Here is a 115337-nt window from a genome sequence, read left to right as displayed (position 1 = left end):
TGCTATTACCACCATAGGTTTCTACAGCAAAGGACAACACTTGGACAGTGTAAATATATAAGGTCTCTGTGAGTCTCCCATTCAAATGAGCACAAGAACAGAAGATTTGGAACAACCAAAACTGGATTGGAGAGTCAGAGCCACCTTTTCAGATAAAGGCTGGCAAAGCACTTTCCCAGGGGGTCTTTCTTTTTAGAGGACACCTCAGTGAGGCTTCCAAATGCTCAGCAGAGCAAGAATCATCTGGAAGATGGCTGTTTCTCCAAAGAGAGAAGAAAACATCCTTTCTGGCAGTACCCCAGCAAATTCAGATGCTGTAACAGCACAGCAGATGGAGTCTCTGCCAGAGAAGGAATATTGTTGCTGAGTTGCATGAGCATGGCAGTGTGGGCAAAGCCTTGGCCGCTGGGACACTGATGTTCCACAGCCTTTGGAGATATATAGCAAATTATAACTGTTGGGAACCTGGCTTTGCTGTGGGTATTTCAGTTTTCAAATGTATTTGTTCTCCTTCCCTTTTTCCTCTCCTCTGGTGTCTCTGCTGACAGCAACAGGTTTCTCTCAGAATTTATTTTTCCCACTGCATTAATAAGTGGGCCTGAGCTTTAATGTGCAGAGCTGTCTGCTTGAGTTTCTTAATAAGTGGCAAAGGACTTAAAAGCTGAGAGTCTAATATTTATTAATAATGAGAAACCTTCAGAACCACTTCGAATATTTGTTTGATAGTAAATGTTCTGCCAAAAATAGCCAATTCTTAACTATATGAAAAAATAATATTGCCAAAGCATTGCTTCTCATTGTCAAAAATGCTCCAATCCTTCAAACAGCATTAGAGATATAATTCATTGACTTATGCAAATGAAAAATGTTCATAATCATTTTGGTAAATATTTCATCTAGTGTAAATACAGATCCATTTTAAACTGCAAATATATGCAAAGGCAGGTAAGGTTTATTCCAATCAGCTCACCACATAAAGAGCTGCAGCCTTTTTCAAGTGAATTTTCCTTCTATCCACATCTGGAGGCTAAAAGAGAGGAAAGAGAAGAGAGCAAACTTTTTTCTTCCTTGGTTGTGACTAAATCACTGAATAACTACTTTTTTTGCTCTTTACAGCAGCTTTTTTTTTATTCAGAGTGATTCATGTGCTGCATTATGAGGGGGAAAGCACCCCAGTCCAAAGAGCTAGAAAATAGAAGTGCTGATCTTCACTACTCCTGTGTTTAAATAAGAGGATTTATGGAGCACAGTAGGAAAAAATGAGGCATTGGTTCTCTTTAAAGTAAACCCCCAGTTTTTGCTCTCCAGCCATACATACAATTCATTCACCTGACACATTCTGATGCATTAGTTTGGCCATGTTAATTCCTTTGAAATATGTTCTATCCCACTGTACCTTCAACATCATAAACCAGTTGATTTAGCTTTGCATGCTCACATGTTCTTGGGAAGAGAGGACATTTCCCATTTGGCTTTGTAGCATTCACTAACCATGTCGTTCAGATTTCTTGTCTGAGCCTTGAATAAAAGCTTATGAACCTCTGACTCGTGTGATTACAGACGGGAAATGTCTTTTTAAAACACTGACATAGTTTGCTTTTATCAAGCCAGAAAACAGAGAAGCTCCTTCTAATTCCTTCCACTGATAATTTTTCTTTCTGTCATCCCTGAATGCTGCTGAGTGCTCAGTGCTGTCAGTGGCTGCTGGAAACCTCTCTGTACAGCTCCATCCCAGCTCTTCTTAGAGGCATCTCATTACCTGAAGTCCTGCACAAATCCAGGAAGAAGCCAGCTTCCCCTCTGGTTCCCCCTTGCAGAGCAATGTGGCAAAGAAGCTGACACAGGGAATGGATTTTCCCTCAGCCAGAAGTTGCTGTGCAGCAGAGCAGCAGGACCAACAGCCTGCCTTGTTAGCATGAAACTCCCAGGAAAGCTTGGGAAGTGAAATCCTGGTCACCAAGGACGTTTTACCAATAACTTCAGCAGACTCAGGCTCAAGCCCCCCACCCTCTCCAGCAGTGAGAGGTGGGGTCCTGCTGGCCTGGTGCTTTCCTCAGCACCTTCAGCCTTGTAATCAATCATGAGTCTTTAGATGCAGCTTTAGTCTGTCCTTAAGATTTCCTGGAAACCCTTAGGCAAGCAGATAGTGTCTAGGTGATTTGTAACACAGAAGAGGAACAGGCACATCTCTCCCATGGCAGAGGGAAACCATCACTGCTGCAGAGTTCCTCCTTCCATCTCCCTGTGGCTGTGGGAATCTGGGGAGCAGGGGCAAACCCTCAGTTCGCAAAATAAGAACAATATCCAGAGTGCAGGCTCTCGTTTGGATCTGCTGCCTGTCCCTAGTGAGGCACTGCAGGCTCTGCAGAGCTCCCAGCTCCAACCTGACGCTTTTTCCTTTGGCATCTTACACCATTCTATATGCTTTACAGCTGCACTCCAGATGTGCCATACTCCAAGATCTTGCTCCAAGTATTCCCCAAAGATGTACACAGCTTTTCCAATTTTTAAATATTAATGGAAGGATTAGCATCATTATTTGTTGGTTGATATTCTCTCCCCTGTGCACACATGTCTGAGCAGACACACGTAAATGGGCCGGGATTTTTTTCTCTTCTATGTGGGGCAGCCCCTAATGTTCTCACCCCCTGCTCCCATGAGGGATTTAAGCAAGAAACCACTCATTTAATTGCAGTTTTGTTTAAGATATCAACTTCAAAGTGCTTTCTACTATCTTAATGTGGTCAGCTGAGTTTTTCTGGTGATTAGACCAGAATGAAGGAGACCAAGTGCTGGGTAAGTCCCTGCTCTGGCCAGGCTTTAAGTGGTTTTTTTTCTTGTACAGAAGGATAAAGATATGAGCAGATCCCTCATTCCTGTTTATGTAGACCCATCCAGGAGTGCAGTAATCTTGCTGACCCTCCAGGTATTTTCTCATCAGGGAACTGAGTTTGGCTGATGATAAAACCAGAGCCTCAGTGATGCTGCAGTCCTTACCATAAGGAAAATAATTTCTGCCTTTTCCACCTTGTTGAATGCTGAGGAATTTCTCTGCAGATCAGAAAAAAACTGACAAGAGCATGAATCTCTCTGTTGTTCTGCCTTGTTAAAAGGAGAGGTAGCTTGTACCTCACTTGTTCCTCTGATAGTACCAAATCAGCCAACTACTGCAATAACATGAAAATGTCATTTCTTGCATGATAAATAGAGATGCTTCATCCTAGAAAGGATACCCAAGTGAAAACTTGCCAGTGAGATGACCCAGGCTCGCTACCTATCAAAGTCAAGCTCGCCGCCAGGCTGCTCATGGATTTCAGAAACAATCTAAAAGCAGAGCAAAAGCTCAGCCTGTACCTGAGATTGTCAAACCTGATGTGAACAGCAATGCTGACAACTCTCTTATCTTAGAAAATCACTTGTGAGGGTTTTGCATTTTGTTGGAGTATCCTCAGTGGTTTAGAAAAATAAATATAGATGTACTGAAGAGAAGAGGTTTGCTTAGGCAGCATCTTATGGTGCTTGGAGCCTCTGCACAAGATGATTCTTTTAGAGGTTTATGGACTTCTCCTGTGCACATAATGATGGTGCAGGGAAAGGAGAGGACTGGGAAGAGACCAGTAATAACCCAGTGCCTGGCAAAGGTGCTCCAATAAATGAGGTTCATCTCACAAAGTGAGTCTTGGCAAAACCACAGAGTTATATTTCAGATGAGGAGGGGTGTGAGGAGGAATAAATTAAAAGGGAAAATAATAAGCACATGCAGAAGAAGGAAAATGTTTCACTCTGTAAAGGCTTGCTCGCCTGTAAATAGATAACTCTCCTTTCTCTGATCAGTCTCTGTAAATGTCATGGTCCATGGTTCATTCTCAATCACCACACACAGGGAATTCTAACTGGGGCAGAAGCAGCCAAGAATGACAAGGCAGCAGCGCTGGTGATAACCACAGAGCTGGCAGATGTCTCCAGGTGTGAGGCTGGATTTGCACAAACCCAACTGGACCCAGACTCCAGAGAAACCCACAAGTATCTCCTGCAAAATTAGATGGGTAATGGCAGGGGCCAAAAAGATGCTAAAGTATTCAGGGATGTCAAGACATTTGAAATAATATTAAAATATTTCTTTTTAAGGTTGTCAATCTATACAAATGGCTCAAAACTTATCTCTGCAGTGTCAGAAACCTGAAAATGCAGGAAACTACCTCTGAGGTTTGCTCTCATAAATTTTGACCTTTGACTCAGCTGCCCAGACACTGCTTGGATTTTACATTGGTTTACTCCATAATTGGAGGAAGCTCAGCAGTTTCAGCTGAGTTTATGGGTTCCATCAAATCATCATATATATGAACTCAGAAACTTACCATGAAAAACCTACTGGGAATTCACATGGCAGCCCCAAACCCAACAAAATAATTCTCAGAAGTGTTGAAGCTGCCCAGAGGAAAGTGTTAAATGTCTGTGGTGCTTTTGACATGACCCAGCTCTTGCATCCCCTGTCCCTGTCCCTGCCTCTGGCTTCCAGCAGCAGTAATTGCTTCCTGCTCCAAACTTCTCTGTGGAGTTCCTTAGCTTGCACTAAGCTTGATCTATTTTTTTGCCAAGCAGTGCAATGATTTAGTCTCCTGGGGAAAGGCTGCATGAGTAGCCTTGTGTTCAGGTAAAAACTCAACTTTCCCTTGAAAACTTGTTTCTCTGCTCTGATGTGTGCAAGTAACACAGCAGGATGTTTATTCCCCAAGAGCCTCCTGCCTGCAGTTTTCCATAGCAAACATTCCTTAGCTCTCCCCTGTCCTTGATTTCTGCCTGGCTTACTTATGGGTGCAGTTCATCTGAAGAATCACAGTAAAGGGAATTAAGTTTTTGAATACGGTGTCTTACTGGAAGTAGTAAGCAGTTTGATTTTTAGATTGCAAATTTACTGTTTGCTATTTGGTTGTACTTACAGAAGACTTTGGTCCCCTGGGTTTTTTGTGTGTTTTTTTCTCTTTGTTTTTATTTTTTTTCTTTTTATTTTTTTTAATAAATAATTTGAAAATAGCTCTGTGTCAAATATTATTTTGCATTTCTATTCTGTATGGTGATAAAGCATTTCAGTATTTGCATTGCTTGCTTGCAGCTAATGTTATGCCCCCAGAGGTTCTCTTAGCAGAAAAAACATTTTCTGTTGAGGAGCCATATGTGTAGAAGAGATAAGATTTACAATTGCATATTTAAAAAAAATACATAGGTCAAAAATGAGCAGCTGGTCTAAATCCTGTTCTCAGTGAGCTTCTCTGTGGCCAGGCTCAGCTCAGAGCATTTCTGGAAACATGGCACCCATTACAGCCCAGGTGGCTGAACTGTTACGAAGCAATTAGTAGGAAATAGCCCAGGTGAGAAACAAGGATCACAAAAAAAGCCTTGCAAGGTTATTTACTACAGTGAGTTTTTCTGAGTTAACCTTTTCAGTGGGTTACTGGGCCTGAAGGAACAGACTGCAGCTGGTGCAAGTTTCTCATCCTTATTTGTCATGCTTGGGGCCAGGCAGTTTAGGAGGTGAGTGATGGCTCCTATCCATGCTGGCACCTCACAGGAGGAGGTGGAAGTGCTTTGTGCCACCTTGGGATTGGGATGTGGGGCTGGGAGCCCTCAGACATCAGCTCAGAGCAGTGCCCGGGGTCTGCAGCACCTCCCACCCGAGCACAGGAGATGTCACAGGGCTGTGACCTTGGAAGGTTGAGGAGAGATCTGCTGGTGACTCAGACCTGCTCTAACTGTGTCTGCCATTTGGATTGCTCAGTCCTAAAATTACTGCTCCAGATGTCACTGGTCAGAGGGGTTAATAGACAGAGAGATTTTGTGTGTGGCAATTTACTGATTTTTGAATCCCCTAAGCATCTCTGAGCTAAGCTCCAGGGCCAGAGATCACCCAGCTGCCCATGGACACACCAGTTTGCACAGGGATTCACAGTGCAGAATTCCCACAAGTATTTGAGACTGTATGTGGTGATACGAGTTTGGCTGGAGCTTTCAGTCCACTTCAGGAATTTGAATTACTCATGAAAAAGAATTGGAAGCAAGAGGTCCAGCCCTCTGAGAAGGTGTCTGGAAATTGTGGCATCAAGGTTGCTGCAGGACAGATTTATGTGCTTTCATCATATGCCCATTCCTCTTGTGCTGTTCCTTGACCAGCTCATTTGCTGAGATTCTTCTGATTTAGGATATAGATTGTGCATTCTCCTCCCAGTCACTCCCCTGCTGACAGTGACAGGCTTTTTTGAGAGAATACCTGGGAACACAAATCCATCAGGAATTTCAATGAGAGTGGCTTGTTTGGAAAGCAGGAGCTCTAAGTTTCATACATCTGTCTCCTTACAAGTGCACGTTCTTATGTGTGTGAAAAAGCAATGCTTCTCTGGAGAGGTGTTTGTGTACCCTCAGTCTGAGCTCCGTGCTCTGAAAGGGACAGGATGGAATCCAGGTCCCTTTCAAGTGATGAGAATCCTGCTGTTAAGTATTTCTACCTTGCTTCCACTGGCTTTTCTCTGTTTTGATGGCAACATGTTTATGGCACCTTTTCTGTGATCTGTTTCTCTGCTCTTTTCCATTTCAGGACACTGAATGCAGAGATGATACCACTCATTTTCTCAGATGAGAAGTGATAGCTGTATATTGATTTATTTATTGTTTTTTATAAACTCAAGAAATGAATAGTACAAGTTAATTGAGCTATACAGTGACCAGGGAATGTTAAATACCCCAAGCATTGTGTGCAAGTGGTTTCTTGTTAAAGGGCTGGTCAAATTTAGCCTTAATTGCTGGGTTAATAAGGCTGTTGTCGACAAGCTGGATCCTTGGTGCTCTGTGAAGCTCCTGTTATCCCTGAATGAGGATGGATGAGGTGGGATTCCCTTGAGGGTTGTCTTTAGCCTGCCAGAAACTTGCCTGGGTGATCCAATAGGAAATGCAGGAGAGAGATGTTTCTGCACCCTCTTTGCTTGCTAGTGCCTTAAGATCCTAATCCAGGGTGCTTGCCTTGCTCTGTTTGGGTTCTCCTTCCAGCCCCAGATCCTGGAGGATGGACTGGCTGGTGCTGAGGGAGGAGGCAGAGATTCTCCTCTTGGTTTTTCTCACTGCTGTGATCTGAACCTCAGCTGGGGATGGCAAAGACCAGGGGAGAAGTCCCTGTGTGCCTGAGGGGATCAAACCCCTCTCTCCCAGCACCCTTTTTGGGTGGCACAGAGATCCCCGGTGCGAATTTTTAGTGACTGTGGTGCACTCAGCTGAAGGTGTGTTGGCATTTCTGGAGTTCACCTCCGTGGCACAGGGCTGGGGGACACAGGGACACTGCCCAGGAGGAGCCTCCCAGATGGGAGGAAGGCTCTGAGCCTCCTGCCAGGATTCCAGCAGCCTGCAACTAAAGCAGGGGCAAAACAGAGGGCACAAAGGAGCTTGGTGTGCTTATTGAGGGCAACTTCGAGAGCAGCACTTCGAATTCAAGCACCCAAACTGTCCTCACTCACTGCTTTGGGCTGTCCATCCTTTTTGTTGGTCTAACAAAGGAAGAGACATGTGCTGAGACAACTGCCAGGCACCCTGCTCATCCCTCATGCTGATTTGAGGGGAAAAAAATGTATATTATGGAGTGCTTCTTCTCTATTTAATTTTCAGTTAATGGGTAAAAATAGCTGGCACAGCTTGAAAAGTGCAGCACGTGTAGTTCGGGCAAGTCTCAAGTCACAGTGGGAAGAGTTAAACTGCACTTAGTTAGTCTTGTTAATCTGATTTATTGCAAGCAAAGGCACTCCAAGCAAAACAAGGAACCCTCAGATTTTTGTAAGAGATCTGACAACTGTTTTTCAGAGGTATATGATAACATTTAAGAATACTAAAAAAGCATATATAATTGCCTCCTAGGAGAGGCATTGTGCAGTAGAAGTCAAGAGAGTAGAAAATGGCAGATTTGATGAGTAACAGTAAAGAAAAGCTGAACTCTCAAAAAAGTATTACAAAAGTATGATGTCTGAAGACTACTTTCACACTGGCAAAATATTACACAAATATTTAAGAAGTAAATCATTTATTTTCAAAGTCAGAGACTGAATTTATTCAGAAAGAGACACAGAATTCTCATTTTCTTGAATAGCAAATATTGGACCTTATCTCTATACTTTAGAATTCAGTGGGCAGGTAAGTAGATCAGATCTTAATATTAAAGATAGGAGAGAAGCTTTGGCCAGTGGAATTTTGGTTTATTTTATTTTTAAAAGTCCATTTGATCCTGAAATTTGGCGTAAATTTGACATAGATCTGAACATTAAAAGTGTTCAGATCTGGGTAAAAAACAGCAAATGTATTTTTCTTGGAAGGACAGTACATAGAAAATTAGTCTGGGATGGGAAGAAACATGGACTTCCTGAGTGTGTATCTGTGGGATGCAGGTGCTGGGCTCTCCAGCCTCATTCTGGGGCTCTACTTTTGGCCTGGTGGCAGCAGGAATCCTTGGGACACTGCTGCAGGGGAGCTCAGGATATAAGGGGATCGAAAAAATCCCCCACACATAAAATGGGAGATGTCTGAGCTCCTTTCTTCTAGCTGTTTGCCCAAAGAGAGGATCTGTGGAAAAATTTCCTTCACCTGACATCAGATCAATTTTCTGAGCACTTAATATATGCAGTTTGTCACCCATTAACTTTCAGAGAGTCTGTTTAGCACTGTGGGTCTGGCACATGCTAATTCTTCAAAGGCCTTGAAACTAAATAGGCTACTCTGTCAGTGACATGGGAAAGAGTTAGAAAGATGGATGTGGTAAAGCCCTACAGCATCCACACACTGCAGCTCTTGTGGAGGAGCTCTTTGAGAAGGCACTGAGGCTGTGGGGGTGGAAAACCCTTTTCCAGGGGAGCAAAGTGCCCTTTGGGGGTCTTGAAGACTTTCAGGAGCTGTCAGCACCCTGGAGCAGGATTTGTCCTGGAGGAGGATTTGTCCTGGAGCTCTCAGCTGTGGGACTTTCAGGCTGGCAGGATGAGGATTGGGATTTGTCAAACCCAGCCCAAGAGCCACTTCCACACTGTGGGGACCTCAGAATCCCTGTCCAGCTCCAGCTCTTTCCCCATAGGGAAGTGAACCAGTCCCAGGGGGATGATTTTCATTTTCACCTTGAGAAAGTTGCTACTCAGAGTTGAAGTGGTTGTGTGTGGGTTTTGGTTTTATGGCTTTTGTTTGTTTGTTTGTTTAAAACACAAGGTTCTCTTCCTTCTCTTCTCAGATTAACTCCACAGCATTTTTTTTAAGGCTGGAGGAGTTGAAACTTGTGGGTCCAGTTGCACTTGAAACTGCTTTGAATATCTTGAGATTAAGAAACACATAAAATGAGGGTTTATGAATTACTTTAAAGACCTGTGAAGGGGAAAAAAAAGGTGGTTTTTAGATGGGATTCTATGACTTGATAACACCTTCAACCTCTGTGATTTCTCTCATGGGTTAATATTTTTATACAAGTTAAAACTGTAAGTTCAGACATTATAATCCAAAAGTCATTATAGAAGAGGATAAATCTAACTTCCAACCTTTAATTTAAAATAAAAAAAATGTCCTAGGGGGAGTTTAATCGTACTGTGCTAATCGCTTTCATTATCACTGATACAAGCACAAGACTTTGCAAAGTTCTCTAAAGAGCAACTTAGGGATGTGCCATCAGCTTTTACAGTTTTGAGTTGCTTGTTGTAGCCCCTGTGAACATGCTCTGTGTGTATCTTGGCTCTTTAGGGATGCAACTCGTACTTTATTTCTTCCTCCCTCTAACACAGAGCACTCTTCCAGGAATTGCCTTAATGACAAAACCTCAGAGGATCCACCAGAGTGGGAATTTTGAGGATTCTATAAAAATTTAACAGGGTTCCATAGAAATGGCTTGAAAAACCCCAGATAATTGGACTCTGTCTGTGGGGGGTTTAACCATTTAAAATAGGTCTCTTGTGGGAATGTAAGTCTCAAACTCTACCAAATATTTTCCTGTAAATTGTAGCTTTTCCTGTTGAGATCCTGAAATACTTCCCTGTTCCTCATAAAAGGAAACACAAGTATTTTCTTCATAATCTCTTTGGCCCTTTCAGACTCAGGGTGTTCTGAACTGCAGCAGAAATCTCTTTCCAGAGTGTATTTTTCCCCTGAATGAGATGACTCCAAGAGCTGCTGTAGCAGAAACACTGTGCAGAGCCCCAGAGCAATACATGACATGCTGCAGACACGGCTGCCTTCCAACACCCAGTACTCTGCACCACATTTCAAGTGGTGTTTGAATTCTTTTTCCTGCTAAAGCCTGGAGAATTAAGACTTTCAGAAATGGTTGATCTGCTGTGGGTGGGGATGCACCTTCCCTTACAGTTCTAAGGCAGGACACAGCGATGTTCAGCTCTGCAGAACTCAGGAGATGTTTAGGCTGCAGCCTCACCAGCTACAAGCAAGGTTAGCCCTGCCAGGTAGGGATGATGGCAAGCCAGGTATCTGTAAATTTTAGCACTATATAGGGCATCACTCAGAGGAGCAACACGAGAAATATTTAAATGTTCTGCAAAAGCTGAATTTTAGTACTGTGCTATTGTGCTTCTCAGTGTTTTTTTTTTTTTTTCTTAAACCCCATTTGGGGCCAGTCTCCTCGCTGGTGTGCCTCAATCTGACTTTATGAAGCTGTGCTAATTGAAAGCTGCAGAGGATCTGTCTCTCTTGTGTTACGTTTAAAATATTCATACAATTAAACAGAGCTTTGAAGTGCTCCGGAGCTAGATGCTCTCTGCTTTACTTTGGGTGGTCAGGAGATGAAAATGGAAATGTTTTAATTGGATTTGGTCCTAAGAAACTGTGCCATGTCCTTGTTGGAATTTCCTTGCTAAGCAATCCTGCACCTTCTCCTCGCAGCTCTGAGCACTCGGCCCTGTGCAGAGGGGACCAAGATAAATGGTTCATTTTAATCATCTCCACTTCGCAGTGAATTAGGAAGGAGGGGCAGGTTTTATTCACTGAGCTCTATTGCTCCACAGAGAAGGATTTGTACCAAGGAAAGGACCCAAATGCATCTTGGCTGTAGGACAGATTTGAATTTGTTTGTTTGTTTTGTGGGTTTTATTTTTGTTCTTTCTTTTTTTTTTTTTTTTACAGTGGAAAAAGCCCATTTACTCCAACTTCTTACAGCTGCATAATGAGGTGCCATTTTCTGATGTGCAATATCTAAAGGTCAGAGAAAGCCTTGCTGCTATAAAGCAATGGTTTATGCTCTTACAGAGTGTGTGAGCACAAGAATTTACTCTCTTTACCCCAAGCTCCAGCCCAGGTGCAGGCAGGAGCTGTGAGCAGGGAGCTGGAGCTTTGGAACATTGCTGTGCCTCTCAAAAAACTGCCATCACTGGTGACATACCATTGAATTTTAAAATTTGTTGTGCTTTTGGGTGGGTATGTTTGACATACTTGTCTCATTTCAGATTAATTTGCAAATCGTTCAGTCTGTTTTCACAGAGCTTTCACTCAGTTGTCACATTCCCAGGCTTTGTTGGGTAACATTTTGTTGGTGATATACCTCCAGCATGGCTGGGAAATAACAGCAGATGAAAAGCATGTAGCTTTCCCTCTTTGACAACAGCAAACATTGATACTTTTCACAAAAAGCTTCTATTTTTCCTTCTGGAGTCCTAAAAAATTACGTGTGTGTATATATATTAAAATAGTATATATACCTCAGTAAATATGTAAATACAGTAAATACCTCAGTAAATACTTCAGTAAATACCTCAGTAAAATTACATATTACGTGTGTATATGTACATTAAGCACATGGTGATATTTCTGGAAGGTTAGATGACATTGTAACCACTCAGAAGTTTACTTCCTTGAAAGTTTAAGCTGTAAATCTGCAGGTAACATTAAATCCACTGACTTTAGTCACCGAATGAACTTGCCCCTCAAATGTCTATTTCTGTGACACTCTCCTTCCACTACAGGTCTGTTTTCTGATTTTATTTTCCTCTTTCATCTTTCAGCTCCTTATCTGTCCTTCCAGATTCATTACCTCTCCCTTCCTTTCTCCTTACTTCTTTTCTTCTCCCGCCGTGTTCCCATTTTTAATGATTTATTTTACACTTTATTTTATAATGTTTATATCTGCAGAATGAACTGGTTTTATAACCGCCCAAAATGAATGCTATAATTTATTTTCCTCACAGAGTTAAGGCTCACTGCTTGCTGGTAGTGATGCACACCCCGGCTCTGATGCCAGGTGACTCCTCTGCAGTTCCAGCCCCAGGTTTGGGCTGTGTCAGAGCCACGACTGGATGGTGCCTGAGGGGAGGTGACCAGGCTGGGGGAGGAACTTAAAGAGCACCCATTCTGAATCAGAGCAGTCATCCTTCCATCTCCAGCTCATGCCTTAAAGAAGGTGCTTAAACAAGAGTATGATCTGGGGAACACGCAGAGCAGCACTTCCCTAAGCATCCAGCTCCTCTGCTCCTTCTTGCAACCACAATTCGGTGATTTTTCTAAGCAGCAATTGCATCTTGATCATCTCATTTAGTAGCCATTACGTGGTCCTGTCTTCTATAAATTTGTCTAATCTGCCCATGAATTTATTTATCTTTCAGTCTCCATAACTCCATGGCATACAGTCACTCGATATGCATGGCAGGGGAAAAATATTTCCTCCTGACTGTTGTAAACCTGTGGCCTGATCATTTTACTGGGTGCTTCCGAGTTCTTGAGGTGTGGAAGAAGGCCAGGAACATGCAGTGCTGGGTTTATAGTGGGTTATGAGCTTCACTTCAGTGTCAGGAACCTTTTTTCCTGCTCCTCAAGGCAGAAACACCTCACTGCCAGCTGAAAACTGAAGTCCATAAATGCATAAGCATTAGTGAGGGGGTGCATGAGGGCTGCAGAAGGTGCATAAATCATTCTGGGTATTTTTAAATAATAGCATGTCTCACTACATTCATCTCCCCTGAGTTTATTCCTCAACCCCTAAGTACATTTTGACATTCAGAGTTAATCATACCTTCCAGTCAAAATACGCAGCACACAACCATCTTGGAAGAGAGCTGCAGCTCCCCTGAGCCCAGGCTGGGGATCAACAAGGCCAGGCAGAGCCAAGGCTGGGCTGAGGTTGTAGATTATGGCTCTTAACTGGTACCAGCTTCACAGCATCCCTGGGAAACCCTGGTGGCAAGCAGCAGAGCTGCTGCCCTGGTTATGGAGCACCTTGGTATTGCACTTGGTGTTTCTGCTTTCCTCTCCCTTTCCTTTAGCACAGGTACTCTGGGCACTGAGCACAGGATGGGAGTACGTGGCTGTGCATGATGGTCAGTGGACTGGAGTCCACCCCTCGGGGGTCCCAGCTCTTGTCCTGCTTCCCTGACCTCTGGCCGAGACTTTTGGGATTGTTTTCTTACCTGGCCTGGTGTGCAATGAGAACTGTTTTTTTCTAAATGCAAATGCAGAAACATTTAGAAGCCAGAAGGAAGGGAAGCTGCCTTCAGGAGCAAGATGTGATTCCTGGTGGTGTTGGGTTTTATCAGAGGACAGGTTTGCCTTGTTGGACCAGCCAGGTCCCAGCCACTGTGGCATGGTTTGATGGCAGAGGCAAAATGCACATGTCCCACTTGAGCATCCATCAGCACTGAGCTTTGCTGCCAGTGCCATGAAAGAGAGACAGTGGGAAAAGCAGCAGTAGCAGGCAGTGAACTCACTTTCAATTTAGCCATGCAGGAGGAACAGAAAGAGAGGGATGATGAGGTGGCCTGCAGTGCTTTGTGGAAGGGAACATCTTTTTCAATTATCCATGTCTGCTTTGTGCAAAGTATCAGGAGTCCCAGTATGCACTGCCCAATATCCCACTTATGTCAGCATAGATCAGCTTAATGCACAGAAATGTTATGTGATAGAACAGCTTATTCTACACAGCAGATAATTACTGGGTGCTCCATCCAACCCACCAGCCAAACTCTGGGAAGCCTCAGTACTTTGGCTGTGGCCCTTGGGTGTGATTTTAATATCTCCTTTATCTCTTCCTGCAATTAGGAATAAGAATTATTTTCAGGAGTCATTCAGGCTAAAGATCCACTCCGTGAAGAGACTTCACAAGGAAAACACCAAAGGTGGGCGACCACCCCAGAAATATGGGATGACAAAAGGAAAAGCTGTTGTGTGTGACAGCACATAGAAACATTTCAATTAGAATTGCTCTCTGCTCTCTATAGTCCTGGTCTGACACACACCTGCAGCTCTCAGGATAAGACAGACAGAAATTCCCTTCTTGCAAAGCCCTGCAGAGAAGAGCATCCTTAAAGCCTCATAATACAGCAGTGTCTGGCAGAGACAAGCTCTTTGCCAGTATTGCCTCTTGATTATATTTGTATATACTCCAAAATAAGATAAAAAGTCCTCTTAGCATGAAGGACACTAACTTCCTGGAAATTCAGTACTTACCATCCTGGGAAGCAAGAGCAGATGTGCTTTGTTGCTCTTGAAGTAGCAAAAGAAGCTCTGGCTGCAGGGTTATTAACTTAGGAAAGTTGTCCATCCACTGAGAACCATAAATAATCCACGACAGCCTCTCTGCCTGACTCCACATCCCATCTCCCCTGCTTATGTTGGTTTCCAGCCAGATGAGATTCTCCTCCTCACAGCTGTCCAGCAGATTATTTTGGGGAAAGATGTGATGAAGTCAGCTGGAACCACCTGCTGCCTCTTTGGTTCTTGTTATCTCCACACAACTCTTGGAACTAGACTGGGCTGTTGCTCCTGGGAGCAGGGAAAGCTGGACAGACCTGGTTATAGCTGGAGACTACTGCCATGTTCCCAAGGATGGCAGCCAGAGACATGCACTTTGGTACTCTGAAAGGGGTTCTTGCCAGCTGGGACTAAGATTTTGTGTGATTTGTCGCTGCCTGGTAGTCCTGGAGTTGGGCATCTCCCACGGGCTGAAGGAATGTTGGTGCCACTCACTCCTGCATCTCCAGCTCTGGTGTTTCAGTGCTGGTAGCAACTTACAGAATTCTGATTTCAAAGAGATGAATGATTGAGAAGGGAAATAAAATGAAAAATCACGGTTTGATAAGATGTTGTACCCACATAAATTTCTGCTCATCTCTGGTAAAACTATGGTACTAGAAATAGCCTGATTGTTTCTGTCTCAATTTCTATTCCTTTTTCGTGCCTGATGCTCAGACATGGCCTTTTCCTGCTGAGATGGCACAAAGCCTACTTGCATGTTAGCAACGTGCCTCTTGCACTGGGAGAAAGTTCCTCTTTACACTTAATTACCTTCAATGAGGAAAACTGCCAAAAGAGGCAGAAGCAGCTTCAGCCTTTGTTTCAATCTTTACTTCTGCCTTTGCCATGTCTCCCTGATCTTCTACTCAATGTGAGAGACTTATAAAGGTTGCTGTGAAAAGGAAGAAAATAATCTTTTCTTCTCTCTAGATAACATAATGGTTTAAACTTCAGCAAGGAAGATTCAGACTAAATAAGAGTAAAACTTTCTAATGGCAAGGATGAGGGTTTCCTGGGGAGGCTGTAGGAATTCCACAGCTGGAGGCTTCCAAGCAGAGGCTGGATAAATATTTATCAGAAGTGCCAGAGCCATGGTTGAGGTTTCATGGGGGAAAGGACAAGAGAGAGTAAATTGCTGAGATGCTGAGGTTCTTTCCAGCCTTTTGATTCTATGAAGCAGGCAAGAAAATTTTAATATAAATAAATAAATACATAAAATCCTCCAGTTCTGCTGCTCATGCTGCTGCTGTAGGGCACGGAGTCAGGATATGAATTACCTTTGCCAGGAAATGTGAGCTGAGCAGAACAGAACAGGGCAGAATCTGCTTTCCCACCCGGTACAAGTCAGCAGCTGTGATGTTACACGCTGGACCAGCTGCACTTTCTGAATGTCTTTACTGTCCTAAACCCAGCAATAGGGCATTAAAAGGGAACAGAAGTTCTGATATTTGTCTTCATGGCCTCGTATCTTTTTTTCTGGTGTTACCTTAACTTTCTAGGATGATTAAAACCATCCTTAGGAAACATAGCTGACAGTTATTTGCTGAATTTACCTTTTGGTTCTCTTTGCATTTAAAACTTCCTGCTTTTGTTATTATAAGTCTTATATGTACCTTCTTGGTGTGCTCACACTGTACTTGTCACAGTAGCCTCATTTTGAATTTTGCATGGGCAGTTCTTGTGCTTTGCGTGGCCAATAAATCTGAGATTGAGAATGGTATCAAAGCTATAAAACATCTTTCATGTTTCCAAAAGTCCCTGCTATGTAGAAATGGCTGCTAGGTGGACAACAAAAGAGGGGAACCCATTGGGCTGCCTCAGGAGCAACCACAGATGTACCCTTGACATCTCCATTTTCCTCCCTGTCCTGGGAGGGCAGAGGCAGCAGCCAGCCCAGCTGGCCCAGCACACGTTCCCCCAGCTCTCTGGACCATCTGCTGCCAGTGAGGGAAGGAGCTAAACCTCTGCTTCTTGCAGGGAGAACATTTACCAGGCATGGGGGAGATGGTTATTTTCACTCCATAACCTCGTATCCAAGGTGTGGGTGGCAGGATTAGGATGCACCCCCCAGTACAGAGACCCCAAATTCCATCCCCACTGAGCACTCCCATCCATGAATGCATGAGGTGGTTTATTTTCAGGGAGCTGGCACAAAAGGAGCCTGTGGAAATTCACTCAGCAATCAGCACTTGTTTTTGGCAATGGCTGTTACCATAGCAGATGAGGCTTCTATGACCCCAAGACCATCCATCTTCTTGAACAGCAGAGATGCTGTGAGCACAGGGTGAGGTAACTGGGTTTTTTCCATTATTTTGCCATGGTCCCAGCTGCTCACCAACGGCTGCTGCTCTTCTCTCAATTGATTTGGAGCCAACTGCTTCTCATCCAGATTTTATTTCACCTGGAGAATGGCACTTTGTGGGTAAATCTGTGTTAGTTACAGGTCTGAGGAGAAGTGAGGAGCACTTGGAGGTCAGCAGGGTGTTGGAAACCTGTAAAGATTTGCAAATTTTTCTTTAAACTGACAGCCCACTCATGTGGATGTTGTCATTGCTGCAGGTCATGAATGTGTCCTGTCAGGTTGGGTGCCAGCCTGCAGTGATGCTGATTTGGGACTGAAATAATGGCAGCTTTCTGGCCTTGGGCTTGACTGTGTACCTGTGTCCAAAGAGTCCATCACAGGGGAAAATGAGTAGTGCAAAATAATTGAGGGTAATGAACTTCTGCTTTATGAGGAGGGACTGGATCTCCCCACTGGGAGAGAAGAGAGCATGAGGGAAGACAAGTGACTTGTACAAAATCACAGATCCAGAGTGAAGTGAACTCAGGTATTCCCAACATCCACAGCACAGGGAGTAGTAACTGGTGTGGGAGATGAGCTCCAGGGAGCTTTTCCATGCTTCTCATGCTTTTGTGACCAGCAGTAGCAGTGCTTGCTGAGTGGTGGCAGCCACTGAAGCTTTGCTGGGAGAGGGAAAGAAATTGCCCAATTTGTCAGCCAGACAGGGACAAGCTGGGCAATACTGGGCCAGATGGGAGTACTGGGCCAGCAGCTGACAAAACCAGTATGGTCTGTATTGTGTGGGTGTGGAAAATAGAATAAAAATTTCAAGAAGATGAGCCTCCAAACTTCGCTGCGCTCATGTGAAAGCCAGTGCTAGAGGCCAAATGTGTAAACATAACTTAATTAAAGATGAAGGTGGATGCCATACTTGATAGGATAAGTGATGGGAATTCAAGCTGAAAGCTTTCTCTGTGGCTGTGTGTGCTATGCCTGTGCCAACACAGCCAGAGAACAGTGTTCATAAAGCTGGTCTTGATTCTGTTCTTAATTTCACAGACAGACAGGCAGACCATCCTCAAATTAACCTGCCCCAGCACCACAGCATTGTCAGTGATTGAATTCCATGCAGGCAGCAGCACTGTTACTTCAACACAAAAATCTACAGCTTCAGGGAGATGATGTGCTGCACAGCTTACCTGCTTTAATATTCACTCCCTGAATTGCTCTCTTGGATGTGTTAATTCCAGCAGCCTTTGTCTGCTGTTCTGCTTTCCTCTCACAAAGCCAGGAAAGAATAAATAACAGTGTAATGCAATGTGCAACAGTATAAATGCCCTCCAAAGAACAACTGCTGAGACTGTTGACATGAGGGTTTGTAAGAGAAACAAAGCAAAATATGCTGATTCTGCTGCTTTGCTGCCTTACTCATGCTGTGCCTGACTAAATGTTATTCCAGGGTTTCATTGCTCATAGTTTTCCAGTGTTTCACTGAGGAATAAGAGTCGTTGTTTAAGTTATCAGGTTGCAGGGTAGGAGGGCTCACCCCTCTTCTATTAACTGTCTGTCTAAACACTCTTTAATGAAGTGAAGACATTAGGTGAGAAATATTGCTTTGTTTCACTATATTCTACCATTACTAAGAGGAGGAGAGATACACAAACCACCCCTGGCTGCAGCCCAGGACCAACCCCTCCCACCCACCTGTGAGCTCTGCTCAGCATCACCCTGAGCAGGGGATCCTGCTGGAGGCTCCAGCAGCACGGGATCCTCACCTGGTCAGAGCTGCTGTGGGACCACTGAGAGCTGGGTCACAGCCAGGTCAGACTGCAGGAGGAGGGGGGCTTCGGAAAACAATGTAAAGATACTTGACATTTATGGGGGACTTAATGAAGGAGATCTGTATCACCCCCATCATCATCCTCAAAAGTAAGAAGTGGAGGCACAGGGAAGTGTTTAACCCAAGGTCACAGGGTAGGCTGGGAATGAAAACAAACTTGGAGCCCAGGCCTGAGCATGGCTTGTTAAAACAAAGCAAGAATACACCCTAATACCTTAAATGCATAAAGAGGAATAATCTTACATGGCTGCCCCACTCACGATGACTTGTTCCCCAAGTTGTTTTTTCTCATTCATGCTGCACTGCAGAGCTAAAACAGCAGTGCCCTCCATCAGTGCAAAATTCCAAGTGACACATATTTAAAAGATGGGTGGGCTGTGGAAGGGTTAACATACTAATTCACTTTAGAAGGGCATTCTCATGAAGACCATGAGACCCCTGAGTCTTCTTTGCTCTGAAGCAGTTCATGTCTGGAGTGTTAATGGTATTGGATAAGTGTATCACAGCAGAAGAAATTCCCTTGCAATTAATGACAGGAGATTAATGAAAGCAAGGAGCTTAAGGTGGTCAGCCCTGAATGCTTTCAGCCCTGGTGACAGCCAGGGCCATCACATCCGGGGGTCTCAGTGGGAACTTGACCCCTGATGGGCTGCAAGGATCAGATGTTCCTAAGGGAGCCCCTGGAGAGGATGAGTCACCCCACACTGAGCAGCAGAGAGTAATTCAAGGTCAGTGACAGAGTTTTGGAGCCACCTTTCCTGTTCCAGCTAGGTGTTTGCTTAAGACCCACAGTATCTCTTTCCCATTACATATTTTTATCTTCCCACCTAATTATCGAAGGCTTTAAAAAGTGGAGCAAGGCTTAACTCCAGAGACAGTGATGATAATAATAACTTGGCTTTTATCCGGTATTGTCCCGTGGTGGGAAATGCTGGGCTGATCCTTAGTGCTCATTGATATTGGTTACCCTCATCTATCAGCCTGGGAATTTATCAGGGTGCAAAAATCTCCACTTAAAACTACCACGGAGCAGGGCATTTCTTGGATGCAGGCAGTCGGACCAGGGAGGTTTGGGAGAGTTAAATGGGGTCTGGACTCACAATCTGCTTCTGAAACAGAGGGACACAGAGCAGCAGAAACTTCAGGTGAGTCAAACTGGCTTCAAAGAGTTACTGCAGAGAGGTTTTGGGTACCTGGCACTGGGTAGATGCCAATATTTTGTAGTCTGACTGCCCAGGCAGGTGTACCCAGTGGCATTTTTGCACACCTGATTGTCTCTCTTCGAGTGGGATCTGCAGAGGTTTCATGTTGGGTGAGATGAATCCAGAGCTCAACACTTACGTGTTGTAAACTTTGGATAACCCCCAAGCAGGGTGAATTTTTCTGCCCCGGGACAGTTTTACCGCAGCCACTGACTAGGAAAGGAAATTGTTCCAGCTCTTGGAGCAGCTGCTGTCCTTCCCTCAGCCTGGTTTCTCTGGCCAGTGTTGGGGAACAAAGGTAGCAGTCCCTGTGCTTAGAAGTGGGGTGGGATTTAATGGCTGAGGGGTCCATCTACGGATTACCTTTGCTTGGGGAGGATTCTTGATCAGCCCTAAAATAGACAGATACAATCTGATCCACAGCAGGCTTCCAAAGTCCCTGTGACAGCTGAATTAATTGCACAAAGCTGCTCACAACAACAGCACCTGCACATGTAAACCTGAGCGGCAACTCCCGTTAACTGCATCTGGCAGTTTCAATAGAAGTGTCAACAATCCATGCAAAGGTTATTGGAATTAAAGGGAATTACAGAATTGGTTTTAAAAACTTAATAAGCTCACAAACTCAGAAGATGGGATACACAGGCCCTGGTTTTCAAAGCTGTTCTAGTGCAACCTTCTGCCAGAGGTTATTTCTTTGACCATCTGTGAATGTCGAGCACAGAAATAAGGCTCTTGGCAAACTCCTTTCACTCCTTCCTAGAGTAACATTGTTTACAAGTTCCATAGGAAGAGAAGGACATACTTTCAATGGGTTTTGTTGAACTCCAGCCCTGGATAAGAAGCCTTAGACCACTGAAATCAATGGAATTTTTACTGATGTTATCAATAGGATTTCATCTGCTAACACCTGCCTGATTCTGAACTAGGTTCTGCAAACTTTTTATCGGCCAAGCTTTTAGTGGAAAAGGGACTGTCCTTCCTTCAGAGGCTGCTTTCCTTCATAGAGACAGCAGAGATGAATAAAGGCTGAGGGAGAAATTCTCTGAAACTTCCCACACACTTCCAAGCCAGGTTTCATCATTCCTTTCTCTGCTGTGTTAAATACCCACCACACACAACACAAGAGCTGCAGAGGAAGTCTGGATGCTCCCATGTAAATTGAACTATTGGAGATGTACCAGCAGGGTGAATATGAAAAACTTCCTCCACAGTGTGATGACAATGATGTATGCTCATACCTGTGCATCTCACCTCTAAGCCAGAACTTTTGTTCCTTCCAAAATCCTCCCAGCTCCTGCAAAACCAGACTGAGCTACCCACAGCTACTCATAAGCTTGATGTACACACAAACAAGACACAGCATTGCACTCCAAAGTCCTTAACAATCTGCAAACCCTTTTAATTAGAAGCAGAAGAGATAAGAGATGCAACTTCCTCTGTGAGCTGGGAATGAAGGAGTGAATGTTCAGCCTCCTCCCCATCAGCTCATCAATCTCTCATCTGAAGTTGTCGTCCTAAGTGTTTCTATTTTTTATGTTAAACAAAGAACAGATTTATGGGTAAACAGGCAAAAATAAGTAAAAGGAATGGAAATGAATTACCATCCTTCATTAGGGCACTCCCTGGGTCCTTTGTGCAGACGTGAAATATGCCAGTGTAAAGTCTTTGTTGCTTTGCATGCCTGCTTCAGGAAATCTCTTGCAAACATTCCCTTTAGTATTCCTCTTTGTAAACTGCATAACTGAAAGTTAAATTAGTATTTCTAACAGGGGCTGCAGGCAAAGAAATGCCAGCCTTCCTGGCCTGGGGAAGCAATGCCTCTTTCAACACTTCAACAGCATAAAATGAAGGGAGGGGACCATGGGCTGCTGGTTTCCACCTACAATTTGGCACTCCTGTGCTGTGTAGCCTTGGGCACGTAATTTAAACTTCTCATCCTGTTTTTTTCTATTGCAAAGCTTCAGGATGAATACCTGCCTTCCCTGCCACTCTCTCTTGCCAGGGGTTTTATACAGCATAATAGAAATGGACTCAGTTTTATAGAAAAATGAGTTAAAGACCCAGGCTGTACCAGTCTCCTTTTAGCACTGAGTTATGTGTCCATCAAGCCCAGCTTTGGGCAACAAGGAGCATAAAGTAGCAATGTCATATTGCTTAGACACCTGGTAACTGCACCATTTGTAAAGTTTCCCCAATCTTAGTAGGGAAACAGAGGAAGAAAGGTAAAATTTTGGTGTATCTGCAATTTGTGCTTTGCTGCTTCCATTGCAAATTCTTCTTAAAGGAGCTGAAGGTCTGGTTGGCCTTGAATATTAGAAGGAGAAAGGGAAATCTCCTGCTTCCTTTTGATACATGATTCTTCCCTTTGAAAAAGTGCAGGGAAAAGCCAAACATTTGGAATGTGCCTGTAATCTGTGCTCTTCCTCTCACCAACTGGCAGGAAAAAAATTAAATACACAACTGACAGTATTTCAATGAGTTTTTGAATTTTCAGAGTAGGAATAATGTCATCACTGTGTAACATTGCCAGATTCTCTGATCTCCACAAAAATAAACTGTATCCATAATGTTAGAGAACATTTCTCATTTGCAAAAATTTGCATCCCTAAGAAGTGCATTAGAAAGGCAGAACTCATTGCAGAAGCTGGTGTTCAGAGTGTGCAGGGCTGCCCAGAGCAGGCACGTGCTCACAAATGCTGGATTCCTGAAGGAGCAGGGAACTAATAAGGGGAAAAAACTAGATCCCAGATGCCCTTGGAGGAAGTTTCAGGGACTAACAGAGTTGGAGGGTGGGGTGGCTGTAAGCAGCTGCCTTGTGTCTCTGGAGGGTGTCAGAGCTGGAGCTATGGCCAGCAGCAGGGCTTTGCTGCCTGCTGGGTCACTCTGCTGGCTGTGTGTGAGTGACCTGGAGCCCAGGATGTCTGAGGAAACCATCCCACCAGGACCAGGCCACCCAGGCTCAGCCACAGCGACACGGGGAGCCTTAGGGGTCATTTTCATCTCCTTCCATGAGTGATCCCAGAAATCCTGTGGCTCTGCTGCCCCCAGAGCAGAGAGCAGGATGTAGTGATCCTGGCTGGATGAAGAAGAATTAGGGATTTGCTGTGGTCACCTCCATGGGAGCTACTTATATCTGTTTGGTATGTAGGGGTTGAGGGACCCCTCCCCTGGGCTGGGTCAGTGTCTTTGTTCTGTGCTCAGGTTTTGAGGCTGTAATGACTTCAGGGCACTTATCTGGATTCCTGCTTGACATGTCTCCTAGCAAAAAAAATGAGTTTTTCAGCTGCACTGCTGCAAAATGTGTGTCTGTTATTTGAAGTCAAGGCTAATAAATGCAAAGCAGATGGGGAGGTGTCCTCTTCACCCCTGAGAGACAATTCCACCAGCTGCTGGCACGCACAGCAGGTCACAGCTTGAGCAGAAACATTGATGTCCTCTCACACCTTTTGGGCTGGTGGGCAAGGACAAACATCTTATTTACTTTATTTATTTGTGCATAACAATTTAGGGATGAAAAAGTGAAAGCAGTATCTGACATGAACTTTGGCTACTCCGTTCCCAAGGAAGAAACAAACTAATTTTGCTCCGAGGCTGAGACTGTGCACCTGGTTCCAGCATAGGCAACAATTTTTTTAAGGAAACTTCTTGAAGCGAAAATTTTAATGAGTTCTCAACACCATATCACATCCCTTGGATTTGCATCATTTGAACCATATTTCTGGAGGTAATTTTTCAAAGTGTTGCACAGCACTTTATCTGCACGAATGCCTCTGCATGAGTGATTCATACTTCTAAACTGTGGATGTACAAAAAGGGTCCAGGCATTTGAACAAAAAAGTGTGGCAATTTTCTTCTGTTTCCAGTGGCTTATCCGGGGAAGGTCAGTTTATCATTTGTTCAGGAGAAAATTACACAACTGTTTTCATCCTCCCCCGGGACAAAGCCTGTGTTGGACTGCAGAGTGCTGTGCCCTGCAGAGCAGGCAAGGCTGGGGGGGCTGCACCCCTTGTGTGTGCCTGCAGAGGGATGCTCTGGGACCCTGTGCCACGAATGCAGCACACTGAGCTGTCTGATGAATCCATGGCTAATCAGATCCTCGGCTTGCACCCTGCCCAGGAACAGTGGAGCTGCCTTGGAGGCATCCGTTCAATTATGAATTGCAGGAGGTTATCAGAGATCCTGTGGATGGAGGTCTGATCTTCCCTGTGCCTTCATCTCCCTTGTCTCTGGGGTATGTCCACAAACTGGAGTTTACTCTGACAGCTCCAAACAAAAAGGAAACCTAAGAGAGCACAGTTTCATTCACTAATGTAATCGTTCCTAAAAGAAAATAGCCCTCTTGTCCTGGAAATGGATCTATTAAATAACTCTCCAGTGTTCTCAGTTCAGTGTTCAGCCTGAACATTTAAACCCTTTAAAACAACCAGGGAAGCCATCTGATTTCCCTGTGTCAGTAATGATGCCACAACTTTGAGAAATTAATTTCTTCCCCACTGCATGCTCTGTTTGAGAAATGATATCACATTGTGAGGTACTGCACCAAGCTTCACTGATCACATTGCATAACAGGATGCTGGCTAATGATCCAAGATAATAGAAGGCAAAAGCTGAATACATTTTTAAAAATCATCACATGATACTAAATAATGCCAGTACTTGGTACTGTGCAGGAGAGGAGAAACTCTGCTAAATGTGCTGCCCAGATGCTCTATCACAAAACCACATTTTCATAATCTAAACTTGAATGATTCTGTGATTTATTTTTTTTAATGATGTGATAAACAAAACACCTTAGGCTGGGTGCTCAGCAGGTGTAAATCAGCACTGCTCCACTGGAGCTGATGGATCATTATTTTCTACTGCTGGAAGAGGAAACTAAGAATAGACACAGTCAGCAGCTAAAGTTCTCCAGTCTCAAGCAAGTGCCTGCAATGTTGGCATCATTAGCATCGAGCAGAAGAGCTGCCCTCACTGTAGGTTAATAGCAAATTGCCATCAAAGCCTCGGAATGCCAAGAGCAGGAGCCCCGGGTGGGATCCAGCCGGCGTCACTCGGCGCTGGGGAATGGAACTGCCCGTGTTTATTGAGAAGGTGAAACTTTGCACCAAGGACACTGCAGCTGCTGCCAGCCCTGCCTCGCCTCGCCTGACCCTGCCTGGCAGCTGCACCTTCCTCACCAGCATCACCCAAAAACCTCCCTGCAAATCCGAAACCCAGGGGGAACCCAGGGGGATCTGCCGCTTTCCAGAGCCTGGTGATGATCTGGCTTTTACAAGGCTGGGCGTGTGAAAGAGGAGAGGACAAGAAGAGGAGACAGAGAGGAGTGGCTCTGAGTCACTCTACCCAGTAAAGCAGCCCAGTCTGGTCCTTGGGCGAATGGATTTTTTTTCCTCTTCAGAATGATCCTCAGATCCTCTATCAAAAAAATTCAATCAAACAGGAGTATGCTGGTTCAGTTTTCCCCTGGAAAATTTTCAGAGTAATTAGGAAGCAGAAAGAATACATATGGCCAGCCATATAGCTGGAATAATAATCAAGAACAGCAGGGGAGTGGGGAGAGAAAGAGAGGGACAGAGCTGCCTGTGAGACAGCCCGGGCTGTTTGGAAACTCTGTGCCCAAACAGCATCTGGTCAATTATAAGAAATGCATCAAATGAAATTCAAACTCATTCAGAAATGAATTAAGATGAGATGAAAAGGGAAACATTTGCAAAGTATCTAATTGGAATGAATAATTTAGCCCTACCTTACCTCTTCTGAATACTGTACAAATATTTACTCATTTCCCAGGCAGAGTGGTGGTGCCCACCTCACTGCTGCCACCACGGAGGGGTATCTTGGGGTAATTCTCACAGCCTGGTGCCTTGTGTGCTGTAGAATAAGTCCCTCAGAGTTACCAGTTTGCACAGCATTTATACATATACAGCATGCAACAGGAGGGAAAGTTGCCTTGTGGTACTGTGCAGTAAAAAAAATTATCCTGTGGTAATGACAAGGCTGAAGGGTCTCAGTGGGAATGTGCCCTCTGTGTGCCTGGGCTGGGATCACTGCCTGAGCCCAAGCATCCCTCCTACTTGCTTTGGAAAGCCTCTCCCCAAGAAAACGCACAGATGTTCATCACCTGCAAAACCCGTTAGAGAGAATGGGTGGCATTTGGGTACCAAATGGGGTAAACAAGGCCAACAAAGAAGAAAAAGCTTGGACAGAGATTCTCTTTAATGAAATTCTGACTCATGTGACATAGGTGCTCCTCTATCTCTTCCCCACCCTCCCCTGCAGTGTGTTGTTATTCAGGATGGTGCTTCTGCATGTACTTGGACTCCTGCAAAAACAGTTTAATTTTAAACATAAACTTAAGCATCATTCTGAAACCAGTGCTGTGCTTGCTCAGCACAGGAAAATAAGACAGCCCATTATCAAAGAGTGGTTGAATAACAAAGACACTCTGCAAGTAGGTGTTTAGTTTTAATATTTCCTCTACTGCCTGTTTCCCTGTCCCTGCAGGGTCAGGCACAGAACCACACCTCCTGCACTGCAAGCTCATTAGCCTTATTTCATCTCTTGAAGGGGTGGATACAGATTCTGACATTTGCCATGGAAAAGCAGAACTTCAGCACTAACCTTGAGATTAATTGTTGACATTTCTCTGCCTTTTCCCCTTTGATGTGTGAGGAAAAAAAATAAATATATATGAAGATTGAAAGGGAGGTGAGTGGGAGAAGAGCAGCCCAGGGAGAGAACAGCCTGATGCTGCAGAGCAGAGGCCACCAGGCTCCCCTGGGACATGAACAGTCTGGGGATTGCTCCTAATGAGAGAGCAACTGCAGTGGTGAGCGAGGTGACACTCACAGAGCCTAGCTGAATGTGGGAGGTGTCAGAGAAATCATTTACCTCACATTTCTCACTGTTCTCTCCAGCATATGGCTCAGTTGGGAAGAGGTCCCTCACTCCAGCACTGAACATGTGGAGCCAGCACAAACAAGTGCTGCCTTAATGCTGCCTCTTTCTTGCCTCTTGCTGTTTTTCTGTAGGGCAAAAGGGAGGACCAGAGCTCCTTAGGCTGTTTTTGATGTTTGCAGAAGCCTGGATGAGTGTTTGTGTGGTTTGGTAACAATAGACAAGGGCAAATTGCACTTCCAAACCGACTAAACTGGACTCATGGCTTCAGTCACCTGCACTGTACTTGGGCAAGCAAAGGCAGGAGAAATTAATGAGCAAACAACATAGCTTGAAAGCCTGGCCCTGCTGAAATCGGTATCAAACAACCAAGCTTCAGGAGGTGCAGGATTTCCATGACAATAAGGTCCATCTTTCTGCCCCATGGCAGTCTCAGGGCTCAGAACCCTGCCTCAGAAAGCTGGGATGGGGCAGCACTTGTTCGTCCCTGAGCCCAAGTGCTAAGGCAGGTTTCTGACACATCACAGCTTTAAAGTCCTGTCTTGGTGCAATGAATGTATGACTGAAACCAAGTTCCCAAAATTCTGTTTTGGACCCTCCTCTGAGGTAGCAGAAAGATAAAATATATTGCTTCATTGTAGGTCCATAATTAATATTTTTCTTGTTGCACATCCTGCTGGTTTTCAGCCAGCACAGCAATGTCAGAGCCTCTCATTGCCTCTAACCATGACTGTCAGGCACTTCTTTCAGCACTGGAGCCGAACCTTTTCCCAGGAAACAGCAGATGTTTGCTCACTGTGTCCCCCCACAGCATCCCTGATCTGCCCATGGGTTGCTGCCACGTGGGCACTGACAGCATGAAAGTCAAATGCTGCCTTCAAACACAGAATCACTCCCAGGAAAAACCTGTTTCCTGCAATGGAATAGCACCAGGTGTGATCTTTCCATGAAATAACACCGTGGATAAGGATTTGATCTTCCCAAGAACAGGAAAATTGAAAAAGTTGCTAGAGGGACTAAGAACCTAAATCTTTTAATGAAGAAAAAAAATTATCATTACTGTTACCGTAGCAGACAGGAAGACATTGCCAGACAGTAAATCTGTTGTGGTGGTTATTGCCATTTAATATTGAGTCAATATAAGTAATGTCTTGGAGTCTTTCCACATAAACTGATAAAAGAGCCAGGACATGGGCTGCTCTCCAAGTAGCAAGTAGTTTGAACTTGAGATTTCTGCAATATTTTTTCACACTCTGTGTTGAGGAGGAAAGGGTAGACTTAAAGGCTAAGGCATTTGCTGAAGAACTGGATTGAAATCTTGGCTCTGGCTTTGGATTCCTATGTGACCTTGGGCAAGTCACTTAATCTCTCTAAATTGCTGTACAAGGGAGATCCCCCTTCTGCCACCCTGGGTGATTTATTAACGGTATCTCAGATACAAGTTGTCTCTTATTCTAGTTAGTTAGTTTGATCTAGTTAGTTTGATAGCCAAGATCTTGGATTTGGAACACAGGAGACATTTGTGATAACCTATATATTCCATAAAATTCAGTTCACAAGAATCTTTTAACAGACACCTTAAATCTTCGACCAATTCAGAAAAATCTGGTAGTGAATGAGGTAATGTCATCATTTTATTTAGTTGTGCACAGTCTTGGGAAACTCATCAACGTGCCTTGACTTGGTGTTGGGTTCAAACTGTGCTGCTCATTGCTGTTGAAAAGCATCCTCAGTTCTGCAGCTGCTGTAAGGACCTTTTGCTGTAAAAAGTTAATATTCCAAAGTTAACCCCAAGAAGAGAGTATATGCAGAGATCATCAAATACCAATAGGTCTTCAAAGCACAAGGATGGAAAACTTGTGCTGGAGAAGGGGCCCAGAGGTTGGCCCAGAGCAGATGGGGAAGGGCAAGGGGAGGTTCAGCAGCCAGGGGAGGGTCTCAGGCCAGGCAGGGGTGCACACTGACAGTCAGTGGCACAGGCAGGCAAACCCTCCTGCACTGCTCCTCCTGCCTCCTTCCCCCATCCTCCAGCACCCCACAGCTGAGCTGGCACAGCCTTGCAGCTCCTGGGGATCCACTTTCTGTGCTAACACAGGATTAAAAGGACGAAGGAAGCGTTTTGCTGTCAGTGAGCTGTGAGGTTTTCAAACTGCGGGTGAGTCTGAGTGAGACACAGAGTCCAAGGCTAGAAAATAAGCCAAGGAACCAACTGAGACAGACAGTGGTGACAAATAGAGTTTAAACACTCTGGCATGCTGTAATCCACATCCCCAAGTTCACTCCTCTTCATCCCAGCAAAACTCACCTTGATGGTCCAAAGCCCTGGACACTGATGCCACCCTTCCTCCACTCTCCATATGTGTATTTGGTCGACTCCTTTGCAGTTTTCCCTTCTCTTTTCCCAGCCATCTGCACCAGTGAGATTCCCTGCAGACCTGGAGGGAGGGCAGACATTGCTCGTTGCTAGAACCGCTTGCCTTCAGCTGCCAAATTGCCCTGGTGCTCCCTGCTTGTGCTCCTGGCTGGTGGTCACAGCCTGTGGGGTGATGCTGGGGTGCTGCTCTCAGCCCCAGCCACCTCCTGCAGCTCAGGCTGAGCAGTAAAAGGGACAGGATGAGACTCAGATTTGTCTTTGTTGCCTTAAGAAATCTTTGCACTTTCCTTTGTTCAACATGTTCACGAGCTTGACTTGGCAAAGAGATCTAATGGGGTAGACTTGGCACTACACTCAGATAAAACTGTCCCAAAGGGAAAACAGCCTAAATCTTTCTGGTGTGGAAAAGCCTCAGTCAAATGTTTTTGTCAAGATATTGAATTGATGTAGCAGTTTAACCGTTATTTAATATTTATATATTCATGTGTAGCATCCAAATAGGTCAGGAACCTATTGTGCTCCATAAGGTACAGACACATTCACATGCACCAAGTCCCCAGCATATTTCAAAAGCATCACTGATACCTCCACACTCTTGCTGCATCCCCAGTACTTGCCTAATGGGAAAAATGGGGGTTGTAGGTGTTGCTTAATGCAATGAAAACCCTTTGTGGTTTCATTGAGCATTCAGATTATTGAGTTTTCTCTGTAATTCTGTTTTTGAAAGCTTCATTTCAGACTAGGAAGTCTTCTGAATTGGTGGCTTTTAACTCCAGTCGCAGTGTGAGCAAATTCTGTGTTTTAATCATGATCCAGCCATGCTGTACCCAGGGCTCTGGTCTGGGACTATTCCAGAAACTGTGCACCCGAATTTACATTTCTCCTTTCCCTTCCTTCTGCCTGTCTCTGCCCCCAAACCTGTGCTCAGGTTGTTTACATGCTCTTGTACATGACTGCATGCAGGCTTTCCTGTATTTTCATACAACAAATATATTTATAGGATATTAATATAAATAGGATGATGCTGGGCTCTGACTAGTTTGATGTTATTGTGCCTGCACATTAATTTAGCAGCCCAGACCTTTGTGGCTCTTGAATCAGTGGAGGTAGAATATGCCCAAAGGAAGCTGTGAGAATGCAAACTTGTGGCAGAGCAAAAAGGGAAGAAGAAGGAAGACAAACCATCTCTGGGCATGGCTCCTCCTTGATAACAGCACAGCAGATGGCAGAGGGTTACTAGACAGCAGTTTCTTGAGGTTTAGCATAAACCAAGAAACAATAAAAGGGAAAAAAAGACGATAGGAAAAGGAATTTAAACAGATTTTCGTGGCACTGTTTTATTCCTGCCACCTCAGCAGGAAATTAATCACATAATGTCATGTAAAAAAGATGGCCCTGAAGGTCCAATGTGAAAATGGCTCTGCCTGAGGGCAGGAGTGAATCAAACCTCAAGGGAAAGACAAGGAAAATGAGGATGAGGGAGGGCAGCACTGGCTGTGCTGAGAGTGGGGAGCAGCTCCTGCAGCCAAAACCCAGGCTTAGATCTGTCCCATCCATGTGTGCAGTGGCTCTGAGAAGTGGGGGAAAAGAGCTGCAAAGTCAGCCCGGGGAGATGCAGCTCCCCTGTGAAAGGCTTTTTTTGCCCTGGGTGGGGCTGTCAGACTGTGGGGCTGCAGCAGGGAAGGGGAGAGGGGTTTGGTGCCTGGAGGAACCTGGCAGGAATCAGCATCTTGTCATGGCAGAGGAGTAAATGGACCGTTCTGTTAATTGCAGATTTACAGCCAGGATGGGAACTGACGAGTCCATATTTCTTCAGAGGAGTTGGATGGCCGTGGAGAGAAGGCTCCCTGGAGAGATATCTGGGATATGGATGGACGTTACCCATAAATACAGTGAAATAAGTTCCCCATTAGACTTAAATCCAGTGAGGCGGCATGAATCACCTTAAACATGCATATAACTCTCCCTTATATATCACCTCTGCTGAAGCATTAATTAACCCATAACATCCATCCCTAGACACTCTAAAAGAACTCATTCCTTGCTCTATTCCAGCACGGCAGCTGGAAAAACAAAATAAAGTTCTAGGTCAGATCACAACCTGTGTGTTTGGCACTGCAAAAGCCTGCAGTGAGTCCTCCCCTCTCCCTCTGGGAAGGGGCTAAGGACCCATGGGGCCACATGGCCCAGGTGAAGGGGTGGATTAGAGGGATCTTCTTGGTTCTTTAGGGTACTCATATGCTCAAGCATTTTGCATGTTCAATGCTACTTCTGATAGCAGAACCTGGTAAGCCCAAGAGACCTGCCTGAAATATGATTATTTTTCCTTTTCATTTATTGGCTTTATACAACTCTAGCATAAAAAATCATGTTGGCTCGCATTAGGTTGCACAGATTGTTTTGAACTGGACTTCCAATGACAGAGAGGCAGCTGAAAGAGCAGAGCAAGGGAAATAAAGAAAAGGCACAAAGCAAATAAAAGGGCTGTTTAAGGTGGCTGCATCCCCAACTGGAGCTCATAGTAGTTGTGTTGGTGCCAGGAGAAGCAGAAGCCAAAAGCAGAGAAAGAAAGGAAACTAGGTGGAAAAGAGAAATCAATCCTCAAGTAACTGAGAACAGGTGCTTCATTTGGGCTGTGGGATGTGAATGTGCTGCAGTTGGTTGCTCTATCGACAGGGGAGTTCAATAAGCGAGTCTGGTGCACTGATGACAGAGCTCAGAGAATGAAAACCCATGTAAATTAACTCCCTTCCACCAGACTGTGCTTTATTAAAAAGCACAAGTTGTCAAGGCGATACCTTGAAGGTCACAGCTCCAGCAGCTTGGGCAAAAAACCCTCAAACCTGAACCTCCTAAATGCCTTGTGTATCTAAAAGGACTTAATTCTTCCTTCTGCTGACAGGAGGCTGGTGCCTGCCTGACTCCTGTGGTGAGAATGTGCTTGCTCAGATCTCTGGGCCATGAGAAAAGATGAAGGAAAGGTCTCTGCAGGTTCCTGCACCACCAGGAGGGTGGCACAGGAAAGCAAGCCTTTGCTTGGCAAGACTCAGCTCCAGAGGCATGCTGCTCATTCCAGGGCACCTGAACCACTGCTGGAAGTGCTGCAGGGATCTGCTAAAATGAGCCAACAACAAATTGCCTCCTCTGCTCCCAGAGCAAGGAAGCAGCAGACCAGGAATGGCACCTCCCAGCAGGGTCTCCGTGCAGCAATGCTCAGCAGCATCCCTTGATTTCAGCTCACAGCTGAAGGACCAGCCTCCCCCAGTGGGTTGTTCCTGTCGAGCTGGGGTCTCTGTGGGGCAGCCAGAGGGAGCTGGGAAGAGCAGCAGCCAGGACACCCCAGGCCATGCCATGCCTGGGCTCTGCTGCTGCAGATGAAGTTTCGGCATCCTGACTCCCTTTGGCGCACGATGGTGTTTCAGAAAAGAGTTAAGAGCATCATGTCAAATATAATTACGAGACAATAACAGCCTATTAGTTCCAGTGCCTAATTTTAAACCTCAGACTGTCTAAAAACCCTCAGTCTGCTTTTAGAAGAGCTGTCAGCTCCTCAAGTTATAAATAAGAAGCACAGAGAATGGATAATCTCTGCCTGTCCTAGGGCCAAATTCCACCTTCCAGAAAAGGTAGAATTCTCATTTCATCATTTACTCATTGAAATTTGTATTTCTGGCTAAATGTGACCAATTTCCCCTGGGATGAGCAGGCTAACACAAGGACTTCATCTGCTTTGACTCTGAGCCACAAAGGAGAAAAGCACCGTGCTCTGAGCAGCTCAATCCCTTCCTCACTTATCCCAAATCTGAGCAGTTCTTCCTCCCTTTGAAACATCTCCTCTTTCATCTGCCCCTCTGTGCACTCTTTGCTTCCTGTACTCACCCTGACTGTTTGCTCTGGAATGTCCTGGTTAATTTTCAAATCAAACTATCTGTGGAGAAAAAAATCTAATTGGTCATGTGAGCTGATAGCAAGGTTTTTATTGTTTGAAAGTCTTCAGTTCATGTTATGCAGATGCAAATAAAACCTTTCAATTTTAAAACGCTGTTTGGATAACTGTAATAATTTTCTACACAAAATACACCCCCTACAAGCCTGTGATGCAGAGTTGAATATTGCATGTATGAATGATGCATCAAAAGTAGCCCATCTACTGAGTCAGGAGATCTTCTACTAATGAAGTCCCTAAAGAAATGTACCACAGACCTTCTGAGCTGAGATACCATGATGGCTTGGATATATCAAGAGATAGCTAAAATAACATTAGATATAAGATCTTCCTAGCAAAATTCACCAAAGAAGCACATAAACATCAAAGAGCTTTAATTCGTAACTGCTGTAAAATATTCTTATGTTTGGATTGATAAGAAAGTAGGGTAGTGCCCTAGATGCATAGCTATGAGGAGTAGTGTGGCTTTAAACTGTTGTGCCTTTGTCTTATAGAATTACAAACATTTTGAAATTATTTTTTTCCTGACAGAAAACCACTTTTTAATTTGCAAACCTACAGTCTCTGGTCAAATACAGTTGATTTTTCACTGTTGACCAAATGCAAACACTAATAATGCTCAAAGGTTGCACATTAAATTGATCTAAAAATTGTCTGATGTTTGCTCTCCAAATACTCCTACTCATATGAGTGAAATAAGCTAATTCTTTACTAGATCAGACCTTATGATTTGAACATAGACCCTGTCACAGACCATTCCACATGATGAAATCATAAGTTCCCATCTTCATTTCTTATCATGAAATAATTAGAATATTTCATTTCTGCACAGAGTCACAAACAATGATAAAGAGCTAGTAATTCAATTAGAAAGCAGATTTTTATTTTAATGAGCAGCTATGCATTATGATATCAGTATTCAAGTATAATGCTAAAAAGTAAATGTTTGCAGGCTTGCTAACAACTTTGCCGAGCTCTCTGGAAAATATTGACTTTTTGGTGCTCAGCCTGGAGTGTCTCTGGTTAAGCCATGGGTCCCTGCTCTGCAGGATGCTCAAGGTAACGTATTCAGGTCACATTTGGCAACTGAGAATTAAGTGGTTATGGGAACACATTTCAGTAGCAACCCTGTGCGTGTGTGCTTTCCAAACCCTCCTGTGTGCCAGCACTGAGCACCTCCATACCTGGGGAAGTCACCTGGCACCATGCAGGGGGAGCTGAGCCTTGTCCTCTGCCTGCCCTGCTCCTCTTCCCCCGAGGAGCAAAGCAAACTCTGCTCTTGCATTCTGAGGATGTCTTCTCCCAAAAATTCCTCGTGCTGGGCGAACCGCCACAGGAAGGTTCTGCTGCCTGTGCTTCAGCACGTGGCACTTGAAAACAAAGTTATCAGAATAAAGCTTTTAGCTATAAATTGCAGGTATTAAAGATCCATGTGATAATTGTCTTATCTGGCTCCAAATGTGCTTATGATGCTGAGAGAGGACAAATTGGATTATGCCTGAAACAGGCTCTTCCATTTTCATAAATTACCCGGCAAAGCAGCGAGGGCTCAGCAATGCAGGCACCTTTGCTTTTGACAGCCTGTGATTTTGTTGAATGATCTTGTGAAAGAGAAGTAAACAAACAAATTGAGAAAGGTCTTTTTAGGAGGAAGGGATGGAGAGTTAAAAACCAAAGTGGCAAAAAGTCAAATGAAAGTAGTACAGCTACAACAGAAGAATGGGGAGACTATTATAGTGAATATCCCCAATACAGGAGAATTTTGGAAGGTATGATAATCAGAGGAGAGCTAATCTGTGTTCCCCAACTCCCTCAGGTCTAGATGTTTTTCTCCCCCCAGCTCTCTGCACTTTGCTGTTGGAATGTGCAGATACAGGCAGTGATCAGCTCTGCTCTTCTGCTGCACGGCACCAGTGGGGACAGTTGTCTTTGCTCCCAAAACCCTGAAAGTCACAGGAAACAAAATATTTCATGGAGTTTCTTCAGCCTGGAGTTCATTTTTGCCCTGATCATATTGGTTAAGAGATGACTCTGACAGAAGCCACCATCCAGGGGCAGCACCATCAGCATTATGAAAAATATTGGACCTGGTCTGTGCCTCAGTGGCACTAAGGAAATGCAGTTATTAATATGTTATTTTACATGTATTATTCTAGCTGCTGAAAGGCAAGTGGGAACAAAAGTGACAGAAGATCTGAATGGTGTTTTAAACCAGGGAAGCTCTTTCAAAATACAGTAAGGAATTCAAAATAGCTGTAATAAATATGAAAGCTTTTAGGGCCTTGGTATACATTAAACCTTCAAAGTGTTTGGTTAGCGATTTGCCATATCCCTGACACAGATGATTTTTTCATTTCTCCATCTTTCTTACACGTTCAACCCCTCTTTTTGGAGAAGAAAGGCTAAAATATTTATCTCAGAACAGGCTCCTAAATTAATAAAATATATTTTAAGTTATTTCTCCCCTTTTGTCAGCTCTTTGCAAAACCTGCTTGGTAAGATCTTTGGAGATCTTGGGTGGATTTTCCTCTGATTGGTTTGCTCACAGTGCTTATTGTTGAGCATTATTTGTTTAAAAAAAAAGCAACCAAAAACCCCACAAGCTTCCAGAAAGACAGAATAATTAAAAGGTTAGCACTAAGGGGTATACTGAAAATGTAACAAGGCTCCTACAGCAGGGAGGCTGGATTTTTATTTGGAAAACCTGCTTTTGCAAGCTCAGGGTGGCTCTGGGACAGTCCCACCCCAAGGGGACCAGGGATGACCCGGCTGATCTCTCTTTCTTCTGCTCACCTCCCACTTGTGCAAAGGGAAGCCAGGCTAATACATGATACTGAAATTTTACTATCTTCAAGGCTGCTCTGTCTAAAGCCAACTACTTTCATTTTTAGGGCAGTAAATTGCTGGCAGCAGAGAATAAAAAGACTGAACTTTCTTTATTAGCCTGAATTTTCTTTATGGGTCTGCCAAAGAGCTGGGTTTTTTCCATTCACTTCTGGCTCTCTTCATGCTCCCTCCCCATTTTCTGCTGATTTTTCTTTGCTGGCAAGCAAAACTGAAGACCTTAAAAGTTAGTGTGGGGCTTGTTTCTCCCTGTCACCTACCTGCTTACCCTGTACAAAGTCATTGGCACCTGGCAACACAACTGAGCAGCTGAGCAAATACACAATTTATTGCTGGTTGCTTCCAGTTGGGAGAGAATTGAACATCAGAGACTCTGAGCTTCAGAATAATCCTATTTATGTATTAGGAATTCGTATGAAAAATACTGGTTTCACAGACAAGCAAACCAGAGTAAGAAGTGCTGTTGCTATGCCCAGCACCCAATGTGACCCAGCAGTGGTCCCCAAAACTTCATGCCAGGCTGTCCTGCAGCCTTGTTTGTGCCATCATCTCTGTCATGCATCTCTTGCTCCTCCTTTCTCACACACTTACAGCACTCCTTGCTCATCACACACACACATACACATTCCAAACAGCATCCCTTTTCAGTGAAACCCCTTTTCCCACATCATTCATGCTCTCAAGTGCCTTGGCAGGAGTTCTTGTGGCAATGTCTGGGTGTATTTTGGGAAGGGTTCCACACAGGCCATGGAGTTGAAGAGAGCAATTAGAGAAAAAGCCAGCAAGGAGAGGGTGCTCTGCTTAAATCTTCGCACGTTTCCCTCATTCATTCCCCCCAAGGCAACATCTTTATTGTGGTCTTTGCTCCTACACAAGCCCACACATCATTATAGTTGTTTACATACCATCACTAGCAATAATAATAATAGCTAAGTAATAATTCTTCATTTGAATGTGATGAACGGCTGCATCTCTCAGTAAAAATAAATACATGGAGAAAGGGAAAATACATCATTGTTACTAGCTAATGAGGCATAGTGCAAGAAATTAAAGTATCTGGCTTATGGAAAAACGAGGAAAAACAACTTTGCAAGGAAGTGTTAAACCAACGGGCATAAAGGATCATTTATTGAACATAAGAGAAATTAATAGGGAATAGGGAAAATTAAGAGAGATATAAATGTTTGCTGATGTTCTATATAAGTGAGTACCAGCAGGCATAAAATTAGAGCTCAAATAAGAAAATAGGTTATACTTTCATTCTTCAGCTGACACACTGAATTTGTACAGGTTTTTTAAAGTTTTCTACATCTTTGAAGGATAAAACTCATCCCATTGGGAGAGACCCTGTAAGGTACTGAAGACTCAGATGCCGAGCTCTGTAATACAGCAGATGAAACTAAAATTTCCCTTTTTGAACTGCAGGAAGACTTATGCATCTGTCTGCCCTGAGTACTGTGGCACTCAGCCCTGCTGAGCTCCCAGGACTGGGTCAGCACCGTCCCACCTCTGAAAACATGTTCCACAGGGCTGCAGTCCTCTGCCAGCAATTCCTCTATCACTTGTGGAGCAATCCGAGGGAGGAGACAGATGAAAACATCCCACCTTGGGGTGCTCCATGCTCTCCCTCTGTGCCAGGCACTGGCTGCACCCTGCCTGCTGGCCAGGTCTCACTCAGCGTCCTGTGACAGCCCTGCTGAGCCAGGCAAAGCCGGGGATTTCAGGGGTTAATACCCTGCCAAGATCCACAGGGAGTTCAGGGAAATGCTACCAGAGGAGGGCTAATAAGGCAAATCTGAGCCTGCTCAAGCTCAGGGCTTTAGGAGGAAAGGAAGGAGAGGTAAGCAGCCTGTTTGCTTGAGGCAGGGAGATGTGGGCTAGGAAGAGAAGAGGTCGGTGATGGGTCATTTATGTGCTGCTCTCACACATTTCAGCACTTGCCTTTGGCATTTTCAGGCTTGTCAGGTCCATGCAGCAGGTGCTCTGGCCAGGCTGGTGCCTCTCTGCTTTGGGCAGAGATGATTTTGCTCAGACCAGGCTGTAGGGTCACTGGCTCCAGCTCTCACCTCCCTGGCCCCTGCTGGTCTCCCCCTTTTCCTCCTGCAGAAACAATTGTGGTGTAGTGGGACAAAAAGGGTTCTGGGCAAGGGGGGATTGACACATTAGTGCTCTCGAGTGCTCCAGGCATCGGGAAAGCCAAATTATTCCCTGGTGGGATCAGGTTCTAGTTTTCAGTCCTCAGATGTTTCAGTTTTATCTGGTGATGTGCCAGTGAGAATTCAGCTCTCTCTCTGAAGCTGGACTAGCTGGATTCATGACTTTGATGGAGCTTTCTGTACCAGCAAGGGGGGAAGCAAATAGGTTGGAAATTTTCATTTAATAGCACTCTAAAGCAGCTTGTCCACAAACTGCTGCACAGCCAGAATATGTAGTGGTGAGAGGGCATAATGTTTCAACTTATTTTCTTTTCTTAATTGCTTACAAGCTCATGCTGAAAAATTCTCATGCTTCTATTCTCTAGTATAAATATGTCAATATTGAAATCATGCTGTTATTATAGTTCTAAGTATTTTCCTATAAAGAGGCTGCAGGATATCTGCCAGCATCTGTCTTGAAGAGCTGAGTTTTATCACAGCAGAAAGCAAGAACCTAAGACCTGTTTCATCAAAGAGAGTCTATATTTCTGTTTAATGTTTTTCTTCCCCTCCTGAACTGTTTACAAATGGCAATTTAGCCCCTGGTCTCTGTTAAGATGTTCCAGCCACAAAGCCTTCAAAGATGGCCAGAAATGCTCCTTTCTTTTTGCATTAGAGATGAGTTATATTGTTTGAAAACACAAATTCAGGAATGAGTCAGAGGCACGAAAGCAAGTGATAACAATTAGGAGCTGATACTCATCTTTGATGTTCATGGGATTGTTCAGGATTTGTGCAATTACCCCAAGCCCTGCTTGTCCTGCCTGTGGGTCTGGTCTGGAGGGAAGGCAGAGCAGCAATCTGTCTCAATTTGCAGCAACATAGAAAAATAAATTCGAAGGCTACTGAAGTGAATTTTACATAAATGTTGCAATAAACTACCTTCTGCAGACATATATATTTATGCCAGAAAGCAAGAGAGTTTTAGCTGTGTCTCGGGAGCGTGTGTCAGTTGCTTTACTATTGCTATTATCACATGTGAGCATACCCATGCTGGAAAAAGCTGAGATTTCTGTGCTTTGGTAAATAGTGGCCGAGTAAAAGAATCAAGATTTATATTTAATGAAGCTACATTGTATCCTTACAACACTTTTTCTGAGTTAAACAGCTCTAGCTTTAGTTGCTCTTTATATTAGTGGGCGAGAGGTTCTCTCGGTGTGCCCAAAATTAATCATGAGCTCAGACTACACTATTTCAGTTTGGCAGAGATCTAGACCATGCATATTCATTAAAACTTAGTTCAGCCTTTACTTTTATTGTCTAGTGATAGCACAGAGAGCCGGGAAAGGTCTCTTTGCCCCTGTAGTAATGGAAAGGCTGGAGCAGGCTGGGATCTTGCTCTCCTGGCATTCTGTATCAAGCACCAATTTCTGACTGAAAATTTTTTACTATAACAACACATGAAAAATCGGGTACTGTGATTTTTATATTTTTTTAAATAAAATGAAGGCATCAGAACACAAAAATAAAGACTTCTTAGTTTAACCATGAGAGGAAATACGGGGTACAGGGAGGTTAAGCTCTGCAATAAAAATGGAGGAGCACAAAGTTCAGTGATTTTATTAAGCACAAATAAAAACACAGACTCTGACCTTCATCTTTCAGGGAGCAGAAAAGTCTCCTGTTGGAGGTGAATTTGCCACAGGTGTTTTACAGAAGGAGATGGGATGCACTCACAGTTGGGAAAACAGCACGTTGGCTCCAGTCTCTCACACGCTGCCATACCTGCTGTCCCAAGCAGTGTGGGATTTCCTGTAGTACATTCACAAGCCTTGGACCCTTTGTTAAAATGGTGTTGCTTGGACAAAGGTTTCAGCAGAAGCAATGTGCAGAACCAGTCCCAGCCTCTTGCATGTGGTGACAATAGGTGAATTTATTCTAAAGACCTCCCTGTAGAGCTTGTAGGATCCTCCTTGTCACCTCTGTGCCTCCTTGGCTCACGTGCTCTCCTGTTTGGGTCTCATGGTTCTGTGCTCCTCACTGGCCAATGACACATTTTAAAAGCTTTAAATCTGGCAACCATATAGTTACTGCAGTCAAAGGAGATACAGAAACTCATAATTTCTACTGCATCTTCCTTCACGCATCTCAAAAATATCTCATCATTTCCTTTCCAGCATCACATGGCAGAAGTTGCTGTGAGATTAATGAAGACATTTAGCCTCAGTAAATAAGATGGTTGGGCCATTTTAATTTTCTCCAAGGACTTTATAATCCCAAATTTAAATCTGACTTAGAAAAGGTCACAGAAAGAGAAAACCTAGGAGAGGAATGGGGTGGCAATTAGGAGCATGTAACTGGAATAATTCTTCAATTTCCATGCATGATGAAATGAATCCGTCCTGACAGAGCTAGCATGGAGAAAGGATCTGCTGCTGTACGTGTTTGTGAAATGTTTATATCATCCAGCAGGAAAGACAAAACTATTTGTGTAGCAGTATGTTGGCAATACTTCCACATTTGATCTGTTCCCTTAAAATGTTTGGGTGTGTGGTTGTGCCAAGGTCCAGATGGTGGATTCACATCCATATCAGGAAAAATTATGTTTAGGCCCTGATGAGGAGTTAGTTTTTAAACAAGTTTAAAACTGCTCAGAGCTAAGAATATTCTGCAGGTGAGAGTCTTTTCAATAATCTAAGTTGAAAAGGCACAGAAAATTCCATAACACAGCTGCACCATGAGCCCTAACTCAACACTGAAAAAGGGCACAACACATTCCTCGGTTTGGATCCCTTTAAAAAATGGGAAAGAAAATCAGCTGAGAATGTGCAGTCACAGAGTACAGAACAGAGGTCCTTCAGGAGGGATGTAGGTGAAGCTGATCACCCTGGGGATAGGTGAATCTCCAAGATAATCCCATTCCTATTTTCCTAAAGTGCACAGAAATGCTCAGGAATGGCACCCATTAGACCATTGGGTCAGAGAACATTTAAGGGCAAATGTTTGCCCCTTTCCAATGTCCACAGGCACAGAAACTCACAAAGTTCAAAGCCTGAGGGGGTGGTGAGAGTCAGATTCTCTTTAATAATTGTTATTTCTGGAACACGATCCACCAAGTTAAGGGAACCTTTTTGCAGGGGTTGGCAGCTGTGGGCTTCTCAGGGCTCCTCCAAGCAGTATTACAACAACTGCTTGGGGGTTTCTTCCTCTTCTTGCTGTACAGGGACAGTATTGGGCTAGTTGCTGTTGCCCGTTTTGTTGGGTTGTTTTTTGGGGATTTTTTTGTTTGCTTGTTTTTAATTTGAACCCTTTTTGAACTTCTGAAATATGACCCTTTTCTGTGTATCGAGTTGAGGCTGCACTTGCTTTTATCATCTCTGACAGCCCATTTGTACTCTTGTAAGGTATTGTATCCCATTCTTAGCAGCTGAAAAATTAGTTCTGGGAACTATTTATCCTTTGCCAGTGGATCCTAAGGCATGTGATCCATTCAGTCACGATCAAGAAGCTGTAATAAATGGGACACTTCTTCCACTGACCCTCTCTATCCTCTTGATGTAGCACTCTTGCAGGTTTGCTAAGGTGCTCAGGGATTAATGTAGACAGGAGGAAACCCAGCAGGGACTCAAGCTTAACCACTCATTTTGATGTAAAACGTGTAGGAGCAGTAGTTAGGGTGACAGTGTGGGATTTAGGAAAGCTGTGTTCAATTCCCTGCCTCGCCATGTGTGACGTTGCATCTCTGTGCCACAGCTCCAAACCCATATAATGGGACAACTGTATTTTCCTACTTCATGTGGCCCTTGGGAGAATAAATGTCTTTAAACCTGTAAAGTGTTCAGTTAACCTGACAATGAGATCATATAAGTGGATTGCATAGAGAAGGCAGAATCCAGTGAAGGTGGCTTTAAAATAATATTAACGTCTATCTTCTTGAATTTGATTCTAGGAGAAGAGAATGTTCTTCATCAGTATTTCAGGCTATTCATCATCTTCCTGATCCATCTATTGCTCAAGATGTTCCCTGGCCCTGAAAACCCAAAAGAGCTTTGTCATGAACTGCATATTAGAAGAAATCTTTCTTCCATTTGACACAGCTTCTGGAGCTGACATTTTCTTAAGTATCTTATATTTTCTCCTAAACTAACAGCAGTTAATAGAATACAGTGATGATTTCTACAAGGTGTTCTGTAACTCAGAGGAATACTTCTCAGGTCTGAATTTTGCTCATTTTTCTGGATGTCTTTCCTGAGCTCTAGAGATAGGCCAATTCCAGTGATTAAGAAGTTCTGTTAGTATCAGCACTATTCAGAGTTTTGGCTGCTTTATCTCTGTCTTGCTTTCAGTCCCAGCTGAAATCAAGAAGTAGAAAAGCAAATTGAATGAGAATGATTGTTATTAATTAAAAGAGAAAGTTAAAGAGTTATTCAAACTTTTTTGGTGCCTCAAAAAATCCCCTTTCAGGTATGTGATGTCTCAAGCTTCTTGAACAAGTGGATATCTCTTCCTTCTTTATCTTGAGTCCACTCAAGTATGCCACAGAGTTGATATTGGTCCCATGTAGCTTTATCTGAATCGGTTCTTCCAAAGTCTTAAACTATATCATTAAGCTCTTTTTAGGGACTGGAAAACTGCCACTAAATTTGAAATCTGTCATGGTAATTTCAAGGCTAAAGGAATTAAATTTAACAAGAGATATTATTCCTAATTATTACCCTATCTCCAACCTTTTGCACTTGCCTAAATTCTTTAAAAGTTTTGTTCCTTTCATATCCACCTGATCATCAGGATTTTAATTAAGGCTAATCAGGATGCCTGAACCGTGACTGCCCATAGATTACTCTCTTTGGCTTAATAGTAGGTGTTCATCTCAAAGCCTCATTGTGTTTGTTACTTGGGGTGACACAGCTGTCATGGTTTCCAGTTTTGAAATAGATTTTCCTTCAATTAGCTAAATTGAATAAACTGAACTTAAATAGTAATTTCAGAGTAGATCGCCATTTTTTCTGTGTTATGGCAGATTTGCAACTGGCTACAGCCTTTTTGACATTTATTGTTGCCTCTGATACCATATTTATATGCAGGGCCTGATTTTTATCCCAGAGAAGTATAGGTGAGCTGCTTATACTGGCTACTTTTTTTGTTAGTAATTTAGGTTATTGACCCCAGCAAATATCTTCATAGAGTCTCTATAATTGCTGGTGTCATATGTTTTTCAGTGGTATTTAATAAATTCCTCTGAAGTTCTTCTTATGAGTATTACCACAAAGAATAAATTCACACGTGTGAAGAAAAGAGTGGGATCTATGCATCTCTCCTTTGAGGGGTCAATGTCCCCTCAGTGGTTGCACATCCCTCAATAAATAGGAAAGGAAAGGTTGGGACAGATTTATCACCAACTAATTCCTATTTATGGTGTTGTTCCCTGTCCTTCATTTTCCCATGGCAAACATTTTGCTTTAGATTGTTTTCTCTTTATTTCATTTCCAGTAAATGATGCCATTTACAGAGGAGCACGAGGGCATCTGTCCTGGCTCTGATGATGGTTCCCATTACCTGGCAGTCTCTGGGATCAACCAGGAACAGGGCAAAGACATCTTAGCAACTACTGATGCATTCCTAACACATTCTCCCAGCTCTCAGTAGTCAAGAAAGTCAGTGACTTTCTGAGTTGGAGACACATTGTACTGGTCTTCAACTGCCTAAAATACATTTTCTTGCCTGAACATGTCCATAGGGGTTGTTGCTGTAGGATGGGAGGTCACTGTCGCTTACTGGGTGATATTCTCCAGGAGCTGTAATGAGCAGCTTGGCACTGTGGCTGCTCTTTGTAAGTGATACTCAGGGAAACACAAAACTTATCACCACCACAATATATTATCTGAAGTTGAACAAGAAAGCAATTATGGTACCAGATTGCCATTAGCAGGTAGAAAAAAAAAACAAGCCCAAGGTTTCTTCTGCATCTCAGCTTGTGGGCTGACATTCAGATAAGATGAAAACATCATAACTTCCAGCGTTTAACTGTGAAACATTGGAAATGAGTGTTCACAAGTGAATTTGTCCTCAAATACAGCCTTAAATACTTTCATCTAGGCACTTCTTTTTGAATAGCACAGCCTTCTGTGACACCATGGAGCATTTTTATGTGCAGACTTAATTGAAACAGTCTTATTTATAGCCATGAATATTCATTCTTCCTAAAGGTGATTGTGAGGGAGGCTAATAAATGTTCTCACTTTCCTTTGCATTAGCTAACGATCTGGAAAACAAATATACTGCCATTCCCTGGGAACCCAATCTTGCTGTGCTGGACTATACTGGATGAAAGTTGTATTTCACTTTCCATTTATTTATTATTATTCATATCTCTCCAATGGCTGAAGTTCCTGCCGTGAAGCATCAGGCACAGCCCCAGTGTCCATGTCCCAGAGCTGGAATTTAACTCTGAGGCAGGAGACGACAGATGGAGCCAGAGAGACAAAGAAGTACAGGGAGATAAACTGAATCCATCAATGCAACTGGCCATGGTCTTTGTGCTCTGCCATGGTGGCAAAGGATTTTGGCTGAAGAGAGTTAAAGGGGAGTCCTGTGAGTTGCATGTGACACACGATGCCAAAATATTACCTTTGATTCTAAGAAAGAAAATTTTAATCGATGAGTTATTTTTATCACTGATCAAAAATTGTTCTTTACAGTTGTCAGTTTTTCCGTGATTTTCCAGGCTAAAGCTTGGCTTACCCCATGTCAAAGGAGACATCAACCCTTTGTGCAGCTCTAGCACCACGTGGAGCTGCAGCTTTTCCCGGGATGAGGAATCTCAGCATGGACGTATGAACTGTCCAGAGCTGCAAGCTGACTGTGCCTTTTTCTGCAAATTTTTGCTTCTGCAGTGATGATGTTTTATAATTTAAATGGTCAGAAACAACCAGGACACATGGCAGTATCCTTTAGCTCAGATCTTTTACGTAACTGAATGCAACATTGCACTGCAGTGAGGGATTTGGGGAATCTGAGCCTATCCCTGGCATTTACTGCCTCCTTTCTCAGCCAAGGAGAGAGGAGTGATGCTGGCACAGGGAGCTGATGAATTCTGAGATTTCACAGACCAGTGCTCCCATGAGCTGCCTGAAGTGCTAAACTGTGTTGCTTGGAAAAGTTCTGCACTGGAGCTACTCTTGCATGGGGGTCCCCAGCTCCTGCTTAGGGAGGTCCCTTGGTAAAATGAGTAATAAATGATGAAAAATCATCTCAGTCAGCACTCTCTTCTAATGACTCTTGGCAAGTGATTTCAGTCTGCCTCATAGACATGTACTGAACCCAGCCTCCATTCTCAACAAAAGCCTTTTAATAATAAATGTTATTAAAGCAGGAAAAGTGTAATGCAGTGAAATTCAGAGGTTAATGCTAAGAAATAGCTGTTGGCCTCCAAGATTTTTCGGGTGCCCAGTGTAGCTCTTCTCTGAAAACAAGAGGTGCAGGGCTTTCATCTATAGATTCCATTTTGTGCCTCTGGTGAGCTGTGTCCAGGTAATTTGTCTGAGACCATTTTTAGGGAGCACCAAAATGTTCTGCCTCTGTCTCAAAGCAGAGAGCTCACCCCAAAATTGGGCTGGTGTGAGGACTCAGTGGAGCTCAGGTGGGCTGCCATTCCTGACTTGTCCTGAGCAATGGGTGTCACAGGTATTGATAGACCCCAACAACGTCTAACTTGTGGAAATGATATCAAGCTCTGACAGAAGCAACTTTGAAACGTCACAAACAGAGCAGCAGTGGAACGAAAAGCCTCTGAGCAGTAAATCCAACCTTGCTTACACCTTCTCTAATTCTTCTCTCTCCTTCCAAAAGTGCCTCCCTCTGTGAGCTTTTGCAATTACCTCTCATTAGCCATTGACAATACAGGAAGAGAAAGCATAAATTGAAAGCATGAATCATATCCCAATTTAGCCTGTCTCTTCTGCTAATAAAAAAGCATATGTTTCTCAGATACTCCTCTGCATTCAGACTGAGAAGGAAGGCAGTGGAGGGAAAATTGAACTGTGTGGAATTTTACAATGAAGTTGTTCCTGTTTTCCTTTAAACAAGTGAATAATAAAATAGAACATTTTCTTCTTAGAACTGTCTTCATCTTGTACCAGGAATGTGCTTTAGCCCGTTCTCCATATCCAAATGCATGGAAGGAAGTTTGGTTTCTGGTGATATGTCTGTACATCTGGGGTTAACTCTGCAGCCCAGGTCCAGATTGTGTGTGCTCAAACATCCTTATATAATAATTTGCATTTTACAGCTGAGGAAATAGTTTCCACAGTTTGTGGAAAGGGCACTATGAGACCATTGCAGAGGTCTGAGTGACCTGCAAAGCCCTTCTAGCCTTAAATTCCTAAGCTCACAATCTCAAAATGAATATTAATATTTTTGAGGGCTTCCAGCACCATGATGATGGAATAAGTCAATTGAATAAAAAGACTTCTTCAAACACACAGTAAGGATCTAAGAATCCAAACAGCATCAGCTCCAAATATTCAGTCTTTTCCATGAAGCAACAGAGGCTCTGTGGGTTAGGATTATGTTGTTGTAATGCTCAACTGACAATATAAAGCCAGCACCTGTGAAATCATGCAGAGATCTTTCAAAATCACTTGAAAAACACCAGTCAGTGATGATATCCTAGACAGAAATAAAGTAACCCAGGTAGGCAGAGGGCATAGTGGAATAGTATAAATTATTTGGTTTGGGAGAAAAAATTAAATTATTCTGCTGTGGTGTTTGGTGGAAGCTTTCTGTAGTGTACTATAGTAATAGTTTTTTCTGCTTAAGATCCTTACAAGTACTACCTGATAAGTTATGAAACTCTATATTTAATTTACAGAAAGTTTAAACAAGTCAAATCCATTCCACCAAAAGAATCAGATGTCAGAGAAAACAAATGTGTAGTATCAAAACACAGATTAAATATTGATGACTGCCCAAATTCTACATGGTAGTAAAACAACCTTTGGTACTCAGAATAACAACAAGGCCTCTTAGAAACAATTCAGCAAAAACTCAGTGAAGATCTGTTGCATGGCAAATACTTTAAATCATGCAAGCTGTTGCACCAGTTATGTTATTGCACATTTTCAGGACAGAAACAAAAGCAAGGCAGTTGACTGTGTGCTCTTGAAACTCTATTTCTTTGCTCTTATGTTCCTACCAACGTATTGCAGAATAAGAATCTCTCAATTGAGTAAGTGCTAAAACTGAGCCTCTGGAAAATGCATTACAATTCAATGCATTATGAATTCCAAAGTCTGACAAGAGTTGCAGTCAGTGGTGTGTTGGGAACTGCTTGGGAAGAAGGTAATGAATGCACATTGTCCCTGTCTCTCTGGTGAGGCCAACTGAGGTCCTGATGTGACTACAATAAAGGGCATTTGACCATAATAAGTAACAAAACTTAAACACAAATTCTGGAGTATAATGAGTGCCATCTTATGAAAGTGTGGTCACTGCTCCCCATAGGTCAAAAAAGTCCCTTTTTTCCCAGAGTGACACAAACAGTCAAACTAAAGAACTCAGAGCTTGGGACAGCAATTTTTCCTCTCTAATTCTCCTATGCTGAAAATATGCAGAAGTGAAAGTAAATTAAAAAGTACAGTTTCTGAGTATAGAAAGTCCAGTCCTGTCTTGGTGCTCTCCAGTTGTGTCACCACTGGCCACAAAACCCAGCTGCTCTGAAGGAAGTGAAGCTGTGGTTTCTTCTCCACATTTTCTTTTTGCTGGAAAACTTCCCTTGGACTCCCTCTGTCTCTGGGTCAGACCTTCCTGGAGCCCCAAAGGCTCTGGGAGTCTTGGAAAGGAAATAACAACAGGAATGAGCCTTTCCCACTTCACAAGTGACAGAAGAGTTCCTTGGAAATGACTGGGTAATAGCAAGCAGAACAACTCAGATTAGGAGCCCCACAAATCCCCTCGACTGACACAACTCAGGCCAGCAGCGACAGATAATGAAAGTCATTTGAAATAACAGCCCTTATTTTAGAAGTTAATGCTTGTCTTCATCTCCTTTAAGTTCTTTCTGTGGAAACTATAAATGCTCCATCCTTCCCTGAGCCTTTCCATGCCTGCTGCATGGAGTGTGTAATACGCTGATATTTAAGACTTTTTTTCAATTTTATACTTGAAAGGCTCAGCTCTAATCAGCTAATGCCTGATGTTTCTGGAGGAGAGACTGTGCAATGAGCTCTGAGGTGAGATGCTTTCTGGAAAGCTTTCTGGAAAGTTTTCTAGGTGTTTGGGTACTGAACTACTGGCACTGATTGCCCAGGGAGATTTTTTAGGACATGGCTTGAGAAATTTTTGTTGGAGTAGTTTTGCTGGAGTTGCCTCTGCTGTGGGCAGCTGCTAGAGTAAGGAACCTCTGAGGAGGTCCAACATCCTTTCCATCATTCACCTTTACTTTCTTGCCTTGGTCAAGATGGTTTAGTGTTCTCTGCTTCCCATCCATGCCAGTTTTTAGAAAAAAAAGTAGCTAATCCTTCAGTGTCTTTGGGATACTCCCTTGCTTCACACATGTTCCTGCAGCCCTTTGGACCAGACAGGATCATCCTTCCCTGGAGAAGAACCTGTCCTCTTCATGACTGAGAGGGAACAGTGTAAGCTGAGGGGGGGAAGCACATCATGTGCTTCTTTCTATTTAAAAACTGCACAGGAATTCCCATGCTGTTTTATTAATAGATAAAAGATGATATTATCACTTGTCATGGGAAAAGAGAACCTGATCTCCTGGGAAACACAAAATGAGAACCTGCATCATGTGAGCTGTTAGGTGGATCCAACAGACTGACTTTATTTCCTTTCTTATGAATTTCAAGGGATAGATAAATAAACCCCCTAATGAGATCCCTGCTGAAGGGCAGCTGTTTTCAGATCTTTAAGAGTTACTGATTTCAGCCCTAAGTTGTATCGAAGCTTCTCTTAAAGCAGAGATTGCTGCTTCTGCAAGTGCTACAGAAACTTGCCTCAGGCAGGTGCTCTCTCTTCCAGTCCTCACAACTGCCAGAGCTTGCTGCAGCACCCTCACCTGAAGTGTGAAAGGACAAAATTTGTCTGGCTGCAGAACATCCATCCACAAGAAAGGGAGTTTAATATTCACTGAGTGCCATCCATCAACCCAGATGTTCCCACTTTCAGATATGAATTGATTTATTCCTTTCATTGTCCAGGACAAGCGTGGCAGACACTTTGCTCTTTCCAGGCTGCACAGCCCATCCCAGAGGCACTGTCAAGTTAACAAGGTTTATTTATCACCTTCCCTTATTAGATAAGCTTCAGCCAGCTGGGAAGATGTCCTGGGAATGGAGTGAGGGTGGGAACCCACCACAACCATGTTCCCTTGACTTGAGACACAGGGATGAGGAAGGCAGAGGCTTCCCATGCTGGCACAGTAGAGATGTTGAAACTTTCACCAGCACAAGGGAAAAGGTTTCCTTTCCTACCCCGTTCCTCCCAAATGCCCACAGCAAAATGGTCAAGGATGAGATCACAATTTGAAAAGATCAAGAAAAAGTCCCCAGTAATGACTTGGCCACTGCTGTTGTGCACAAGTGTTGGCTGTAATGGAGTTTTTTTTCCACCAGCACCTGAGGGGTATTCATTTGCTGTGAAGAATTTTCTCCTAAATCCTCAAGATACTTTGAAATGCTGACAGGAATGCAGCCAATTCCCACCTGCCTTGTCCTTTCCCTGTGGGCTGTCCTTCCAGCAAATAAAGGCAAAGGGAGGGGAAGCTGCTGCTGCTGCCTCTGAAGGTCACAGACACGAGGGGTTCATGCTGGGGCCCTGGCACATCTCCTGGGTGCCAGCAGCATCTCCTGATTTCTGCACCTACTGACAAAATACACATCTGTCAGCACTTCTGGAGAATAATGTTAATATTTGCATGTTCTACCAGACTGATCAAGTATCAAACACTCAGCAGGTGGAAGAACAAATGAGAGAAGACAGAAAAAATTGACTTAGAGATCTGAAAACAGTGAATCTTGGACGTTCTTTGGGACAGGCTGAGGCTCGTATTAGTGCCTCTCTGAGCCTGGACTGATATGGATGGGTTTTAAACCAGCAAAATGGAAGAAGCTTTAAACCAGCTTCAGAGCTCGTATGGCCAGCCTGTACATCACTCAGACAGCAGTTCCACTCCTGTTTGGGAGGAGGACACACTGGTGATGAGAAAACCGAGGGTATCATAAGTCTCTAGCAGCTTTTGCAAACCAAAGCCATTTAAAGCAGCCTGATGGTTGTTTCACTTTGTACTGGTGGCACATTTGGCCTTTGGCTTATAGCAGAACCAGAAGGAGTCAGAAATGTCTCTATCTGTCTTTGCCTTCCTACAATAGCTGCACTGGATGCCTCTCTCCTCCTGAATCTGATTTCCTGAGTGCTATTTCTGGTATAAAAGCAGAGGGTCATTGAAGTTACACTGATTACAAAACCAAAGTAAAAGTGAGGAAAACGAGGTCTGTTTTTCTGAGTGTAATTCTGAACTGGAGTGAGCACAGTGCCACAAACCTGCCAGCAATCACAAGAGTGGGGATCAGAAATACCTGGGGAGGATGTGCTCACTGGGGTGTGAAATGCCTCCTCCAACACCCCAGTGGCTCCTGAAGGCTCCAAGGACAAACAGGCAGCATCTGTGTTAGTGTTCTGTGCAGCACTCAGCACGAGGGGCTGCGTTTCAGGAGCACAGTTGTGGAGTGAGCCCGTGCTGCTCTCACATCAGCTGCGTTTTTGTCTCTCTGCCTCCAGGAAGGTTTCAGCACGATTGTTTTTCCTCCTGCACCCAGCACTGCCTCAGCCCAAGTAAATCTCAGTCTGCAAGAGACACAATTTTGGTAGCTGTAAACCAAGGTTAGATGTTTCATGCTGTAATCAGAACTGGCAGCTCCAGTGAGCTTCTTTACTACTTAAAAGCAGAATTGATTGTATAGTAGCGAGGCTGAGATCATGAAGGAGCAATTTCTCTTGCACAGACACATCTGGGGTAGTTAGATGACCTGCTCTGTGAGCTGTAATTTAAAAACAGTGGGATAGACAGCTAAAAATACCACTGAACCTTAAAAGAATTTCTAGGATCCTCCCCAAGCCCCCTAGCACACATTAAAAAGCCCCACTGCTTGTGGATTTCTGGATGTACAATTCTGGCACTCAGAGCTTTCCCTGTGCAGTCAGCAGATGTTTTTTGTTGTTTGCAGTCTGCATTCATCTGTCTCTACTCCTTTCTGCTCATCTATAATCAAGTTCTGGAGCTACAAATGTGTTACTCAACAACCCACAGCCTTCTGTTCGTATCATAACCCATTAATCCTGGACATGCTCTGGAGGGGCTCTGTTTCTAGAACAGTGGAGAGAGGGTTAATGGCTGCTGAACACACAGATTTAACACAAACATCTTGTGTTAAAGCTGGGCAAAATCACACCACTCAAGGTGTTATTGGCAGTAATCAGCTATAGTCATAAGCAACCTATTGACCTGCCAGACTGTACAGCAGTTGAGAACATCTGATTATCCATTTCTTGAAACAACTATTAATTGTTCATTAGCGCTTTAAAAAGTATTTATATACTCATGTTTCATATAACGCATGACTGTAATTATAATGTATTTGACCTTTAAGTACAATCAATCACAAAAATCAGTAAGAAACAAGGTTTTGGTGCATCCACACCACTTTGTCTGAAAGACCTGAAGATCTGCACCTGTTCCCAGATTCATTTGGATGGGAAACACTTTCTCTGTCTAACACTGTGTCTTGCTAAGTTGGTCTGTGTTCCCTCTCCTGACAGAGGAGACACCATGGCACTATCAAAACAGCAAAACAGACTGAACCCCTCGATTTCAGATCCAGAATCACGATGGGTTGAAGCACTCTCTTCCTCTGGAATGGGCAAACTGGAGAACTCCAGAGAACTGGGGTGAAGTGAGAGCATCCCCACCCTTCCTGGCACTGAAGGCTGCTCTGATCCAGAAAAACACTCGAAGATATGCTTAAAGTGAAGAGTTTGAAGGTTTGGATGGAGCTATAGCATCTAGCCAGGACAGGGGAGGCACACGGCTCTGAGGGGAGAATTGTAGTTTGAAGGGCATCTAAGTGCTCAAAGATCCTGAGGATATTTCAGTGTCCACACATGGAGTGAGGGGCTTAGGTACCAGTGTACTACACTCTCGTTCACATCAAGAGGACAGAGGAACCTTGGAAATTTCAGCAGGACACTCAGTTGTGAGGCACATTTCTTGAAAGCTCTTTTATCTTTGACTGCAGTAACTTTCTCTCTGGCTCTTAGGACTAATAACAGCAAAGACAGATAATGTTTTTGAAGATACTTTATACAGCTTCCAAGCTGGGCACTGCACTCTTTCTGATGTGTTTACACTCCTCCTTCATCTGCATGTCCTACCTCATCAGGCAGCAGTGTGTCACAAGACTACACATCATGAATTCAGCCTCATAACAAGCTGTTCTGAGCTGCAAAAGTACAAGAAATATATTTTGGCAAATCGTATGAGAAGCAGAGGAGAACAGCAGATGTTTCCAACAGGCAAACACTTCCAGTTTGGCCATGGGTCTGTACTCTGATAACATCCTCCAGCATTGTGCCAAGGGGAACAATGGCTTTTTTGATCCCAGTGCTGTCCTGGTATCTGAAAACTCTGGAAGAGCTGACTCAGATTCCTTCCAACCTCATCTTCATCCAAAGACACCCAAGAATTTCTTTATTGTCTGTCCCTGGCTCTCCATGGCCATAACCCAACACCTGCATTTAAGCCACTGGAGGCAAAGATCCAAAATATTCAGGAGGGGAATGGAGTAGTGAGAAGGGGAAAGGCAATCTGCCGTGACATGAGGTGGGTAATTCCCTACCCACGCCTGAACAAACACAGGCACTGTGGCAGGGAGCCTGACAGATGGTTAAAGCAGAGCAGTGGGCTTCTATTCACCCAGACATGGCTGCCTCCAATGCCATCTGCAAACAAAGATGTAATGTAGTTATTCCTTCTCTGCTCCTTCACTTAATGGGGCCCCAGTCGAGTGGATGGAGGTTCACATGGAGTGCTCTGAAACCGGGCAGGCTCCCCCTGGTTCTGTCTCCACATCCAAAAATGCTGGCCCATGTGTCCATCCTGAGTTGCTGTTTCCAGCCCACCATCCCTTTTGGTGCTGGCACCATGAGCCTGGTGCTCAGGCCAAGGACAGCTCAGGTGCCAAGGACACAGCTGCTGTGCCTGGGCATGGCACTGCTGCCTGATTGCAGCCTGGCCTGGGCAGTACACAGCTTATGTTCCCTTCAGGGATGCCTTTGCTGTCCTTGGATGCTGTCCTGCAAGGGGACAACGCCACAGCTCCTTTGTCCAAGGGGAGGAGAGCACCTGCCACCAACCCAGCCCCCGAGCAGGGAGGCAGCACTGGGGATGGATGGGCTGAATTTGTCCCATTTTCTTTGTAAATCTACACGTGTGTAGGCTCAGCAGCCCCCTGGGGTAGAGGCAGACAGCCTTGCAGCACTGCTCTGAGCCATGCTCCACAGGCAGAAAATACTTTGAATGCTTTTCTTTTGCTCATTTGCTCTTTTGTTTCATCAAGCCATCAGTGCAGGCAGCCGACCTCTGATGGTGCCTTTCAAATGATTTCCCTCGCCACTTTTGCAAACATGAGTTTATCCCTCCTAGAGAGGTGAACCAGGGATAAGTTTAATATAAAAGGAGAGAGGCGAGGTAATCAAACACCTGCTCCCACTAAAACAAAGCCTTTTTCTCTTCACAGGCTGTTGAGCACTGATGAGGGAAGGTGAAGGCACACAACAGCCCTAACCCAGCACAAGGTCCAGCCTTCAGAGTGGGCAAATCTGGGCTGTAAAAGCAGAAACCTGAACAACACTGTATGCTCTTGTCTCAGCTGCTCTGCCCAAGTCAGAGGAGGTTTTGCAAATATTTCCAGCTGAAAACTGCAGGTGCTTTCCCTGCTGCCTATTCCCATGCTCAGAGGGGAAAGCACAAGTGTTAAGTGGATAAACTTAAGAAAAATTGCCTTTGTTATTCTTCCTGGAAAGCCCCTGGGGCTGATTTGCCCAGGCATTGAGCCTCCAAATGTCTCACTGGCTCTGGCCAGACAAATTGCCACCCTTCTCCTCCCCTCTCTTTCTCTCTTGCTGCCTACATAACAAATATCCATAACTCCCCAACTCTGCCCCAGTTCCAGCTGGGGGAACCCAACTTCCAGACAAACCCATGGGATGGGCATTTCTTACTTCCCTGAAGGACTTGTCTCACACAGGTTTTTAGACCATCACATCAGCTAAACTGTGGCTTCAGGTAATTTGTATTTTCTTGGAGAATGATATTCTAAAGCGTGTGTTTTTCCGCTCTTCTGAGGGGAAGAAAGGACAGAGCCAGAGGAAAAAAATCCACAACCAATAGCCAGGGGGATTTCTATACCCCAACTTTGCCACTTTTCATGTAGCACTGGACATTATAGAAGCAGCTAAATAGTCTGGCTGACCCTAATGCTCCATCAGGTGCCATTTGCCTGCCTGGTAAAAGGCAGCAAACCCCTCACAAGTGCCAGAATATCCTCAGCCAGTGGTTGCCCATGAATTTGAGATGGTTTCTCGTTGCCTCTAATGGCTGATGTGCAGTAATGGGAGGGAGCTGCAGATGATGCCCATCAGCAGGCAATCAGGCATCTCAGATTTCTCTTCCAGCATAATTCTCCATGCAGGATGGTAATTTTCTCTGGCTGGGACCACGAGTACCCTCGTCCTTTGGCTATTGCCTTCATCAAGTCTGCAGCTTGAAAGAACTTTCTGCACACCAGACGACTGTTAGGACCCAGTGTCAGGGAAATAAGCATATCTATATCCTGTGGAGTCAGTGGCATCAGCCCTACAGAGCTCTTTCCCTGAACAGATGCCTAAAAAGCCCCATCTGATGCTGGCTGCTCTGCAAGGCTCAGGATGCAGAGGTCGATATTTCAGACAAGCAGCCCAAAGCAAATGTGTACAACTCTCTGCAGACTGCACTAATGCTTGAGTTGTAAGCAGAAGGAAGCAGGCTGCCAGGATCTAGCAGGGCCCAGGGATGTTTCACACAGTGCTGTTTTATGTACTCACCTGCACGGAGAGCACTGTGCACCCCCCACTGCACTGCTCTCCTTCCAGCCCATATTTCATTACAGGGCTGCCATTTCCCAGGGTGTAAAAATAGGATGTGCTGGCACAGCTTACTTGGTGCTAAGAGCACCATGGAGAGGCACAGCTATAGCTGCAAGGGAAACGAGGAAACAGAGGAGCTCTCCTGAGCAAAGGGCAATATCCAGCAAATGCTGAAGTGACAACCTGTGCTGCTGAAACCAAAGTGTCCTGGCAAAAGCAACCAGCAGCCCTGAAGAGGATGGCACATCTCAAATACACTCAGCAAATAAAGCCTCAGCTGTGTGTTGCAGTGCAGACAGGATAATCCTGCAGTTTTACCCATCTGAGGAAAGCCAGGTTAGGATTTGGAAGGACCCAGCTTTCCCAGGGTTTCCAGGCACATGGATTCAAAGGCAAATGGCAGCACAGTGGTGCAGGGATCACACTTCCCTAGAGTTAACTGAGAGAGAGGATTCTGAGTGCACTGAATGTTTGCCCTGCTGCAGGCTGGTGCAGGATTCCCAGTACATCCCACAACCAGGTGTGCTCCTGGTGTGCTTTGTTTGACTTTGGGGCTGGTCTAACCAACCTCATGGTGGTGATGTTCAGGGAACAGAGACCTTCTGCTCTCTCTGGGTACCCTGATGGAATACAACTGTGTGTGGCTGGAGGAAAAGGAAATAAGGAGAAAATTGATTAGAGGTGATTTTGGAGGCTCATTTGCGAGTATGTAACATGTTTTGGATAACTGACAGCTTGGCTTTCCATAGGCAGAATTTTGTCTCAATTCTTTTTATTTCCTCAGGTGATATTTACCTCTGCTTTTTAAACAAAACAGAGTCAGACCCAGACTATCACAGTGCAGACTGATTGACTGCTTTCAGACAGCTCTCCAAGCCTCCTAAACATGTTAAACCCCCCTCCTCCTGGTGAAGAGGGATACAGTTCTGCCAGGAAGTGAAAACAGGAACATTCATAAAAGCTGCTCAGTATTTCTGGGCTGAAATTATCCACAGCAATGTTTTTTACAATTCTGTTTGTAATTTCTGGTAGTGGGCACAAGAGTCACACTTTTAGTTGCTACCTAACATGGTAACAGGTTTTCTTTCCAATACTATTTTGTAAATAATAAATATCAACTTTGTAATGAAAAGGATCATATTTATGCTTCAGAGTAAAAAGCTGTGGGGTGTTTTGCATGTAAAGCTGAATCTCATGCACAAATAATAAGGAATAAAAAGACAGAGTTTAGTTAAGATGATTAAGCTAAGGGAGTAATGAAGTGGAGAGGGATTTTTTGGCTGGAAAGAAATATATGTGGAATATATAAAATTTCCCAAAACTAGTAAAGCTAGTAAGTGGGAGATAATTTTCCTCCCTTTTTCTTCCAGGGGATTTAAATCACTGCAACTGAACAGGAAAGGGAACTTTGAGAGGCCAGTAAGCAACAAACCCCAAAATATCTGGACCTGCTGGACCTACTCTAAATGTGATGAACTCATAAACGAGAAATCCAGACATGAGGCACTTTGCTATCGGCCTGGGGAATTCAGTCAGACACACTCCAGCAAGCTCATCCATAGTTGCTCTGCACTCCCCAGTACTATTCTCATTTCTCATCCAAAACACAGGAGATTGAGGCAGTAACAAAATCTCAGCATCACAAAAGCAAGTTGCCAGGGCTGGTGCATGGTCAGTGATTCTCTGGTATATAGATACTTACTGCTATATAGGTTTTTTTCTACTGCCAAAAGTCCTCAGCAGCTGCACACGCTGGATTTATCAGACTTTATGAGATATGGCACCACAGAAATTGGTCTGAGACCGCCAGACTATTTACTACCACTCTACCAGAATAATTCATATGCTTATTCCCCATCCTGAATACACCCAAAACTAAACCTCCCAGTGAAGTTGCACTGATTTAAAGCTAACCATAGATCTGTTGACCCTTGGTAAACCATGCCTGCACTTTTTCCCTAGCCTTATTTCTTTAAATATCTGTTCAGTTCTGAGAAAAAGAAAGCAATTTTCCAACCATACCCCTCAAGCAAATCTCTAGATCCTTTGTGCTATGCTGTCCACTCTTTTTCCTGTTCCTCATTCATTTTTATCTCCCAGAATTTTCTACAGTCTGCCCTGTCCTTCCTGAAATTTGCTCCATCCCAGCCTCTTGCACAGGGAAAGCCAAGGATGGAAATGTGCTGGGTTTACTTCTCCCTCTCTAAGCAGGGAGAGCAAACAAAATAAAGCCAAGTCCTGATGTATGCTGTATATCAAAGCCTTTCACCACTGCCCTTGATCCAGAGCTCTGCAGGAGGAGGTAACCTGCACTGCTAGCAGATAACTGATGCTTTTATTATTGGGCTGCTACTTTCCCCTTTTGCAAATAGGGTTAACTTTGGGGAGGAGGGAGAGAGAGTTTTTCCCCAGGCTGATGATGGTTTGATTTTGGAAAGCTTCCCTACTTGGGACTGCCCGAGTAATTTTAAAGCTTGTTTTCAGCTAGCATTGTTTTCTCATTAAGATTTCATGTAGTTCATTGCCATGAATATGAGCCTGTGTCATCCAGTGCTTCTCTGCCCCTTCCTGCCTCTCAGGCTCTTAGCCACTATATTCACTTTAGACAAGAAAAGGAATAGGTCTTTGGTAAACAGAGTTCACAGAAATCTCTACGTTCATTTTACTGGTTTATTGCAATGGAAAAGAGATGCATTAATATATTCTGATTAGCCTTGAACAGTGGTAGGAGGAGATAAGATAAGCTCTCAACATCTTTCAGGAGTAAACAGCAAAGTGTTAAATTGGTTTAACAGCTTTTGAATGAGTTTAAATGAGGCATCTTTATTTTTTTAAATGACATATTTAGAAAAAAATTAGCCCTTTAGTTCTTTAATGACACATTCACTTATGTCACTTAATGTTGCATGCTTCTTCTTTTACAGCCTTTGCTGTGCCAAGTGCTGGCACCGTTGTGATCCAAAGGAAAGAACTACTTCCTTAGCTATTCTGATGATTAGCTGATTTTAAAAGTGCAGATTTTCTTCATGAAACTCTCAGCTGGATACGGCATCAACAGCAGTCTTTTGTGCAGCTCCTCCAGGGTTAGTGATAATAATGAATTTGGATGGGCCAGACCAAAGTAGTTTTTCTCAAACTGTAGCATTTCTGTATGGAAAATGGGTCTGATTAAAATACTTCATCCTCCCTTCCCTGCGTTTTCTCCTCAGCTTGGAACATTCTCTGTAGACAGCAGATAAAAGGATTTTGTCCCTTTTGTCAACACCATGCAGTTATCAGTCTCCGTTCTGCCGGAACGTGCCCTGCACACGGGGGCCAGGCCAGCAGCCCTGCACTGCTGGCAAACACAGGGACGTGTTTGACACGGCCAGAAGAGCAGGTCAGAGCCTGTTCTCTTCTCAGGACTTGTTTCCCATGGTGGCTCTTCCCTTGGGAGGGTCCCGTTGGGAAGAGGGTGGTGGGTGGCAGCCCTGGCACTGACTGCTCTCCTGGCACAGCTCTCCAGACACTCTGGGTCGTGCAGTGTGCAATAGACAAAATAAAACCCCAAAACCCCACAGGCTAATTAGGTTAGAACCTGTGTGAGGGAGTATTTGTTGTGTGCTAGGAACTGCCAAGGTTACAAAATCCAGATCTCCCACAGAGAGTTACAAGGTCTGAACAAATTTCTTCTCCGTCATTCTTTTGACAAGAAAGTATCAGTTTGTGTTTTTAAGGAATTCTGAGGATATAAGAGAGTAATCCCTTTTTTATTTTTTATTTGTTTTGGAGTTAGAGATTTATAAAAAAGCTATTGGATAAATTGGATGAATAACTGTATCATCTCTATTTTTCCCCGTCTTTTTAAAAATGTCAATAAAGAGATGGGAGCTTTTCCCATGCCTTTTAGGAGATTATTTCACAGAGATTTTGTACTGTTTCTTAGCTCAGACTTTCCCTTCTGTCATTTTTATCGTGCTCTCCTTAGCATTACATTTTTGTACACACAAAATAATTCTTTTCTGTCTGCCTGAAGACAGTAACCATAACACAAGTCATTACTCAGTGAAGGTATGTATATTTAGTTCATCATCGTTTCTCATAAATCAGTCTTTTCAACCCCAAAATCATTTCAGCTGCTCTTTGAATTGTCTGCAATTTGGTTTTTTCCTAGTAATGAGGTGGCCCAGAACTGAATGTTGTATTCAAGGCAGGCTGCCACCAAAGTAATCGGAACCTGGATGATTTCCATTATCTGCTGTTTGACACAAACCTTCGTGTGAATATGATGCAAGCAAAAGTCTGTTCTTGCAAACGCAAGAGTGCTGAAAATATACATAATCTTTATGGTCTGCATTTAATGCTGATGCTCATAGGCATCTGCATTTCTTGTATTGTCCTATTTTTCAATCCTGAAGGTTTGCTCATTAAGGAAAAAAAGGGGGAGAGATTTGGCCTTTCGATCCCTATTCCAAATGTCATTGTCCAGGTAGATGAGGACTGAAATATGGAAGCTCTCATCCAAACCATACTTCTGGTACAGGTACAGCTGTAATTATTTCAGCAGCTTCTGAAATCCTTCCTCAGCTCCAGCTCATGTCAGGTCACTCTGCTCAAGCCAAGCTCTCGGCTTGAAGCATTTCCTGATCCATTTTTATGGCACAGCCGTCACATAAATACAGCACCAAGTTCTCCTTATGGGCATCTGGGGACTTGCTAGCCAGTCTAACAGCCCTGTTATTTCGATGTTAAATAGAGCAGTAAGAGCACAGCAAAAACAAAAACCAAACCCCAAACAAAACAAGAAACCCCTCCCAAGCACAAGGTTGCTGAAGATTATTTTCTTCATCCACGTGCTTGTGTGACAGCAGCCACTCCCCGTTTATCCCCATTCCTCACATCAGTGATGGCAAAGAGCAAAAATCAATAGCAGGAGAGGAGGATCAATACAAACAGAAACGGCAAGTTTTGTTTTAAAAGATTTTGGCAGAGGGGCTTTAAAAAATTATGCCATCTGTGGTTTTTTCTCTCCATCGACAGCATGTGCTGAGGATAATGCCAGTCCCACATCAATAACATCTGCTAATGCCTCTTCCTGAGCCGTGCAATCAATCCTGCCCAGCAGGCCCTGGGGTAGCAGAGTGAGCTCACAAACTGTGCCTGCCATCTGCAGCCCTCGCCCCAAATCTGGCAGACCTCACCCAAAGCACCCAGCGAGGTCCCTGCCCCAGGCACGGGGTGAGGGCAGGACCAGTCAGAGCAGGGGTACCCTACAGCGAGGCCAAACCCCACCATCTGATTTATTCTGAGCTTGTCAGTCTTGGATGTAAGCAGCAGTTTCCCATTAGCACCTCTACACACCTGTCCCCAGTTGGAACAAACCCCATGTGCCACCATGAGGATGGGAACCCAAGGGGGAACCTGGCATGGCTCAGGGCAGAGCTGGGCTGTCTCTGTTTTTTGGGAATGTAGATGGGGTGTTGTGGTTTGTTCATGAAACATCTGAGGATGTGTTTTCAGCACTCCCAGGGATGGCAAAAAGGGATGCAGGGAATACCCTGCATCAGGACACACAGCCCTGCAATAACTCTTAGCCATTACCCCAAGAAGAAAGTTTGCATGAAATGGCTCTGAAGAAGTTTTGCCTGTTCTTCCTATGTGAAATCTCTTGAAATCTGCTGAGAGTCACTGTACCACCCAACTGTCAGCCTCATCCATCAGAAAATGCCCATTTTCCTGCTAGAATATTTTGTTTGCATTGCTTGAGTCTATGCTGGCCCCAGGCAGCACCAGGAGTGCAGTGCCTGTCACACTGCAGCAGTCCCTAACCCCAGGCTCTCCAAATAAATTCATATGATGTTGCAATTATGGGTGATTCCTTTAAATTTGATAGGAAAAGTCCTTGGGCCGTAGCAGAAAAGAGGTGGGACAGGAGCAGGTGCATTTTCTCCTGGGGCTAACTGGGTTTGCAGCCTTCAGCATGCAGCCCTGAAAGCATCCTTAAGGACTTGTGAAAGTAATGGGGATTGGAATAAGTCAAATTAAAGAAAAAGTGGCCAAAGCACACAGACTTGATACAAAACTCTAATATATGGAGGAACTGGCTTCCTGGTAATCTCATTTAATACCCTTTTCTGCAGAAACACTGGGCTGAGGTGCTGGGGGAGGATGAAAACATAAAGTCCTCAATTTGAATGGAACATTTCACCCAAAATAAAAGGAATGGCTTTTCCCCAGAGTTCTGAATGTGTTTGACAAATAGAATAATTTTATAAAAAAAGATTCTAGTTTTTTTAGACCTGAAAATAGGGAGTTCACTTTGCCCTCTATTTTTAGCCAGATTGTGAGCATTTATTGCCTTTTCTCCACGTTCAGATAAAACAAATGCTCCCCTCAGAGTTGTTTGCTTTCAATAGCACAGAGCCAAGCAGTTGTTTTAATTAGAAGGTTTTCTATAGACAAGGACATTTCCCTGATACTTCTCCTGCATCAAGACTGAACAGAATGGGAACCTTGCTGCAAAAATTGCTGAGGGCTATCCAAGACAACAAATACAGCCCAAAATAAAGGGAAACCTGATCAGTACCCAACCCAGAGCCCAAGCATCGCTGGTCTTCATTGGCACTATCATAAATGGAAACCTCTGCCCATTCAGCATGAAATTCAGTGCTCACAATGTCGCTGAGACCCTTTGCCTATCTTTGGCAGCAGCATCACAGCAGTCGTGTCACTGCACCATCACCATTTTGGCACTTGCAGGAATCTGGAAAAATGGAGCAAAAGGGAGAAGGAGAATAACATGGTGAACATGGTTAGATAAAGTTTCATTTGTCAAAGAACTGTTGAGGAAAAAGGCTGATGTATTCCAGGCTGTTGTATGGAGTATTACAGAAGCAATCTATTTTTGTTCTGCTATTATGCCATGGAGAATTCATCTCTCTGCAACAGTAGAAGCGATAAAGGAAAAAATTGGCCCTTTTCCTGTAAATCAACTCCAGTAGTTTAGTGCAGGTTGCTCTCCCTGCAGGTGAATGCAAGGCTGTGTATTCCCAAGGAAATAGCTGGAGCCAAGGTGCTCTTGAAGATCAAGTGCAAAACTCAATGACCTGGGACAAGAGAACAAGTCTCAAAAATAATCAGCCTGAGATGACACCTGAACAGCAAAGTAAATCAAACACTTTGAGGTCTGAAAAGTTCAAAAGGCTTTAGGAATGATAGAATCACTTGCCAACCAGTTCCTTATATAGTCTTGATTGTATTTTTTCTTTAAGTACAAAGAAATGTTTCCAGGAAAATGCCACAAATTCAGTGTTACTATTTGGAACAAAAGAAGACAAAATTTCTCCATCAGAGAGCACAATTTAACATCTAGGTGCTGGAGGACATGATACCTTTGATGACAACTAAGAGAAGAGTGTCTGGTGTGTTCCAAACCAGAGGCACTGCCACACATATTGAGGGGCAGCTCCTTGTGGTTGTGCCTTTTAAGAATGGACTTGAAATAATACAAAGGAAAAGGAGGTACTTTGTATTGAAACCATTTATGCATTCAAACCAGAATCCCATCTGGGGCCACAAATAAAAAAAATTGGAAAATGTAGGCTTTTTCCCCCTTTTCCCCCTTTTCTATCTCATATTTCTATGGTCCTCAGCCATAGAAATGGATCCTGTGGTACCAGACAGTGACTCAGGGCGGCCAAGATGCTTTATCCTGAAAGGTTTGTACAGATGCACCTTCTGTTGCCCAGCAGCTGCAAAATGCACGCTCTGGATTTCAGAGAGACACAAAGAACAGCTCTTGGCCAAGAAATGCAAGGACAAGTCCTCTTGTCTCATTCTGAGGATGTTTTTTCTAGCCCTAAGTAGGAGAGGAAGACGTCCTGGCAGGTCTGAGCTTCTTATGTCCACTGGGAATCATTCCCAGCAGTGAAGGTCAGCAGCATCTGAGAACCTGATGCTCTGGGGCTGTAAAGGATTAGGTGGCCCCAGGAATGCTTTGGGAAGTTTTAACAGCAATAGCTCCAAAATCACTGGGATAAAAAAAAAGAGAGTAGGAAATCTGGAGAAAGAAGACAGAAAACAGAGAGGATGAAGATGATGAGAATAAAGCAGCACAGGCTGCCTCTGTCCCTGCTCTGTCTGGTGGAGTAATAAGGAGGGGATGGGGGTAACCACATGACAGCCAGGTGTGGTGACGAGTGAGCTGTGGTCACTCCTGTGGCTGTGGGGACCTGCCACGTGTGTCCCCTGGGAGCTGCTGAGCCACAGCCTCGGTTCACTGAACAGAGGGGGAGAAGCAGGGAAAGCAGCTCTGAACAAAGCAGGGAGAACATGAAGGAGAGAGCAAGAAGGGAGGAGACCAACCCATCCCTTGGCTTTTCCCCAGGCACCAGCAGAGCCACTGCCTCGGTCACACGAGGGTTACAGAGCTGCCTCATGTGGGGAACATCCCCTCTGGAAAAGGATGATCCTGTTCACATTACTTGTACTGAGATAAGGTGATTTATAATGATGAATAATTAATTCCTACACATGTTGATTGGGGCAAAAACATAACAGCCCTTAGAGCAGAGTGCCCAGGAATGGCTCAGCCTTGAGTCCTGGATAGTGCTGGGGAGCCCGATGAGGATGGTGATGATGGTGATGATGGTGATGGGCATGGCTCAGAGGCAAGTCCCTCATCCTCAGTCTGAAAACAGGGAGAAACCTCCCCAGAGAGTTCCAGCCCTTGATCCCACACAGGCTGATTATTCATTGAGTGTTGTGGGAATAAAAGGGAAAAGTAACCCAAAAAAAAAAGAGGGGTTTTGGAAGAGACACAGGTCCTCATGTTCTGCTAACACCCTGGGAGATGGTTTCAGTGAGAGCTGCTGGGGGCTGAGTCTCTTTATTAAATTTCAGGAGATATTTTCAAATATTCTTCTGAGTTGACTTGGTTGTTGCATTCCAATTTGCATTGCAGACATTTACACTTCTGCTCCATATTTTCCAGTTTCTGCTTACACACACTGTGTGGAATGGAATCAAGCATTTTCAGCCACACTAATTTTAATCTAATTTCAGACAGGTTGGTAAGGTAAGGTCAGCATTCTGTCAATGACAAATTTAATGAAAATAAAGGTCCAGACACCAAAATGTTATGGAACTGGATAAGGCTTTTTGATTGCTGTCATTACAATTGATAGTTCTATTCAGTCACTTGAAATTTTATTGATTTTTTTTTTCCCAAGCACTCCACCTTAAACTTATTTTTCATTTCAAGAAATCAATACTATGGATCCTTTGACACGAGGCATGCAGCATTCTGCCACAATATGTATTTCATGATGGAAGACGCTGGGATTTTTTTTTTCTGCTCACTTCCTTCATCATGCAAATAAACTGGAAAGTCTCAGTTGCTTCTAAAATTACAGATCTTAGGGAAACTTCCTGCCCTTGATTCTCTGCACTAGATCACCTGTGCTGCTGTCTGCTGTGGAGATGTTTTTCCTGAAGCCCTGCTGCTGGTGGAAGGCAGAGTTATGAATGTGTGATGAGGTTTGCCTAACAGCTTTGGTAAGTGGAAATTTTTTCTTCTTCTGTCTGCTTTTTGTCCTGGCATTTTTCTCAGTTCTTCTTTCCTGGACACAAGTGGAATTTTTTTTTTTTTCCAATTTCATCAATAGAATAAAAAAAAAACAGGTTCTGCATGGGCAAAGACTGGGCTGGAGCTCCAGGTTATGTGGCTGATGTGAAGGCAGACGAACTCTGGGGTAGTGCACACCATGGGTTAAATGGGTTAAAAACATGTGGGGTGGTGAAATGTTATCAGGGCTCTGTGTGTGTGAGACTGGCCCACTGAGGACACCAGTTTGGTGACTGTAGGGGTGAATCTGCACCCACTGCCTCTCCAAACCCACTTTTTGAAGCCCAAATCCAGCACCCCTGGGTGCCTTTGGACACCCACCCACCCACACCGTGCCAGAGCATGGACAGGTGACATCACCTGGGCTCAGGTGGCTCCGAGCCCCCAGTTCTGGGGGTTTGGGCAAAGTGTGAGCAGCAGCAGAAAGTGCTGCCCTGCACCACCAGCCCTGGGGATCACTCTTCACACTTGATGGATGAGGGACAGACATCCAGTTCCCAACTTTCACATCCACATCTCCACATTTTCCCAGTAAATGTATAAATTTCAAGGTCTTATCCATGCTTGAATAATGCCCACCACCTTCCTGTGTTAGGAGATCTCTAGGGAGCAGAAAGAGCAAGGTCACACCTGAAGCAGGTGACCCCTGTGGTCAGCTGAGGTCCTTAGAAATGTCCTGTACTGTGGATCCAGCCGTCCTTCTGACTGATAAATAATTTAGATTCTGGGTGTTTTGAATCCCTGGCCTTTTATGAATATAGAAATTTATTACAAGTACAGAAAGTCTCACCTTTATCAATAATTAAAGTTGGTTACACAAAATGACTTTAGCAAATGATCTGAGATTTAAGTGAAAAAATGGAGTATTTGTCCCTCTTTTTCAGATAAAAAGAGATGAGAGTGTTGAGGGATTGATAACAATGTAAGGGCACATAGGAGGGGTGAGTGGACTACATCTTTCTTCTAAGTATCTCTCTGACCTGATGGATGTGTGACTACAGCTCTGTAATTTTGAGGTAAATGAATTCAATTCAGAGAGAAGCAGGAGAGGAGGAGAGAAGTCTGCCATCCACATTCTTATAGGTGCAACAGGTATAAAAAAAACAATATCCAGCATCCATATCTTATTACAACCACCACTAAACCAGAATGTTATTAGCAGTCGTGGCACAACAGAGAACAGGAGGGGAGATAAAGAAAGAAAAGAAATCAGGATTGATGTTCTCTTCCTGTATTTGTTATCTTACAGAACCAGCAGCAGAATACAAATTAACCCATCCCATGCACAAGAGGGTGGGATCCTCCAAGGCTCTTGTTTTATAGATGAAATTAATTCAGTTGCTGGGGGATGAAAGGCTCTATAAGTGTAAAGGAAATCTCACCTTTTGCACATCCTTTTCCTCTGGTCAAGGGCTTTCAGAGAGTGGTGTGAAGGGAAATGCCAACAGTGGCCCAGGATGGTCACAATTTTGCCCTTATCAGGAGAAATGATCCCATAGATTTCTTCTACTCCTTTCATGGTGACTTCTTCCTTGGAGGAGTTGAAATGTCACTTGGAGAGGACAGTGAAACGGCACCCAAGGTGTTGTTGCTCATTTGGAGAAAATAAAAAGGGAAAAAAAATAGGAAAAAAAGGGGGGGATATTTTAAAAGGAAAATGAGCTGACTAGGGAAAAGTATGTGAGCAAAAGTGGAAAAAAATATGTTCTTCATGTTTCAGCAGAGACCAACAGTCTGTTTTTTTCCAGTTTGCAGTTTTCTACCTGAAAACACAAGTTTATGTGTTTTACAGACCAAATCAGCAACTGTCACACTCTGAAGGATCCTGTGTCTCCCTGAGAACATGAAAACACAGCCAGCACCAGGCTGGCAAAGCCATCTCACCTCCCCACCACCATCTCTGCTCTGCACTGGCAGCACTGCAGAGTTATTTCCCACATTGTACCTCACCTTGGAATGCCAGAGAGATTTCACAGCTATCTTTAGACTAGACACAGTAGCAAGAGATGAAGTTGAACTGAAAATATCCCTTTATCCCTGTTTCTTGTAGATTAACATGGACACGTCAATCTACAACTTTTCAGGCTTGTGCCCTTTGCTGGAATATACTGATTTACAAGTAGAGTCAAGGAATTGGTTGTTATAACAATATCCCTCACGAGCACATATCTCTTACATTTCCCTCATAGCAATTATCCTAGAGGTAGTGGGACTCGTGGGGTTCCAAATACATCATGCCCAAAAGGTGATTTCTCTGTGAAATCAAACCACATTCAAGACCAAAGAGCTCTTTTCAGATTGGTGATGAAATTCTTAATTATGCTGCATCAACCACAGCACTGTTATGGAGAAGCAAATTCTCTTACAAATTATGCACATACATCAAAACCACCCTCTGTTTCAGAGACAAATGCCCAATCATTCCAACCTATTTTGCCATCTACAGCAGACACTGCATCAGGCTATTTGATAACTATAAATTTTAATATGTATTTCCTCACTACAGTCAGCCAACTTGTGATTATCCAGACTCAGGGAGGGAGCTGAACGAACCCAAATAAAGTGAAGCACAGTTGAACAAAACTGATGTAAATCAGACTGTGGAAATAAATGTTTTATTTTCTATATTAATCTTAGCAAAAACTGGAGAGACGATGTAGGAAAGGTCAATGAGGAGAATAAAAGTGTTTTATTTTTGGTGTAACAGGGTTCATTTGCAACTGGATAATCTGCCCACACATAATTAAAAGCTGACAGTGTCTGTATTGCAAGCTAGGCAAGCGAGTCAAAGAAAAAAGCAAAGTTGATTTTGTTTCAGTCTTTGCAAAGATTCTGCTGCTTGGTCCAAGTGATGGATTAAGATGGAGCCGGGATACAATTTACAGCTCTGTCCCCTGGGCAGACTTTTCAGAGAAAAGAAAGCAGCGATGGAACAGCACAGTCCTGATCGCTTGGCAAAATGTAACATGCTTCCAAAACACAAGGGGCAGGGCCACAGACAAGGGTTTAAATAAAACCAGCTTGTGAGAGAAAGATCTATAGCTCAGTGGGAGCTGCAGCCAGTGCCCAGCCGGGTGGGGAGGATGGACCAAAGGCAGAAGATTCACCAGGAGGAACAGAGCCAAGTGACCATCACACTGCTCTTCTAGGACATACAGGAGAGGTGCACATATACAGGAGGCAGATAATGCTTAGAAGAAATTCTGTACATTCAATAATCATCCTTTTCTGTACACTCAATAATCTCCCTTACAGAGATTTGATTTCCTAGTACATTATTCTGAATCATATTAGAGGCTGCACACGGAATAAAGATTGGGCTCCCTCATTCTTTTTTGCCTCTAAACCCAGATGGAATGCTGGAAGACAATAAAGTTCCTTTTCCTTTTTTTTCCCCTTCCCTCTTTACTTAGAGGAAAAGGTGCTTAATAGTAGTTTTAAGATTAAGAAAGAAAATGGGTATTTAAAAAAGAAACATATTCCTCTTGGGTCACTCTGAAAAGCTGCTTCATTATTCCTAGAACCAATGGAGATAAAGCCAGCATGTCATCAAATCCTTAATACAGCATTAGATCTAATTGAATCTTTTGCATCTATTTTTAATGAGCATCTTGTTTGTTTAATGTGATGGCTACATAATTATGAGTATGAGTTTGTTCTCTGCTTGGGACATATTGGTTCTAATGCAATGACATTTAATTACCACCTCTCAAGGAATTATAAGAAACAAGCTGCCAAGCCTGAAAATGCAGTGAATTATTCCTTGTTCATGGGACTGAAGAGCCCACACCTCGTTATCCATGAGGTGTCCCTGAGGGGGCCAAACCTTTCATCCTAGATTTCTCCATCCACTTTCAGCACTGGAGCTCTGTACAGGAGCCAGCTCAACACCAACATATGCAGATGGGTGAGACTTACCATAAAATGAATCAAAATCTTCATATTAAATGTGCAACAGCTCAGAGCAGTAAGAGTGAGTGATAGGAATGAGGATGAGCTCCAGCTGTTGAGACAGAGACAAGAGCACACATTGGGAAGGCACATCTGTTTTCTAAGGAATCATCATCTGCTTTCCTCGCACCCATCTGACCCTATTTCTGCCTATTAAGAGCCCAGAAATGGCTTTAGAAAGCCACCAAGGCTCCTGCTGGGAGCTGTCTGTCCTGATTTCTGTCTCCCAGGCCTGAGACTCGACCTGCTGTCCCTGCCACATGTCACTGCCCGGCATCTCCTCTGCCCTGCTCCAGCAGTTGGTTGTTGCCGAGGGAGGTGACAGGAGTGGAATTATTGCTGGTAATCACATCCACAGCAAATCTGGCCTTCCTGCCATGCTTTGCCTTAACCAAACCTGTGCCCTAGGAAGGGATCAATCCCTTGTAAATTCTCCCAGTGCTCAAGTGAGAAGGGATTCCCAAGGCCCATGTGCCTGGTTGGTTTTGCCTCTGAGTGCTTCAATCACAGGCAGCTGCTTCCCAATAATTAATAAAACTCCTTAAAGACAAAATAAATCATTACCCTCCATCCAACCTCACATCAGGGGGAACAGCCTACATCCCTTGACCTGTACTTTTAAACTCCTATCAGTATTTCTATTTTCACTAAAAGTGACTTTCCCCTATTTTCACCGAGCGGCTGCGTTGCTGTGCCTTTGCCCTTCCAGCCAGCCCGGCTCAGCAGGGCTGGACACAGGTCATTTCTCAGCCAGCCAATTTGCCATTCTCTCTCTTTATGCCATTACTCTTCCCTTCCTGTAAGCCTCCCTCACACACGACCCCATCAATAACGTGAGCTGAGCGCAGAGCTTCGCTCCAAAAAAAAGCCACGGATCCTCACTGCTGGTGCTTATCCAGCCCTTGCTTAAACAGAACCACAGTTTGGGGGCTGCTGGCCATAAGGTAGCCCCTTCAAAATGCCTGGATTCCTTAGCAATGTGTCCTGCCTGCTCCATTCCGGGGCTGCTGCAGTGGCACAAGTTAATTGGAGAGCAATCAGGGAATATCATAACTCTGCTGACATGAGTAACTGCAGAATTGCCATTATTTCCAGCAGAGTTGCAGTGCAGTCCCCACAAATAACTGTACAATTGACTTAGATAAACTCTGCTGTTGTTCTTCAAACATTTTCTAGATAACATTGTTGTGAGGTATTTCATAGGTATGCATTAACAAAATTAGATATTCAGAGTTAGACTAAAATCAGAAACTTCATTCACATTACCAAATCAGACCTTGCTACTTCATTCACGTGAGATAAAGCCCAGGTAATTCCCGCCACATTTTTTGCCTACAGAATGATGTAGCCAGCGAAACAGCACTGGACAGACACAGCTTCAGCTTTCTTATAGACTGTGCAAAAATGGTAACCCAAGAGACATCCAGAGCAGCAGTTCTGCTGGAAAAGTGATCTAGGAGATACCCCAAGCTAGAAAAAATCTGTATGGATTAGGGATGCAAATGTCTAGAGGAAAACAGAGCTGATAAAAGCCACTTTTAGCATTTGTATGATTTGTTCCAGCTTAGAACAGCACTGCAAGAGATTTTTAAATTTTTTTTTGAAGTTGCATATTTGGAATGGACATTTTGTCCTTCCAACTGGAAGAAAAGCAGAGAACAGGAGGAGGAGAAGGGACAGCACAGATTAAAACACCAGCTTGGGCTGGCAGTGAAATATCACACTCAAATGCCTGAATAACCCACAGTGAAGCAAAAATTAGACAAATGAACAATAAAACTGATTGTTCCATCTTGTCCTCAGTGGTTGGGAAAATAATGAAAATCTCATGAAAGATATATGGTAAAGTTAGTTTAAAATGAATTTAATGGAAGTAAAAGAGGATGAGTACTCATTCTAGGCTACTGATTTTTATTTTCTGTATTTTAGTCCTCATAACCAAGTTCTGTCTCATTAGCCATTAGAAGTTTAATATAGGGTTACACATTCAGTCAAAATCTAAGCAGCTTTTAAGACTTTGAAGGAGCAAAATGCTGCATTTTGAAAGATTAGCAAGGGCGTCCTTGGCTGGGTCCTTGCATATTAAAAAGTAAAGTTCAAACCTGGGTTTTTCTTGTGGGATGGGGGGATGGGGAATAATTCAAACCATCATGCCTTTTTTTCTTTCCTCCCTTGCATTGAACTTGGCATAATATGAAATTATACCGAACTTGCAACAAAAGGAACAAAGGTTTACAAGGAATTATCTAGAAAATGAGTGACTCTTGTGAAGATGAAACATGCTCCAAAATTAGCTGAGGGTTTGTTTTTGTTTTGGTTTTTTTTTTTTTATTCTATATTCTTTGTCTTTCATCTGCTTGCAGATTTTAGGAAGAATTAACTAATTTTTCCCACTTTGTCTCCTCAATATTTTTCCATGGTATAAACAATACATCACAATAACAATATTTGGAAGAAGTGGCTTCTGTCTTGGTGCCAGAGGTGTTGGAGGCAGACACAGTGTGGATGAGGGTTGTGCACCATGGTAAAACCCTCACATTAAACAGCGAGGACCATGAACAAACAAATCCATCCTTACCTAGGTGTGCTGGAGGAACATCCACAGAAGGATGCTTAGGGATGAGTGACCTTTTAAATGGGCAAAAATAAGCAGAAGTCCTTTATAAAGCAGGAGGCTACAAACCACAGCCCCAGGCTGCCCACACTGCTCTGCCAGTGACTCAGCACTGAAACTGAGCCTCTCCTGGCCCTGGGCAGAGAGCACAGCTCCTCTGACTCATCCCCAGCACAATGGCAAGGCTGCCAAAATGCCAGCAGGGTCTGGTGACAGAGGTGCCACACACCAGTGCTTGGCTGAGACCCTCGCTGTAGGAGAGGGCAGCAGCTTTGGGAGCCACGCCTGGCCAGGGCTGGACACAGACCTGGAGTGAGAACATTGCCATCTCTGCAGGTGCAGGTGGGGCTGCCACAATGGCCAGCCAGGGGCTAATCAGCTAATAGCAATAAGCTAATAATTAATAGAAAATGGCTAATTAGCCAATAAGTAATTTAGAACACTGAAGCTGCTGTCAGCTCCCCGGCTGCAGTGAGAGTATGGACCCAGATCTCTGTAGTTTGACAGCAATGTCCTTGATCTTTTTAGCTGTGTAAATAAGTTCATAAATAAACTACACACACGTGCTTTCCTTCGGAAACGAATGGGAATTTTCCATACACAGAGAAGGAGCAGCCCTCTCCTCAAGGTTTCTTCCCATGCATGTCCCCAGGACTCCAGTCTAACACAGGATCCTGCTGCAGCCTCTGCTGGCATCTCTGAATCTCTGCTGCCATAAAGCAGCTGCTGGTGCTAAGTGACTTTCTGCACCAGTGGTCCTCTCATGAGCAACACTGATTTTTCTTTCCTCAGCAACTGAAGATGCAGGGTGTGACTTCAGCCAATTGATTTTGATGGGGATCACATCTGCTGAGTGCCTCAGCCCCGGAATGAACAATGGCACCAACAGCAAGGACAACACATCCCAGGCTGGCACAGGCAGCAGGAACAGCCCATCACCTGCAGGAAATGACTGTGCTACAGTAAATCCATCCACACCCCGGAGTGAAACCATCCTGCTCCCAACCTCTCCCAAGTCAAAGAAGCGACTCATTTCTCGATGAAACTCAGCTTTATTTTCCCATGGGCTGCATGGTAACTTTGGCACCCCTGACCAAAATTAAGAAATGCTATCTTGGCAAAGTGAGTGCTGTTAGATGTAAATTCCCCTGGTGCCTGCTCACTGCTCTGAACTCTTATTCTGATGCATCAGTATTTATAAACCACAAGCTGCTTTTGCTGGGTGCTTTTGCTTTTTCCATTGTGACTTGACCTCTCAGGCCTCATTTCCACAGAAAACAGCCCCACCATCACATCCCATCCAGTGAAGGTGGCCTCTGTCCTGTGACAGTTTTGCTGGGCTGTGAAGGGGTTGCCTGGGCACAGTCACATCCCAGCTGATCAAAAGATGGGGAGAACTTGACCATGAGCCCCTTACTGCTCTGTGTTTGGTTTGTGGATACTTCTAACTCTACAAACACAGTGCTGCAACCAGGAGGCTCTCAAACATCACAAGCAGGGCAGCCCGTTGTGTGTTCTCTTCTCCATCCCCTACCAGCACTGTCTGTTTTCTTCTCTGGTGCAGGAGGAGCAAATATATTATTCACCACAGCAAATGCCAGACAGACAAACACAGGCACTCCTCAGGCCCTGGTGAGCAGGGCACATCTCTCCCCTGAGAATAATCTCCCTGTGATCAACACATAACACTGAAAGACAAATGAGAATGAAAAGGCCTCTCAAATTTAATAGCCTCCATGAATTACACTGCCTTTCGTCTACATGGACTGTCACTCTTTCCATTAAAGAGTTACTGTCATCAGTAATCCATTTTAAGATTTATAGATGTGGAGATTTATAGACTTGCTGTTCTTATCTTCCTTTTCTACCCCATGCATCTCCAAGGGCCCCCAACATGTGGGATTCTGTCCAAAGCCTCTCTCCTGCATCTGCAAATACAAACCTGTGATGGGATGGAGGGCTTTTCAATTGGATGCCAACTAATAATGCTGATAAGGACAGCAAGGATGATAACTATGAGGGGGAGAGAGAGGAGCAATGACAAGGACAGGAAAGGATAAAAGATGAGCAGGAGAAATAAGAAGGGGAATAATCCAGATTTTTTATATATATTTTTCCCAATTCTCACTCTATAATTCTATAATTTCAAGAGAAAAAGAGAGAGAGAGAGGGAGAAAGAGAAAGAGAAAGAAAGAAATTAGGTTATTTTGACTCCGGTCATTTTTTTACTTAAGAGGAAAAAAAAAGGCTTGCATCCTTGAAGTAAATGTATTCAGGTCCCATTTTTGCATCCAGGAAGGCCATTTTACAATGCTCACAATAAAGAAGATGCTCAGGTGGGAGTATGCTGACATTACAAAGTCTGTTCAAACAGCTAGAGGAATTTTAGTACAAATGAGCCTCAAGCTACCTGCTTTGCATATTTTTATCTGATTCTAGTGCAGTGGCACAGTTTGTTCTGATAGTAGTTGAATACCCATATGTGGGTTAATACCTCCAACACAAAAGCATTTGAGTGTGCTCATGCTGCTTGAAACCAGTCTGTTTGCATGTGCAACTCCATCCTGGGTAAAATTGCAAATACTTACGTGACTTAGAAATCAAAGTACTATTCAAAAGCTTCTCACTCATTCTGGATCTGGTTTTGGGACACGTGTGAGAAACAGTTCTAGTTATCCTCACTCCATTATTCTTCACATATTATTCTCACAGTAGGTAGTGTTTGAAGCAACACTGAAGAAGAAGCATTAGACTAAATTCCTTAGGTAATCTTAAAAATTCCTATTCTTTGTATTTCTTCATGTATTTGTACCAGCTTGTATGTAAGAAGAACTAGGACAAATCTTTTCAGAGTTTTGCTGCTGTGTGGAAGAAAGCTGTAATATTTGGTGAGCTACCAAAGAAAATGCTCTGGTGCAAATGGCTACAGTGTAAATCACTGGAAGTCTGCAGGGAACACTATCCATGTACATCAAAAATAAGGCTCTCTTCCCAAATGCAAATTTACTTAAAGAGCAGTGAACTGTGGGGACTGAATGTGTAAAATATTCTAATTAGCTTCCTCTTAATCATAGCCATTACCACAGGCTATCATCATATTGGAAGCTGTGTCTGTGCTGATCCTTTACACCATGTACATGTGACAGCTGCCAAAGTAATTATCAGCACAAATTTCACTTTCTGTTTGTATTTTCCAGCTCCAGACAGAGAGAAACTAGTGGTGGATTAATTTTGCTATGCTCTTGGGGATAGGCTGTGCTAGGATTCATTTCACATTGATCCTTCTCAAGCTCTTCAGCAGACAGAGCTATAACCCATGAAGTCAAGATCTGCCTTCCTGTGCTCCAAAGTGTTACACAGGAAGGAAGCCACGAAGCCAAAGCTGTTAAGAGTCTCCTCTTTGAACAAAAAGTTGCCTTAATAAATGCTCTGGGCTCATTGCCTTTAACAGTGTTTTCCAGTGTTGCCCTTAAACACTACCTGCTGTCAGAGTAAAAGGTAGAATAATGGGAGTGAGGGTAAGTTGATCTGTGTCACACACACATCCCAAAACCAGACACAAAATGAGTTAGAAGTTTTTGAATATTAGTTTGTCTCCCAACAGCATTATACTATTGCAAAACAGCTCCTCTACTGGGTCTTCTTTGTACACCACCTCTTGCATGGCACACCAGCTATTTGAGAAATAAAATTCAAAAGGGCAGAGGGGTAAATGCTGGGATTTTAGTGTGCTTAAACTGCTCTTGACCCATCTTTTAGGTGACACCAAACAGGGGTCAACAACATTGTGGATACCTTGAAAAGAAGTAGCATGCCCAGCTGCAGGCAAATTCTTCCTCTCTGGGAAGTGCTTAACTGTATTTTAAACACCAAAGGGATGTTTGTGCTGTTCCATGGGCTAAGAAAATAGGAAAATAGTGTAGAGCTTGGTCACCTTTCCAACTGTCCTCCTGCATCAGGAGGCTGTCCATGGTGGCCACCTCCTCCTCCTCCTCCTCTGCCTGAAGGCAGCAGTTTGAAAGTGCAAAACCTGGCACTTGGGCACCTTCCCAAACCCATGGAAATGCTCATTTAGCAAATGGCCTCACTCCTTCCCCACCTCCCTTGATTCAAATGCCCTAAATCTCCAGGCAGGGCCAGTTGTGCTGGAAACCAGGAGGTGAGGGAGGACCATAGAAGGCAGCAGCCTCCGTGCCCTTATGAGAGCTTGCAGAAGAACACGTGGGACCAGCTATGAAATACACCCACAAGCTAAGCAGAAGACTGAAAATGCCATTTTGCAGCCTCCTGGCAGCAGTCATCATGTTAACAGGGAGCAGCACAGCATCAGATGGGGGCAGAGCCCAAACCTCTTTTTTTACACACACATCCCACCTACTTTAGGTAGTGACTTAGAGATCAGAAAAAGGACTTCACAGTTTTAAACAACTTATTTCATGTTTAGACCATCATGTTAATAATCTGTGAATTACAACAATAATCAAGAGGGGTAGAAGCTTGCTTGCAATTAGCCCCTTGTTCTGTCACACTCTACAGCATCTCAGGCCCATGGCTTGTAATTTTAGACAAATGCTTGCTTTAAAATCCAATTTATAGTTTGTTAAAAAAAATCCACAAATACTTGTGTTCCCATGGCTCTGTATAAAAAGTTTCCAAATGGCAGGAGGTGAGTGTGTGGCAGTCCCCAGCGAAGAGCTGCTCCCTTCCCTCCTCCACACCCATTCACCTTTTCTGCTCCTCTTCCCTCTCCTCCATGATGCCCAGACAACTGCAGCCCTCTCCCCACTGTCCTCAGGGAGAAACAATTCATTTCTGGGTGCCACAATAAGCAAGAGAGCTGCTGTGCCCCTTATGGCTTCTGTCCATGCACCATAGAGTGTCCTATAAATGCTGAAGGAGGACCCTTATTCCAAAAATTTGTATACCCATCAGGGAAAGAAAAGGCAAAGCCAGAAGATTATACATCCAGGCTGGATTTGAAGTATTCAAGTGGTGAGAAAATAGCCTGGCTGGTCCTGCTGCTGCTCTCCACCCCTTATGCAAAACCAGATTTAAGCCCATTGCACTATAATCCCCTCCTCTTACCTCTTTATTCTTGCTCTTGAATAATCTGCATTGTGCTGGGACTAATCCCAGCCAGAGGCCTGTTGTGCTGGAGATTGTGCTTACAAAGCTAAGACCAATGTCACACAGAGCTTTAAACCTCACTTTAATTTTGGTGCAAATTATTCAAATTATTCAAAACAAAGTTCACAGCACTGTTCAATAGGCTGGGGAATTCCGTCAGGAATTTGTGTTATGTTGAAAAATGGAGATAGACTCTTTTTCTCCCTTTAAATAAAAGTAAAACAAGAACCTCATCACCAAGAACAGCTTCTTCCAACAGTACCCTGTATCGTTTTTAAGCCAGCCAAGAGTCTTTGACTGATAGCCCTGTGTGCATCAAATCTCAGCTGTGCTGTGGTGGAGCCCTGAGCAACAACATCCACAGCAAGACAGCGCCTGTGCCTCCTCAACATCTTTATTAATGATGTACAGCCCAGCCCCTGCTGCTCGCCGGTGCTTACCACCAGATTTATGGCCAACTTCCAGGCCTTTCCCAGTGCTTTTAATTTATGATAAAACAGTGTTCATACGTGAGTGTCCTGTGTCAGGGACAGCACAGGAGGTCTATCAAAGTCCTACCAGTCCGAGCAGGAGAAGTCTCAGGGAAGCAAGTGTGTCCCAGCTAACAAGCTGCAAAGTTGCTTTTTCAGCCTTTGTAAAGTGGAGGTTGCTTTATTTTAGCTTTTGCAGAGCATTTATCAGGGCTGTAAAGGGGCAGTTTGCATCCAGTCAGGAGGGTGGCTGCAAAACTGCTGAAGTCTGAGCTAAGCCCTTTCCCACCAAGTCGTTGCAATCCAGTTCTTAGAGCGTAATCTCTTTTTCTCTTTTTTCAGAATGACTTGATTGTATCTAAACCTCCTCAAATTCCCACCTCAGCTTCAGCTTTCTGTTTAATTTACCTGCTTTTGCTTGCTACATTTTTCACTTTTGCCTGTATTAAAGAGCTGGTAGGTTCCCAAAGTGGTGTTCCCAGGGGACCACGGGCTTTTCCCACACCAGGAATTTCAGAAAGGGTGATGTGATGGTTCAAAGCTTCCTTGGGCACTGTGATCAGAAAATTATCAATAGTTTCCTAGTTCTTGGGAAAGGAGGGGGGTCAGCAGAATGGCTGCCTTGGACTTTGGCCTGTTTTTAGGATCCTGGCTGACAGAGTCCCTTGGGACACAGAGGAGTCCAGGAAGGCTGGATATCCTTCAAGAAAGAAACCCTAAAGAAGCAGAACAGGGCATCTCCATGTGCCAAAAGATGAGCCAGTGGGGAAGACTGGCTTGGCTGAACTACAAGGATGTTGTGAGGTTACAGAGGGAGAAAGTTAGAGGGGCCAAAGCCCAACTGGAGTTTAACCTGGCTATTGCTGTGGAAGGTGCTACAAAATGTTTCTATAAATACATTACAAATGAAAGGAGGGCTAAGGAGAGTGTCCATCCTTTATTGGATGGGAAAAGAAACTTAGTGACAGAGGATGAGGAAAAAGCTGAGGTATTTAACACCTTTGCCTCGGTCTCTAGTAGTGAGACCAGTTTTTTAGCAGGTACCCAGCCCCCTGAAAACAGGGATAAGGAGCAGAATGAAGTCCCCATAATTCAAGGGGAAATGATCAGTGACCTGCTCCACCACTTGGACACTCACACACTGTTGGGTGGAATGGTGAATCTAAACTATTTAATAGGAAATAATCCTTTCCAGTACTTTTTTTAGCCATCCTAATAGAACTTTTTTGCTAGTAATATTTTATTAAATTTGACAAGGTGATAACAAAAGGCTATAGAAATGTGTTCAGCTTTATTATAGCCTACAGTACCTTTCCATAAAGGTTAATATGGACTCACCACTCCTAATAATTAAATGGCAGTACTTCTGCTCAGAATATTCCAACCTTACAGTCCTCCCCTTTCCAGAAAAATCCTTTGGTTTACATTCTGTCCTCTTCCACTCTTCTGTGGTTTTCCCCATAAAAAGACTACATCTGCAGAAATTTAGGGATATTTTCTCTTTCCTTTCAAAGTGCTACTGGATACACTATAGTAAAATACAAAATAAAATCTACTGATCAAGACAATTTGAAAGCTGACAACATATTTTGTTCCCTAACTATATATCCAAATCATCTCCAAAGTATTGTAGTCTTCTCTTGGATGTGATAAGCCATTTAAAATGCATTACACTGGTGACAGACAAGCTGGCATTTGCTACAAGCATTTTTATGATTCAGTAGTTTGCAGAGAGACTAAAAAACTAAGTAGCAGATTTACAGTATAACAAAATAAAAGCAGAGATCTCATCTGCCTGATGAACGACTGAAGCAGCTTTCATCTCCAGATTTGCAGATAGTTTGCCTGAAGGTGGAGAACTTATTGCTTGGGATGTGATAATGGCACCCCCAGGCTACAATCCCATGCTGAGGACTGTACACACGCAGGGGGTAGGGAGATTCCTAACTCTGGGGCAGTTTCCATCTAAGCAAGACATGAAAGTGCAATAAATTTGAAAGAAAAAGGAGACCTAGAGTAAGGAGAAGTGGCAATATGTGTATATGGGCCCCAGCAGCTGTGCCTGGCTGGCTGCTCTGTGCAGCCCTTGGCTCTGTGGTGAAGGTGCCACAGCAGACGTGGGGCCTTGCAGAAAGAAACAAATTCAAGGGCAACTGCAGCTGAAAAGCCATTACATACATAGAATTTGGCATCAACAGGCAGGCAGATAGAGTATTCCTGGCTGCCTTATGCCTTAGCAAACAGATATTAGATAATGCCTCCTTCTTGGCCAAGCAGTGAGTCAGTGGTTGAGATGAAGGAGGAGCTCTCTTGACTTCCATTCTCCACATCTGACCAGAGATCACAACAGATGTCTACACCCACACATTTGAAAAGGTCACAACATCTGCCTGTCCCTTAGCACCAAGGGACATGTTCAGCCCACCTTCCACTAAGGGTTAACCAGGATGTTTTGAGCTAAAATGTCCTAGATGGTGAGAGAGTGACGGAAAATTTAGACCGTCCCAGCATGCTCTTATTCTGCCTCTCCATCACCTCTAATCTTTCATCTCTCTCTGGTAGGGCTTAGAATCATGGACTCAGAGAATTGTTCAGGTTGGAAAAGACCTGTGAGATCATCAAGTCCAACCAGTTACCTCTGTACCCTATGGAAAAGCCCACAGAAATCAGTTCCTTTCCCACCAAGGAAATGGCCATGAGGCACTGCCAGATCATACTAAGCCTTCTGAGGCCAGTGGGAACGCTGGATAAAACCAGCAACTGCATTTTCTATGCACAGACTTTTTGGTGCTTTCCGTATGATTTTTAAACCATGAGTAATGTCGGCTTTCAAAGATTTGTCCTATATTTGAACCTTGCTCACAGTCACCCACTTGCTCAGCTGTAAACATGATTTTAACAAAGCCATTTCAACATCTTAGTTAATTTGATTCTGAGGTCTTTCTCTTTCAGAGTGTGTAATTAAACTAAAAGAAGCTGGAAAAGCCCCTTACAGTAAATAATTTACAACTTCTTCCCTGGGGACATTTTTTAATTATAACTCTACTGGTCAGATCTTACTGAATAGTCTGAGATAGCATTCCCCGCTGAGATCTTGAAATATAATTAACTTATTCCTTTGGTAATGGTGTTTTTCCCTTAGTCTATCTATTTCCTATGCAGGGCAGGCAGATTTGTTTATAAACAAAGTGGAGATTGATAGACACTTTGTCACGAGAATAGCAATAATGGCAATCGCTGCACCAGACGGGGGCACGTCCATTTGAGGAAAGATGATACTGTTTTGAAGCAATTTTTATAAATCCTACCCTGACAATCCAGCATGGAGAGATACAAGAGAGCAACCAGACAGCCCCGATTCCTCTCGGTCTTGGCAGCCTGCCTCGCTCCCCGAGTGCCACTTCATGCATAGCAAACGTAAATAATGCTGACGCGCCCCCCACCCCCCTAACCTTTGTGCTTCAGGAACACTGCTATATACTATCAAACTGACAGTGATTTCATGTTCTGTGGCAAAAAGAAAAACCCTGAGCGACAGCAGCAAGGCTGGGGATGTCAAATGAAAACTGTCACATTTATTTAGCTCCGTGATTCTCAAGACAATATACATAAATATCGTTTTACTATCCCCACCAGCTAAATGTTAAGAGCTATTTGCATCAGCCAGGGTCCTGCAGCTCCCCCAGCCTGGCTGATGAGCCTGTAATGATCAACTCCTGACTCAGGAGAGGCTGGCAAGGAACAAAGCACCAGTTCCTCTTGTTCCCAATGATACAGTACATTAAATAGTCTCCTCATCCTTTCCCACTGCAGCTGTAGCCAAAAGGGCAGTTTGGAGTGAAAGTGGGAGAGAATGGCTGCACGAGGTACTGAAAAGTGATCTGAGACATAAGAAGTTTGAGGACACTCATTGCCTCAAGTCCTGAAAACCTTCAAAGCTTGCTTGCTTTTTCTACACCAATTAGTTCCAGCAACTCCAGTGAGCCCACAAGGACAAAGCTTGGTGCCTATCTGTGGCTGTGCTGGATGAGAGCCTGTATTTTGCATCCAAAATCTTTCATTTCCCCCCCTCCTATTTTGAACTCTCACACAACAAAACCAAGTCCTTGTCTCTCAGCCCTTTGTTTCTGTACAGCTGCTAGTGCTGGCTCTGAAGTCTCTTCCACATATGCTGGCCTTTCTGTACACAGTTGTTCACCTGGTATCATCTGTAGTGAAATACCTACAAGCCCAGCAGCCCTTATTCTAGTGAATAAATCAAAGTTCAGACAGCAAGATCAAAAGCTAAGCCAAAGGCCAGCACAGTGTTGGACCTAATATATGTATTTAAAACATGTATCAGATGCCGGTTCCAGGTTTCTGCTGTGACAAGCACTGGGTTCAGCGTGGCTTTGTTGATGTTGGTGGCAGGCTGTGCCATATGGCACACTGCTGAGCCTGATGTGGGAGGTGAACTCTTGCAGATTTGCAGACAAACCCAGAAACAGGCCTGCCACACATAAAGCCTGCCCCATTGTTTTGTTTTGTTGCTCTCCATATGCTAATGGAAGTTCAGAAATGAAGAAGGGATTAAAATACTGACACGATAGAGATTGTAAAAAAAAAAAAAAGTCTGGTTTTCTCATCACTTTTCTTCCCCAAAGGTCTGGAATGGTAGGAGTCTGTCTCCCTCGTGTGAGGCAGCACAGCTGGCAGAACTCAGAGCTGAGGGGACCTGGGGGACATTCCAAGGACTGCACCAGCACCAATGCTGCCACCTCAATTTCTGCTTGCACCACCCTTTGTGCACCCACGGACACACCTTTCGTTTGCAGGGTGACACAGTGTGATAAGGAAGGGATGGAAGGCCAGCTCTGATCACCACTGTTTCACAAGCAGCCCAGATGGCAAAGTGCCAGCAGCTGCCCTGCCCAGGCTGCAGCTTTCCTGCACACACGGGTGGGATGCCCAGCAGCCCAAGGCCAGAGGGAATTTCAGCCTGGCCAGATGGACCTCGGTTAACACAGGATGGAGAAGAACCAGGGAGCACAGGCCAGAGAGACCTCAGCTGCTAAGCTGATGGTCACCCCAGAGCCAAAGGGTTTAAATAGTCCCACTATTAGCAGAAGGGAAACAGCACTGAATACAAGCACTCTGAGAAGAAAAGGTTCACAGGTACTGCAGGCATGGTTTTGTTCACAAAACCAGGTGTTGTTGAGGAAGCCTTAAGGTCATTCCACTCTGGAGCTGGTCCTTAAGAATTTATGGATTTTTTAAAATGATGAAACAGAGTAGTTTGGTGAAAATAAATGCACTGATTTATTGACTGGGGGAAGAATTAAATATGCATAGAAAAGGTGAAGTTGTATTAAAGACAGAACACAAAATTCTGACAGTTTGATTGATCCTGATTGGAAATACTGTGTTCTTATACTACAAGTACAGTGTGCAGAGGAAACTCACTATCTTCTTCTGGATTTCCATGATTGTCTGGAGAAGCAGAGAACAGCCAACCTTCCACCCAAAAATTTATTCCATCCATAAAACCTGCTCTCTGCAATTCTCAGCATCTCTTATTTTTTAACAAAGCACCACACAGTATTTTGGGACATTATTAATAGCTGATGTACAAAATTAGAGAACTTTGAATAGAGAATTTTGAATATTATTTTACCAAAAAAGAGCTGTCTCCAGATAGAGAACTCCTTGACCACATTTTAGACTACATTACACTCTTGTATTCAGATAAAGGAAAGAACATATCAAACTTATGGACATCAATCCTTTTTTATTAACAGGTACTCCCTTTATTTTAAGACAATTGCAAGGAATTACTGCATACACTAAATTTAATTAAGGCTTTTTTCCCATCACCATTTTTGTCCAGCTTCCTCTAAGACATCTCCATCAATTTCTTGTTTTGCTCATGGATGAACACAATATTTAAATTTAAATCACACTAAGAATTTTTACCATTACAAGTATCTAATTCCAGAATGGATCAAAAACTGTCATTACTAGAGAGTTCACTTTTAAACCAGAGTAATAAAACCGTTTAGTATCAAGAAGCCTGTACCTCAAAAATATTATGAGATGAAATGGTCCTTATTGTAATAAACATTCATTCTTGTGTGCATTGATTCTAGAATATGAATTCACACCAGACATTTGCTAATTAGAAACAAATCAAGACAATCCTCACTTCTATTACCACAGTTATACTGTTTTTTGAGGTTTTTGTCCCAAAACACAAAAAGTGTCTTTTATTGGTCCCAAAGTCACATATGACAATTAGGAAAAAACCATGATTGACGGATATGACATCTTTGGTTGCTTGCTCCGGAGGTGGGTTGGTATCAAAATACTTTCAGCAGTTTTCATAAAGGATTTCATCTACTGGAACATCATTTTCTGTCACAGGCACTGATTCACAAATCTGTTCTCTAAAAGCCAAAGCAATCGTGTAAGGCTTTCCACGGGGATGTTTCATACATCTTTCAAGATAGGTATCATAATATCCTTTCCCTCTTCCCAATCTGTTGCCTTTTTTGTCAAACCCAAGGCCTGGCATGAAGATAAGGTCAAGACCTCCTGCAGAAAAATGAAATAAGCATTAGTGGATGCCCTGTGGATTTCCTGATGGCTTGACTACAAACCGCATAACTTCAGATATTTGCAAGAACACAAGCTTTGTGTTTTGTAAAATGCTTCCCCTTTGATCAGTTGAAAAATACTTTGAATACTAAACCTGTAAATTTACATTTTCATCTTATCAACTGCATACTCGTTCAGCTGAAAAATAATTAGATCTTGAAAAGCTGGATGGGAAAAAAAACCCTACATTTTAACAAATTTATTTTATCATTTTAACCCCACACTTCCAAATACAAATGATTATAACTCTAAATCCAGGCTGAGACTGAACTCAGGGAAATGAAATGCAGGAAGAATCAGAAAATCAAATGAACTTCAACATCAGACACAAAAATAGAAAAGGAAAATAAGAATGAAAAGACATGTAAGAGAAAGTGGAGACATATTGACACCACTGTAAGATGCCACGAATCCTCTCTTGACCTTCCAAACCCAAAAAGCCTTGAATACAATATATTCTGAAAGTGGTAATTTTCCCTCTTATATCAAGATGAAGATTTGAAGGCTTGCCCCTTCATGATGTCAGGTTCCTTTTGTCCCAAAGAATTTTCTTTCTCAGCCTCCAGCAATTTTCACTGCTGTTCCTGCAGCACACACAGGCATTCTGCTTCCCTGCCCTAAATATCCCTCCTTCCAGGATTCTTGTGAGATTGCACTTGATTGGAACTCAAAGTCAGTTAAAAAACTGAAAGAAGATGCATAAGCTGCTAATCACCTGGACTGGCTGGTGAAACCCTGACAGAAGATCCCATCAACCAGCTCCAGATAAAAAGGCAAGAGTCCTTGCTTTGCTCATGCTCTGTGAGATGTGGATGGGCACCATGCCAGGGAGCCAGCTCCAGTCTGCACTTGGCTACACACTTGTTTCAGGAGCTGATTCACATCACTGAAACCACGAGTCACCACCAGGCTTGAGGCTGCTGCACGTCCCCATCACTTCTGCAAGTTCAGTGTGAGAGGACATCCTCTAAACAAATGAGCTGGACTGGCCTGGTGCTGACTCCTGAACCCAGGAACATCCCACTTACTCCTTTCACAATGCAGAGAAAGTCTTTTATTTCTTGCTGCTGTAGCAGACAGACACTTAAGGAGAGAAGGGCAGGGAGTGGAAAGGGAGCACAGACTAAAAGACAGCTGACACGAGTCTGGAAAGAAAGCAAATACAGAGTCTCAGTCCACTGCTTCTGTCTTCTTACAGGAACAGTGCTTAGCCTTGAGCAGCTTTTCTGTGACCAGACTCTGCTCCTCTACCAGAGCTTTGACCTGGTCAGGTATTTTTCTGCTTTTTCCATGTCCACACCTACTCCTTCCTGCCACTTTGGGCTGAGCTGCTTTTACTACATCTGAGGGATGATGCCCACCATTGAAGGAGATGTGTAGGAGCATGTACTGGAAAAGCCAGAGCAAAGTAGAGTTTTTCAGTTTAGAGAGAATCCCACCTGAAATCCCATACCCTGCCTGGAAGAGCATGTTAACAATTCACATAAAAACAACTCATTTGCACACACTTCCCAGGCTCCTGGATATTTCCTTCCACTTTTCATTGTTCAGAGAAGAATCACTGGCATGAACACTCAAGCATCATGATCTGATGTCTTAATTAGAACATTGATATAAAATATGCAAGGCAACACAGTGTGAAATGCTTAGAGAACATCAATCTTGCAAATCCAGCATCGTACAGTCATGGAGCACAGCTTTTCGAAAGAGGTCAGGGGAGTACGGGGAGAGAATTAGTCAAAGGACAGACCACAGAACAATACTGGTTGGATTAAAAAGGAGTCAGGGTGTTTTACCACACTGCAATCAACTTTTGACTCACAGGATAGTGAAATGAGTGAGATAGCAAATGGCAAACAAAAAGAGGCTCAAAGGCAGAAGTATGGTCTCCCTGAGAAGAGATGCCATTTTCATGGTACTACCACGTACATTATATGGGACATACTACATCACATCCCCTCAGTTTGCTTCTGTCAATAGTCAGGCCTAGGGACTAGGACCTAGAAACCAGCCCTCCTGTTAGCAAGGTCAGGAATAGATTCTGCAGGTTAAATCCTCCCCAAGTTACTCCTACTTTATCCTCTCCACAACCTGCCTCACATCAGCCTTGTGTAGGTATTCAGGTGGCCCAGAAGCCAGTAAGTACCAATCAGTCATGATGCACAGAACTAAACACATTCTGCTCAGTCTGCTTCAGCCCCTTTCACCCCAGGGGCCTCTCAAGACAAAAAGCAGGAAACATTTGCAGTCTGCTGCTGGCAGGAAGAATGCACACAGGGGGCAAATCTGCAGAGCAAAAAGGTTCCATTTCTCCTTACATTTGTGTTAGAGACATGAAGAAGACAAGTCAGGGGAAACACTAGGGAAAGAGGGAAATGGTAAAAACAGTGAAGGAAAGAAATATATTTTCTGTGGAGTTTAACTGATAGCATCAGGCACCTAAAGCAAATTTAGATGTATTAAAGCACTGTTTTCCTCTGGGTTCTCTGGAGAAACAGAGACTCTTTTAACAGTTGGCTCCTCTATAATCATGGGGGCTTTATGATAAAGAACTCAAAAAAGCTTATGCAAATCTCAGTATGAAAAATTATGCTGTAAATACTGTAATAGTTACCTTTATATTTTTCTTCTGTGGAGCACATCAATACTGAGTGCCTTGCTCAGACTCACAACATGTTCTCTGATATCCATGCAACTCACACTACACAAGATTTAGTTAAAATGTCTTTCAAGACGTTCGGTAGAAAAAATGACACAACTAACCGTGCAAGAAGCCCAAGGGCAGCTCAAGCAGTGTTAGTCCCAAATCCTATATCAGGGTCTAGAATGGATGGCAGAGAGCTGCATGGAGTAAATGTTTCCCTGATATGTCACTTGGGGAGCATCAAAACCTCTTGTGGTGTCTGTGGCAGTGTGGGGGAAGAGCTGTCACAGGAAGAGAGGTGACACACAGATGAGACCAAGATTGCAGATACTTAAGATTGCTATCAGCACTGAGGGTACATCAACAGGATGGCAGCTGAGGATAAGAACATGCCCCTTTGGCATGGGATCCTCATGCTCCCCAGCTCTCTCAGCCCTGCAGGACTATTGTCTGCCACTCAGGACTGTGCCTTGCTCTGTCCTCACATCCTACTGCCCTTGCTCCTACAGCCCACTGTGTGAATTGGCATCCTCCTCCCTGAGAAGACAGAGCAGGTACTTGAAAATCAAACACCACATCAAGTGTTTCAGTGCCTCATAAAACATGTTAAGGGAAGTCTCACATTCGACACCTGCCCATCTCCTTGTAATGTCCACTGTCTCCCATGTGTCTGTAGACATTAACTGGTGGTTCTTGGATCCCCAAGGGTCCTGTGGTCACCAGGAGCCCAGGAAAGCACATCCACAGTCAAGAGAGTTTTGTCACAGGTAAGCCGTGATTCTCCTGGAACACTTGCACGTGGTCTGCAAAGTGCTGAAGGCTGAAAACATTGTCTCAAGCAACAACACTTTGCTCCAGCTTCTATGTAGAGAATATCCATGGTTCTTGCACACTTTAAGCTACTGGGTAAGGTAGTAAGATTAGTAATTATGATGACAGTCACCTAATACTCAATGTATCTATGGCATAAGCTCTTGTGCTTACAGCTCCTCCAACTGTGTAGCACCATGCGTGAAATAATATACCCTGACTTATCTATTAGTGTGGGCATACAGCCCTGCTGACACGGCCACACAGGCTTCATTTATACTGCTAAATGCAGCACAGCCAGAAAACAAATTGATTTACAGGATCACAGGTGGTCAATACCTTAATTGTCAGCACAGTGTCTGGCACTGCTGGATCAAGTGCCACCCATGACTGCTCCAGGGGACAAGACTGCCACGTGCAGTAAAGACAGAAGGGTACAGGTCTGGCTCCTACAGAAAAAAGAAAAGAGGCCAAGCTCTGTGTAGTGTGGACAGGACTTATCTGTGCCACTTAGCCCTATGTTGTTTGGCAGTGTAGATACAATCACAGCTTCTGAACCTGTCCTGTGGGTGTACAGGCACACTCTGTTTGCACTGACTCCCTTACAATGATGTAGACACCTTATTGTCACTGAGAAGAGAAATGACTGGCCCAAGGACTCAAGAAACGTGTAGCAAAACTACATTCAAGAGACAGGTGTGCAAGCTACACATGCCCTGACTTGGGCAGCAAACCAAAGCATTAGCAAACCCCTCTCGGTGTTTTAAATAAGAGTACACGGTTTTGTTTCCTCTAGGCAGCCACAGTGAACCTCAGCTTGGCAGTGCATTTCTCATTACTTTTCATGATGGTATCAGGTTTGATTTGTTCCCCAGGGAAGGATTTTCTCCTTGCACCTCATTACCTCTCTTCTCCTTAATCTGATGTTCCTATTTGAAATGCCAGCCGGCATTTTCAGAAGTGTTCTTGACAATGGTTAATTATAGAAGGGTCCATCAAACTGCACAGATACAGGTCATGTAAAGACTGCTGGGGACTTGTTCTGCCCTCAGAAGGAGCAGCCAGCACGGCCTCCCTCCTCCCAGGTTGAAAGGGGCTTCACCAGCCCCTTGGCACCCACTGTGTAGGGTCACTCATCTCCCCCTGCACAGCTTGACAGTCCTAATGGAAGCTGGAATTGAAATACTCTGTCATCCCAACTTCTCATCCCTCGCTGCCACTTGCTTTGTGGGCACAGCAAAGCGCCTGGGACCCATCAAAGTGGGAGCCAGGACTCTTTTGATCCTCTCCTCAAAAGCAGTGACAGAGGACTGGGCAGAGGCCGAGCCGCAGCAGCTCCTGTGTGCCTGTGAAGAACAGCAACGTGCTCACACGAACCGTGCTCACAGCACACACCGAGCCTACAAGGGGTCAACAGTGATCAGCTCTGGGTCACTGCTGCTGCTCCTCACAGCAGCAGCTGTGCAGCTTGAGCTTCCCCTGAAGCACAGAAGTTTGTGCATTGTTTACTCCATCACCACAAGGATGGTTGGATCCTCACAGTCTGCTTCCTCAGGCAAGAATGAGTTTTCCAGTGGTTGGTTTTGTTCCACACACACCTCGTTCGTGCTCTGCTCAGATGTAAATGATTATATAAGGTGCAGGAGCAGAAGAACCAGGTCAAGAATCGCTTTCTGTTTAAAGGAAAGGAGTGTTCATGTTGCTGTGCACACCATAAACTATGTCAGATCTGTGAAAAACCTCTGCTGAGCTCACAAGTAACTGAAAGCTGTTGATTACAAAGAAGGAAAACCTACTTTGGTCCTTTTCTGACCTAGCAAAGACCACAATGTTTCAGGAAGACCTTACTTTTCAGAGTGAAAAGAGTGCAGTAACCATCTGCTGCCTCTATCTGCTACCCTGACACAGAGGAAAAAAATAACTCATCCACTTGATCCTAATATCTAAGTATCAGTCTTGGAGACACACAGGGTATGGGCCAATGAATTGGAATAACTCAGAAATTTCTAATTAATGACAGAATCCTCACTGCAACTTTAATAACAGTCAGCATTAGCGTGGTTAGGCCTCTTGGGCAGGTGCTTGTTTTCAACACATACTCTATAGAGCACAGATCACCATCTTGTTCTGTATTTACACAGTACCTAACACTGTGGGCTGAGTTAATCACCAGATCTTGGGGAAAACAACTCCACAAAAGTATTTCACTTATGCTGCAGCAAAACAAATTCCTTCCCCTTTATGGTTTCTCCTAGAACACCCTGGGTGCCCCAGCACCACTCCTGAGGTTACCAACGCTTACTGTTTCCTTCCAGATAAAAAGGTTTCTGCCCTTTGGAAAAACCTGCCCTGGGTTTTGAGCACAGCATCTCTGCTCTTACACGTCTCTTGGTATAAGATCAAAAAGTTAAATGCCAGATCTGTTCACTACAGATCTGATTCAGACCCTACTGAGGTGCATGGTTCCCAAAGGGCTGGGATTGCTTCCAGAGGAAACAAGCTCTTTTCCCCACAAACTCCTTGAGAAGACACTGTTACATGCCCAAGGAGACAAAAACATTATCCTTTGCTGCAACTCATAAACATTTTAAAAAAAGGCATTCATCCAAACTCAATGAAGTGCTCATCCAGTAACACAAATAACTGCAGACATAAACAGCAATATTGCTTGCCTTGACCCCAGCCAGTCTGCTAAAATGCAAATATAATCCCTTAAAAAGAACGGGAACTTTTAACTGATAATTCTTATTTGCTTACATGATATATTGTTAGAAGCTCAGTGTGAATTTTCATCTCCTTGGAAACCCAAGTTACAACATGAAGGACCACGACTTCAGTTGCTCTAAATTGACATTGCCCCATTGACTCCTCTCTGCACCCACCTTGGGAACTACATGAAAAATATTACTGACATGAGTTTGAGAAGAACTGAGTTTGAGAGAATTCTTTTCTCTTGTAGATACATGGTTGGTTGTTTATAAAAAGCTTTCCTCGAGTGCTCACTCTGTAGACTCCATAAGATCCCAAACAAATACCTAACAAGACTAAAAGTTGTGTTTCATATTAGAATAAAAAACGAGCTCATTTTAAACTGCAGTCAGTAGCTTTTCTTCCGGGTGTTTCCCCTGTGAGAACACCTTTAATTGTGCACTACCACATCACTTCAGCAGGACATACTGTTTTCTACCTATTCACAGACACCTGTTGTCACAGAATCACAGAATACTCTGAGTTGGAAGGGACGCACAAGGATTATTGAGCCCAACTCCTGAGTGAGCAGCAGGGATGAACACACAACCTTGGCATCACAGCCACCATGCTCTGACCGAGCTCATCTCAGGGTGCTGCTCCAGAAGCAGCCAGAGAGATGCTCACTTTGACCCAGCACAGGAATCAAAGTTGAAGCATCACGTCCAAATCTCAGGCTCCATCCACAGCATGTCCTGCTAAGGGACACACCATTAAGTCCTCAAAGCCTCAACTCCTCCAGGGAGAAATGCTCTTAACACCAGGGGTAATTCCTTTATTTTCATTCTTTTGTATGGGAATTGCAGGCACTAGGAAGGTTTTGTCTCCTTTTGTCCTCTGAAGAACATTTTGTACACCCATAACCCACGTTTTACAGGCATACAGATGCCAAGCAGACTATCTCCTCTGCAATCTTGGTGCCCCAGCCGCTGGCACGACAGAGACAGCTTCTGTTATTACTTCAATAAAATATTTTGCAGAAAATAGAACCATCAGCAGAATCTACAAACAAGCAACGGAGCAACTCAGCGTTTATCTGTCTACTCATCCATGTCAGTGCTTTGTGTCAGCATGAAACATTGGTCTTCACAGCTCACACTTGCCCTGCTGAACTACAGCATAATAAAATATTTATCTGCCTCCCTGAGAAAATACATGATAGCCATCAGTCATAAAGGTTTAAAACAATTGAGTGGCAGCCACTTGCCTGATATTAAACCTCAAAAACACATAATAAAGCTGCTTGATCAGCTCATCTGCTACTGAGCTGTGCTCAAGTAAATACCTCTGATTTTGAATCAGTTTAAACCAAAATCTTGCAGGTTTAGTGCCAATGCATCTGAAAAGCTAAGTGCACTGCACAACATCAGGTGTAGTTTGTCAGCCCTGCTCAAACAAACCTATCCTACTCCACAGAAAAATATCTTTTCATGTTTCATCAGAGAAGCTACTGTACAAGGCTAAGACTTGTGTTTCTGGCTGGTTTCACAATGTGAAAACGCTGTGTGAGACTATAACCATCACACTCATTTCCCCTGAGGTTTAACTTACAGTAAGATGGGGACTAGAGTCTCATTTTCAGAGTTCCACCTAAAAGAAAATTTGAAAAGTATTTTTCTATTTCACTATTATTCATCGAGCCTGCGTAAGCCCCGTAAATAAAACATGATCACTCAATGCCACCCACAAAATGTCTGGTCTTGCAAATTGAGAGTAAAGGCAAAAATAGCTTAGGACTTCTCAGTTATCAGACTGCGAAAAATGACTGAATCTGTTTCTGATATTCATATATGTGAGCACAATCTGATTGGGAAAACATAGGCAATCAAAAATGTTTGGTTCCAAGGCTTGCACCTGGATTCTCCTGTGATTTTAAACCACCAAAATACTCTGAAACCAGATGTACCAAGGAGCAATTCCAAAGAAAGGAGAAATGGCATTAGAGCCACTTTACAGCACATCAACATATCTTGTTAAATCAGCAAATGCTGACTGCAAATCTGCTCCTTTGCAGAAACTCACAAGGCACTGATGCTTGAACTGTTTATGTGGGGATACTGCTGCAGTCTAAAATTTAGGGATCTTTGTGTATCTGTGTGTTTTTATGGGAATTTCTTTATGGCCTTATCAGCTACACTTCTATGGTGTTTGCCTGAGCATTCATTTAAATACTCCCACTGCATACACGTGCATATCTTCAGTCTTAGTCCTGTTTTGCATACTTCTGTCTGGGTATTCTTAAGTCAAAATAAGACCGAGGTGAATCATCTGGGGTTTTTTCAATACTTTATGCATCACTATCAATATTTCCAATACCCTTTGACTCACTCAGCAGATAGCCTATCATAAAATACGCAGAATTGCTCATGAAATAGAAACAGTTAAGACAACAACTTCCAAGTCAGTGCATAAACCTGGTTCCTGTAAGGAGTGACACGACTTGATGGGAAGATCAGGCTGCCTACAGGCAGGGTTTATTGTACATGCAGAGTCAGCTGGCTGGGAGGTGATGGCACCTTCACAGTTGCTGTCAATTGTGTTAACACCACAACAGCTGAAAAACCCTCCTGCTTCCATCACAAGGTTTTCTTTTATCTTTTTAAGCTTGCAGAGTTCAAAAAATCCGGTTCTCCCTGAAATCCTATCCCTCCCTCATTTCAATCCCTGATTTTTATGGGAAATCAGGCTGGAGCATTTGCTCTCCTGTGTGTGTGAGTGCAATGCCTGGATGAGATTTTAATTATAGGAAAACAGCCGAAATGACACCAATGCTCCATGGCAAATGTACGGAATGCTGACACCTGCCGACAAAAGGCTTCATGTCACTCTTGGACAGGAATCTGCCCTCATCTACATCCCAAAAACTCATTCCCATCTCATATGCACAACAGCCAACCCAAGCAGGGACTGAGTTCAGCATGACACCAAACATGAAGATCCAGAGCTATCCTGGCACCATGAAACAGCAGCATGAGTCTCCTGCTTCCTGAAAGCCTGTGGCTCTGGGCCAGTCCAAGGAGTTTCCCACCATCCAGGGGAATAACTGTGTATTTTCAATCTCAGCAAAACCAGCAGGGATTAACTGTGCCAGAAAAACAAATCTTTTGTAGCTGGAAAAGTGCTGACCTGATTTAATAGCCCACTATGCTGGCAGAACACCAATCCTAGGAAAAAGAAAGGAAAAAAAAAAGTCACAAATTTCTGCCAGGTTCACGAGCTGAATCTGCTCAGCAGCAAGTAGCAGAGATGGTACCTGGGATGAGGGGAGCACAGAGCTGGGCACAAGGAAAAGGCAGCAGGACTGTCCCCTCTGGCACCAGGCAGCTGAAAGGAGGACTCAGCTGTCTCACCAAACCACATCTTCAACCCACATTCCCCACACAGGTGGGCAGCAGGGAAAAGCTTCCTCTCCTGTTCCCCAGATTGTGACACAAAGACATGGAGATGAGCTTGGTGCTGGGTGTTTCTTTCCAAAACATGAAAATAAAGGGAGACAAAGACGTCTGTCTGGATTAATTACTGCAGCCAGAGACACTTGCACATTGGCATGTCCCCGGCAAGAGTTGTTGTACAGACTCCTGCCACACTACAGAAATGAATTTCACCTCTTATCTGCCTTTCAAAGACTCCTGTCTCTAGGAAACTGTATAAAAAAAAATGACAATGCTACTGTTCACACTCACTGGAGCAAAATTAGCCCTCTTTGAAACAAAACCCTCGAGAGTCACTTGCAGTTACTTCAAGGCCCTTGCCCATGTTGCTTTTACTTCTCTTCAAACTTTAATTGATTACAGAGAAGTAATCCTTTCAGTTGTTTTGATGAGTTTTCTGCAAGAAGGCAAATGTGGATGCGACACTTCAGATAATTACAAGGAAAAACCCTCTTTTAAAGCCTTAATGAACTTTATGAATGCGAAAAGCTGTAGTGTTCCAGAGCTCTCAGCCTTTCAGGTTCACTGCAGGACACCCTGGCATGGGTGGTATTAAAATTAAGCCACACAGTGCTCGTGGTTTAGTCTGCACAAGGGAAATTCAGGACATAAGGACACCAAACAAAGGGCATTACAAAGCAACGCCATATAAACACATGAACTTTTGCATTTCAGAGCATTTTTTCAAAAGCCTTTAAAAAAAAAAACTCTCTGCAATTGTGTCATACCTGTTTCTGAAGAGAGGCACTGGGAGAAACTCAGCTAAAAGTTTCTGCCTTCACTTAGCAAACAAAGTGTTGATTATTGAGCTGTTTCAGGGAGGTCTGGAAGCTGGTGCAGACCTCAAGAGAAGACCAGCTTCAGGGAAGAGTAACCCCAGCAGCAGGATGGAATCACACACCTTTCAAATTTAGGTTGGGATGCAGAAAAACCCTGAGGGAAACTTGCTATCACCTGAAATGTTTTCTCCCCAAGAAAGTATTTTCCTAGCTCTACCTGCTAGGAACAAGCCAGATGGAATAATATAAAATTATTTTATAGATTTTTACTAGTGGAACAGGCCCTTTTGTAATGATGTGTCATTGTGGAACACTGCTGTGGAAACAAGTAAGAGATCTGTCCAGTGAGCTGATCTGAAAAGCAGAGTTATGGCATATACAGAAAGAATTAACATCTCCAGTGCCACTACATGTATTTCACAGTATTTCTTTACCTGGGCAGAAATTTTCTCCCAGGCATCTGTTTTTCTAGAATAACATAAAAGAGATTGTAAAGGTTGAAAGAGCAATGGCTGGAACTCCTACAGAAAAGCTTTTCTACAAGAAAAATAAAACAGTCAAAGTTTGATAGAAAAGAATACAATAGATATAGTACAGATGTAACTAAACAATGAATAATAAGAACAATGTAACTCAAACATCCTTATTTACTTCTCATCATAGAAAAATGAAATATCCCTTAAAATAAAAGCAGCAAATTTAAAATGAATACAAGGAACATAATATTTCACAGGTCGCAGGAGCATAATATAATATTAACATAATAAGGAACATAATATTTCACATTACAACTAACTAACCAGTACAACTCACAGCTGTTGGAAGGCAGCAGAGCCAAGGGCTTAATACAAATAAAATTAGATGCTTAGAGGAATGCTCCCAATGCCTGCTGGAAAGAGAAACCAGAACCTGTTTGTAAGGCAATAATCTGGGGGCTGCAGCTGCAGAGGTAGGAAGATCCTTCAGTTGTTGCTCCACAGCTACAAGTTGTGAGATTCCCTGGCTCTTGTAAAACATGTGATGCTGCACTGCCTGTTCAGATCCTGCACTGCGAGGGGAAGGATCCTCTCTCCACAGCAAGATTCATGACCAGAATGTTAATGCCTCATTTGCACTCAATTTTGTTCTTCTTTTGCATATCAAAAATACTATGGATCATTGTCTCCAAACAGAAGTTCATTCCAAATTTTAAATCATTTCATTAAAAAATAAATTACATTAGCCGCTAAGCCTCGATTTTCAATTTTGTATTGTCCCATGCTCTTAGGTTTTCTTTTTATGACCAGTGTAAAAAGATTTTAAATTATAATCTGTCCCTTGGCATATTTTGTACTGCAACGAGTGTGCAAGGGGATGCAATGAGTGTAAAAATGAGTGTTCAAATGAGTGTGCAAGTGTGCGAATGAGTGCAAATGAGTGTGCAAATGGGTGTGCTGATAAGTGTGCAAACGAGTGTGCAAATGACTGCAAATGCGCGAGAATTGTGCAAATGAGTGTGCAACAAGCGTCCTACGAGTGTGTAATGAGTGTGCAATAAGCATGCAACAATGCTACAATGACTGCGCAATGAGTGTGCAACAAGTGTGCAAATGAGCGTGCATGAGCAATCGATCGCCAGGCATAACGAATTGATCGCCGAACAATCGATCGGCAGGCATGAGCAGTCGATCGCCGAGCAATCGATCACATTCGTTGCACACTTCTTGCACACTCCTTACATTCTCCTTTCACACTCATTGCACAGCCCTTGCCTACTGATTGCATCACAAGGCCATCAGTCCTGGCAGCAAATGCAGAATCTTTGAATGCATGAATAAATAGGAGGAATTTAAAGACAGGTGACAAAAATGTTTCTGCAGGACAAATCCCAATGGCAAAGTTTCAAATAGGGTCAATGGTCACTCAGGAATAATTTCAAACTACTCAAGGTTTGGAACTCTTAACCTAGAGGTAACCAGCAGTTTCCGTGCAAGAGAATCATGTTTCCTGGCATAAATAGTCCTTATAAACCAAATACCCCCACACAAATAAGCTGTTCCTGTCTGTTTCTGCTACCAGCAGGTTGTTGCAATTTATGCTACAGCAGGTCTCACAGTGCTCTGGAAGTTAAAAGGGCAGAAAGATAAAACTACCTTAACCTTAAAAGCCAACATTCAAAAGGTTATGTGAAAACAAAGCTGCAAGAAGTTACTTCTAGGCACACGTTAGTATTTCCTTATTTTATTTCAAATTCGGAGCTTTTCTTTTTATTCATAATAAATTTTCACCGTTATTGAAAGCATGGATTATCTAGTTAATATTTCACTAATTATCTTGAAGTTACAACACAAATGCTGTGGTCAGTAGGCCACTGAAATTTTCAGTGCTGAAAATGCCAGAAGTCTCCAAATTAAATTAAAAGATACAACTCAAGTTCTTAATATATTTCTTAAAGCAAAAATACATTATGCTGTAGTTGAGTAGTAGCAGATTATTCAGCATTCCTCATTACGTATAAGATGTTATATTGTCAAAAGCTGAAGTTTTTCAGCTTGGGTACTTGTGCCAAACTGTGGTAGGGGTAGGAGGGTTATGTTTGTTTTATTCCTGCAAAATGGTTCGCTGGTTTCCCAGATCAATGCTAGTCAAAAAAAAAAAAAAAAAAAAAAAAGGAGAGAAGCTCTGTTGCTCCGTGCCTTGTAGCAAGAACTTGAAATTTTGCTTGTAGTACCCTCACTGGTGATGATTCAGCTTTAGCCCTGTTCAAACCCATTTAAGCCAGGATTATGCAACACTGCAAATGTCTGAAAAGCTGCCATTGGCACAGGCTTAGGACAGATGTGTCTGGGTGAGTTCTGGGGCTCTCTGAAGATGCCCCCCTCCCTGTACCACTACTGGAGTCACATGTGCATGGGTGGCCCCATGATTCTCTCTAGGAACCTCAGGATGGTCCCTCCATCCTGGCTCCTCATTCCCTCCTCCCCACACATCTGGCACTGATCCAGCCACATGGTAAACTGGATCCACTCATCTGGGTTCAAAACATTCCAATGAAAACAGGGGAGGGGGAAGGAGAGAAATAATCTTCACCCAGAGCAGCAGGTTGATCCAGCTCACCAGAGAGAGGCAGGAACAGGCAGGAAAACACAAGGAGGGAAAACTCCTTAAGCCAGTATTGGTGCACAGAGGGAGCACATGGAGCTGCAAGCTCAGCTCTTCCTGCCAGACCCATCTCAGCTGTGAAGACTCCAAAGGACTTTCATTTCACTGCTGCTCCTATTCCTGCTGCCCGGGGCAAGACTGGGAACTGAAACATGGAAGGAAGTGATGACTGATGTTTCACTGAGACTTTTTTTGGCATGACACCCATTTTCACAACCCCTACCAGCCCTTCAGTTGCATCAGTCCAAACCTGTGTAGTGATTCTGTCTGAGAAGAGACTTCTGCTGGTGCTGGGTTGCTCCTAACCAAGACTGGTTTCCCAGTATAAGTCCCAACGTGGCTGCAGAGCCATCTGTGCTGGCACGGGAGAGAAGAAGTGGGGACCAAGAGGACGAGAAAGGGCAGCAGATTATTTATACAGGCACTCCTCAAAAGAAACAATCACAAAACTATGTCTTTTGTACAATTTAGTAGAAAAAGTACCATTAAACAGTGAGATATTTCTAAGCCAATGAAAAAGAGAAAGAAGTCAGCACAGTGGGGAAGGAAATGAGTAAACTGGGATGGAGAATCTTGTATGTCTGGAAGCAGACAAGTGAAAGAAGACAAAACACATGATCTACTCCCTTTTGGCAGGGACAATCTATTTATGCTGGCCCAGCTGCTCCTGAAATGACAGGCTGGGACTGAGTGCAGGAGGAAGTGGGGAATACAGTGAGAAAGGCCAGAGAAAGACACTTAGGAGGGAGTTTCAGAGAGGCCAGTGAAAGAGCAGAAAGATGGAAAGGGACATTGTGGTGGTAGAGAAATTAAAGCTTGAAAAAGGAGGTCTAGTCCAAGGCTGAGATAAATCTGGGAAATCATTGTTTTGAAGGGAACAGAGAAGAAAACTTAATGCTGGAAAAACAAGCAAAAGTCTGTATTCACTGGAGGCAGCTCCTCTGCACAACTCAGGCTGCAACAGGATCCTGAGCCTCTGCTGCTTCTCCATCAGCAAACATCACTTAGTATCTTTAAGTCACTGAATGGTGTAGTGATGAAGAGCCCATACAGAAATGCAGATCTCTATCCTGAGGTTTGCATAATGCACAGTAGAGGCCTGCAGCTCTAACCTGAGCAGGGAGAAGGTAAACAACTGAGCAGATGAGCAGATACTCTTAGAGGCAATCCTTAACAGCAAGCAGTGTTCATCTGCCTCTTTGAAGAGCCCAGATCATTTCATCTGAGCTCATCTTTGAGGGCGTTCACACCTGAGAGACAAGGACCATGTACTGTGACACCAGGGCAGAACTGACAGAGATTAAGAGGCTGAATTAAGTCTGTACACATAATCCCATTTATTGCATTTCTTAGAAAAGCACGTCCCAATCCATTAGAGTAAGCAGATTCAGAACCATAATTTCTAACAACACTTCATTTCTTGGCCAAGAAAAATATTTAGACCAAACCCCCCTCTCTCCATCATGCAGGTGAATGTTAGGAAAGCTGTTTATAATTTACTGCACACCTTCAGCTACCAGTCAGTAGTTCAGTTATGAACAGTTAAGTGTATTTGCCCAGGTCCAAGCCTTCCAGCTGAGATCCTTGGCCATGTGCCTCCCTTCAAAGAAACCTCCAAGAATTTTACCATATGGAAACACTCAACCTAGTCTTTTTTCTTTTTGTTTTTTGTGTGCCAGGAAGAATAATCTCTTTTTCAGAGGAATAACTTAGCTTTTCCCTCATAGTTCTCAGAGCAGGTCTAAGTAATAATAAATAACATTACAAATAGGGAAACCCATGTCCTGCTCAGTGAAATCACAACACCTCCCTAAACCACACTGAAAATGAAACTGCTGGTGAAGAGCTCTTTAAACTTCTGTAGGAGTAATGATAAAAAGCAAACAAGGAGTACAGTTTTATCTGATTTACTCCTTCCAAAGTTGTGCAAGGTTTTTACACTTTTGTAAACAAATACTGCAACCTGCCTGGACTTTCATCAGCAGTATCACCTTGGGCAAAACCCAATACCAGTGCACATTTATACCTCTGATAGGCAATTAGGAAAATTATCACAGGATAATTAGGAAAATGTATCACAGGCTTGCCCCAGAAGTTGCTTAAGTCTTTTCAATAGATATAGCTGGAAACAAACCAAGTCATGCACCTACATATAGCCGTATGCCAAAATATCTGAACTTCTTCCACCTTTGTTCTTGCTGTTATTGTGTCCAAATAGCCTGAAGAAAGCAACTTTTCACATGCCAGTGAGTCACCCACACATGGTAGAGAAGATGACAGACTTTCTCCTACCACAAAAGCAGTGATCTCTGTTTATGCCAACATATGTGAGTGGTGCCAAGATGAAAAAAGGTAAACCTTGGTCCAACAGAAAAAAGGATCATCTCCAAAAGGAGGGGCTCATGTCTATTCAACACTGCCCATGAGTGCTACTAAAGACTGGGAAACTCTATGCAAAAAGTGCACCCAATCTTGTATTTGAGCTATGCTTAACAGTAACCATGCCTGAAGTTTTAAGGACAGTGTGAATTTAGGCTTTTTGTCATGCAAAATGAATACGCTCAGAAATGACATGGCTTATTTATGTACCTGCAGGCCATTTCTTGGAAATTACACAGTAATTTATGCCAGCCATGGGAACATTACTAATGTAAGACCATGTTATCTCCTTATAACAATGTAAATGCCTCAGATCACCAAAGTATTTGATAACATCTCGGAGATAAATGTGCCATCCATGTGTCATTCCAACAATGGAGGATGGATGTAGCAGCTAGGCAATTTGCATTCTTGCAACTGTAGCAAAGTTCAAAAAACCTAACAGGTGACAAAAAATATAGCAAAAGGAATATAAAGACATATTGAGATGAAGTGTATGTTTCTGTGGGGACAAATTAGTAGAATGTGTCTCATGCTGCAACAGCGGAAAAACCCTAAACTTATTCTCTAATTTACAAAAACTGCTCTAAGATAAAGGACCAAAGTCTGACTACCAATCCAAATGGCGTTATTCCAAAATTACTGTACAAACAGTCCAAACAGACTTATAATGAGTTTCAGGCAAAACAAGTCTGACATGGACATACATCAGTTCTTACAACTGGTCTCTTGGCACCTCTCTGTAGAGCACAGGAGCTCTTCTGGCACTGCTCTCTGGTGCAGAGAATGAAGCAGCAGCTCCAGAATTTGCCAGCTACCAAAGTGTGTCCTTGCCTTCCCCATCTTCACTGACTGGCACCCAGGTACATCTCAGTGCACTCTACACCTGGAAGTCCTTGCTCCCATCATACCTCAAATTGTGTTTTTACTCTGTGATTTCTGCAACAGACTTGTTAAATTCAATTAACAGCAGCTCACCAGTAGTATAAAAGCTTGTCCAGAGTGCCTGAAATAAGCCCAGTCAACAGAAATTTTTTAGGTTACCTTCAAAAGTCCCTAAATCCCATCAATACACACAATTTTTTGACAAACATTAGAAAACAGCAAACAGTGCTAAATATTAAATGTAAAGAAGATGATTGTATGAAGCAGTGAAATCTCTTGCTAGCTAAAATGTAGACACAGAAAAGATTCTGGATTAGGAAAGAGGTAATGACCGAAAATAAAAGAAACAAACATGGTGAAGCATTCTGGGAAAGTACATTGGCATCCCAAAGCAAATACAGGCCCAAGTTCAATCAAACAGAGTCATAGAAATGTTATGTTCCTTTATGAAGCACTAAAATGCTGGCAAGTGTGTGAGGTGTGGAAGCTGTCTGCATGGTGAATTTCAATCTGGAGTAGTAAATCTTCCCAGGCTGAGGTTTCAAGCACAAGTTCAAGATGAGTTTTCCATTAATAAGATTAAACATTTCTGCAGATGTTTCAAGAAGACATTAAAGTGTTTACAAAAAGAATGCAAATAATGAATGCAAATACACAAAAAGTAAGCTTGTTTAGAAGTAGGAGTTGGGGCATTTTAGGTTAAGAGAAAGGTTATTTGAAGATCAAAACACACACAAAAGTTTGATCTTAATGAACTTGTATCTTCTTAACCCTGTGAAGAATCCAGTGTCTGAGACAGCATTATAAGATCATAATAAAAGTGTGAGAGAATAATGCTGGAAAAGACTGTAATATTCATGCAGGCTGCCAAGAAAGTCCTTTCATTTTCAGTCTAAGGTCTCAGTCCAGAGAGCTGTTCTGCAAAGGCAGGCTCCATATCAGCACTGTGATTCATCCATGCAACACAATTCACAGGATCAAAGATTTCAGAAAATTCTCAGTCTACAGGCACAACCTGAGATGCTGCCAGCTTTTCAGGCAGCAGAAACCAAAGTTCTCAGAGTACATCCCAAACCTGTGAATCCCCATGATTTTCAGTGGCAGCCTAAGCTACCCCCAGCAAACCCCTCTTTCACTGACATTACGCTGGCTGAGACTGTGCTGAGGATGTTCATGGATCAGATCACAAAGATGATTTATCTGGAGGGTTTTCAGTTGGATCAGTGCAGTCGTGTTCCTGCTCTGCTGGCAAAGGGGTCAAAGGGGTGCCATAGGGTAGAGAAAAACAGGCAAGAGAAAGGAGCATGTCTCTACCACGTATAAAACCAAGGTGTAATATTTAATTTCATTCTTGCTATCAGAGTATCTCCTACTGGCCTCCAGGCTACTCCTGCTCAACAATCCCATGATACAGCAAGAAAATACTCACCACCAGCAAGAGCTTCCTCTCTTGCAGTGTCATCATCACTGGGCTGAAGAATATTCCAGGATGTCAATGCAAGTGAAGAAATGTCTTCAGCTGATGATAACTTCAGCATGTCCATGTGATTGCTCTGAGGTTTGTAACGGGGAATGAAACACTCTTTGCCTTGCTTAAAAATGTCCTTAATGATTTCTTCTGTCTGGACTTCATCTGGCATGCTGAGGAAGACTGCAATTCTTTTTGATTCTTGGTATTTGGGATGGTCAATCACCTATATGGGAAATTGACACAATCGGTTTATGAAGTTTTTTGAAAGATCAACTTACTTTAACACAAAACTGGAGCAAAATATTCATTGAAAAGGGTAGAGATACAAACTTTGACACATCATAAACAGAATAAACTGACTTTGTTGCATACTCCAGCATTTCTACCATCAGCAAAATCAAAATAGGCAAATTTTTGCATCTAGTGAACTAAACACTGAGACACACTTTTGGGCCAGCAAAAAACAATTTTGTAGAGAATCTTCCAATCCCCTAAAGATCTGTGCCATACAGTGCAGACATCCTCAAATGCCCAACATCACTGCAAAAAGATACAGCAGGCCAGAACTGCCAGCTTATGCAAGCCATGAGGGTTTAGCATTCCTTTTCTTTCTTTTTACAGGCTGCATCTCTCCTGTGGGCCTAGGAGAAGGGGAAGCACCTCAATGACAATAACTCAAAGGAAAATTAGAGCAGATGACTGCAGAACACAAAGCTTTCCAAGACCAGGCCCCTCTTTCTTTTGTTAACCTGAATCTCTTCCCTCCAGCAAGATGAGATATATGACTTCAAACATCACCTGCTTCTAATAGATGATCTTATTACTGCACATTTTTCAGAGCCTGAAGGAAAGATGGCCTTGCCATTTTTTGCTTTTCATGAGACTCTGTACTGGGCTTATAAAAGGCTGAATATAGGAGGGAAAATAAAAAATGCTTACATGGTGAAAACGTGTTAGCAGACTCATACCTCACTTGTCTCTGCCCATTCCAGACTGAATTCCACATTAAACTTGAAAGGAGGCTTCTAAAAGCTTGTCTTTTCATTCTCTAGCACCTTATATATTTTGTCACTTACATCTGGACAAAACAAATATAAATGTGTCTCAACTCATTTAAATGTGATTTACTCTTATTTTATAAACTTACAAAAATCTGTCAAAAATATCAGACAATTGAGAAACTCTCTAGTATCTAAGAACAGAGATCACCAAATCTCCTGCTCAGTGTTTGTATAACTGCAGGGTAACTCACTCTTCTGAGCTTTAGCCTTTGCCCTGGCCTTGTTTTGAGATACAAATGCCCATATCTGAGCCAAGATCTGGCTCCCACTACATTTTTTTATTTTCTTTCCATCACAACAGTTAAAAAACAGGTGAAATATCCAGAAGATGGGTACAATTTTGTAAGGGCAAAAAAAACTTCAGACTAAATGTTGGTGTACATGTTGCTTGGCCACGGAAACATCTTAACAATTCAAAACTGTATTTTATTTCCTTTTCTATCTGCCTAACCCTACACATGGATTTTTCCACAGGATTAAGCTCTTGAAAGAACAGAATTTCCATGGTAGATTTTGCTGCAAAAAGCAGACTATTTAGTCAAACTGCAGACTCCAGAAAACAGCTGTGGCTCATGTTGAGGGCCTCCAGAGCCAAAACGTCTCATGGTTTGGTGAAGAGAGAAACTGAGACACTGAGACACTTTTAGACAAGGGCTGTGTGCTGTGGGTACCACACAGGTCCCATCTGCTGTGATGTATCCAGTAACATTAATGAGGCTGTATAGGAACAAAAATGAGGTTGAAGATGTAAACCCACATGTGAGCAGGAAGACACAATTTCAGATATTCTCAGAATTGTGCAGATGCTCCTGCTATGACTCGGAGCAGTTTCTGAGAAGACTGAAAAAATTTCCACACTTAACAAATATTATCTTCCCTTTGTTCACCAGCTGATGGCAATTTTTTCAGAATCAGAGCATACAAATAGCATTACTTTAATCATGAACATAAGCATTAAAAAAGAATAATCATCCAGAAGCTAATTAAATACTCGTGGCTAGGTCAGCCTGTGGAGCTATTTCATTTTGATTTTAAAGATTATTTTGAAATGAGATTTTACTACTAAAAATATTACTCAGGTGTTATAAAATAACCTGCTCACTTCTATTAGCTACAAGCACTGATGTATGTTACAAAGCTACATTTCTGGCCTTATATGATTCCAAGTATTTTCTCAGCCTTTTCCAAAATTTCTCCATGCTTGCTGTATTACCCATCCCCCATGAGGAAGCCAACTCTACTTTCTGCCATTTGCACAGAGCCACTCCGTCTCAAGCAAGCTCAGGATTTTCAATTTGTGTCAGATTAAGAAAATGGCAAGATATCATCAATTTATGTCATATTTCCTGATGCCTTCTTTTAAGCAAAACAAAGGCTGTATCTTTTAGTGTGCTCTCACTAGATGAAATGAGTGCTGTGTTGCTGTGTTTATCAGCAGCAGTTAGACAAAGGCTGAGGGCTCCTAAAAATTCAGTACTACAGGGGCTAGGTGCTTAAAAGTTGTCTGAGGACTGAATTTTTAAAGGTGATGCATGCCAGTATTAGCTAAAATTCGAGAGATTTAAGTCTAGGATGTATGATTACTATAATGCATTACCATGAGAGTAGGACACTACATATAGATATGTTTTTAAAAAGCATTCCCAATGAAAAAAAAAAAAGGTTATGTAAATTCCAGTTAAAACTTCCTACCACCTAAAGTTTCTATGCTGCCACATCCCACTCATGAACTGGCTACACATTAGTAGTAAATGAAGTCTATAAATGATTTGAGAGCCTCTGGCAGGAAAATAACCATATAAATGTAGATCATCTAGAAGTACCCGCTGGTGCTGCAAAAAAAATGAGGACTGTGCTCTATTACATGCAGTGACTGCAAAATAAAATTTTATTATGTTTATTAAAATGATAAAATACATCTATATAAAAACTGTGTAATCCAAACACAAACAGGACATTTCAAAAGTACATACCCATATCACTCTGTGCTAGGATACCAGTTAGGCAAGCCCTGCTTGATATCTTTTAGAGCGCAAAAATTATATTAGAAATAAAATTGTGTGGAAGAAACACTGCAGGAAGATACAGAAGGGAGATGACAGGGTGTAAAACAAGAGGCCCGATCAGTCAGTGGCTGGGTTTTGTATGTATGGCTGGGGTGGAATGGCTGAGATAAACACCCGCCACCACCCCGAGGAGCCGTGTTTGGGGTGTGCGGCAGTCTGTCCCCATTGTCCCCAAAAGCCATGGGTGAAGTGTGACCACCCACGGGTGATGTGTCCCCACCGCTCCAGGGCTGAAGTGTCCCCAGAACCCCAAGGGGTGAAGTGTGACCACTGTTCCAGGGGTGAAGTGTGAGCACCCATGGGTGAAGTGTGACCACTGTTCCAGGGAGAAGCGTCCCCAGCATCCCCGGGGGCAAAGGGTGATCACCACGCCACTCCAGGGGTGAAGTGTGACCAAGGCTCCAGGGAGAAGTGTCCCCAGCACGCCAGGGGTGAAGGGTGATCACCACCCCATGGCAGAAGTGTCCCCAGCACCCATGGCAGAAGTGTCCCCAGCACCCAGGGCAGAAGTGTCCCCAGCAGGCCCCGCTGCAGCCGGTGCCGCCGGCAGTTCCTGTCACACCGGCGCCGCCAGCCCCGCTCCCCTCCCTGCAGCGGAACGGGCGAGGGAAGGCTCCGAGGCGGAGCTCACCCCCGCTCGGCGGAGCTCACCCCCGCTCGGCGGCAGGGCCCCTGAGTCACGGTTTCGATCACCGGCAGCGGGGCCTGGAAAGTCCCGGCCGTGCTGCCCGGCTCCGGGCCGTGCCCGGCTACCCGCACCCACCTTGCGCCCGAGCAGGCGGGACTGGCGCTGCTTCTCGGCCGTGCCGAGCTCCCGCAGGCGCTGCCGCAGCTCCGCCCGCAGCTGCTGCTTGGCCGCCCTCAGCGCCGCCGCCATGGCTCGGCCGTGCCCGGCCCGCTCCATGCGGCCCCGAGCGCCGCGCCGGAGCCGGGCAGGGCGGGCCCGGGACCGCCCGCTCTCCGCTCCGAGCCCGCTGGCACCGGCCCCGCCGTGCTGGGGGGCCCCTGCCGACACCAGCGTGCCTTTTTTGTTGTTTGAGGGTTTTTTGGTGGGTTTGGTTTTTGTTTTTGGTTTTTTTTTTTTTCTGGTAGTGGGTGGTTTTTTTCCCCCTTTGCAGATCGCATAGAATTTCCTCTTTAACTTCGCTGCAGGAAGGGAAAATACATTCCGCGGGATGTTTTAGCACCGTCTGCCCATCAGTTTCATATCCCTGTGACACTCTGGGCTCTGGGGAGGGTGTGAAGGACAGCCCTGTTCCTGTGGCTCAGGTCGTCCATCGGTGTCCAGCCCAGAAGCTGTGCCCACAGGGAAAATGTGCCAGCCACATCCCAAAGGACGCCTCTGGGTCCAGCACACATTTAACTGCTCAGGGAAGGGTGGAACCATCCCTGCAAGAGTTAAAGAAATTACTGGATGTGGCACTTAGTGCCGTGGTCCACTTGACAAGGTGGTGGTGACCAGTCAAAGGTTGGACTCAACGACTCCAGAGGTTTTTTCCAACCTGGCTGATTCTGTGATTTGATACAGACATTTCTATAGGAGAACAGCTGTTTTCATAAATCTCTTCCATGTGGCTTTTGATGACATCGCAGTTTAGCTGCTGTGTGCATCATGAAGACATCAGCTGTCACACGGTGCAGTTCTTTGACCTCACCTTTTGCTCTAGAAGCAGCACTTTGTTCTCCCCTGGCAGATCCAAGGATCCCTTAAACAGTGGTGCCCCAGGACCTGGGTAACTTCGTGACATCTACACTATCTTATAAAACTTAGCTAATAGCCCTGCTGTTTTCAGGTGTTTTACTATGCTTAGAATTGGGGTGGTACATGTCATCACTGCTTTTCTTGCTCTGCACTGAAAAAAGGAGGTTTTGTCCTGACGAAGTTAACCTGGAGCCCACTGGACCATTAATGATCCAGGCTTCTTTTGTTTAAACCCTGCCCTTACCACGAAGGCAAGTTCTAAAATTATTGTATCACCTACATCTTGAAAAGACACAGTCGCCCTTTACATTTAACTAAAAAAATTGTATTTCTGAGTATAAAGTAGGTTACTAGATCAGTGTAAAAGGAAGTGGATGCGGTATTAATAGATTGATGTTAGCCACTAAAATACGTGCTTGCAGTAGTGCTCTAAAAGGAACTGAGTAAGAATTACTGTTCTTACCATGAAGACTTAGGCTAATAGAGACATATATGTCATGTCTTAAAATGTCATTTCTGATGATGCTGCCATAGGTGTTCTGGAGGTGGGCATTTGCCTTTAGCTGTCCCTTGCCTTCTGAATGCTGCCATCTTCAACAGCAACAAAGTTTACTTCACAAATCCTGCCTGCATGCTAAATAACGTTTCTTGTTTTTCACTGAGGAGGGAGAAATACACGTTCTAACAAACATTATCATCTGTTTGTGTTCTATGGTTAAACCCACCAGGTTAAGCCATGGAATCACAGAGCAACCCAGGCTGGAAGGGACATTGAAAGCTCGTGTGGTCCAATCTTTCCTGGAAAAGGGAGCCTAGATGAAACTGTCTAGTGCCCTGTTTAGTTGTATCCTGAAAACTGCCAGGGAGGGGGACTCAACCACATCCCTGGGCAGGTTGTTCCAGTAAAAGATGTCCCTACTGCAAAAAAAAAGTCTTGTGCTGAGATGAAAGATGGAGAGCCCATGGCCAGCAGAGGCTGATTTGTTCCCTCAGTGTCACAAAGCTGGGTATTTTAGAGGCTCTGTCTCAGAGAACAGTGGTGGTGTGTGTCACAGGCAGCTGCTGGCTCAGTTTGGTTCACCTCCCAACACGTCTAAAAAAAGAAAGGTGTTTAGACCCAGCCTTAGTTCCCTAATGGAAAGTCAGTACAGCTGAAGAAAACCCTTCTAGAATGAATTCTTGAAGAACTACTTAGCCTTTGAAAGCAAATGGAATTTGAGTAAAAACATGATTTGCCCCAGACTGTAAAAGCCTGTAAGTCTCTTACATCACTCTCCTAATTAGCTAAGTTTTACAATGCATCCCAAAACACAAATTACTGTCATTAGAGCTGATCCAGTTCCTTTATTTTGCCACAAGATACCTGTTTCTTATACAAGCTACCAGATAGTACCTATCTGAAAATGGAAATTAAAGTCTTGACATCCATGGTCACCAGGTCAAACCCATAAACTACTTAGATTTTCCAGCAGCATTGTGATAGCTCTCCTAAGATTATCTTAGTCAGGCAGATCTTTTCCCATGCTACAGCTTTTCTGGAAAAAATGAGACCAGTTATACGTTTAAAATATGTATTTTAATACATTTTCTTAAAATATTAGTGTATTTACAAAAATTTCTCATTTAAAAAATATTTTGTACTTGCCTATTTTTAAACATCTAGTTTAAAAAACATTCAGCCAGCTGACTACATCACACAAAAGTGAAAGAACATTCATTGTAGATGTGAGCAATTAAAAAAATACAGCACAAAAACACATACCATTGCATTAACAGTAAGTGAGTGCACATTTTTAAGTTGCTAGCTTCCACAAATAGTTCTTCCCAAAGAAATTGCTTAGTCTGTGTCAGTAACTTCTATCCACTTCTGTGTTGGAGTTCCCTTTTTTTTTTTCTTCACAAAAATTCCCCCCTTTTTCTTATATAGAGGTTGCAATAAAATGCATTACAGTAGTTTTTCATTTACAAAACAAATGACATAAAAACTTATTTCTTAACCCATTGGATTGTATTTCACTAAGACAATGTCCTTTCATGGAGATGCAAGAGAGATTCAGGAGCTGTCTGGATGTGGAGAATGATCTCAAAGCAATTCTGCCTGGCAAGGTGGACTTGAATTGCTGCAAGATGTTGTGCAGATTCCCCTTCGGAAGGATCTCAACTTCAGATTTGGTAATTAGGATAGCATATTAAACATTGTATTTAGACAAAATAAATACAAATAAATTAAACACAAATTATGGAAGGAAATTATTCTCTTGTTAATATTGCTTGGAGGAAGGTTGAGAGATGAAGCTTGTGGCAATATCTAGATTACAGATGAATGGCAGATCCTTTTACTTCAGTAGTACTCTCTCAACAAGGAAACAACAGCTATGAGCAGGGCTGTAATTTTGGAGAAAGACAGTAGTGATCTTCTTTCAAACTTTGTTAGGAAGCCATTTTCCTGTGGAAAAGAACATGCACACTTAGGGACAGCTTAAAAACGACATGTGGAGAAACCACACCGCTGTCTGTGTCAGATTAAAGGTGCTGCAGCACTGTGCAGTGAGGGACAGCTTCTCAGAGCTCTGCCTCCAAAAGATGAATAGGGCTTTAAAAACAGTAGCTGAAAATAGCTGCACCTTGCTGAATGTTTGTTTCATCTCCAAGTCAAGACCATGCCCTCTCTGTGTAAATAGAAAACAAACATGAACTCTATCATCTGAGCCCACATCTTCCAGGAAGGTACAAGTACTATGATTCTGATGTAGTAATACACTCAGAAATATATTCCTTTAAGCTTCCTTATTCTGCTATGATGAGCCACCTATTATGACAGAATGTTGCCAGGAGTTGATACTTCTCTGAAATAAAATTGACTCTATTTGAAAGAGATGGAAAGAGAAGCCTTTATAATAAATCCCATGCATCAAGGGGCCATGAGTCACTATCACCTTTTTTTTTGCTGCTACAGACAGAGAAGGATTAAAACAAGCAGAAAGGAAAAAAAAAAAGGAAAAGCAAGACACTAGAAAATAAATCAGGGGGAAAAAAGTAGTAGGAAATATGAGAGAAGTGGGATGAGAGGGGGTGGAAATAGAAAGTAAAATCTACATATAAGTAAAGGAAAAAAGTACCAAGGAAATAACTGACACTGGTGTCATTGATTCTCAGTTCCTTCTCAGTTCCCCTTACCAAAAAAAAAAAAAAAAAAAAAAAAAAAAAAAAAAAAAAAGTATTGGCTTGATGAAACTTTGCAAAGCAAAAGCAACTTTCTCTACTTTCCCTTCACTGGCAGAATGGGAATTTCAGCAGCTTGGCAAAACAGTCCACTTAGTAACAAATATTTTTCTGTGCATTGACTATTCATAGATAGAAGTTCTAGGATTATCTCAGTCCAAACAGAAAAGATTTAATGCTAGTTGTACTTACCTGTACATTTGTTGTAAGTAAAACTGATTTGGGGGATTAAATAATGGCTTTGTTGAAATCTACAGCAAAAGTGCTGGCTTCATTTGTGAGGATCACACCTGTGTATTCTTTCCTTACCTTGAACTTAAGCATTTTTCGACCAAGTCCTCTATGAAAGCAAAATTGCTGTGCTAACCTTAGGATGCCACTTAAATTTAGATTTAATAATGGAAATTTCAGGGTATGTGTACTTTAACATGCTTTGAGTGGGAGGCTGGTCCAAATTATTTTCTAAGGTCATTCTCAACCTGAATTGTGGTATGATCCTGTTATTCAAAACTGGGAAGTGCCTTTTAAAAATAAAGTTGTCTTTTACCACTGTTCTGTTTAAAGCAGAAGCAAAGCTCTTTCACAGTCTCAATGGGACATTCCAGACACCAAATATTAAACCACCAAATGAAACCCTGAATAAAATGGTTTTGACAGTGTCTATAGCAATAATTAATGAAATCTCCTAATCTAGACTTTGGTGGGAAATGAGAAACTCACCCAGCCACCATTCGCATCAATCCATTCGGATTTGTTGTTGATGATGTACTCTGTGATGAAATAAGAGATCTCCTCCTTCTCCTCTGCAGTCAGCTGAACCCCATGCTCTTGAAGCTTCTTGGTGAGAAGACCTCCAAACGTAAATATGGTCATAATTCGTCCCCAGTTAGTATTTCCATCAGCAAACTTTTCATCCATGACTCCCTTGAAAATTCTCTTGGCAGCAGCTACAGAGGTGATGTCAATCCTGTCCAGGAGTGGCCTGAGAGCCTCCTCGGTTTGGTCTTGCAGGGAAGATGCTGTGGTTCGCAGGACATGAGCAACCCTGGTCTGGGCTGGTCCGAGGTGTGATTCCTGGAGCACATATTGCAGATAATCCTGAGCTAAGTAATAAACGTAATAGAACTCAGCAGTTTCCATTCAATACAAAATGCAGACAGCAGTTCACTGCTCTTGATCAGGGTCAGCAGTGAGCAGCCACAGGACATGCACACGGTTTTGTTTCGTCTGGTTTTGATGGAATCTTTCTGGTTTTACCACAGAATTTCCTGTAAAAGGCAGTGACTTAATGGTATGCGTTGGGGAATATGTCACAGAGGAAATGAAAGAAAAAGTATGTCTACTTTTATGTCTTGAGTGATTTATTTCTCCAGAGTGATTCCGCAGCTAAAATCGACCAGATTTTACCACATTCTTTAGCAGAGTAAATTGGCATTTTCTAGGGACTTTTGCTACGTACCACTAGCAAAGGTTTGGCATTTGGCTTGCAAAATTCCAAGAATGGTGTGTGCTAGCAAAGGTTAGGCATTTGGCTTGAAAAAACATGCCCAAGTATTTCATGCTGCTGGAGATGCAGCCCCCCCCGCACCCCCAGTCCACTCTCCTCACTGCCGGGGTTAAGGCTGTAATTGCAGGTTTATGGGTTATTTCTGGTCACAACTTTGTGAAGAAACTGGTAGATATTCCTAACAGGATGGAGGAATGGATAACCTTTCTTCAGCACTCAGGGAGTTTTACAGAATTACAAAAAGTGGGAGCACAACAGTGGTACAATTATGGATGGACAAAGGGGAAAGTCAGCTTTATAGCATTATCCCTGTTCCAGACTTCCCCACATTCTCTCTGAGTGCTCTTCAAGGTCACTCTTTGAAGATTTGAATGAGAAGCTTCAAAGATTTCTTTTGCCCATAACATCTTTACAGCCCATGCTGTGAAAGATGTTCTAAGTATGAAAGACAATGCTAATGCAGGCAGCATGTCAGAACATGGGATGGAAAGTACAAGGACAGTGATGTGTGATACCACCTGGATCTTTCAGAACAGGTAACAAAGAAGTATCATTATTCCTATAACTGCTCTTAGATTCAAATTTTCTGCCAACCTATTATTTTTGGGAGAAGAGGCAGGGGTATTTAGCCAGCTTTTTCCTTATAAACATCTTCTCCTGAGGCAATCTGATGTTGCTGAGGGGTCAGGATGTGTTTGCAGAGAAATTCACCACCTTGCAAAGGCTTCAAAGAGCAGCAAGCACTTTGATGTCTGGAGACCCCTCTCTTTCTCCATCTTTATCCCTCTGCTTCTTACCCACTTTTCTTCCACTGCTCTTCCTTCTTTGAAAGCAAAAGGCACTCCCAGCACCCCACACCAACTGCTTTTCTTTGCCCCAGGAGTGGCTGTGAGCCTGTTTCCAGTCCTGGGCACTCCCTGGTGCTCAGACCTATGGAAGAGGAGCAGAGCTGCAGTCTCAGATGTCAGCACAGCACTGGCACCTGATTACACTGGGGAAAGCGTGTGTGGACTGAAACAGCTCTGGTGTCAGCACACTGCTAACCCTAGCCAGCCCCCTAGAATGCGTGTGCTGCTGCTCTGACATCACAGTTTTTGCAGAAACCCATTGAGTAGACCAAGGTAATTTCCATTTCCTGCTCAGTTTTTTTTCTGTATGTGGTGAGTCTGGCCGAGAGTGACACAGTAATCTTCCATCATAGCAGGGCTTGAAACCTCGAGCTGGAGCCAGCACAGCACAGCATCCAGCTCTTCAGGATTATTCCCCTCACTTTCCCTTGGAAACAAAGAGAGAGAGGGCTTGGTATTATGTTCACCTTTGGGAGAGAAAGTGTTTCAGAGGGCAGTGTGAGCTAGTGAACTCCAATGTTAGATGTTACCCCCAGGAAGGATGAGATGCCAGGATTGGGAATGGGCTGGATATGGGAAGCTGGATGTCCCCCCTTTCATACACTCATGTTCTTACTAAAGCTTATTTTGAAAGTTCAGAGGTGTTTCCTATCCAGTACCTGTAGCTACTGCTTTGGCAGAGCTGTCAGGCTGACTTTGCCTTTGTAATGTTCTGTGATTTCAGCAAAATATTATAATTTTATGAGGAATGCAAAAGAGAAAAAAAAAAAGAAAAAGAAAAAGGGGTGTAACAGTCCCTAACTCTTTCCAGCTGGACAGGAATTTCTGGTGCAGAGGGAAGTCATTGTTCACCCAGCCAGCTCCCGTCCTGTGAGATGTAGACAGGGCTGAGAGAGGTACTACAGCAGACATCACAATAATACTCTTCCTATATAGCACAGTCTGTGAAACTATAGATCACTTCTGAATTTCTTAGCAATTAATTAATGAAAAGTTTTTTGTATTCTCTGAGAATATAAATTATATTACATTATATTTTATTATATTACATTAATTATATTTTTTATATTTTATTATAGCAACAAGTAGTAGTTGAATATGAGAACAGTGAACAATACCTAAGGCAACCAGTCTTGTTTTCTTCATCATTGACAGTAGCAGAGCACAGGCAGATAGAGCTATTTCTTCATTAGTGGAGCATTTAGGATTCTGAGGAGAGTAATGAAATAAGACTATGAATATGTCACCATTATTGGAAGAAATCAGTGTTAATACCTTGGCAATTTCGGCGAAAATGCTTCTACTTACAGCCTCTTGATTTCTGAAAGGGCTGTGAGGTGAAGCTGAGGGCTCAGCTCGCAGGATAGGGTGGCAGCTCTGAGCAGAGATCTCGAGCAGCCAGCTGTGACACTGTGACCAGAGCTCAGGATGGGGCTGTTGGAAATGTCACAGCTCTCTCTCCTGCAATGTTTTCCATAGAGTGCAGTGTGCAGTTCCAAGTGTTGGATGTTCAGTGACACCTGATGTGTCTATACACACAAGTTGATAATAGTCAACTCTGAACACTCCAAGAAATCAGCTTTGGGATCTCTTGCATCATGCCACTCTAATGCTTTAATTCTCATTTTCTGCGTTAGGCAGTGTCTTGCTTGCTTCTAGCAGACTTTATTCTCATTTTGTAGTTGTAAATGAATACCTCTGAATTAATGAAACTCTACTTTGTTTCCTACCTGCTCTGTCTCCCCAGTGCTGCATAGACTGTGTTCTCATACACTGCACTGCTTCTTTCTTGTTTTCCTCTCTGCTGGATATACTTTAAGTGTTAATTGTTAATAAAAGGCTTGAAACAGAAACCAGCTTGACAGGGAAGCTCAAATGCAAACCCTCCCCTCGCTACTTGGCAATTGGAAGGTGCTTCAGATACTTTGATTTAAATCTATGCTCTGTGGATTTGAATCCACACCCTACTCTAACCTGAAAAGGCTTATTTTTCCAGAACAGATGGGGACTGAGTTGACAGACCCTCATAAAACTGACTTGTGAGAGACGATGTTATCTCATCGCGTTCGAGACAAAACCAAGCCAAATAACAAAAGCTTTGCTGAGCTATCTGTGCTGCATCTGCCTTGCCAGAGTTGTTCCAGTTCCAGGTGATTGTAGGAACTGTGATTTTTTTTTTTTTTTGGTCTGGAAGAACAGTCCAAGGCCTTAAGAAAGCGATTGAAGATTTTTTTTTTCCCCTCTCCTTTTCCTCTCTTTTTGAGGGTCACACCGGGGTGGGTTTTTTGTTTGTTTGGGGGGGGGGGGGGGGGTGTAATTTTTTTTTTTTCTTTTTTTTTTTTTTTTTTTTTTGGCGTGGTATTGGATTTCATGGCGAAAGAGCAGCTCGGTTCACTTGTAGCTTTGCAGCTGTCCTGCACAGCCGTGGTGCGAGAGCCGGGCAGGTTCGGTGGTTTTCATTTGCCGCGGATGCTGCGCTGGGGCAGCTTGCCCAGTGGAGTGCTGACATCTAGTCGCAGCCGGGGGAGCTGCGCCGCACATCCCTGCTTTGGGGCTCTGGGGCTCTCTGTGCAGCAAATCCCGTGGGATTGGGATGCACCCCGCTAATGAGATGAGTTAATAAGTGATGATGTGTTTCCAAAGCCCCCGGCTGCAGCCAGAGCAGCGTGGGCAGCAGAGCGAGGGAGGGATTGTCCCTCCAGGCTCTGGGTCCCCACTGTGTCCACTGTGCTCTGGGACAGTGCTGTGCCCATCTCTGGGGTCCTCGGCACGGGAAAGACATGGATCTGCTGGATCAGGGCCAGAGGAGGCCCCTAGGTTGATTAAATGGATGGATCATCTTTCCTATGAGGAGAGGCTGAGAATTGGGATTGTTCATCCTGGAAAAGAGAAGGCTTCGGGCTGACCTAATTGCAGAGCCTAAGGGGTGCCTTCAGGAAGGATGGAGGGACATTATTTACAGGGCATGGATGACAGGACAATGGGGAATGGCTTCAAACTGAAAGAGAGTAGGTGTAGATTAGATATTAG

General features: G+C 43.5%; 2 protein-coding genes across 4 annotated transcripts; both read right to left on the bottom strand.

Annotated features, from left to right (window-relative positions):
- Positions 1–29017: 29017 nt before the first annotated feature.
- On the bottom strand, positions 29018–105970 carry MTHFS (methenyltetrahydrofolate synthetase). 3 transcript variants are annotated; one of them, XM_088172600.1, is made up of 4 exons: positions 105792–105970; positions 101860–102124; positions 92942–92979; positions 82255–83550 (listed from the first exon to the last, which is right to left on the bottom strand). In XM_088172600.1, exons 1-4 carry the CDS (start codon positions 105930–105932, stop codon positions 83446–83448), a joined length of 549 nt encoding a protein of 182 aa, XP_088028726.1. In that variant the 5' UTR covers positions 105933–105970; the 3' UTR covers positions 82255–83445. The 3 variants fall into 3 exon arrangements, with proteins under 3 accessions (XP_088028727.1, XP_088028726.1, XP_014741815.2); XM_088172601.1 differs by lacking the exons at positions 82255–83550; positions 92942–92979 and adding an exon at positions 29018–29166; XM_014886329.2 differs by lacking the exon at positions 92942–92979.
- Positions 105971–108287: 2317 nt separating this feature from the next.
- BCL2A1 (BCL2 related protein A1) lies at positions 108288–111210 on the bottom strand. Its single transcript, XM_014886350.2, has 2 exons — positions 110673–111210; positions 108288–109176 (listed from the first exon to the last, which is right to left on the bottom strand). Exons 1-2 carry the CDS (start codon positions 111090–111092, stop codon positions 109072–109074), a joined length of 525 nt encoding a protein of 174 aa, XP_014741836.1. The 5' UTR covers positions 111093–111210; the 3' UTR covers positions 108288–109071.
- Positions 111211–115337: the final 4127 nt, after the last annotated feature.

The sequence above is a fragment of the Sturnus vulgaris genome, chromosome 13 (assembly GCF_052056855.1).
Source record: "Sturnus vulgaris isolate bStuVul1 chromosome 13, bStuVul1.hap1, whole genome shotgun sequence".
Taxonomy (NCBI): Eukaryota; Metazoa; Chordata; class Aves; order Passeriformes; family Sturnidae; genus Sturnus; species Sturnus vulgaris.
Note: the sequence above shows the minus strand (reverse complement) of the source record. Positions and strands in the feature narration are given on the sequence as shown.

Coding starts and splice junctions, on each gene's coding strand:
- MTHFS (XM_014886329.2), bottom strand. CDS start 105,932: ATGGAGCGGGCCGGGCACGGCCGAGCCATGGCGGCGGCGCTGAGGGCG. Junction 102,125..105,791: donor CCCGCCTGCTCGGGCGCAAG/GTGGGTGCGGGT, acceptor TTTCCCATATAG/GTGATTGACCATCCCAAATA. Junction 83,551..101,859: donor AGAGGAAGCTCTTGCTGGTG/GTGAGTATTTTC, acceptor ATTTTTCTGCAG/GAGGTCTTGACCTTATCTTC.
- BCL2A1 (XM_014886350.2), bottom strand. CDS start 111,092: ATGGAAACTGCTGAGTTCTATTACGTTTATTACTTAGCTCAGGATTAT. Junction 109,177..110,672: donor TTGATGCGAATGGTGGCTGG/GTGAGTTTCTCA, acceptor TCTTTTCCACAG/GAAAATGGCTTCCTAACAAA.